At 39.2% G+C, this 144,179-nt stretch overlaps 4 protein-coding genes across 5 annotated transcripts; 2 read left to right on the forward strand and 2 right to left on the reverse strand.

The window, feature by feature from the left end:
- Positions 1 to 2,600: 2,600 nt before the first annotated feature.
- Positions 2,601 to 103,115, forward strand: LOC129761975 (ras-GEF domain-containing family member 1B-like). 2 transcript variants are annotated; one of them, XM_055759858.1, is made up of 7 exons: positions 2,601 to 4,166; positions 11,454 to 11,504; positions 94,391 to 94,447; positions 94,523 to 94,750; positions 101,222 to 102,025; positions 102,094 to 102,296; positions 102,355 to 103,115. In XM_055759858.1, exons 1-7 carry the CDS (start codon positions 3,003 to 3,005, stop codon positions 102,602 to 102,604), a joined length of 2,757 nt encoding a protein of 918 aa, XP_055615833.1. In that variant the 5' UTR covers positions 2,601 to 3,002; the 3' UTR covers positions 102,605 to 103,115. The 2 variants fall into 2 exon arrangements, with proteins under 2 accessions (XP_055615833.1, XP_055615834.1); XM_055759859.1 differs by lacking the exons at positions 2,601 to 4,166; positions 11,454 to 11,504 and adding exons at positions 32,668 to 34,163; positions 93,141 to 94,184.
- A 15,808-nt stretch (positions 103,116 to 118,923) lies between these two features.
- LOC129761978 (myb-like protein V) lies at positions 118,924 to 121,333 on the forward strand. The gene is made up of 2 exons (XM_055759864.1): positions 118,924 to 119,111; positions 119,233 to 121,333. The coding sequence occupies exons 1-2, from the start codon at positions 119,037 to 119,039 to the stop codon at positions 119,782 to 119,784; spliced, it is 627 nt and encodes a 208-aa protein (XP_055615839.1). The 5' UTR covers positions 118,924 to 119,036; the 3' UTR covers positions 119,785 to 121,333.
- On the reverse strand, positions 119,832 to 120,478 carry LOC129761979 (28S ribosomal protein S18c, mitochondrial). The gene is made up of 2 exons (XM_055759866.1): positions 120,303 to 120,478; positions 119,832 to 120,249 (listed from the first exon to the last, which is right to left on the reverse strand). The coding sequence occupies exons 1-2, from the start codon at positions 120,337 to 120,339 to the stop codon at positions 119,867 to 119,869; spliced, it is 420 nt and encodes a 139-aa protein (XP_055615841.1). The 5' UTR covers positions 120,340 to 120,478; the 3' UTR covers positions 119,832 to 119,866.
- Positions 121,334 to 125,664: 4,331 nt separating the features above from the next.
- On the reverse strand, positions 125,665 to 127,222 carry LOC129761784 (RING finger protein 37). Its single transcript, XM_055759552.1, has one exon. The coding sequence runs from the start codon at positions 127,098 to 127,100 to the stop codon at positions 125,913 to 125,915; it is 1,188 nt and encodes a 395-aa protein (XP_055615527.1). The 5' UTR covers positions 127,101 to 127,222; the 3' UTR covers positions 125,665 to 125,912.
- Positions 127,223 to 144,179: the final 16,957 nt, after the last annotated feature.

Raw genomic sequence — 144,179 nt, forward strand, 5'->3', positions numbered from 1 at the left:
TTTAATTGAACTAACAACACCTAATACTATATGTAGAGCATATGGAAAATCGCTTTTTCTAATATTTTTTTCACTCTTCCAATCTTTCTCGCCGTATAAACTTTCCTTGGGTGAAAATGAACACAACAAAATAGACAGCTTAAACAAAACGACCCGTTCTCGAGCGGGAACACACTTTGGTTTTTATTTATGAAAATTGGAATAAATCGTTTCATATTTCAAGTCATTTTTAACACAACTGCTACCATATACAATTTACACTTATGCTTGTGCTAAATTTTTCACAATACACGATCGGTCATTGATATGAAATTTCACGAAACAACCAACTTTGAAGTTCCAAATTTAAATTTTATTTGCTAGAATTAATAGTATCATTCACTTTACTTGCAATACAAAAATGCCCCCGACTTCATATATTTGCAACGCCGATTTCCCTCGGGCACCTTGGTTTTGATGTCTCTGTTAGGGAACACTTTTCGGTGAGAACAAAAGCTCCCCGTACTTTCATGTATTTGCAATGCTGATTTCCCCTAGGCAGCTTGGTTTTTATGTCTCTGTTAGGAGTTTGTGCCGCATGTGTCGTCAATTTCGATGAATCAGAAGTGGGTATTTCCGTTAGGATGAAGGTTGAGATTTTCAATTATTCGATAGTTAGTTACATGATATATATTATTTTATTCAGGGTGAAAAATTGTTATAGAGTGCCGAAATCGTTTGATGTAAAAATATCATCAATCCATCATGAAATGACTGAGCAATAAGCGTTTGAAATTGGACATTTTTCACGTTGCGATCGATTTTCGTTTTTCAATTTGTAAATCCATATGTTCCCGAAAGACGTAATCCTACGTCAAAAGTTGTGTAGGATGGAAGCTGAGGAAAGTAATTTGAAATTTGATTTGACGTGGTCAGGTACTAAAATAGCGAAATCGTCTTATGTGGCTAAATCGACCGCGTATGATGTGCTGAAACGTTTCCGTGAACGAAAACTCAACGAAAACAAACGAAAAGCATCGTAATGGAACAGACGATCGGAAGCTTAAGTCGAGAGTATTGAGAACCATCAAGGGACTCTCGGACTACGACATCGCCGAAAAAACACAACTTTAACCAAAGTACACTCCGGAGAATTCGGATGCGAGCAGGTTAGCAGGATTCAGTTGTACCGTGACAAATATTGGACGAATGTCAAGCGGAAATTGAAGAAGGGTGCCAATGTGGCTCGGGATGCTGCGTACATGAACAGATCGTGAAATAAAATGCCGGTGAGGTTGACCAACAGAGAGTTCAAACTATGAAGGAGTGTATCCGAAAAAAGTACGAAATTTCATCAAAACTGTAACGGAAAAATTAACATTTTTTTCTGAAAATAACGATAAACTATCTGCTTTTTGATATAAAAACTTTTTTTGCATCTTTAACACGTTAAGCCCAGCGTCGGTCGCTAGGGACCAACGTTGAGCTTTTTGGTAGGAAAGTGCTGACTGACTGGGACTGACAGTCACAAAATAATAAAATAAAAATACGTACGTTTTGTTTTCGAATGTTTCACAAGATGAGACTACTTTCTAGTCTAATTGCTGACTATTTTCTATTTATACAATCAATATCTTTGGGTACTGGGACCGACACTGATATTATACAAACGCTCTTGATGCGCGTTGAATGGAAAGCGCAGCAAGAAAAATTGAGGTTTAACGTGTTAACCAATCCCGAGATACAACTGGTTTTGTGATTTCGGATTCCAAATGTTTCAAACTTTACAAATAGTGTTGAAAAGTGTCTTTTGACACCTTTTGTAGAAGTGACGATTATGTTTATGTTGTTGATGACGAGTACGTAAAAGTGAAGGAATTGGATTCGAAACTCCGATCTGAAAATTGGATACCAAACTTTGACCATTGTAAAATATTTTAGATTTAATTTCAATATAGGAAAACACGATAAAAACAGTAAGAAAAAAAGCTAAAATCACCATCCACGTTTCTCAATCTTGCTGATGATATATGAAAACTTTTGCATCAAAGTTAAAATATCCAATATATAATATTGGATATTATAATATTTTACATAAATTCATAAAGTCCTTTTCGTGTAGTTCAATTAATTAATTTCTTCAAAAATGTGTATTTCCTGCATTTAGTACTTGAACTTAATTTCCTTAGATGTTAGAAACGGAAAATAAAATGTTATATCAAGAGTCGTTTTTCCTTACACGACCCCATTAAGGAACAGTCAAAACATCCCCAAACTCTATCCAAGCTTTGACAATCGCTGCCAGAATCACAACAAGCATTCAGGATGTACACAATCCTAGCGCCTGCGTATTGACCGCCAATTCCCCATCACTCACATTTCGTGCAAGCACGAGAACCATAAGGATGTTTGTTGTCATTCGAATCCGGGGGAAACCTGCACTCTTATTTCCACCTGTACGGAATGTGTATTGTAATGCTCCCTCGCAAACGTTTGCCGGAAGCATGTTCTGCACATTGAGAAAGTCACTCCAGTTTACGTCTAGCGAAACATGGGAGGAAAATGTTTTGGCATCCGACTCCCCCAGCCTCATGTATTATGCTTGGAGTATTTGTGTCCTTATGCTGCGTACGTCAAATCGAAAATCTGGTTTGGTACAGGATATGTAGGAAGACAGCGCGAGCGAGAGTTTGAACGCCAAAGTGTGGTTGTGGTTGTTTGCGGTGGCCAACAAAATCCTAAAACTTAACATTCCATCAAATCTTTCAATTTGGAAACGATTCCACTGGGTGGAAAATGAAAGCACGAATTTGTGGTTTTTGATGTTATTATTCTATTGTAATCTGTGAAGCATAATATCATGGTAGTTCGGAACAAGGCGGAAAATTGCTCTGTGTTCAAACATTTGGTCGAGTTTTTATCGATTTCCACTGCAGACGAGTCGAAAGCATGTTGAATGAGAAGTGAGAAGTTATATGTTGCTGTTTTAAAATAAGCAAACAGAGTGGAAGTGTGTGATTTTAATGGTAAAAATGATACAATATGGCGATGTGAAGCAAAGTATGGAAGAAAGTGTTCCCCGTGTTAAGCCTGCACTTCCAGCCAAGCCAATCAATATCCCTCCCCCAAATCATCAGCACATTGTCGTTGCGGGATCCGGCGGGATAAGCTCCATCTCAAACAGCGGTAAAGTGAAACAAATTCGGAAAAACTTCAATGCTGCCAAATCCTTGGATGGAGATACCTTCGATGGTAGTAATAGCAAACGTCAGTTTCCGATATCACATGCCATCGCTACTTCCGTCCCAGACGAACAGCTGCGGCCGAAAGGCGGCAGCGGTGGTGGGGGTGGGGACAGTCTAAACACCCCGACGGCTTCGTCCTCTTCACCAAGAAAAAATGAGACGGCGAAAAAGTTTGCCGACAAAAAGACAACCCCCTCTTCGCCTAATCTTGGCTGCACAAACGACTGCTGTGGAATTATTTTAAATCCAAACAAACAAAGCTTGCAACATTCCAAGAACGGCACCAATTGTAGTCTCAGTAGCGCCGGTACAGTGACCAACCCGTATGGGAAAACATGTCTGGGTACCGAAGACACAAAACAGACGAAAACAAGGAAGTTTGAAGACAATCGGATAAAAAGCTCTAGTGATAGCGTTGATAGTTCGCTTTCTTCGAGTTCTGGGGGCTTCAGAGATGCTGACTTCATAGCTCGTCAGGCTATGGCATTCGAACTATACAAAAATCGTGAAGTGGCCCCATCCACCAGCAGTAATTGTATAACTAAACCTCCGCAACATATACAGAGCATATCGCAATATCAGAAATCATCGAAGCAATTGGAACAAATGTTAGCACAACGATTAGAGAAGAGCCTAGCACTGGGAGGACCTAGTGGACCTTCCGCTGCCGTTGTTATGGTCGGTGGGACCCCACCGGTGTATCCAAACACTGCCACACATCTACGAGCACGCAGCATCGACACAGGAATTGCTAACTCCAATCTCAGCACCCCCACCAGCACGGGTGGCTGTTTTCTGGGATCCAGCACCATTCCCAAACAGATCCAGCAGAAACTGCAGGAGGAAATGAAGATGCAGTGCAAAAATATAAAAGAAAAATTCCTCATCGAAAAAAGACATCCTCAGGAACATTACAAACCGGCCTACAGAGAACCGGCAGTGGTGAGTGTATTTAGTAGGATGTAGACGATATTGTTTTCAAAATTCGAGTGTTCATGCAGGCTCACATACTACATTTGCTGAAAAGTCCCAGGATTTTTCATGAAAATAACCGTTTTTTGGACAAAGCTGTATTTATTCCTCAACATAGTTTCCTTCGAGAGCAATACACTTGGTATAGCGCGTTTCCAACATTTCGATTCCATTTCTGTAGTACCAGTGTAGTGTCGTATCTATGTCTTCGAAATATGTCTCAGTGCCACTCTGCAGACTGCATATTGGACTCAGGAGTGTGGTAATGGATCCACGTTTCATTCATTGTCTCAAAACGTCGAAGGAAGTCCACTCGATTACGCTTCAACAACGCCAAACCGACTGTTGAATCATCAACGCGCCGCTGTTTTTGATCGACAGTCAGCAAACGCGGCAAACATCGAGCGGATAGCTTTTTCATGTCTAAAATGTCGTACAAAATGTATTCCACTAGTTCTTTTGAAATGCCTACGGCCTCAGCTAACTCGCTTAACTTCACTTTACGATCGTTCAAAACGAGTCGATGTCCTTGTTTTACGATTTCTGGATTCGTAGCCTCTTTTGGCCTTTCAGAGTGAGGTGCATCTGCGGTGCTTGTACGGCCAATTTCAAAGTGGAATAACATTTCGTCAACCACTGCATTGATTGATAAAAACAATGTTTGATCAAAATACGATATTCCACTTTTTCCATTTTCTATACGAATGCTCAGGTAGTGACACTTAAACAACTGTAGTTTGTGAACAAATTAACGAAATGTCATGAAACTCGACACATATGCTACTGACAGATGAACCTCTCGAAATGAAACTTGTTCATTTTTAGTGGCGCCATCCGTTGAAAAACCCCGGGACTTTCCAGCCCATGTAGCATTATCCTTGTTATCATCGGATTCAGTGCGAACACCATCACCAGGAATTCAGAACGAAGATCTTCCATCGCTCTCGTCCAGCTTTGACGACTTTCTGGATACTAGATTAAAACATATTTTTTCCATTTGGAAAACGCTTACGTCTATTTATGCGGATAACCAATCGTTTCAATGAACATTTGTTCGCATAGCTAGACACAGCAGCGTAGTGAAGGTAGGCAGCGCCCCTGGCAAGCTACGAAAATGGCGTCCCAAAATACCACTTTTTTAAAATTTATCACTACAATTACACTTAGGTGCCTACTCTATCAAATTTCTTTCAAAAATCCTATTCAATTCAAACAAGGAATGTGTCACCCATATATAGGTGAATGCGTAGCGAAAAAAATCAAAAGGGTATTGGTGTGATATGATGTTGGGTGTTCCAATTTTTCGAAAATCAAAGAGAGTTTATTGGTTTCATGTACGGAAAGAAGCAACTACTCATGATGAATGTCTTTTTACTCAATTAAAAGATGAACTATAATTCGGGGGGAGAATTGCTTTTAAAAATTGTTGGATTTTGGCACCCCAAAGGGTCAGCGCCCCCGGCAAATGCTTTTGCGGGGTAGTTTGCCACCCGCAAACTACCCCGCTGGCTAGACGTAATCATCAGGTTGCTCTGTCGGTAGCGTTAGTATTTACAATTCCGATAATAGTCAAAACGTCTCCGTCGGTAGTCTTAGGAAAAAATCAAAAATGTTTGGAAAAAAATTAGTGAAATGTCTGGAAAAGGTGCTCTTGATTCGTTGCGTGTCTAGAATAGTACTTTGTCCTGAATACTCTGGGATATGATAAGAACAGCAGGTTCGTGTTTTTTTTTCTCAATTAATTGAATTTGTAAAGGCGATCTGCAATGTTGGTGATTTTAGTAAACTGTTTTACCGATATCACGATCAATCGCATAAAGATGTGACATACTCCAACGGTATGAGTAAATGCTGAGTATGTGGAATAATTCGATGTCGAATCCGTTATAATACTAAGAACCAATATTATTTTAATTTTACTACTAATCTGATTGTTCCATTATCTACTTGAAGATTCAAATGCAGAAATTTAGGTAATTATAACATTAAAAAACTCAATTGCTTCACTTTATTCATCGCAGTGCAGTGTACAGAAAATAGTAATTGTATGAGCAGCGTTTCAATGGTTTCTTATATTCATCTATTAAGAAACACTAAGTTATAAGACACGATCGTGACAGACATGTTTAGATTCTTCAAAGAATGTGATTCAAGTGTAGATTTAGCTGACATAATACATAATACTGACAGTTGTTGATTTTCGAACGATGGAGCTGTATGGAACTACGTCTGTTATACAGTGATTTGTCGGAAAGTTTTTTTCAAAATTGCTCAAATGTTTTCGAACAAAAATGCGTAGAATGCAAAACGGCGAAAAGTCGATTTTGTTCTTTTTGTCGCTTACAACATGGGCAGTTTAGACGACATCTGGGTGATACTGCACATCAGCAATTCCAAATGAAATCGACAAATGACAAAACATGAGTATATTTGATTCGGATGAAAGTGTGTATTCCGTTTGGGTTACAGGAAACATTAGTTTTCCACAGGTTTTTTTTCTCAGTGTACATTTTTTTCATATTCAACCATCAATACTCTATAACTCTTTCTAAGACACTATTTCGGTACGACTCATAGTTTTTGAGATATAAATTATCAAAGATTTCTCTTACTCAAATCGATACGCCCTTTTCAAAAGTTATGCTTGAGTCAAAAAAATCCCAATTGCTGTGGAAAACTCATATTTCCTTCAACCCAAACGGAATACACACTTTCATTGGAATCAAAAATACAAGTTTTTAAAATCTGCATTTTTAGGACGATTTCATTTGGAATTGCTGACATCGATCACACCAGCGCGATATGTACACTTTTGGGTACCGTGCTCCGTTCAGCGGTATCACTCTGGAGGAGCACACTGCCATATCGAAAGGGTTATTCAAGTTGAAGCATATAGAATTAGGAATCACAAAACCTGTAATATCCCGGGATTGGTTAAAGATACAAAAAATGTCTTTGTATCAAAATGCAGATAACTAATTATTCTTTAAATTTAAAAGAATATTCCGATACCCTTCATCAAAGTACTCTGTAGGTTAACCTCAATGGCCATTTTGACGTAGGACTACGTTTTTGATTTCTATGGGTCACTCTACGAAAATGTAACTAAAAATTAAGGGATTTCAAATGCATACTACGCAAAACTGTTATTACGTTATATGTTATACTATATACAGGTCAGACTCGATTATATGTGATTCGATCATATAAAACTTTGGAGATTATATACAGTTTGGGAATTTTTTGTTTTTTTTATTTCAAATATGGCTTATCTCATGAAGAAATGTAACCTTTCAACGTTAAAGTGAAGTCAAAGTGGCTAATACATGTACAGTGGGGTGGAAATCGTGATTTTTGAAGATGTTGCTTGAATTTTTCCAGGACTTGTTTATATCGATATTGCAGCCAAATTAAGAAAGATAGAAGTTGGGCGTCAAAGAACAAATTGTAGAGCGGTAAAAGAACTTCAATTTAATTGATAGAAACAATCTAGAATATCAATCTCAATTGAAACAAACAATCTGATTCTTATGGACTCAAAAATTACTGAACCGATCGACATGAAAATTAGTATGGCGCCGGGGAGGGTTTTTATGATAGTTCGAGACCCCTCCCCCCTATATAAGGGGGAGTCTGCTATACAAATGAAGCATAAATTTCTGCATAACTCAAGAACTAAGCAAGCAAATAGAGCCAAATTTGGCATGCTGAGGTTTTAGGGGGCAATGAATGTTTCTATGGTGGTTTGACACTCCTCCCCCTCTCTAAGTGTTAATAACTCCAGAGCTAATCAAGCAAATGGAATCAAACTTGGCATACAGAGGTTTTAGGGATCGATAAACGTTTCTATGGTGGTTCGACACTACACCCCCCTTTCTAAGGGGAGGCTACAATACAAATGAAACACAAATTTCCGCATAACTCGAGAACCAATCAAGCAGTTGAGCCAAATTTGGCATGTGGAGGTTTTAGGGTAAACTGACCAGACGTCCCGCATTTCAACGAAATGTCCTCTTACGCTGGACATTTCGTTGAAATGCGGGACTGTCCGTCTCACGAAATGTCCCGCATTTGGCAAAAGAAACGAAAATGTCCCGCGATATCAATATATTTCAATATCACCATTGATCATGTTGATTTTCTTAAATGAATGAACCTCAAAAAAAAATTTATTTGGCAGACTGTTCAAGAGTGCTTCTAATGCATCTGAAGATTAATACGTTGAGCTGGTTTCATCGCACCGACATTGGGCTTTTTGTTTAAAGAGTGTCAACTAGAAGCAGCAGCAACAAAATTGGAAAATGATTTTTATAATAGTCCCCTATTGATCCGCAGGGACCAACGTGAGTCAGACGAAAAGTTCAACTTTGGTCCCCTACCTCGGTCAGGGCTTAACTTAAATAAGCCGGAAGAACTAGTGTATACTCGACAAGAAGAGGCAGAGTTGTTTGATACAGTATCGTAAATGAGGCACTGGGCGGTCATACGGAAGTTGGCCGGAACCTGAACCATGGCTGATAAAAAGATGTATATCGGCGTGTTATTTTACCTTTTCGTAACTTTGGTTGTCGCCTGTCTCTCTATTTTGGACATTCGCCCAAAAGTTTTCTATCGGGCGCAGCTGGGGAATGTTGGGAAGGTTGGTGGTCTTCGCGACAATGTTTATCTCCAGCCGATCCATCCTCCAGTGATCGTGGCATAATGGGCTGATACCAGGTTCGGAATAAAGACCACATCATCTTCATAACTCCGGCAGGCACTTCGTACTATATATCTCCCCGTTCACCATATGACTTGAAAGAAGAGGGGCTTGGACATTCCTTCCACGTCTGTCAGAGAAGGAACTTCTTCGAGAACTTGATGTGAATGATATATCTGACGTCATCGCTTACCTGGGGAATGTAAAGTACCCGGTCCCCTGCCATTCGTTGAATTCTTGCATCAAGTACGTCTCTGATTGAGCGAGTGATTTTCGGGTGTAAACAAAATCTAAACCACCGAAAAATCACAACTGAATGCCGAAACTCAGAAAGAAATAATACTGATCAGTTTAGACTCGCTAAACTATGGTTTATGTTCACATAACGTATACACATAACCAGTGTTTGCCAAATGATCCTCTCTTTGAAAAAATCGCTTTCGTTCGTTCAAATCTTTCAGGAAACATTTCCCCCAGCGGTATTCTTTTGTTGTTATGTGTTGCAAATCACGACACAAAAGAGAACGAGACAACTCTGCATCGGCTCGCACTTTATTGCACACCAGCATGCAAGCAAAGCTATCATATACGCTTTTGGTCAGAAAGCTTATTTTCTTCTTTGCCTCTATCATATGCATATCGACCTTTCCATGCATCATGAAACAGCAGGATCGTACGGACCACGCAAAGCGAAATATTCATATTCAGCTAATGTAGCAGATCCTGAGTCTAGCAGTAGCAGTCTCAGAGAGTGCAAACTATATGATAGAGGCTAAGGGAGGGTAGTCAGATTATATTTTCCATTTTTAACGCCGCTATCCCTTGAAATATGTATATTCATATAGAACGCATAGTTTTACTAGCAACACCGATCCAGTGAGAAGCAAAAACTCTCGCGTTTTATCTCTTTTCCCATTCGCTGCTCTCCGCAAATGGTGACTAAATGATGACGTAATTTTTCTTGTATCATTTATTGCTTTGCACTTTTCTGTGCAGTAGGTTTCGCTATAGTAAAATGGGACGATATATGTGGTTCAAACTTGTATGCAGGCTTCGAAAATGGTATGCGATGTTTGATACAGATCGGATATGCAATCAACAGTCTTCGTTCCTCTCTTAGTTTAATCACTAAATATTACCAAGTGATTACTGACATTCATACAAGTATCTGAATGATCCTCTCATATTTGGTCATATGTTCGTGAGAGTTTACTTGCATGACACATTGTGTATCATTCGATTTTGATCGAAATCCAAACACTGCACATAACGTTTTGTTTTTTGTGTCCCGCGTTAGACCTCTGACCATCTAGTCACTTTATTTTAGGGGGCACAAAACGTTTCTATGGTGAATTGACACTCCCCCGTTTTCTCTAGAGGGGGGTGGCTGCCCTACAAATGAAACGCAAATTTCTGTATAACTTGAAAACTAATCAAGCAAATGGAACCAAATTTAGCATGTGGAGGTTTTAGAGTGCGATAAATGTTTCTATGGTGGTACATACCCCTTCCCTCCTCTTTAAGTGGTGGGCTGCCATACGAATGAAAAAAAATCGGCATAACTCATGAACTAATCAAGCAAACGGAAACAAATTTGGCATATGGAGAATTTAGGGGGCAATAATTATTTCTGTGGTGGTTTCACAATCCTCCCCCCCTCCAAAGGGGAGGGGAGCTGAATAACTCGAAACCAAATTTGGTATATGGAGTGTTTTAGGGAGCAACAAATGTTTCTGTGGTGGTTTGACACTCCTCCCCCTCCATAAGGGGGGAGGCTGCATTACTCGAGAATCAATCAAGCAAACGGAACCAAATTTGGCATGTGGAGGTTTTAAAGGGGGAATAAATGAATAAAATAACGCATATGTAGCTTGCTGACAAAGCCATTTAGCCAGAAATGAGCCTCATTGCTGAAGATGATTTTGTGATGAAAATCATCATTTTCTTCATAGTTCGCCAGAGCCCAATCGGAGAAGTTTTGGCGCTTCATATGGTCAAGTGGTTTTAGTTCTTGAGTCAATTTGATTTTATAGGGATATAGCCCAAGATCTATTCGCAAAATACGTCACAATGAGGTTTGCGAGATGTCCAGTTGTTGAAAACTCCGAAACGTAATTTCGAATATATTCACATCCGGCTGCGATATTTTTGTTGCTTCGTTGGCACGGGAACATCCAACAGTGAAAATGTAGGCTCATATTTGGTCATTCAACTATCCACAACGATTGTTATGGACGAAAATTGGAGTAAACGCTCTTAAAGTAGCCGAATCCGAATTTCGGTAGAATTTCAATAATAATTCGGCGTTGCTCGTTCGTGTACTTCATCACGATGAAAATGTTGATTTTGACCAACGTTTTGACATTGACAGATCATTAAAATGTTTAAGGGTTCGTTCACACGAAGACACAAAACTGTCAACTTGCGTTTGCATCGTTTTTCCGGAACTCGATTTGAAATTAGTACAGTTATAACCCACCTCAAAGTATTTTATGTCAACTATATATGACTTTGTGAGCTAGTAACTAATACGTCAAACAACTATGTCTCTTTTTCAGAAATTTACTCAACACTCTTCATTGGAAGCCAAAGATGCAGGACGAAATAAGGTGAGGTGCTAATTAATCTTTGTTTATTCGCTATAATTCAATTGATTTCCGAAGAGGAATTCAATGTTAGACTGCAACTCAATCGATCACCTAGCCTTGCCAGGTTCCATGGCTCAACATAACCGAGCCCCGCAGATGCAAAATATCCACGCTGCTTAAAGTAGTCAAACAAGTTTTGGAATGAAAAACAGTTTCACTTTCAACCGCAAAGTGCTGTCAGTACCCAAACCACGTCTGTGAGTCGGTTTTATGCTGTGCAGATTTTAGTTTTGCCGATATCAGACTGAAGAACGAATGGAAAAGGAAAACCTTCCGCGCGAGCGAATGCATTCAATACGGTTTGGTGCGTGAAGGCAATGGCAATCCGTTTTTTTCGATGCAAATATCTACGTAACTTGTGGAAGCAAACAAATCAACAGAAATGGAATACTTTACCGGCGTTATATAAGTATCGTCAACTGTGGCTTCTCGGAACAGTTTTCAGAGCTGCTTTTCCGCGGTTTACTCTAAGGTAGAAAGGGTAATATTTTCAAGAGATTCGATTATAATCGGGGAACGGAAATCAGAATCAGGAATCAGCACTACGCTATTATGAGCAAGCTATGTCCAAGACGCTTAGAAGTATATCATAAGGTGGCCCAATTAGTCAGAACCACTCTGATGCCATCTTGAGAGTATATTTGATAAGTGATAAAAAAAATTAAAATGCTCCTCACATTTGTTCTTCATGTTTAAAATACAAATAAAAAATCTCCAATTAAGACGTGGCAAAATTGAGTGTAATGTTCAAGAAATTCTTAAAAAGAAAACTGAAACCAGTTCACAAATGTTAACAGAAAACAAAAAAAAACAATCCCCTAGTATTTGGTATGGCTCCCCTTTGCCGTCCGGCACTTCCTACAAGCGCCGAGGCAAGATTTCTGGTAACTGTAGACCACTGTAGACTCCGTAACCGTCGTTTTGAGTTCCGATTCGTTCCCTGGATTTTGATGGATGGATGGTTCTTGATTTCGCACCATAGATACTCAATAGTGTTCAAGTTCGGTGATTTCAGAGGGGTTTTGAGTTGATTGGGACATTATAGAGAAGGCATTCCCGCACCACGAAGTCAGTTTGCTTCGGATCGAATTTCTGAGACTGCAGAGACTGCAGGTTATGTTTCAGGAAGATCAATTAAGCCATCTTGTCCATCGCCGAATCGATAAACACCATGGTTCATCATCATACATCAACTGACTACCGTCGTATTTTATTGTGAGAACCAAATGCTGAATCTGGAGCACCGATCCTGGTTTCCTATAGGCCATCTGTCTTCCATTCAATTCAAAGATATTGGTTTTCGGCTCATCCGTATAAAAGACCTTGTTCCAGAACTCCTTAGGTCTGTTTACATATGACTTAGCCAACTGTAGTAGGATTGGGCGATCTTGCATTTTCAGAAGATCGATCTTTTCCATTTCATAGGATTGGGCGATCCTGGATCGATAATTAGAATTTCAGTCCTTCCCTCTCCGATTTCTTGGATATATTCATCCTACTCCACAATGTCGCGAAAACCGATCTTTTTTTTTCGAACTTTCCGACCATCGAAAAAAAATGTAAATTTGTTTTTCAGTGAACATTGATTTTAATCTCACCAAAAACCACTTGACAAATTTCATAAACATTGGATCTCCTTCAAGGTTGTCAAATTAGTGGTCGCAAACTTAGGAAAATCAGTTTTGTAAGTTTCACACGATTGGATTCAACGGGATTATTGTCAGCGGAGTTCTGGATGAATATCAGTTGTTGAATTTCTAATAATAATTTTCAATTAATTTATTCAATTAAATAATTCCATGACGGTTCGAGATGAACGATCTGGAAAATACATTTTTTCTGGGCTTTCAAGTTTTTTTTTGTGACTGTCATTCTGACGATCAAATCAAATCGAATAAATTGTAAAAAAGGCATTCGATTTTTCAAAGATCGATTTTTTGGTACCGTTTTAAAGGGTGTGTCACATCAAATTGCATCACGGAAAAAACGCTGTAGAAATTCGCCCAGTAGACCGATCCTTTTGAAAATTTTAGACAGTAAAATAAAAACTATTAAACAACTTTTGGCATTTTCTTTTTATTCATACTTCGAGCCCAAGCCCGTATGCTCGCACCTTCCTCTTTACCCGTCCATAAGGTTCTGTACAACGTTAGGTTGTAGTTTTTTTGAACAGAAATCCATTTTCTCTTGAAGTCCGCCTCCGATTTGACAACTTTTGGGTTCTTCCGGAGTGTCTGCTTCATAATCGCCCAATATCTCTCTATTGGGCGAAGCTCCGGCGCGTTGGGTGGGTTCATTTCCTTTGGTACGAAGGTGACCCCGTTGGCTTCGTACCACTCCAACACGTCCTTTGAATAGTGGCACGAAGCGAGATCCGGCCAGAAGATGATCGGGCCCTCGTGCTGCTTCAATAGTGGTAGTAAGCGCTTCTGTAGGCACTCCTTAAGGTAAACCTGCCCGTTTACCGTGCCGGTCATCACGAAGGGGGCGCTCCGCTTTCCGCAAGAGCAGATCGCTTGCCACACCATGTACTTTTTGGCAAACTTGGATAGTTTCTGCTTGCGAATCTCCTCCAGAACGCTAAATTTGCCCTCTGCGGAGAAGAACAACAGGCTCGGCAGCTGACGAAAGTCCACTTTGACGTAGGTTTCGTCGTCCATTACCAGGCAATGCGGCTTCGTCAGCATTTCGGTGTACAGCTTCGGGGCTCGCGTCTTCCCCACCATGTTTTGCCTTTCGTCGCGGTTAGGAGCCTCCTGAACCCTGTATGTACGCAGGCCCTCCCGCTGCTTGGTCCGCTGGACGAATGAACTTGACAAATTCAGCTCATTGGCGACATCCCGGACCGAACTTCTCGGATCACGTCTAAACTGCTTAACTACGCGCTTGTGATCTTTTTCACTGACGGAGCATCCATTTTTGCCGTTCTTCACCTTCCGGTCGATGGTTAGGTTCTCGAAGTATCGTTTAAGTACTCTGCTGACCGTGGATTGGACGATTCCCAGCATCTTACCGATGTCCCGATGTGACAACTCCGGATTCTCGAAATGAGTGCACAGGATTAATTCACGACGCTCTTTTTCGTTCGACGACATTTTTCCAAATTTACGAAAAATTGACAGTGAAGCATGGCCAACGTGATCTATATACTCTTATCTGATTATAAGCGAAAGCTGAAGATATAATTCCTAAAAATTAAATTTCTACAGCGTTTTTTCCGTGATGCAATTTGATGTGACACACCCTTTAATCAGCGAATCGACCCCTGCGCCGTTTAGAAAATCGATCCATCAAGATCGATCTTTTTCTAAAGATCGCCCGATCCTAAACTGTAGTCGTTTTTTTCATATATGTTTTGAGATGAAAAACTTTTCACGGTAAACACGACCTCTCAGATTGTTCCTGTATGCTGCTCTCCGGACAGTGTCTGCGCAGACAGGTGCCCCAATGTTGCCAGCTACTTCGCTAGACAATGTTTGTTCTAGGGTTCTTTCGCAATGTTCGAACAATTACCCGTTCATCATCAGAAGATAGGATCCGTTTGCGTGCTCTACCGGGAGATTTTCCATGGTTCCTTCGTATTTCCTTGTTTATGTTTTTCCTAATGAGTAGATTGGGTTCTTCCGATAACAGCTGATATTTCCCGCAATGTCTTTCCACGGCAAGTCTTACTTATTATCATTGTAAGTGTAACAATATCTATTTCGTTGCTCCATTTTGATAAAAACTTTCAAAAATCTACAACAAACAAAAACCAACACTGCCCAAGCAGTGGTTGGATGTTGACGTCACACACTGACGAAAAAAAGTACGCTAATTCGCAAAGATCTAACTAAAAAGGGTAATTTGTTTGGAGAAATTTAAGGTGTACACTCAATTATGCGATGCTTAGAATAGAAATCGTTTTCAATTTGTTGGAATAAATAATTAGCAAAAAACTATTCGCGAAATTTTCCGGCGCGCTTGGAGAGTATCTCCAAGTAGCATGTGTATATTCAATTTTGCGATTTACTGTATCGTGAATTGACCCCCATTTAAATCAGGAATTGATGTTTGTATGAAAAATGTAAAATGCAAGCAACAGAATTGATTTTGTATCTAAAAGAGTCATCTGTTAATTCCTGGATTTCACGGGTTATATCCACTCCCAGTCATACATTTCCTCAAATATTTTAATATTATTTCGAGCAATATGGATATGTTTCATAATACATACTCAATTTATTCAGTAAGCGTATGATATTATCATTTTAAGTATCAGGCAGGATCGGGGGAAAGTCACTTATGCCGAATGAGAGGGCGCTGTACCGTGTTTGGCATAGAAACGAGTCGTCAAATGCTGGCTTTAGCTGGACACTCGTGTGACCAATCGTTGAACCAATGCAAAAAAGCGTGAAACAACGTACGATTATTTGCGAACGTCTGTGCATTATTCAGCGGTATACGCAGTGGAATTGAAAATAGGAGAAATAAAAGCAAACTTGCGAACGCGGATAACCGGCATTTGTCGCTTCAACGTCTTTGGAGCAACAAAGTGGAAGCCATATGACCATATGGAAAAATAATGGTACATTTTTTAGCTTTGAAAATGTGTGAAATGAATAATTCAGTACATTCAAAATATGTGAAAGGGTGCGGTATCCGTCTTCTGCGGACGATTTGTTCTGGATTTATCATCGCCCCTGATGACGACTAAGCCGTTAATCAATGATAAACCTTTGTACACAACACGTGAATAAGCAAATTCACTACAGCTATCTAAAATCACCATTAATGAGTATCTTTGTTACGTAAATCGCACAAATTAAACAAATTGCACATAAATTAATTTCTTTTAAAAAATGGACAGAATAAAAGAACTGACTATTGCTCATCGCACTCTGTTTATATTGTCCCATTTATATTTTGGCTAAAAACGTTAAAGTAAAAGTAAAGAATTCGGTAATTCTGAAATCACTGCGGCGCATGTCTGCGAAATTGTAACATTACGAGGGTGGAACTACTTTTATGAACATTTGGTTATGCTTCGCAGTGATTGTGCGTTTTTGGGGGTTTTGTAATGAAATATTTATTTTTCGCAACGGGAAATTTGTGCTTGTAGAAAGGGGTTCGTTCACCCCGTCTTGGGATAAAAAAGGCAGAAATTGCTTCCCTATCCTCCTAGTGCTTTTGTTATCGCCGTTATCGACAAACGACTATCGCGGGACGCCTTCTGTTTTGGTTTTCTTCCTTTGCCTCACACATCTGTCAGCGATGCTCAGACAGATTGAAGGACTCGTTCGGAAGCATGTGCCATATAGAGAAGGCTACTCTGCTGAGTAGCAGCTACCTTTGGCAGGCATGGCACGCGACGTCAAACGAAGCAGAACGAAAAGCCAGGTGTTAGGTTTTACTTTCTTTGTGTTGTGTTTTGCTCTTCAATTTATTGCGTTTTTTTTTTGGTATCATAAATTATAGTTGCTTCTGAATCGAACACGGAAAAGTTCAATAAAAATAACATTAATATTACATGACATGAGTTTTATTCGAAAGTAAGATAGGAAAAATGGTAAATTAGTCAAATAAAGTAGGACAGAAGTAGTTCTTATTTCTTCCCCCAAAACGAAGAAATTCACTGTGTGCCAGCATGAGTACTTAACCATTGACATTTCGGTTGATTGAACTTAGGATAAATGATGTTTACAGGTACCGGAGAAAAATTATATGCGCGATGGGGCATTTGTCACAACTAGTTACATTGTGAAGCACTGTTCACAAAGTTCAAAACAATAAAAAATACAACTTGATACCCCACCACACCTAAGATCAATCACAGTCGCTGTCGTTGGAATTATTAGGGTGTAAATTGAAAGTTTAAAAATTTGACATGTATTGAAATAATGAAAGATTTTTGAACGCTTAATTCGGCATTTTTTTATAGATCGCATGTTTGCAACAATCAATTGTAAATACTTCCTCGAGTCTATAAATGTTTGATTCAGAATTCGGAATCACAAAACCAGTTGTGTCTCGGAATTGGTTAAAGGTACAAACATGTTTTTATATCAAAAATGCAGATAATTTATTGTTCTATACAAGAAAAATGGTGAGAAAAAAATGCCTTACAGTTTTGATGATTTTTTCGTACTTTTCTTCGCATACTTTCCATTAATGTTATCTGTTGGTCAACATCAGTGGGCATTTTATTTCACGATCTCATCATGTCTGCAGCATAAATAATTTCCTGGAAAATTCATCAGAACTTAAATTTGCTGGGGAAATCTCCTCCGACAGTGACCTTATAGAATTTTAGGCCTGGGAGCTGTCCTAAATCCAATTCATCACGTATGTTTCGTCACCCATCAGCATGCATGCTTCTTCTTGGATGACATTAACGATCCTAATGAAACCTCTGCCTTCTCAACGTAGGTATTACTTGTGTAATTTTAACAAGTTGAGACTCCTATGACGAAAAACACGCCTTGAATGTATTCTGGAGTGGCAAACTATCTACAGTCAACAAATGGACCGTTTGAAGCTAGTGATTGACCAGAAACGTCCAGAATTGACCAACAGAGGAGGTGTTGTGTTCCATCAGGACAACGCAAGGCATACAACTCCAAAACTTCTATAAGAGGGGTATTATGAAGCTACCTTCAGAATGGCCTACGGTGCATATTTGACCCAAATCGGACAATCCGAAGCATATTAAAAAAGATTTTGAATTTCACCCATAAAGGATTACTTTTTCCCCAACCTAATTAATTATTTTTTCCACAACCTCGATAATTATATAAACTGGTGTATACGAATACTAAAGTTTATATTTAAAATACAACTGATAAGCAGAGTCATTCTGAATAACTGCAATAGTTTTTCTTTTGAATGACTTATTAATATTGTTCAGTTGCAAGTGCACTGAAGAGAGAGCAGATGCTTGTGATGCGATCCCCCGACGCCGCAACCCAAAGCGCAGTCCTTTGCTCTCTCGCAAACAGGATTAAACATGCTCCGCCAACGAACTGGAGGATAGTTTTGCTGTACAAGGATACTGTACAGTAGAGATGGGCAAAACAGTTCACTTTGATGAACGGTTCAGTCACTAACCGCTAAGAACAACAAAATGTTAGCTGGAACCCACCACCAATAGACAGCTACTAATTGATATCGTTGGATTGGATAGTGTACGTATGGGATTTATATTTTTGAAATTTAGTAGGGAAAGATAAGCTGCTTCTTCTTTAAAAGTAGCAAACTGTATGTGAAAATATATTAATCGGCCGACAAAAGTATATGTAATAATTTGATGCGCACAAAGTATGCGCAATTTTTCATATTTTCTGTTTGGACAACACACAGGTTCCATGTTCAGAGAATTCAGAGAGAATTCAGAGAAAAAATTGAGCGGCGATTTTTACTAACAATCAATCATACAAACAATCACGATAACACGTACACGCAATAGGCCAAACAATGGATTGAAAGCAACGAAAAAACTTTTTTCTCAACTTGCCCTCACTATTAGATTCTATGTTTACCCAATTCCCAATAATTAGGAAGTATATGCATGTTACGCGGAATTGAAAGAATACATGAAATTGATTTTTTTTTTCGTAGTTTTAAAGGGAAAACTATATAGTTTTCCCTTTAAAACTACGAAAATCTAATTTAATTTTTAACCTGAAATAGAGTATACCTGATGATAAGTAAACCCTGCGTTACACGCATTTTGCTCATAAATGACAATATCGCTTTATGTTTCTTAGAAGCGTTTTCGTTATATTTATCCATTCCGTCCAGCGCAAATCAGTTCAGCTGCACTTGTTCGTTCGCAAACAGTTCGTTCTCAAACAGTTCACTCTCAATCAGTTCTTTCCCATACAGTTCACTCGCAAACAGTTCGCTCTCCAACAGTTCACTCGCAAACCGTTCTTTCGGAATAAGTTCGTTCACAAACCGTTCACTCGCAATCAGTTCGTGGGGAGACCTACCGTTCATTGAAAAAGAACGACCGTTCGTTCACTCTTCTCGGTGAACTAGTTCTTTCGCACCGTTCGTGAACGGTTTGTCCATCTCTACTGTACAGTTCGATTCAAGACAGCGAAGCGTTAGCAAGTGTGTATGCAAGTGTATATGTGTTCAAGAGCAACATTATTTCGGAGGATCGAAAAAAATCATTATCGAAAACAGAAAAGCCTCTTGTTCACATTTTCACATTCGACGCGCTGAATCGAACTCAGATGCTTAGATGGTTTGAAACCTGTATACTAGAACTTTTAAAGAGTGTAAATATAGTCCCCTTTATTCCGCGCGGCGAAAGAACTGAGATGGCTCAAGTCACTGCTTTCCCGTAGGCGAATGGCGTGACTATAGTTTGTCACTAGGTGAGATTTGAAGTCGTGTCCTCATATGTTAACGACTCGGGTATCAAAAAGAAGTTGAAAAGTAAGATAGCTTCCACAATGAAGCGAGAAACGTTGCTATCTAACGTCACTCGCCGCGTGGAATAAGAGGGAGTATATTGGATTGGCTGTTGCCCAATACCCAAAGTTCTGCTTGTTTGCAACCCTAATCAGGTGGAAGCGATCCTCATATTTACTCATGAAAAATGCGTGAAGTGAAACTGTCTGAAGCATTTCTTCGCTAAGCCTTTTGCGACTGACATGATCAAGTGCATTTAATTCCAGAGTCAATATGACTCTGCAGATGTGGAACTTGAAATAAAAGTGTTGTTCAACTCATATTCCGATAAAACTGTGCTTCATGTGGCAGTCTCACGGGTTAACAACGTTTGAACTGCTCTAAGTATAACGGACCCATTCTGAGCGGAGTATATCAAAATGTCGACTGAAGCCTCTTTGTTGTGCAATCACTGATCGATAGTAAGTGAAAATGGGATCTCGAGAGAAACACAGCGACATGGTACCGGTTCTCCACCCTGCGTCAACAATGCGGTCTTCGTAGACCGCCGCCTAACATTTGAACAATCAGGCGCCCGTAATGCCCAAAAGCTTGGTCATCCCTGATATAGACGAACAAATCTGCATACACGAAACGTTTCTCTGCAGTTCTTTCAATTAGGGCTTCAGAAATCTGTTCCTAAATTTCTGATGGTTGTTCCGATAGCTGTTCTAGCATAAATTTTAATCCAACGTCAATTTCATAAAGGGTGCAGTTCTTCCGACATAGTTCAACAGCGACCATAACTGGTTTGAGGGCATCAACCTAATCCTTTATCGCTGAAGCTTACCCTGTTGTTCGTTTTCAGATCGGGCAGCGATTTTTGAGCTGAGGTTCGGAGATCGTAGAATCAGCGTAACATTGCCAGTTGTGTTTTACGATCTTATTTTGATTCTCGAGTAACATATCAAAGCGGCATAAAGGCAAATATTTTTTATGGTCTAAACATGAAAATTACCGAAATTACCGGTTTTTTTTTTTTTAATTCGTTTATTTTTACAGGCTCAGTTACTTAAGTTTAAAGGAGCCGAATTCTTAAATATATTTTTAAAACTATATATATATATATAGAAACAATTTTCTTACATCTATGGTTAGTAAGGTGGAAAACCGATTACTCGCGGTGTACTCGAGTTTAGAAGGGTGACATATTTTTAGGAGAAGGATGGGATATAAGGAAATTGTAACAATGTTGATGAGCACTCAATTCTTAAATCTATTCGTATATCTATAGTTTATTTACATTTCAACTTATTCTACTATTTATAGCAAGGGGACGAATTACCCGCAAAGGAAGGAAAGGAGGGTATAAGGATGTAGGGGCAATCACACAAGAAGATCTATAGCTTTAAGGAAAACATATATATGGGACATGTAATCAAGGTCTAACCGAGCCAACACATCTCTCACCGGCACATTGGGCTGTCTTCCCAATGGGCCCGAAGGGAGTTTTCTAAATTCGATCTGGCGACCAGATACACCTCGCACGACCAAACAATGTGCTCGATGTCGTGATAACCTTGGCCACAAACGCAGAGATTGCTGCTGGCAAGATTGAAACGAAAGAGTAGTGCATCTAACGAACAGTGATTGGACATGAGTCGAGAGAAGGTGCGGATAAAGTCCCGACTCAAGTCTAGACTTTTGAACCACGGTTTGAGGCTAACCTTAGGGATAATCGAGTGAAACCACCGGCCCAATTCATCTTCATTCCACTTGCGTTGCCAGTTAGCGATGGTATTTTTGCGAACTAAAGAATAAAATTCATTGAAGGCGATTTGACGCTGATAAATATCGCCTTCAATTGCACCTACCTTTGCCAATGAGTCAGCCCTCTCATTACCCGGAATTGAGCAATGTGAAGGGACCCAGACAAAGGTAATGACATAACAGCGTCTGGATAAAGCACTCAAAATTTCTCGTATTCTCTCAAGGAAGTACGGCGAGTGCTTTTCCGGCCTCACTGAACGGATAGCTTCGACAGAGCTAAGACTATCCGTTACAATGTAATAGTGTTCAACAGGTCGTGAGGCGACGCTGTCCAGCGCCCAGTATATCGCTGCCAATTCAGCAATATATACCGAGCAAGGATTCTGAAGACTGTGTGAGGTGCTAAAAAATACGTTGAACACTCCAAATCCTGTGGACTCATTCATAGAGGACCCATCAGTAAAGTATATATTATCACAATTGATACGCCCATACTTTGCATTGAAGATTGTAGGAACGAACCCCAATCTAAGATAATCTGGATTTTCATGGATTTTCTCCTTCATGAACAGATCGAAATGTACAGAGGAATTGATGTAGTCAGGAAAACAAACACGGTTGGGAATATACGAAGAAGGAACAACCTGCATAGAGGTGAATTCATGATATGAATTCATGAATCCAGAATGAAAATTTAGCTCGATCAATTGCTCAAAATTTCCGATCACCAATGGATTCATAACCTTACACCGGATGAGGAACCGAAGAGATAATAAATTGAAGCGATCTTTTAGTGGGAGTACGCCTGCCAAAACCTCGAGGCTCATGGTATGCGTTGAGGGCATACATCCCAACGCAATACGGAGACAAAGATACTGAATTCGCTCGAGTTTAATGAGGTGTGTTTTGGCAGCTGATTGAAAACAGAAACTGCCATACTCCATCACTGAGAGAATAGTTGTTCGATACAACATAATAAGATCTTCGGGATGGGCTCCCCACCAGGTGCCGGTAATTGTACGGAGAAAGTTTATTCTTTGTTGACATTTTTTACTCAGATACCTAATATGGGCCCCCCAAGTACATTTGGAGTCGAACCAGACCCCAAGATACTTGAATGACATAGCATGAGTGATCGGTTTACCCAAAAGTTGAAGCTTTAGTTTTGCTGGTCTATGCTTCCTAGAAAAAACCACCATCTCTGTTTTCTCCGTGGAGAATTCGATCCCTAGCCCAATGGCCCAGGTTGCAAAATTGTTCAAAGTATCTTGTAAGGGTCCTTGCAGGTCGGATTCGTTTGATCCTACGACAGACACCACTCCATCATCTGCAAGTTGTCTTAGGCTGCAATTTTGTGTAAGGCAATTGTCGATGTCGCTTACATAGAAGTTGTACAAAAGGGGACTTAAACATGAGCCCTGGGGGAGGCCCATGTAAGAGACCCGACTTACTGCCGAATCTTCGTGAGAAAAGTTCAAATGTTTCTCACAAAGCAAGTTATATAACATATTATTCAATAGAGGCGGCAAACCCCGAGAGTGTAATTTGTCTGACAAAACCTCTATTGAAACAGAATCAAAGGCCCCCTTTATGTCCAAGAATACTGAAGCCATTTGTTTTTTTTCGGCGTAAGCCATTTGAATTTCTGAAGAAAGCAACGCAAGACAATCATTCGTCCCCTTGCCCCTGCGGAACCCATATTGTGTATCTGAGAGTAGGCCATTCGTTTCAACCCATCGATCAAGGCGAAACAAGATCATTTTCTCCAACAATTTCCGTATACAAGACAGCATTGCTATTGGGCGGTACGAATTGAAGTCGGACGCGGGTTTTCCGGGTTTTTGAATAGCTATAACTCGTACTTGTCTCCAATCATCTGGAACAATATTATGCTCCAGAAACCGATTGAATAAGTTCAACAAGCGATGTTTCGCCACATCAGGGAGATTTTTCAGCAAGTTGAACTTAATTCTATCCGATCCCGGAGCAGAATTGTTACATGAAGGGAGAGCAAGAGAGAATTCTACCATCGAAAACTCGGAATCAAGATCGCACCTATCTTGTGGTATATCTCGAACAATTTTTTGCACAGGAGCGGAATCAGGACAAACCTTTCGTGCAAAATTCAAAATCCATCGATGTGAATATTCTTCGCTTTCATTCGTTGAAGAGCGATTTCTCATGTTTCGAGCCACTTTCCATAATTTTTTCATTGACGTTTCTCGTGACAAACCACCCACGAAATTTCGCCAATAAGCACGTTTTTTCCCTTTGATCAAGTTTTTAAATTGATTTTCAAGGTCCAAATACGTCTGAAAATTTTCAGGGGTTCCACGTTTCCGAAAAGCTTTAAATGCATTCGATTTTTCTACATAAAGCTTGGAACATATGCTATCCCACCATAGATTGGGAGGCCTTCGACGAATAGTGGAACCTGGGATGGGTTTCGTTTGAGCACGAACCGCGCTGTCATAGATCAAACGAGAAAGGAAGTTATACTCCTCCAATGGAGGTAAACCATCTCTGGAATTGATGGCTAAAGCAACCGCGTCCGCATATTTTTTCCAGTCAATGTGTCTTGTGAGGTCATATGCCATGTTTATAGATTCAGAAGAAATCGACCCAATGGTGATGGAAATTTTGATTGGCAAGTGATCACTACCGTTGGGGTCCTGGATTACATTCCACTTGCAATCTAACGATAGTGAATTCGAGCAAAGCGAGAGGTCAAGAGCACTTGGGTTAGCAGGAGGTTTAGGCACACGTGTTGTTTCCCCAGTGTTCAAAACGGTCATATTGAAGTTGTTACAAAGGTCATATATCAACAATGAACGATTGTCGTCGTACTGTTCCCCCCAGGCAGTTCCATGAGAGTTGAAGTCTCCCAAGATCAATCGTGGCTCAGGAAGGAGTGAGCACATGTCATCAAGTTGTTTGCGGCTAACCGCAGCTCTCGGAGGCCAATACAAGCTGACAATACAGAGGTCTTTGCCTCTGATGTTTGCATGACAAGCAACAGCTTCGATCCCTCCAATAGGTGGAAGGTCAATTCGAAAAAATGAGTGGCACTTATTGATCCCCAAAAGCACCCCTCCGTATCTATCATCACGGTCCAAGCGTATAATATTAAAATCGTGGAAAGAGATATCATCTCGCGAAGAAAGCCAAGTTTCGGACAGAGCAAAAACATCACAATTGAAGTTATGAATTAAAAATTTGAATGTATCCAATTTAGGGATAAGACTACGACAATTCCACTGAAAAACAGTGATATCTCCGACCTCTCTATCTAAATTAGACATCAAGAGAGATAATCATTGTAAGGAGGGGCCATGTTTGCATCAATTGCTGTAAAATTGTCTTTAATACTGGAAGCATTGGGATGACAAGGGTTCTGATGGAGTCGGAAACATTAAAACACTTGAAGATTTGATCCAAAAGGTCAGACAACTTTATAAATCCCGATTGGGAAGTTGAGCTGGACGGAAAAACAGGGACAGTTGGGGTTTTTGATGTCCCCTCGAGTGCTGGGTCGTTCGAAGGTGAACTATTCCCACGGAAGCCAGGAGGAACCTGATTTTGCTTGTCCGCTGCACTCGGTTTTTTTGGCAAGCTAACTGGGGGTATCACCGGGGGGACTTGTTCTTGAACTTTGGGAGTGGTCACATTTTTGCGCCGGGGATTCCCTTTGAAAATAAACGGTGTGCCCCCGCTAGCTGTGTCCGCTTCCATTTCATCAACTGGCAACGTGGAGAAGATATTGTGTGTTGAGATTGGTTGTTGTTGTTGTTGGGCCAGTGGAGAAGCGCCCTTTAAAATATCCGCAAAAGTGCGCTTCGAGCGTTCCTTTAAAGAGCGCTTCTGTTTCTCCCAGCGACGAAATTACCGGTTATTGATTGTAAATTATCGGTACTTCGGTAATGAAAAATGATCCGGTATTACCGGTAAAACCAGTAACGGTAAAACCGGTTAACAATCCCTAATCCCCTGATTTTGCCGGACCTTTGGTCCAACCCATACTTGGGGACAAAGCACCTGCTCTTTCGCAAAGTTTCAAACCAGAAACAGGAACAGCTCTTTCACTCCTCCTTTGGGTGAGGATGTAGCTCAACGTTTCAATGTTCGTTTCAACGTTTCAATGATGTAGCTCAATGTTCCCAAAAGAAAAAAGAAGAAAATGCTGAGTGCCGCGTCGCTAGAATGAAATGATTTTTGCCCCATCCCAGTTCCCAGTTCTGTCGACGTCTAAAGGGTGTGTCACATCAAATTGCATCACGGAAAAAACGCTGTAGAAATTCGCCCAGTAGACCGATCCTTTTGAAAATTTTAGACAGTAAAATAAAAACTATTAAACAACTTTTGGCATTTTCTTTTTATTCATACTTCGAGCCCAAGCCCGTATGCTCGCACCTTCCTCTTTACGCCGTCCATAAGGTTCTGTACAACGTCAGGTTGTAGTTTTTTTTGAACAGGAATCCATTTTCTCTTGAAGTCCGCCTCCGATTTGACAACTTTTGGGTTCTTCCGGAGGACCTGCTTCATAATCACCCAATATTTCTCTATTGGGCGAAGCTCCGGCGCGTTGGGCGGGTTCATTCCCTTTGGCACGAAGGTGATCCCGTTGGCTTCGTACCACTCCAACACGTCCTTTGAATAGTGGCACGAAGCGAGATCCGGCCAGAAGATGATCGGGCCCTCGTGCTGCTTCAATAGTGGTAGTACGCGCTTCTGTAGGCACTCCTTAAGGTAAACCTGCCCGTTTACCGTGCCGGTCATCACGAAGGGGGCGCTCCGCTTTCCGCAAGAGCAGATAGCTTGCCACACCGTGTACTTTTTGGCAAACTTGGATAGTTTCTGCTTGCGAATCTCCTCCGGAACGCTGAATTTGTCCTCTGCGGAGAAGAACAACAGGCCCGGCAGCTGACGAAAGTCCGCTTTGACGTAGGTTTCGTCGTCCATTACCAGGCAATGCGGCTTCGTCAGCATTTCGGTGTACAGCTTCCGGGCTCGCGTCTTCCCCACCATGTTTTGCCTTTCGTCGCGGTTAGGAGCCTTCTGAACCTTGTATGTACGCAGGCCCTCCCGCTGCTTGGTCCGCTGGACGAATGAACTTGACAAATTCAGCTTATTGGCGACATCCCGGACCGAACTTCTCGGATCACGTCTAATCTGCTTAACTACGCGCTTGTGATCTTTTTCACTGACGGAGCATCCATTTTTGCCGTTCTTCACCTTTCGGTCGATGGTTAGGTTCTCGAAGTATCGTTTTAGTACTCTGCTGACCGTGGATTGGACGATTCCAAGCATCTTACCGATGTCCCGATGTGACAACTCCGGATTCTCGAAATGAGTGCACAGGATTAATTCACGACGCTCTTTTTCGTTCGACGACATTTTTCCAAATTTACGAAAAATTGACAGTGAAGCATGGCCAACGTGATCTATACACTCTTATCTGATTATAAGCGAAAGCTGAAGATATAATTCCTAAAAATTAAATTTCTACAGCGTTTTTTCCGTGATGCAATTTGATGTGACACACCTTTTAAGCACTCAGTTGAACCCTACTAATGCCTCTTGTGGAAAGTTGCCCGAAAGAAGCAGTTCCGAAGCTTTGCAGAATCAAGGGGTCGGCATATCTGCATTTGTGTACCATGCTACAGCCACTAAAAATACACCCACTTATCTCCGCTTTGTGCTATTCTCAACAGAAGTCCTTTATGTTAATATTTCCAGTCTCGATCTAAGCTGTCATCCTTGGTGAAAATAGTTTGGCTGCTGTCATGCGATACCAAATCACACACATAGTTCCTGAACAATTATTTTTTTAGGTGAGCCGATTGTTGGCGCGTTCCTCAGCGCCAAGGCAGTGGACTGTATAAGTGGAAGACTGGTCAACTGCGTGGAAATAAAACTCTTTCTCCGCCTTGAAAAAGGCAGGCAATGGTTTCCACAGCAGTCTACTAGCCAGATATCGATGGTGCGAAGGTTTGCTCGGAAGGCAAGAGTGCAGAATGGAAATCAAAAAACACTGGTACTTTTCTCCTAGGTTTTATTTAACGATGTTACAATATAACGTGTAAAAACTGAATACCTTAATTCCTCGACCGCCACATCATTTTATGTGAAAGTGAACGCGTGGCGCTAGCGATGTAATTCGGTGCGCAGTGCTGTCGGCGATGAATAAATCTGCCCCGCGCATGCGCTCAATGTGTGCATCGATGACGTCATTCCGGAGCGGTCGAATCGGGCGCGAACATACTCCCGCCGGGCTGGCAAGAATTTACTGAAGAATTGATGGTGTTGCCGTCAATAGGATGAACGAATTTGGTCGAGTTTAATTGTCTGCATACTGAGTCTCGAATCCTGATACTTGTTGCTCCTAGTAATTTATCGGGACCTCGGCTGGACAGCGAATTTCTCACTAACTGGCTGGGTTTTTGGGGTTTTGTAAATATCGGCGTATGTCTCTTCTTGATTGCTGGAACGATATGAACGGTTGTCAGCTTATGCTGCGGTTTCTCGTCATCGGGGATGTCATTCGTGGTTTCTGATATGTATTTGATACTAAGGTAACCTTGGGCATAACAAGATGATTTGCAATGATCGGTTTTCTTCTGCAGATTTCTTTCCGGTGGAAGGAAGCGTCGTATTGTCGGATTCCGGTTGTTTTCATTATCTTGAAACGATACTCGCGATGGCTGGGTTACCACATATCTCCTAGTGTCGTCTATATTGATCATTGGCTGCAACAACTTCTCGCGCTTCGGAACCGTTGGTACTGCGGAAATTACTTCGGTTTCAACAAAACATTGTTGAATGTTGGAAAGGTCGATATCGCCGGCAACTACCCATCCGAGATGCGTTTCAAGTAACTCCGGCAGGTTGTCGCCTAGTTGGAGGCACCCGGCCTTCAACAAGCGCAAAAATTGTGACACGCCGATCAGCATATCGATGGCTCCTGGGTGGTTGAAGTTTGGATCTGCGAGGGGTAGGTTTCTATCAATCGGCCATGATGAAACGTTTATTTTTGTTGCTGGGATTGCTTCCGTTATAGTTGGAACCACTAAACATTCGACATCAGTGCCGAAATTGGAGTGTGTCGATTTTATTTGCACCATCACTTTTTCCTTGGCGAAGGTTTCGGCTCCACCGATTCCTGCAATGGGTACTCGTGCTGGTCGTCGAGTGACAAACAAACGGCCAACTAAATCTTTGTGAATGAAGTTCACTTGCGATCCACTATCCAGTAAAACTCGGCAAGGTGTTGTGCGTCCACGATTGTCCTTGAGTTGAACTATAGCCGTCATGAGCATCACTGTTCTAGCACCCCTGTGACAACTGCAGGAAACGACGGTATTGGTGATTGGCTCGAATTCATGGGGTTCATCCGTCGTGACCGAACGGGAATGGTGTTGTTCTTGTAACTTGTAATCAAAAAGCTGTTCCTCTGTATACGATGGCTCTTGGTGCAATAGAGTGTGGTGCTTTCGCTGGCAACGAGAGCAGGTCTTCTTGGATGAGCAGTCAAGTGTGCGATGTCCTGGACGGAGACAGTTGAAGCAGATTTTCAAGTTTTTTACCTTCTCATAACGCTGATCCGGAGATAGCTTGTGTAATTCTGGACACTCGAAATGACGATGATTTTCTTTGCATAAAAGGCAGGATTCAGCTGTTGTATATGATTTCTGATTCGACTGCTTAGAACTCACGAACGGCTTGATTTGTGTCTGTTTCGGTGTAGCCTGGTATCGGTTTTGGAATCTTTCCAATATCTGACATTCGCTTCGAAGAAAAGCTACAGTGTCTTTCAGGTTCGGTAATGTGGCGTGCTGCTGGTTTCTCTCCAAAAGCTGCAGTGTTTGGTCGTCCAATCGTGACGTTAGGATTTTCGTTAGAATGAGGTCTGAAAGTTCATCCACTTCTAGCCCCTGGTACTCAAGTCCACCAACGTGGCGATTAAACGTTTTCACCAGTTCGAGTAAATCCTTTTGGTTTCGCTTGGTCATCGGCTTCAAATCAAGCAATCCGTCGATATGTGTGTCGACGATCACTCTCGGATTTTCGTACTGGTCGATGAGCTGCTGCCATGTTTGCTGGAAGTTGTTGTCCAGAACCATCTTTGCTGTGATCCAACCCGCTGCATCGTCTTTTAGAGCCTTGTCGAGATGGTGCAGTTTAACTGCATCGGAATCTCCACTGCGAGCGAAAATATCCTCAAACATCGTGCGGAACTTCGGCCAGTTCTCCACTTTGCCGTCGAAGGTTGGTACAGGAGCTCTGATTGGTTGTTGGACAATAATGTTGGGACTCGAAACTGGTTGTTTGTTATTGCTGGCAGGCGAAAGTGACTCGGTGAGTTGCTCCAACAAAATGAGAGTGTTTGTATGAAGCGCATCAAATTCATTCAACACTTCACCTTCCGCCTCGTTGTCAGATGATACGGTGGCTGCAAGTATTTCACGATGTACTTCTGTGAACTTCTTGTAATGAAGCTCCAGTTTCTTCGCGAACACCTTCAGTAATGATGTGCTTATTTGTTGTGGCTTATTTTCGGCTTCCTCAAGATGGTGACTAATCATTTTTATTTTCCTGGTGATCTGCTGACGCTGGTAGCATAATTTTTCTCTGGAATCCACTGCTTCTTTCTTCGTTGGTGTGGCAGCTTTCACCTGCTGTCGCTGACAGCATAAGGATTCTCTGGAATCTTCCTCCTTCTTCGATGGTGTGGCGGCTTCTTTATTCGAATCTCGGTCGGATTTCGGTGTGTGTCGTACTCTCGGCATTCTCAACGTTTTCTTACGCGATTTCCGGTTTACTTTTTCCCTATCTGACTTCCGTTCGCAACACTCTCACCGGATAACCAATTCGCATAGCACGTTGATTCGAGATCCGGTTCGAAGGACCATATGTTGGCGCGTTCCTCAGCGCCAAGGCAGTGGACTGTATAAGTGGAAGACTGGTCAACTGCGTGGAAATAAAACTCTTTCTCCGCCTTGAAAAAGGCAGGCAATGGTTTCCACAGCAGTCTACTAGCCAGATATCGATGGTGCGAAGGTTTGCTCGGAAGGCAAGAGTGCAGAATGGAAATCAAAAAACACTGGTACTTTTCTCCTAGGTTTTATTTAACGATGTTACAATATAACGTGTAAAAACTGAATACCTTAATTCCTCGACCGCCACATCATTTTATGTGAAAGTGAACGTGTGGCGCTAGCGATGTAATTCGGTGCGCAGTGCTGTCGGCGATGAATAAATCTGCCCCGCGCATGCGCTCAATGTGTGCATCGATGACGTCATTCCGGAGCGGTCGAATCGGGCGCGAACACTGATGATAACCTAGTTTGATGATTTCCCACATATTTGTGTAGCTCAGAACCCCAATGGAATGGCGTCAGTTTGATGTAATGAGTGCAATGTCAGAGACATCAGCGAGTAAATAATTTGGTCGCGTCCACAGCTCACGACGTGCCTCGTATCTAGAACGATACTGAAAGTTTGGCAAATATTCCTATTCGTTCTTCGTTCTTATTCTTTTCTTCGTTCACGGAGACTGTAAGATCATTTCCCTTCGTTAATCGCCGATAAGTTGCTTGTTATAGACGGCAGTGGTAGGGAAGCTCACAAGTGAGCAGAACAAATGTATGGGAAAATGGGAATACTCCTAGTTTTCATCAATTTAAACCGTTTACACATCAGGGGATTGTAATATATAGCACAAATCCTAGGGAATTTCCGATTCTTTTGGTATGTAAATCGCCCAAATCCGTTCGGGGCAACGATAGTTATTAACGTTAACTTTATTTCATAAAAACGTGATCTGTTTTCTGATTTGGCACCCTTAATGAAAGATGTACGCACCCTTAATGAAAGATCTACGTCAAAAAGTAAAGAAGCAAGTAATCATATGCCAAAAAACAACATTGTCCAAGTTTCATTTCAGAAAAAAAAAAGTATGGTGAACAAGCGAATAACATGAAAGTTCAGTTCATTGTACAAATATCAAACGTCTTCAAATATCAATTTAAAAATCTATATAAACAAAAATGATTTGGTGTCCGTTCCTCACGATTTAACTCAAGAACGGAGCAACGTATTTGAACAGTCAGTATCAGGACTATTGTGTCTCAGTCTGCGTCAGATTTATATGCTAAAAAATATGAAAAACCATTCGGAAAGCTGGAAAATCCGAAAGTCATTATTTTAGCAAATTTTGTTTATCTACATAAATAAAAATGATTTGGTGTCCGTTCCTCACGATTTAACTCAAGAACGGAACAGCGGATTTGTACAGTCAGTTTCAGGATTGATGTGCATTAGTCTGCGTCAGGTTTATATGCTAAAAAAAATTATGAAGAACCATTCGGAAAGCTGGAAAATCAAAAAGTCATTATTTTAGCAAATTTGGTATATCTATATAAATAAAAAAAGATTTGGTGTCCGTTCCTAACGATTTAACTCAAGAACGGAGCAACGGATTTGAACAGTCTGTATCAGGATTGATGTGTCTCAGTCTGCGTCAGGTGCATATGTCAAAAAAGAATCCGCGAATATAGATCGCGCACAGAATATTCGAAAAAAAAATTCGGGGAACGTGAGTGTGAAAAGCAATTGTGGGCGGGACAAAGTTTGCCGGGTCAGCTAGTAACAAATAAAATCAACATCGCGAAAATACACTATGAGCCACCCTGTAAAACTTTACCTGAAAATATGAGCATAGCTTATGTCTCCCAAAATGCATACCGCTTGTCGCCGGCTTCTCTTGGCGCAAAACGGATATGAACGCTTCTTCGCCGAAACGGAGTTTCTCACGAGAGTGTTGCAACGAACGATCTCCGAGAAATCGTGTACCATGAGAGAGAAACCAGCAGCACGAGAATGAGTTCCACCACCTTCATAGACACTCGCTCTCCGTTCACTGTGTTGCGTCAAACGCCCAACAACTCTGTGCGTATGAAGGCGAAGGTTCACCACATCTCTCAAGTAACTCCAGCATTCAGATGTGTGACGACGACGACTGCGATCGGAAGTGAAAAGGCAAAAGGCGCGCGCGAATTTTTTTTGCTGTCGGGGGTGTTGCTCTGCAAAATCTTGGAAAGAAGAGGGACAGGCTTCAATTTTCCTTATTTTATCTCGTTTCGCCAATTTGTAATTGTCCGACTGTTGTCATGCGTTCAGATTGCTGCTCTGTGGGAAGACCATTGTGAAGTTCGCGGTTCGCGGAAGCTTTTTTATCACTAGTTTTTAGTGGATAGTAAATTAACGGAGGAAGCATTTAAGATTGCATTTTTAACATGTTTCCATAGTGAGAACCGACCCATCGGCTGTGCAAAGTGCTCCCATATTCGGTGGAGAGATGTCCATGTTGTTGGGGATAGCCAGTGAGAAGAAAATTGTGTAGGAATATGACCATAACCCGCTCACTTCACATCTAGATGGACGTGGTGTGTATTGCATTCTCTGTGGCCGATTCGTAACCTGATTCACCTCCACACCGGAAGAGAGTGGGCGATAAAAAAACACATGCCTGTGTTGAAGTTTAAGAATCCACGTCGTGGTCCAACCTTTGTTTGAATAGTATGAAAAATCGTTAATTTTGTGCTATATTGTTTCCGAAAAAATATGCGAGCCATGTGAGTAGCTGGATTTAAGCATCAGTGGTGTTCAGAAGTGTCAACAATAACAGTTCCAATTGGAAACAATATATTTTTACAATCGGAATACAAAGATTATGTGGTTGGCGCAGCAGCCCAAAGCAAATCATTGAAGTGAATTCAACAGAAGCATAAGCCCGTCGTGGGTTATGAATGTTTTCGGATAACTTAACTCACACTGATGCGCCGCGCGTTTATTATGCTTCCCTCTTTTGCATCAAATTTGAACACTTCGTTCCGAGGTTGCCTATAAAAATTGGGTACGATTTGAGTGCAAGTTTGTGTGTGTAGTGGTAGTAAACAAGAATTCAGTGTTTGTAGATATCGTAGTCGTCTGCCGTGAGTTATTTTACATTTCCATCGTTTCTAACAGTATGCGTGATAACAAATGAAAACAAGACTCCTCCGCAAGTTGGGAGTCAAAACAAAAAAGTCTGAAAACGGTGCTGCCTTTTATTGATGGTGTGTGCCAACCACCGTCCTTCTAGTGTTCGGAAACAATCGGGTGACAAAAAATCCACTATAACAACACCACACGTAAAATGGCTTCCCCTGTTATGAAAACAAAATTCATCAATGTCACAAAAAATACGCGTGTAGCGTCGACATAAGACTCAAGCGCCTGACTCACCCACCGCGAGATTCTCGTTAGCCGGCGTCGCCGCTGGACCAGGAGCAGAGTAAGCAATCGTGCTTAGAAGCAAAAAACAAAAACGATTGCAAAACTCAGCAAACAAACAAAACCCACCGTAAAAATCAACACATTACGCTACGTTTACACTCCATTGGAAGTATCACTCATTGTCAGGATTTGCAAGTATGTATCTTATTACGCTCCATTGATTGTCGTTTTGTGGTTTGGCAGTTGAAACACGAGTACCGCTGTGTCACAAAATAAATAGGGTTCACCTTCAGGTTTTGCTGTAACAGTTTGTCTCATTTGAATAGCATATTTTTTCTGTGTATGTCACCATTTCGTTTCCCAGTGTCAGGTTATAGCGTGTAATCGCTACTGTCTCTGAAAGTAAAGAATGACATTTTTGATACTTGAAGCAGATCAGTAAAACTCCATACAATTCACTGACTAAAAAGTCTCCACATTTTCGTCGCTTGTTTACATGAAGAATATAATATTTCCAGGCGTATTTGATTTGAGAGTGTATTGATTTCTAGCTGTTTTGACGCAAGGTCTTTAATGAAGAATAATAAGATGGGAAAGTTCATATAAACATGTTTATAATTGCACCCAAGATGTTTTACGAGGTTTTTTTACGCGGATTTTCCAATTAACGCGGTTTTTTAATTCAAATATTAATACAGGTCGAGCTCGATTATCGGGGATTCGATTATCCTGAATTTTAGACTCGATAATCCGGAGTATTTTATTTTTGATTTTTCTTATTTTTAGATAGGAAATCTTGAATATTTTGTATAATAATCAAGATGGGTATAAATTAAAGGGCTTGGCAAGTAGAACTCAGTTAATTATGAAAAATGCAAATCCAAGATGGCGGTCATTACGAAATGGCGTATAACATAATTTCTCAGAACCCCATCAATATGTATATCAAATGAAAGGGATTGACTACTAGAACACAGCTATTTATGAAAAATGCAAATCCAAGATGGCGGCCACTACAAAATGGCGGTTTACATATTTTCTCAGAACCCCATCAATATGGATATCAAACGAAAGGGCTTGACTAGTAGAACACAGTTATTTATGAAAAATCAAATTCCAAGATGGCCGTAGTTCCCAGACAAACAATTTTTAATGGTTTCATTCATCTTGCCCTGTTTGTATGTATGTTTGAGTGTTTGTAGGGTTGTCCCACATCAATTGAAATTTGACCCTATACCTGATCACTGATCGATCTGAAATTCGGAACATACGTTAAATTCTACTGTCATTATAAAACTGCGTATTCCATGATCTTGAAAAATTCAATTTGGCCGCCGCCAAAAAATGGCTGAATGGCTTGACTTGGAGAATACACTACATTATGGAATAATAAATTCGAAAAGATTGCCGCTAAAAATGGTCAACAATGTATTTTTTGCAATTTGTTGATTCGATTATCCGAAGTGAAAAAAAAAATAAAACTCCGGATAATCGAGTCCGACCTGTATTGCTCTTATGTTAACTATTCAATGCAATTCTATCAAAGTTTGAAAGAAGAGAAATTAAAAACGGAATGTTTTTTCAATAATTTTTCTAAGATGGTTATTAAAAATCCAAAATTACCTTTGCTTAATTATTTGCCCCCCATTATTTGTAAATTTTTGCTGCTTTCCGTTCTTTGACTTTGGCAATTCAATTTGTGAGGTTTAAAATTACGACAAGATAGCAATTCGGTGTCAAAAAACGAATATTTTGGAAAGGTCACGAGGAATGATTTGAAACAATAAGAAAATTTGAATGACAAAATTTTATCAAATTGCACAAAATCGGATTTTTTCAACAAATGTGCTATATATCTGGTTAACGACTACCGATTTATATGCTGATCGGAAACCTAGTGGATTGGGATGGTTATAGTTAGCATGTTTCATTTTTATAAGACTGATTTTTTTTCAGGCAGTCCTTGTGTGGAGTAATTTCATAATTCTCCAAATCAGAGTGCCCTGACAGAGGCAATATTTAACTGCCATCCTCGAATGAACCACGGCAATCTACTGTGCTTCCGCAGAGGGCTAAAGTTATGCTCCTAAAGAGAACAAATACTGCGGTAATTGAGTAATGTGCTAAATTGCAAAATATACGTCAGTCGTCCAGCTTCATCAGTCGTTCATCTCTGCTAAAAACTTCCAATGCGTAGATCCTTTACGCAATGGATGTAAATATTCCTGAGATTCAAAAGTTTATTGATAATATAAAAAATATCGAGATGATTTGCTATTGCTATAGTAAGTTCTAAAAGTCTTTCTAAGACAGTTTGTATGTAAAATTTTAAATAAAAAAGTTAGAGCAAAAAAACAGTTTTTTTCATGGTGACCCTAACGTAACTTAGAAAAAAGGCACTATATCGTTTATTTCAAAAGATAGAAAAAAAAACTTTGTTCAACGAAGATGTCTCAAATAACTGAGACTACAACATCTATAAAGATAATCTCTATCTATAAAGATAAGAAAGTTATATTTTTATTTCATCGAAAATTTTGATCACCCTATTTTTGACAACATAAAAATGGGCGCTCTATCATGTGTGACAACTTTGTCTAAGACAGTTTTTGTCTATAGAATAACTGTCGAGCTCTAAATGCTAACTTCCACCTAAATGCATCTCCTGGACCATTGTGCACTGAGAACAAATTGACTAGGGCTATAAATAAATCAATGCGGGTTATCGTGTTTGCATTCGATCGAAATTAAAATTAAAGTTAATTAGAATTCTAGGTTACCGTTTTGCTATACTATAGAATAAAGCGTCTCTTGAAATAAAAACGTTGAAACTTTCACAGTTTTCAACAGCACATAATGTTTTCCCATTTTTGCGATTTAGAAAATCTTTTTCGACAAATCTGAAATATTACTACGTATCAGTTATAATGATTTCATTGTCAATATCACACATTTGAACACTCAAAAATATATAGTTTGGTATTAATTTCGCCGGCAACTAAACATTAATAACCATAAACTAAATGATGCTAATTTTTCATTACCTTGTAAATTCGAGATACAATATCACGACCAACAGAGGGTATATTCAAAAATAAAAATGGCTTTTTACGGTGTGTTCGAAAATGCAGAAAAGAGATTTATTCACGAATTATATCTTTATGTTGTATTTTAAGCGTACATACATTATTTAGTCGTATAATTATTTAATGATTCAATTTATTAAATTATTATTATAAAATATTTTTTTTTCACAACTGATGCTCTTACCACGTTTTGGTTTTTTTTTCAATGTCCAGTTTCCATGGTTAAGCTAATACACTGATTTCGATGATAGACATATCAAATTAAAGTCAATCTTCTATGAAAAATGCAGTGCACCCGTGGCCGAGTGGTTAACGTTCCACATTATCATGCAGGGTGTTCGGGTTCGATTCCCGTTCTCGACGAGGATTTTTCGTCAGAGAAATTTCCTTCGACTTGCACTGTGGTCAAGCGTATTCTAGAGTTTGCCCCAGGGAATACATTCATGGCGTGTTATTTGGCTTAAGAAGTCTCAACCAAATATTAATAAATGACGCTAGATAATGCATACGTTGAGACGGCAAAAGTTCCACATGGAACGTTAACGTCATTCAAGAAGAAGAGTTCTATGAAAAATATGACACATGCAAAAAAATGGATTTCGCTTTCATAATTATTAATTGCATTTGTTTTTATATTTGGGCTCTATATTTTTTATATTTTTTTTTTGTAAGGATTTCTTACATAACATATCCAAAAATCAGAGGGGTGTTTTTTCGTTTTTAAGTTATGATTTTTTAAAGTTAATCGATCGTCCAATAAAATCAAATTTTCCCCTTTTTCCCAAAAATGCCTTTATTCAAAAAACTCATAAGTTTTGAATCAACTGGATCGATTCAGATGATTTAAATATAAAATTGAAACCAATGAGCTATTCTTTCCATAAAAAATATAACACAATTATATTTCCCTTATTCCTATTTTCTGTTCATTAACATATTAAGGACCGCTCACGAGTTTTTTCGTGTTTCGCGTTCCGTCTGTAACAGATGGATCACGAAATAATCCGTGTTTTCTACACTTGATGATTATGTGCTTGGTCTGCCAAGAATCTAACAAGGCCTACCGATGGCTCGCCTTCGTCTCATCCACACCGAAGGAAACGATCTCATCCGTAGAATCCGAACAAATGAAGTGTACAGGTTTGCCCGAAAACGTGCGGTCCCAGGTATATGGCTTACAGATTTCTTTGCGGTCCTTAATGTGTTAAGCTACCACATTCCAAAATATCCAAAATCCAAAAAAATATCCACAACCAAAATATCTAAACTTTGAAAAATCATAACTCAAAAACGAAAAAAAACACCTATTTGATTTTTGGATATGTTATGTAAAAAAATCTCAACTTTCAAGAAAAGATATAAAAAAATATAGCGCCCTTGGTCCCGAGACCATCTTCTTCTTGGATGGCACTAACGTTCCAGTGGAACTTTTGCCATCTCAACGTAGCATTACTTGCGTCATTAGTAATACTTGAGTGCAAGGCTGCCATAATAAAATCTGTGTTTTTGGTCTGAAAAGATCTTTTTATCTTAGTTTTTTCTCAAAAAAATCTGTATTGAAATCTGTAATCAATTTTTAAGTTCAATTTTGAAGCATAATTTTAGCTTTAGTATCATTGATTGGCATAATAATTATTGATTAGATACGTGGACAAAAATGTAATAATTGTAATGAATTTGTAAAATTAGGAAACAATTCAAACACTGGACGTAGTTAAAAAAATAGTAAAATAGGTTTGGTCATCAAATCTTTTAAACGTTTCAAACTTCCTTTCATTTTTTGGTTTCGGCCGTTGTTGAATCTCTCTAGGTTATGTTTGACGACAAATTCCAGTGAGAGCCATTTTGTTGCGGGCGAACTCAGCATTTACAATGGTTTGAGCTTCAATATTTCGTGAATTGAGTTAATCTCTTCTTTTCGCTTTGAGTTGTGCGAAAAATGACTATAAATGACTAGACCGCAATGTGTTTTTTCTTTTGAAAAAAAGGCGCCCTTTTGTATTTCAAATATGCTGTGTGCTATAGTAAGAAAAAGCTTGACAGTGTTATTTATTTATTACTAGCTGTCGTCCCGCCCAAAACTGATTTGTTTGATATAAATTACTTCAAACATTCACGTTTTCTTAATAAGCGAACGTTTTTGGGTTCAATCGCAGAACTCTTCATTTGGTCCTTTACAATTTTTCTTACATTACAAATTTCCTAGAACTTCTACCAAAACTCGTCATTATAATATAAGTTTGTTTCCAGACACAATTTTCGCTCAAGATTCTTTATTCACTTGCAAATAACATGTTTCTCCGTTACATGGGAAACATGTTTGATACAGAAAAGTAAATTTTCATTCATAATTTTTAGTTTTAAAGAAGGCTATTCCACCTGAAAATCCATTGCCATTTTCGTTTCTCACCAACGGAACACGCAGCTTAATATCGCAAACGCGAAATCCAATTAAATATGTCATTCAAGAACATATCATTTATATCATTCGAACCTTCCTTCAAAGCTTAAAATTTAAAAATTCTACGGGCAGAGACGAATACAACAAAATAAAGCCGGCTCAAATTGGACCATTCCATACTTTGGTTTTACGCTTACCAACAAATTTGGCGTTCCATTTTCATTTATATAGATAACGCTAACCAATAACGCAGACGTTTGCATAAGAATGTAGGACATCGTGCTACATATGAATATCGAAAACAGATGACTCTCATTTAAACAGATTCGAATGCTATATGAATAAAATGGGTGAAATGGGAAAAAATATTATATTGTATAATATAAACATCAAGCATCAGACGTTCTTTAAATAATCTGTATATTCTGTATGAAACCCAAAAAATCTGTAATCTGTATCTACAGCTTCTTGGTCTTAGAAAGTCGAAAAAATCTGTAGAAATACAGATTATTCTGTAGATATGGTAACCCTACTTGGGTAAGATTTCTATGCCGAATAACACGCCTCGAATGTACTCTGGAGTGCCAAGCTCTAGAATACGCGTGACCACAGTGCAAGTTCGAAGAATTTTTTTTGACGAAAAATCCCCCGGCCAGAACGGGAATCGAACCCGAACCCCCGGCATGATAGTGTGGGACGCTAACCACTCGACCACGGGAGCATGGTCCCGAGACCACAAAAACCATAAAAAAAAATACAATCAATACAGGTCGGACAATACAGGTTTGATACAGAAAAGTAAATTTTCATTCATAATTTTTAGTTTTAAAGAAGGCTATTCCACCTGAAAATCCATTGCCATTTTCGTTTCTCACCAACGGAACACGCAGCTTAATATCGCAAACGCGAAATCCAATTAAATATGTCATTCAAGAACATATCATTTATATCATTCGAACCTTCCTTCAAAGCTTAAAATTTAAAAATTCTACGGGCAGAGACGAATACAACAAAATAAAGCCGGCTCAAATTGGACCATTCCATACTTTGGTTTTACGCTTACCAACAAATTTGGCGTTCCATTTTCATTTATATAGATAACGCTAACCAATAACGCAGACGTTTGCATAAGAATGTAGGACATCGTGCTACATATGAATATCGAAAACAGATGACTCTCATTTAAACAGATTCGAATGCTATATGAATAAAATGGGTGAAATGGGAAAAAATATTATATTGTATAATATAAACATCAAGCATCAGACGTTCTTTAAATAATCTGTATATTCTGTATGAAACCCAAAAAATCTGTAATCTGTATCTACAGCTTCTTGGTCTTAGAAAGTCGAAAAAATCTGTAGAAATACAGATTATTCTGTAGATATGGTAACCCTGCTTGGGTAAGATTTCTATGCCGAATAACACGCCTCGAATGTACTCTGGAGTGCCAAGCTCTAGAATACGCGTGACCACAGTGCAAGTTCGAAGAATTTTTTTTGACGAAAAATCCCCCGGCCAGAACGGGAATCGAACCCGAACCCCCGGCATGATAGTGTGGGACGCTAACCACTCGACCACGGGAGCATGGTCCCGAGACCACGAAAACCATAAAAAAAATACAATCAATACAGGTCGGACTCGATTATATATAATTCGATTATATACAATTTTGGACTCGATTATATACAGTACAAAAACATTTCTTTTAAATTTCAAATATGACTTATTTTAAGAAATAGAAAGTGAACTTTCAACGTTAAGGTGAAATTTAAGTGGCTATTGTATGTACTGTCGGGTAAAAATCGAGATTTTTGAGGATTTTGCTTGAGTTATCACCAAAAGTTTTGTAAGTTTCTCACTTCCAAAATGTTATTTAAATCCTCTAATTTAGATGTTCCACTACTACATCCTATACTAAATTTGCTCATCTTTCAAATGGAAGTAACTGAATCATCTTCCGTAGTGTACTTTTTAATGTAGAGCCAGTTTGCGACTACAGAGTCCTAGACAAAAAAAGTTGTATAACTCTGTCATTGTAGAAATTCGAACACATGCGTAGAAGGATTTTTTCATCAAATATGATCGTCTATCGCCTCCTGAGAGATTCTGGATATTTGTTTTTATGTGAGGAAGGTGTTTTCTGACTTTAAGAGGATGAATCGAAAATTGAATTCTTCATTTATATTCAAAAAACGAAAACATATTCACAAAACGAATAAAAAACAATTTTTTTTACTCGATTATATACAGTATTCGATTCGATTCGAGTTACTTACTGGCTGACAAATATTGGCACCTTGTAAACATCCGATTCCAGTTGCAGTAGAAGCCAGCGCAAACTTTTCACAAGAACACCTTTTTGGAAAATCATTCTTTGTTAATCTTTCGAAAAAACAATCTTCAATTGTCCAACTGTAATAGGTTTTCCAACGAAAAACTATTGAGCATTTTTCATTTTCAAAAGTAGACCATACCAGTTGTCAAACAATGCGGTACGCAGAGTTGGATGTGGAAAAATATGTCGTATAGCAGCAAAATTCAGAATTAAAAAACAAAGTCGTGGGAATTTCGATTCCGCTCTAGCATTACATTGTTTGTCATCATCTGATCGCTAACGACGAGTGAAGGTTGATAGATGTTTATTTTGAGCTCAGTCTAACATCTCTCATTCCGCTGCTCGACCAAGAACCGGACGAGAGGAAGCGCGTCTCAACAATGAGTGGAAAAAATAGGTAAAGAATAGCAGCGGTAGAATGGAAACTGTCAATTGAGGGTGGGAAGTGAAAATAACATATACCTCACACTACACTATGTGTTGTGTTGTGGGTGGTATAACGACTGACAGATTGAACTATTAATAGACATACCGATTAAAGATGTAAAGTTCCAGAATCTGTTTTTTTACACGTTGTGAATGATCTTTTTCGAAGCAAAATTAGTACGTGACGTTCACAAATCATTTTTCCTGCATTTGTGCAGAATTATTCCATAAGGGAAGAACTGAAAAACGTGACAAAATTTCATTTCCCCTAATCGTCTGCACTTATCAAGTAATTTGAGATTTCTCATACCGTTCAAAACCGTTGTAGTGTGTGACTGCTGAGTGCAGCAATAAATCCGTCCTGTTTTAATACTGGAGGCACGTTCAAGTTCAGAGGAATGCTTGGCCATGCACATAAAGTAAGTGAAAGCAACAGACCATGGAGCTGTCTGTACGACGATGTGGTCGATGCGTCGCCCATGTCTTGGCACGTATACGACCAGTCAAAAGACAGGCGACATAAATATAAAATCCACCACGGCGTGGATTTTTATCTATATCTCTCTCAAGTGTCGCCGTGTTAAAACCATAACACGAAATAAAACTGATAATGGAACAAATGTTTATTCAACACCAGCGGTAAGCGACATGAAGCAGCTTTCAAGTGGAAGTCGATGAACCACCAGATTCAAATGTCAATAGGGGGCGCAAAGCGCAATCGTTAGAAAACGACATGTGAGAAGATACATTACACACTAATATGTATGGAGATGGAGTGTACAAAGACGGATATTCGTAATAACTTTACTTTTACTTTTACTCTCATATCGAATCTCATTTTGCATTGCAAATTGCATTTTATAGTAAGTAGAAAAGTAGGGTAAATGATTTTGGTTTGTCCGATTTTGAGTGTTTTCACGCAGCTAGAAAATGCTAATCGATTTTTCTTCATGAAAATCACATATAATCAAGACGAGTTTGGGTTTGTTGAAAAGCCCCAAGTCTCTAGTTGCTAATAATACCATAAGACGTTATGTTTTTTTAACGATTTTCTTTAAAGAGAATTTATGATCATGGTTTGTCCGGTTTTAAAAATCACTGTTTATGAATGAAAAAATCGAATTTTTAAGTAGATGTTGCATTTCACGTTGCTTGAGTTTACTGTCATCATATTTATCCATTCATAATTTGGACTTTCTTCAGAATATTACTTGGGCATTTTAAAGATGAACAGCATTCAACACGGCGAAACTTTATTTCTGCTTCGCGGAAAGGACAACAGAACAAAATAAACAAACTGCAGCGCCCCAAGCGGTTGCCATAGTCATTATGTGGACAAACCAACATCAGCGCATCAGACAAACCATGATCAGAATTGAGGTCATCGAGATGCATTAATTACGTTATCATGACGGCGCCAGTGGTTGTATGGTTAGCGTAACAGCCTCACAACCCGATCGGCCTGGGTTCAATCCCAGCTGGCGTCGTTGGGATTTTCTGAGGCGAAAAATCTCTGGTTACGTCTTCCTTCGGAGCGGAAGTAAAAGAAGTTGGCCCGGCTCATGAGTTGTTGAGTCTGATAGGTAGGAACAGGTGGAGTCGCCTCCCTGATGTCGGTGATTGGCACTAAAGTGGCGGAAATAGGCCGACGAAAAATAAGCGAAGATAAAAAAAAAAAAAATTACGTTATCAAGATATATAAATTTGATACAAGTGGTGTGCAAGCAATATTTGTATGTATTATAATCCAAAAAAGCGGAAGCGATCTGACGTAGTGGTTAACATCCGTACCTCTCACGCTAAAGATCACGGGTTCAATTCTCACTCCCAACATTCTTCCCACGGAATAAATCCGTTGGTCCAAGTGATGAACACGCCAAAGGCTGAAAATCACTGTAATACAGAAAGAAAATGATCCAAAAAAATCTGAATACGTACAAAACAATTGATTAAAAGTTAGCGAGACGGAGCGAAGCTTTTTGGGAAGTTAAATCGTGCTAAAATGTTGGACTCTCAGATCAGAAAATAGATTTTAACATTCAAGTCCCATGATAGTTTAGTCACGTTTTGGCTAGATCTAGCTAGCTGCCATAACCACAAGGACGAGTTACGATGGTACGAGTATAACGGGGTCAATCAATTGAAAAAGAACTGAATACTCTTAACTGTTCCTAGCTGCGACCAAAAGAGAAGTTTTGGACAAAAACAAAGCGGAAGTTGAAGATGAAAGAATACGTCATCGAAAACATTGGTTGAAAAAAAAAACGGTGGAATCGAAACGAATCGTAGCGAAAACCGTGACCGGAAGTGACGTGCGCTCAATTATGAGTCACATCAGCCGAGCTTTAAATCTCTGGAAACTCAAAAAGAGTGAGTGGTTCTAACGTTAGGACACGTAGTGTATTTTGGCCGAAGTTTGTACCTTGTCATTGTGTTAAGTTAGCCATATTTCGGGATAAATTAGAAAAATGTGTCTTACGAACCAAAAGTTCTTCAAACTGTTTCGTAATTAGCTTCATGACTCCAGTGAAAACATATATTCAAAACTAGGCTCGTCAAATACAATTGAAAAACTAGGAACAGAGTGATAAGAAGCATCGGAAATTATTGCGAATAAGCGTGGAAACACACTAGACGGCTCTCTCGCGCGATTTTCGTAATGACAAGTCGCAGCAGGAGCTGATTGTAAGCGTGGAAACACACTAGACGGCTCTCCCGCGCGATTCTCGCAATGACAAGTCGCAGCAGGAGCTCGATGAAAAACACATTCAGCGGCTTTCGACGGCTTCACTAGCGGCCATTATCATATTTTTATAGACGGATGCAAGACGAGTCTATGGTACAAGGTACAACTGTTTGGACAGTAAGCGGATTAGAGGGGAGGTATATAAAGACAGAATGGTGGAAAACGGAAGAGGGATGTTTACCTGAGCGAGAGGGAGAAAGAAGTTGATCGCACACGTCTGAAATATTGCATTTCTCGATAATTTGGGTAGTATTCGAGAATCCGCAGCTACATGACCGCAGAGTGATTTTCACGTATTGGCTCACCGATAGTACATTAACTATTACCTTGCTTCATGTGCACCGCATAAACACTAATACTATCACAAAACCGTTGCGGCGCATCATCTCCATCGAGCCACCGCAGAGAATGAGGAACCTTACAACAGTGACTTTAGAACCGGCCGTACCCGCTCCGCCTTGTGTGTTTTATCTCATTCACATTCCATTATCGAGGCCCCGCGGCGGTCTGTCATTGCAAAATCCGCGCGGGGAAGCCGTCCAGTGTGTTCTTACGCTAAAACACATTCAGCGGCTTTCGACGGCTTCACTAGCTGCCATTATTATATTTTTTAGACGGGTGCAAGACGAGTCTATAGTACAAGGTACAACTGTTTGGTCAGTAAACGGATGAGAGGGGCGGTATATATAGACAGAATAGTGGAAAACGGAAGAGGGGATGTTTATCTGAATGATAGGCAGAGAGAAGTTGATCACAAACGTCGGAAATATTGCATTTTTCGACAATTTGGATGGAATTCGAGGATCCGCAGCTACATGACCGCATAGAGGTTTTCACGTATTGGCCCACTTGATAGTACATTCATTATTGCCTTGCTTTATGTGCATCTTTCAAAAGCGCATAAACACTAATACTCTCACAAAACTGTTGCGGCGCATCATCTCCATCGAGCCACCGCAGCGAATGGGGAACCGTACAACAGTGAATTTGGCCGAAATTTGGCTCCCTTGGCCGAGTGGTTAGCGTCATAACTAACATGCCGGGTGTTCGGGTTCGATTCCCGTTCTGGTCGGGGGAATTTTTCGTCAAAGAAATTTCCTCCGACTTGCACTGTGATCACGCGTATTCTAGAGCTTGCCACTCAGAATGCATTCAAGGCGTGTTATTTGGCATAGAAATCTCAACTAAGTACTAATAAAAATGACGCAAGTAATACTACGTTGAGACGGCGAAGTTCCTCTAGGAACGTTAGTGCCATTGAAGAAGAAGAAGAAGAAGACAACAGTGAATTTGGAACTTATACACCCGCCCCGCCTTGTGTGTTTTATCTCATTCACATCCCATTATCAAGGCCCCACGGCGGTCTGTCATTGCAAAATCCGCGCGGGAGAGCCGTCCCGTTTATTCTTACGCTAACCCTGATGGTATGACGCGGTGCATCTTTTATATCATTTTATCTCAGGTTCGAGAACAAAAATTTGAAAAGGTCAAATTTGCACTGCGGTGTGCACTATCGACCCTTCAAAGCGATTTCGCTCCAAGTCTTCTTGCCAGGCAAAACTTTCTTGTGTGGTTGTTGGCTGCTCGCCCACTGAAGCGAGAATCTCCAGAGAGCACGGCAGCAGAAAATCCGAATTCGTGGTGGAGTGGCGGCGTCGACAGCAACCGTTGCGGAACAAATTTTTACCTTCAGTTTTCCACTAAAGAACGCAGCTCTCAGTAATATCTTCTTCACATCCGACTTGAAATGCGCTGCACTTTGACGCCACTTTTAACTCAATGGTCGGATTTACGAAAAAAAATGATCGATCGGAAAAAGTCGCCAATAAGACATTCACGATTTATCAGACATCCCGCAAGCAACCAGATGGCAGCGGCTGCAAGGCTTTTCAAATAGCCTTTCTCAAGGCCGAGTGTTTAATTTTCCAAATTGATCTTTTTTCAAGGCTAGAGGCGAATGAACTGAGAAAGTCTAAGAGTCTGAGAAAGCCTCTATAATTCGAAACATCATTACCATTATACAAATAAATCCGAACACGCTCCTAAATTCACAGAAGCTCTCGTCTCGCAAAAAATATACAAATATAGTATTTTCGAATGCATGGAGATTTTCGTAAAATTTTTTAGGAAATTTTCGAAATTTCCAATCGTACACAACGGATTGCACCCGGGACACGATCAGAGGGGTACAGAAACACCCCTATATTTTACCATTCGACAAACATCATAAACAGATAGCGAGGACGGAGGGGGTGCAACCAGACACTTCCACATCGGGTACAAAAGCTCCACCCGACGCCACTGGGACGAGCACAATATTTATAGTGCCTTCACGGCCATCCGACGATACGCTACCAAACTGGACTTCGATGGAAAACTGTTGTGAAAAGATTTTGAGCTACGAAAAAAAGTTTTTGGGTCCATAAGTATTTGTTATAACTAATACACCTTTTATGTTTCGAAGTTTGCCGTCATACCACAAAGAGATATTGACGTTCAAATCTTTGAACCCCAAACTTAACATCTCTCATTTTCGAAATTCGAAATTTACATCTCAGTACAGATGTAGAAATGATGTGATGTAAACATACAGAAACACTCCCCACCAGACGGCATGAAAATCGACGCTGTGCCTTCTCCGAACAAAATTGCACTAAAGGGTGTGTCACATCAAATTGCATTACGGAAAAAACGCTGTAGAAATTCGCCCAGTAGACCGATTCTTTTGAAAATTTTAGACAGTAAAATAAAAACTATTAAACAACTTTTGGCATTTTCTTTTTATTCATACTTCGAGCCCAAGCCCGTATGCTCGCACCTTCCTCTTTACCCCGTCCATAAGGTTCTGTACAACGTCAGGTTGTAGTTTTTTTTGAACAGAAATCCATTTTCTCTTGAAGTTCGCTTCCGATTTGACAAATTTTGGGTTCTTCCGGAGGGCCTGCTTCATAACCGCCCAATATTTCTCTATTGGGCGAAGCTCCGGCGCGTTGGGCGGGTTCATTTCCTTTGGCACGAAGGTGACCCCGTTGGCTTCGTACCACTCCAACACGTCCTTTGAATAGTGGCACGAAACGAGATCCGGCCAGAAGATGGTCGGGCCCTCGTGCTGCTTCAATAGTGGTAGTTAGCGCTTCTGTAGGCACTCCTTAAGGTAAACCTGCCCGTTTACCGTGCCGGTCATCACGAAGGGGGCGCTCCGCTTTCCGCAAGAGCAGATCGCTTGCCACACCATGTACTTTTTGGCAAACTTGGATAGTTTCTGCTTGCGAATCTCCTCCGGAACGCTGAATTTGTCTTCTGCGGCGAAGAACAACAGGCCCGGCAGCTGACGAAAGTCCGCTTTGACGTAGGTTTCGTCGTCCATTACCAGGCAATGCGGCTTCGTCAGCATTTCGGTGTACAACCTCCGGGCTCGCGTCCACCACGGGCTCGCTCGCGGGCCCACCATGTTTTGCCTTTCGTCGCGGTTAGGAGCCTTCTGAACCTTGTATGTACGCAGGCCCTCCCGCTGCTTGGTCCGCTGGACGAATGAACTTGACAAATTCAGCTTATTGGCGACATCCCGGACCGAACTTCTCGGATCACGTCTAAACTGCTTAACTACGCGCTTGTGATCTTTTTCACTGACGGAGCATCCATTTTTGCCGTTCTTCACCTTCCGGTCGATGGTTAGGTTCTCGAAGTATCGTTTTAGTACTCTGCTGACCGTGGATTGGACGATTCCCAGCATCTTACCGATGTCCCGATGTGACAACTCCGGATTCACGAAATGAGTGCACAGGATTAATTCACGACGCTCTTTTTCGTTCGACGACATTTTTCCAAATTTACGAAAAATTGACAGTGAAGCATGGCCAACGTGATCTATACACTCTTATCTGATTATAAGCGAAAGCTGAAGATATAATTCTTAAAAATTAAATTTCTACAGCGTTTTTTCCGTGATGCAATTTGATGTGACACACCCTTTATTGTTTGCGACATCTATCCCCCGCTCTTCTTTTGAGCAAATCAGCTGTGTCTGACATCAGCATTGAGAAAGATTGCTGTCTGATGATCATGGTTTGAATCACAGAGACTGTTAAATTTACTTCATTCGCCTCTTGCCTTGAAAAAGGCCAATTTGGAAACTAAACTGATGTCTCGGCCTTGAGAAAGATCCCTTGGAAAACTTCGCTGTCGTCTTGTCGCTAGCTGGATGACTAATGACTCGTGAATGTTATGAAAAAATGCGAATAGCTTGTTTATACTCGATAGATTGACAAAGAGCGGAGCTGAAATTGAAATATTAGTGAAAACAAATTATCCGTAGAACGAACGCTGCATTTGCTATATCTTTTTTACGAAAACCCACTCATTTGCATTAGCTGATGATGAATGACTAGAACTTCGACTAGAACTACTTCGGCATTTGCCGTCAATATGCCTTAAATTGACTAGAAATGAATTGTCGAGCGAGGATGACTGATGAACTATCTAGAAAATTGTTATTCTAATTGACGTGACTAATGAATACAAATCTACCTCTTCATTCAACCTGATTTCAATCCACACTGCTACTCCCCCTGACACGAATCTCGTTACCCACGTAAGCAATCTTATTTTAACGTCCATAAAAAGTGAAACAAAAACTTGATTTCCATTGCAATAAAAGTAGTTACACCATCAATGGACGGCTTCATTGTTTACCCACCGTGAACTCAAACACACGAACCTCGCGTTAGTATTAGTAAATAGCGTATTTGGGAGGAATTTTGAACAAAATTTCAGTTCACTTTGTCTCCGAGTTCAATCTTGTGAGAAAACATACAGAAAAACGAGTTTATATCAATAATCTCAACGAACTTGTCAGTGTTTCTGAACACAACACTGCACACTATTTTATATGTGTGAGTAGTTTTCGGTACAATACAAAATCTAGCTTACCTGTTGTATATGTCAAATCAAGTTGAACTCAAACATCTAGCGAGTTCGTTTTTGTTTACTTTCAACCTAACGTAAGAACACACTGGACAGCTCTCCCGCGCGGATTTTGTAGTGACAGGCCGCCGCGGGGCCTCGATAATGGAATGTGAATGTGATAAAACACACAAGGCGGAACGGGTACGGCCGGTTCTAAAGTCACTGTTGTAAGGTTCCTCATTCTCTGCGGTGGCTCGATGGAGATGATGCGCCGCAACGGTTTTGTGATAGTATTAGTGTTTTTGCGGTGCACATGAAGCAAGGCAATAATAAATGTACTATCGGTGAGCCAATACGTGAAAATCACTCTGCGGTCATGTAGCTGCGGATTCTCGAATACCACCCAAATTATCGAGAAATGCAATATTTCCGTATTGTGATCAGCTTCTCTCTCCCCCTCGCTCAGGTAAACATCCCTCTTCCGTTTTCCACTATTCTGTCTTTATATACCACCCCTCTAACCCGCTCACTGTCCGAACAGTTGTACCTTGTACCATAGACTCGTCTTGCATCCGCCTATAAAAATATAATAATGGCAGCTAGTGAAGCCGTCGAAAGCCGCTGAATGTGTTTTTCGTCGAGCTCCTGCTGCGACTTGTCATTGCGAGAATCGCGCGGGAGAGCCGTCTAGTGTGTTTCCACGCTAAGTTCGCACGAGTTCCAAACTAACTAATGTAAAAACGTTTTTTTATTCACTCAGTGTAAACCTAGTTTCGCACTAGATTCAACCCGAAAGCTGTTAGGTTCTGGCTGAGATGTTTCACGGGTTCGCACTCGGGTTCACCCATACAACTACTGTCAAGTTCCGAGTATTGTTTTGGAAAATCTAAAAATAAATTCCATGAAAATGGAAAATCTGCTGCTTTTGCTTTCGTATTATTGAAATTTGGATTATGATTTTGATGAGTATATTCGCGTAGACGGCATTGAGATTCGTGTGCTTTCATTGGGAGGCGAAAATGATTATGGATTAACAGGTGGAATAAACATACTTCAGGGTGTGGAGGCGATCTGGCGTAGTGGTACATCCATGCCTCTCATGCTAAAGGTCACGAGTTCAATTCTCACTCCCGACATTCTTCCAAAAATGGAAGTAAAAGTGACGAACCAGCCAAATGAGTTGAAAGTCACTATAATACAGATAAAAAAAAAAAAAATACTTCAGGGTGTCGATTACCTTGAAAATCCTTGAAAATCAGGGGATATCAGGGAATTAAAATAATGTCAGGGAAAATCAGGGAGTAGCAGGGAATTTCGACATCAATCTGGAAAAAAATAAATTCCGTCATTTAGAATTTTCATTATTGCAGTAATTAAAAAATTTTGATAACACCAAATGCTGAAAAGGTATAGCTAAGGCTTGATAAAATGAGCTTCATGATGATGTTAGGCTTTGCCACGAATTCTAAGGCTGAGAATTCTGAGCTCGATGAAACTTCGTAAGCTATACTTTGTCGTTGGTTTCGACGAGTCTTTGAACAAGACTACAAAGAGGCTGCAGTTGCATATAAATATCAGATTTTGGGACTAAGAATAAATGGAGGTGGTAAATCGTTACATGACGTCAATGTTCTTGGAGCGTTCTCAAGCATCAGAGATTAACTTGCAGCTTTTAAAGGAGGTCTGGGAGTTATATATTCGAACAAACCTACCAACGTGAATTGGTTATATTACGCGAACTGCAACTGGACTTTTACAAAGGAGAAGAAAAACTCTTGAATTTGGTTAGCTCCGAATTCATCACTAAATGAAGGATTAAAAAAACTCGCCAAAATTTACGACAGACAAATCTTGAAACTTCGCCTGGGATGCGGAGCTCTGGTTTTAAAGCTTACGAAGCATTGATACATCCTTGTTCTTGCCGTCATTGATTTCAATTCAAAAAAATGCTGGAAAACGATTCGAGAAACTTTTGACTGTTGACTCTAATGACCTTTTCTAATATTTGACTTATTTTGAACGTATCAGTGGAGCTCCAGCAGACTTAGCACTAAAACAATATTGATAGCAAAAATAACAACAAGTTTGCTCATTATGATCCGGAAAATAAACGACTGGAGCATTTTTGGAAATGATAGGTTTACGGAACTTTTTAACCAAAATGGTCTTCTGTCTCTCGTGCGGAAACTCCAACGTTGAGAGAGCTTTTCCATTAATACCGAATGTTTTAAGAAAACATTTGTGAGGAAACGGTTACGCTATGCGACAAGTTTACGATGGTATGCATCACTTTGGAAGGATAGAATCAATAAAAGTGTTGAGCTAGTTAATTCAACGAGTTCAAAATCCTCATTCTCTTTATCTAGAAGACAAGGAAAGTTGAAAGAAATAAGAAAATTTTGGAAAATTCACAGAAGCCCGAAAGGTTGCAAGAAATAGTGTTTCGTTAAAATCATAACAGTTTCGTGAAATTGATCCGAATCAAAATAAAAATGACTCATTCTCTACTAGTGTTTAAGGTTCCTTCATAAGAACTTTGAACTGTATTAATAAATTTTTTTTTATCTTTTACGACACTTCTCTGTCGTCGTTTAACTTATTTAAAAATCACAAACAATTTTTTCATTGGAAGATATCGACAGACGTTCTTAAATTTCATTGTTTAAGCTAACTAAATATCTTTGGAACTATAGCTAAAGTATTAGTAGAGAATTTGATTACTAGTCTACATCTGGAATTTTCCTGAAAAATTACTGGAAAATCAGGGAATTTTTCTCCGAGTTTTGAGTCGACACCCTGTACTTTCAAAATAAAAATTATGAATGAAAATTACTTTTACGTATCGAATATGTGTTCTATGTGATGAAATGAGAGGTTTTTTCGAAATTGCATAGACATATTGAACGAAAACTGTGTCTGATGATGATTTTATATTATAATGGTAATTAGTTGTGGAACAAACAGCAAATGCATCGCCAAATGGTTGAGTGAGTGTCAGGACTACATGTGTTAGGTAATCTAACAACATGAAGTAGAAATTTTCATTCATATTCTAATAATTTTACACTGCACTCGGTGATCTGATAGAAAATAATTTACCTCCCAAGCATGAATACAGCCACCAGACGTCGACACTGTACATTTGTCATCGTAAATATGAACAAATCAGACTATATAACGCACACCAACAAACTGCCTCATTCCTTTTTTTTATTACAGAGTCAGGTTGGAATTAACGCAGGTTCAAAAACGAATTCGCTAATAGATAGATGCATACGTGATACATGTATTTTGTATTTCTCACATATATTTAGTTTGAAAATAGGCGAACCAGCCCAGAAGGCTGAAAGTCTCTCAAATAAAGAATTAAAAAAAATAGTTTAAAAATAAGTTAGTTTTAAGAAGTATTTGTAGATTAGTAATTCGTTCATTAGGGCACTTAGGTAAAGCCTGTTGGCGTTTTTGTTTTCTGATTTGACACCATTCATTAATAAAATTAAATAGCACCAGATAGACCAACCAGAAAAGCTCGCCGGGCCGCAGGTTGAGTATAGATGCCCTTTGACGATAGAATTTTTGACCCGAACGGGAATCGAACCCGAAGTCCCCAGTTTGGCAAGCGCAACGTTTACCACAAGGCCATGGGTACCACTTATTGAACAGCCGCTCAAATTGATGGAGTGCCTGAGATAAGCTATTTGCATCAAGGGTTTGTTCCACTTAATATATTGCATAATAAATGTTATTCCTATTGGAAAACAACGGAAAATTGTACAAAGAATAACCAATCTAACCAACAATTGAGCAAGTAAACGAGTGAAAAATGAATAATAATAATAAACACGCAACAGTAATAGTAGCAAGAAGATTGTAATGTATGCGTTGCTTAGTTGCGCAATAGTAAATAGCACTCCGCCACTCGCTTGTATACTTGTTGCATCTTGTGAGCGTCTCGAATGGGTTGTGTACTTCAACGCAGTCAGCGTGGACCGGGGAGAGACAGCGGAACATGCAAATTAAACTTGTTTAGGATGCTGGAACTAACGATATAGGAAATGTAGTCACGGGGCGATGATAAAATCACTCTCAGTGGAAAGCGTATATAATGGATATCGCAGCTTCGCAACCTCCACGCGTTTGAGCATGGGCGGTTCGTTAAGTTTTTTGTTGTTACATAAACAAATCAAATGCAATAAACAGTTCGAGGCTTATCTCATCTTATCAGTGACTCTAAGTGCAATATCCATTCAGTGTGCGAACAACATCTCCTACTGCTCAATTGTCGAATTCCATTTATAAGAAGACCTAGGGACATCTTGAGACAAATGCAAATGAGTAACGCATATGCGCAAATTGTTATTTTAAACAAAACTAACGCAACAGTGTCGGCAACTTTGAATATATTTCAAAACAGCCACTAAGTGTGACTCCATAACACAACCACGAACTGTTCACGCTAGCGTTTAATGTCGGTAAACGACTGTCGGATAGTTGCAAACCTTGCTCACGCAACACAGAAATTTTAGTGTCGACGTGTAGTAATAATAGCATAAACACGTGCCATCAGCAAAACAAAATCATCATCACAGCTAACATCAATGGCGTGCAGCATAACTTTAGCACAGAAACTTGCTAACTGCTGCTGTTGCAGCTGCTGGTTGAATATGTCCAAACACGTGATTCCATAACTCATTATAATACGAAGGAAAGCCAATTATTATCGGTGGTGGCAAAACTTCATCCATGGATGCGCATGTGGTTATTCCATGGAAATGAGTTTCAATTTGGGACAACAAATCGTATCATGTGTACTATTGATGGGGATAGACCTATGTGGCGTGAGAGAATTCGAAAATCAGCCGCTGGTATATTATTAAAATTTAAATTAATCGTCTGATGGAGCTAGCAGAGCGTAAATGAATAACGCACTTATTATTTGTTTTCAGTTGTGATTTCGCACAATGCTAGTTGTGTATTAATTGCAAAAGCGTGTTCGTGGAGTAAAAGTAACATGTACCATATCTAATATCGGGGTGTATCACTCATTTTAATTCAATAATCAGAAACGAAAATCATTTGGAAGCGAACTAATGAAAGCTCCTCTTCTCGGAACAATGTATTAATTGGCAATCAAATTTGAAAAAATATGTCAGTAACGCGATTCGAAATCCGGCAACACAAACTTTAAGCTCTGACGCTAATTATTCTATAATTTGACGCATTTCAATATCTATAATTTCGAAGACATTGTAAATATAAGCCTAGCAAGCAGATGATGGATGCTGCTTCGCTGAAGGTAAGCAAAAATAATACCTTCCAAGTCAGTATTTTTCATAAACGTTGGCTTCCCATGGCGTATATTATATAGGCGAAGGCAACTTATGCCGAAGGAAATTGTAGCGATTAATTTGCATCGCTGAGTGGAGCAGTCGATTCCACAAGGTAATCCGCACACAGTTCAGCTAAACCGGTTCTATATAATCAAGTGTTTCATAGTGATACGCGTATGAAATTTTGTTTTACAAGCAAGCACTTTTGATATGAGTAGGTGAAAAATTATCAACATTCTCCACAGTTGCTGTCGGAAGTATGACAAACAAACGAATTGAATCTTGGAGTACTCGCGTTGAAACGTTGTTGAAGTCTATCGTTATGGGCATTGAAAAACTATACGCGCAACAACGATTTGTATAATTGTACAAAAATAGCGCACTATTGCAATCGATTTCGGTCATTGCTACTACTGAGCAATTCTTGCTAGCCGTGAATATTTAATGACTATTATTGTAAACAAAAATAGTGATGCGTAAAGAAAATTCATTTGGCGTAAATGTCGCCACTAATAGGATCAATTCCGCACACGTTTTCGAATAAACAGAACGATTTGCATTGTTGATGAAGCGCGGCTAGAGAATTAACAAACTTTAACGAGGTTAGTGAAGAATTTCTCAGGCGATTAACATTTTTTGACGTTTCTTTTTGAAAAGGGCAATCTGGGTGAGCGTAGAAAAAAATAATGACTTCAGGATCAGGAATCTTTGCATGAAACTCAGTTCTTTCAGAACAAATATAGCAGTGACATGTTTGAGAACGGAATCCTCATTCTGATTGAGCCCCAACAGACTCAATGTTCTATGTAACACTAATGTTATGTGTTGGTAACTGGAGTCATAATTGATTTATTTGAATTTCGGAAGTGAAACACCGTCCTTAGTCGACGTGTTCCATACAGGCCTATACAGACAATTGTCACATCACCTTCACGCAATTCTTCTCACTCTGTTCCGACAGTCATATCAGATGCCGTGAGAGGCTCATTTCATAGTGAATGATATAATGAACTGCATGTGACAAAGTGTTTATTCCACTGGTTGTCAAATCAGATCAAAGATACCACATTGCTGCTGCAGGGTTATAAAATAGTGACAAAACCATATAAAAACATCATTGGTTTCGAATAAGAAATTCGGTTGGCATATTTTATAACGTCACCGAAAAAACCGCAAAGGAAATAAATAAAAAAGCTCATGGATATAAATACCCCACGGAAAAAAGCGCATTAATTTATTTTTTCCGTAATGGTATTCATTCTAAGGTCAATGTAATGGAGGCGACGTGGATAGGGCAACAAGGCGGCCCCAAGCCGCCGAGGTGACGCGATCCGAGTCGGCCGCCGTCGGAAGGGGTGATCTCTCGTAAGCAAACCTGTGTTCCACTGATTGCCCGGTTAGCTTGAAAAATAGGAGACAATTTTATAGTAGACCGAGCGTTAACGAGCGTCGGACGACATACGTTTGCCTGGTGTATAGGTTTGCCCGGTTAATTTTTGTTTTAAAATATATCGTCCGGCACGCACTGTGAATGGGAATCGCTACCGCTCAATGATAACCGAATATTTTCTATCGTCTATGCCAACCAGTCTTCCGAAAAACACTTACACATGTCCACGCGATGTGAAAATTCCATGTTTTTGTTTGAATTCGAACATGATTCTCGCTAGTGTTGAGTGTCTATCCCCAACACGAACAATGATACACAAACATAGACATGTGAAAACAAACACGATGTTTATAATTCAAGAACATCATGTACAAACATATCACCCGATGTCGCAGTATTCATTGCTTTCGTTTCGTTTCTTTTCATACACGGAAAGAAATTATTCATCCCAAAACATTTCTTCGTAGAATACTTTTTCACAGAAACGAACTTGAAATTTAGTTCGCATAACAAAAATTGCACGAACTAAGAGGCTATAAGTTCATGCACCAAAATATATATTTTTATTATGGCTCATATGGCGTCAGCCTAACGGGGCCGGGAGTTCAATATTTTGACAATGTTTGCTTACAACTATGTTAGTAATATGTAACCGATTACTCGCGGTTGGCTCGAGGTTAGTATTACAAGTGTTCTCATAATTGGAATGTTGCAGTCTTCAGTGCTCTGTACGTGTGCCCGACATGGGATACTTCCTATTGGGATGCAGCTGACCGTTAATCAGCAACGACCCCCTAGTCTGCACCCCATACCTAGCGTGGTGCGTTTTTTTCGACTCGAGGAATCCAGGATAGAATGATCACTAGCCGGCGCAATCATCAGCTCGTGTAGAGTTGTCATGAGCGGTACAACCTTTGGCTCTTGTTGAATCATCAGTGGACTGCACAACCTTCGGCCAGTGTATCTGCAAAGAGTGTGTGTATGTATTGCCGCGACTAAGTAAAAGTTTATAGATCGTTCATGCACATTTTGCAAGTCTGATTAAATAATCCTTGGTTTCGTTCAAAGAAAACATTCTCTGAATAGAAAGAAGCTTTCTATTTTTTTTGCGTGCATGTTGGCAATTAATGTCTGGGGAGCCGACTGCATAGCGGGCGACATCTTACAAATGCTGACCAAAAAAATAAATACCCAAAAATTAGTTTTAGATGCAACCTTCAGCGGCACACAGCAGAACCAGCAGAGAAATTTCAGCGGCTAAAACACACCATTAATTTCTCGATGTTATCACAAACTGAATGAAGGGGAAAACTAAAAGCTACACTTACACTGCACTACATATGCTATGTGTGCATGCGATTGCATCATCCTTTCTTCTCCTCTTCTCCGCTCGTTTTATAGCTCGGGTTGCGATCGTATTTTGTATTCAAAGATCCAGCCAAAATTGTTGCTCCCGTGGTCGAGTGGTTAGCGTCACGCCTAACATGTCACTGCTGAATAATTCAATATTAGTACTTGTTCAAATAGCTAATAATAGCGAATGTTACATGAATTCAATATATAAATTGATGCGTGCACTAAATAATGATATCAAATGTGAAAAACTCTCATATCAATCGATGTATTTTGTTCAGAACAGAAAAAGAGGTTTATTTTATTTGCCCAATATTTTTGATGAAGCACCCATTGTCATGAAAGGAAAGCATTTTTTCCATGTCAATATACCAACACACCACGCGTTGAGTGGTGGTGGTGTGGTGTCCGATTCGCTTCTTCTACTCTACGCACTGCCGGTGCTTGGGGTGAAAATGCAAGAGAAACTGTACACCATGTTCGAATATCATGTGAAACATTGGGATTGAACATCGTATGTCCAAACATACCACGAATACAAACATGTCACATTTTCTAACATAGGTACGAAAAAATCATGTTTGTACTCAAACACAAAACTGTGAACAGCAGCGTGGACATGTTTATTCCGGACGCAGTGTTTTTTGTGAAACATGGAAGACTGATGCCAACAAGCCAGTGACGATTAATGAACTTCGTACGAATATCGAACGTGAAATTGCAGCAGTATCGGCCGATTTATGCTTGAAAACCGTTGAAAATTGGGTTCAGCGTCTGAACTTCTGCAAGTGTGCCCGTGGTGGTCATGCAAAAGAAATTTGGTTCCATACATAATGACATCAAATGTACTTTCACATGAATAAAGAATTTTATTGATATCCAAAACCGTTTTTTTTTTATTCAAAAAAACTTTTGTAGCGATCTTATTGAAAACCCGATACAATGAATGATACACCCAAACTAGCGTTGGCTGAAAACATTTCATCTTTGGCAGAAATGATGCCATTTCGTGTGCTGGAGAGTGAAATGCGCAAATAATGAGCTGTTTTAAAAGCTTAAAAATGGTTTGCATGTATGCGAGCAGACATCTCTTTCTGTTTTCTTTTCTCATTTAGTTTGGGACTGTTCCAAAAAAAGTCCATACGACGTCAATGGGGATCGAAACAAGGCCGACTGGGATGCAAAGCTATTTTACACGATCACGCTATCCACATGGCTAATGATGCTTCGCCAGTTCTTCAGCAAATACGTGATAATATTGCACCTGATTATAAAATGAAGTTGGGAAGTGTTTTCTAAGAGTAAAAAAGGAGCGCATGAAGGAGAACAATATCTATCTCGGCCTGGGCCTTGTATGTGGCAAAGTATGCGGAAAGCATATTTGTTTTTTTGTTCCGCTCGTTCGTATTAATCTTATATTGCTGTACCATGTATATTATACAAATGTGTAGCGGTATTTGTGAGTCATGACATTTTCTGTTACGTTATGTCTCATAAAGTCAATTTTGGGTGTATATTTCAAAACAAAAATTAACCAGGTAATCGTATGCCGTCCGACGCTCGCTAAAGCTCGATCGGATCTTGCTAAAGGATCGTATCCTATGTTTCAAAATATCCGGGCAATCAGTGGGACAAAGCGTTGCGGGACACTCAAATCGCGTTGTCTTGGCGGCTTGCGCCTCCTCGATTCCTTATCCCCGTTAAATGGGGACGAAGTACATTGACCTCAGAATATATTTTTCGAAAAACGAAAACGAGAGAATAAATTTACAATAGAAATGTGAGTCATTTATACACATGATGTTTTTCCCGCGCCACAATATCTCTAGCCTACTTGTGACATTACACTTTCTTCTGAGCTCATTGCTGCTATTCTGTGTAAAAATGTTATCAAAATATCCGTTACTTCACGGCGCACTTTTGTTTACTCTGGATCATATTTGTGCTACAAGCGAGCTATCTTTATGACAAGCGGGCGGGAAGTTGTTTTGGCGTGTTCAGTCCTGTTTGTTTGTTTTTTTTTTGCAGTTGTCACTTACGTCATAATTTTGGAAACACTGAGCAAGTCTTCCTTCGACACCTCGAATAAGTAAATACTTTGCTTTGTCCATCCGTGTAATAGTGCGAAAGTACGAATTGACAGTGTCTAGAAATTTGTTTCAAACATTGGTTTTACCATGTCTTCCATCCACATTTACATGTGATTTTCGTTTATTTCTAGAATGATCAGAATGGTTCCAGCTGAAGAAGGTTGTTCTAGTTTTCACTAACCTGCGAATAAAGTCATGCTTAGGGCAACATATTATGCTCCTCAATTTCACTGATGCACTAGCAATAACATTACAGTTTTTTTTACAGCCGGTGTTTAATGGTTCGTGTTACGGCATTACTTGTTTTTATTTGTAGTTATCGTTTTTGTTTCAATTATACATAAATTATAAATTAGGTAACACCAGCAACTATTCCATTCCCACCGTGAAATGAGAAGAGAGTGAGAGTTCATGGAAGTCCCCAACTGACTTTGCGAGACTTCATGCCTAAGGCAGCTAGAGACAGTTATTCATTTCCACGGACGAGGCCATTTCAGAGACAGGGAGCGGGGAAGGTGGAGAACGGCCTTGACACAACGCAGGGCTGCCTGCGCGTTGATGTATATATCCCATCAGACATCAGTTTTAAGATGTTTCTTTTATTTATTTCTTCTCTCATCAGCACACGGGGAAAATAAATGCTAACAGCTTCTAGAATGGAGCTATCGTTTTACTCCGCATCTATAATTTATACTGTGGTTAACATTATACATAACCATTTGAAGGAAAACAAAACAAGTCTATCAATAAGTATTTTATTCTGGGACTTCGTGGGACGTAGAACTGTGTATTTACATCACCCCGAAAATCCGAGTAGGATGAAAATATCAAATTACAATATAATTGCACTTCGACCAGACACTCCAGATTATGCAATACACCTCTCACAGAGGATGAGAATGTGTATTCGACACTTGAATGAACCATCGAGGGCGACAACGACGACGACGAAGTTATTAAATCGCCATCCAGATGAACGTCAAAACCCATTGATTGATTACCCCATCAAAAAAAAGTGACAACACGCCGCAAATCGGCGTTTCTCACAGGTGCCACACCCGGTTTTGCCGCTTGGCTTGCGTATGTACACAAAACCCAACAATCAAGTTTTGCTCGTCGTTTCAACTTTTGCGCAACGACACAGCACAGCTAGGCACCAGGCGGTGACAATGGGTTTAGAGTTGTATAGAGAAATACGAAAATGATGTCACGGAATTGGAACATAGTTTGTTGCCACAACTGACTCGACCAATGGAGGAGGGTTGCAGCAAGAAGAGTATGAATCGATAAACAGGTTGATGGTTGGATGCGAGAAGCTCGTCGAGTGCATCACCTTGATCCTGCTCTGAGCAGCATCTTCCGGTGTTCCATTATACGGGCGGAGAAATCTAGGCCACTCATTAGTTACACTTTTCAATGAGCGAATGATTAGAAACATAAATCATATTGTAAGGTGCAAAGGTCGTAAACTGTCTGCGGACGTCACCTCTCTATTTTTGGAGGAAAGAATTATATAAATAACTAGCTGACCCGGCAAACTTCGACTCGCCCAAAATTTATTTTTTGATATCAATACCTTCAAACATTTACGTTTACAACATTTACTAAGCGCACGTTGATAGGTCCAATCGCAGAACTGTTCATTGATTGATCTTCTAACCAACCCTTTAAAATTACCTTTTACTATAAAATTCCTAGTACTTCTACCAAAACTCGCCATTATAATATTAGATTATTTCCAGACACAATTCTCGTTCAAGATTTTTCAACTACTTGCAAATAACATGTTTCTCCTTTGCATGGAATAAATGTTGGATACAGAAAATATGATAGAATAAAGATAGCCCTAAATCGCCAAATTTCATTTCATTTGCTTGATTAACCCTTTTGCGGTCGGAAATAATTACCCTTGAAAGCGATCCTGTTATTTTTCCACGCTAATAATATTTTGTTTATACTGAGTACCGTAACCTATTATTCATAGAAACTCCGTATATATTCGTGAGAACTTCATTAGACATTAAAATGTGTTTAGAAAAAATGTAAACTGTTATATCGTTGAATAATGTATTTAGTATGATTGCTGTGGTGACTGAGAGCAGACAAACAACCGCAAAGGGTTAATTCTCGAGTAATGTAGAAATTTGTGTTTCATTTGTATGGCAACCCCCCTTAGAGAGAGGGGAGGGGTCTCGAACTATCATAAGAACTTTCCCCGGACCCAAGATTTTCAAATTTTCATATCGATCGGTTGAGTAGTTTCCGAGTCCAAAAGAATCAGACAGACAGATAGACAGAAATCCATTTTTATATATATACTAGCTACCGGCAAACTTCGTTCCGCCCAACATTTATTTTTCCATATCACATCCACGTTTTCTGACTAAAGTATACGATCCATGTGACAACATTTTGACTCACTACACTTGTTCTACGTTTTCATGTATAAATCACACAAAATTAAACAATGTTATAGTAAAATTGAGAAACTTTTCTACAAGAGACATCAGTTGGAGATTATTTTATAGTTAGATTGGACTGTTGTCAGTCAAATACTTTTGGGATGTCACAACACCCGACATTTTACTGTTTCTGACTATTGAAAATTAATGTTGTATTTTCAGTTCCGTTTTAAAACATACAAATAAATCTTCTTCTATGTTTTGTCAATATTAGATGAACGTGGATTCAAGAATATAGAATATAATCTTGTTTCGACTTCCTGTTCGCTGATAATAATATTGAAATATTGAATGACAAAAATATATGGAAAACCCATGCAATTTGGGTATTGATTGCAGGTGTCTCACCAGCGGAAGTATAGTATCGTATTCCGATGTCATTTTAAAATCGAGAATGGTGACTCCCGGTTCGTTAAAAGGGGATCTAAAATACCGGAAATGGCATGAAATCGCCCAATACGATTGTGAATGGTATCGTTGGCATATATTCATGGGTATGCGAAGAAGAATAAGAAAAGAGAATAAAGTTTGATAGTGAGCAGATAGGATTTAAGCGAGAGCGAGATAATATTTGAGTGGTAAGAACTTAGCCTTAGAGAGACCCGTGTGGATTTAGACAAAGAAAGTGCACATACAAATGCACACGCAAACGTCAACGGTCAACGATCAAAGTTAAAGTCATCTTCAACACGCAAACATAAACATCCTTGCGCACATGCACACGGATGCATACGAAGAGTTTATCAAAAGTATTTGATAGCGAAATCAGATGCGCTCTCCCGGTAGCGAGCGCCATTGGATGAACCAGGTGTGTGCGAGCCATTGATGGCAAGTGTCAGAGAGAACGTGTAAACAATCACGGTATAAAAACTGGGGGTCGGTTTAGGACCACCCCGACTTTTCCCAAATAACGGCATGCCGTGTACTACATGTAACAGGTAGATTCAATTTATATAGCTTATTTTAATGAGCAATTATTTTGTAATGTTTCGTGATCTAAAAGAACATTGAACTCATTTTCTACAAGTCAAAATTTTTTCTTCTCTGCTTTTGGAACAATGAAAACGCAAAATGGCGCTAAAACGCTAGAATGAAGGGAGCCAGAACCAGGTCACCATATTATCAAATTGTCAGCGTTGTGACACCTTTCATTTGACACTACTAAAAATTCGGTAGGAAGCACCGTTTCTGAGATACAAAGGTGGGTAGGTTCAGGACCACCTTTCCCTTTAGGATGTACTTTTGGAAAGGGAAGGAGAGATCTTGATGAAAGGTGAAAAGTATTCAGAGTTATATAAAACACACGAAAAATAGTATAAAGGGTGTGTCACATAAAATTGCATCAAGGAAAAAACGCTGTACAAATTCGCCCAGTAGACCGATCCTTTTGAAAATTTTAGACAGTAAAATAAAAACTATTAAACAACTTTTGGCATTTTCTTTTTATTCATACTTCGAGCCCAAGCCCGTATGCTCGCAGCTTCCTCTTTACCCCGTCCATAAGGTTCTGTACAACGTCAGGTTGTATTTTTTTTTTGAACAGAAATCTATTTTCTCTTGAAGTCCGCCTCCGATTTGACAACTTTTGGGTTCTTCCGGAGGGCCTGCTTCATAATCGCCCAATATTTCTCTATTGGGCGAAGCTCCGGCGCGTTGGGCGGGTTCATTTCCTTTGGCACGAAGGTGACCCAGTTGGCTTCCTACCACTCCAACACGTCCTTTGAATAGTGGCACGAAGCGAGATCCGGCCAGAAAATGGTCGGGCTCTCGTGCTGCTTCAATAGTGGTAGTAAGCGCTTCTGTAGGCACTCTTTAAGGTAAACCTGCCCGTTTACCGTGCCGGTCATCACGAAGAGGGCGCTCCGTTTTCCGCAAGAGCAGATCGCTTGCCACACCATGTACTTTTTGGCAAACTTGGATAGTTTCTGCTTGCGAATCTCCTCCGGAACGCTGAATTTGTCCTCTGCGGAGAAGAACAACAGGCCCGGCAGCTGACGAAAGTCCGCTTTGACGTAGGTTTCGTCGTCCATTACCAGGCAATGCGGCTTCGTCAGCATTTCGGTGTACAGCTTCCGGGCTCGCGTCTTCCCCACCATGTTTTGCCTTTCGTCGCGGTTAGGAGCCTTCTGAACCTTGTATGTACGCAGGCCCTCCCGCTGCTTGGTCCGCTGGACGAATGAACTTGACAAATTCAGCTTATTGGCGACATCCCGGACCGAACTTCTCGGATCACGTCTAAACTGCTTAACTACGCGCTTGTGATCTTTTTCACTGACGGATCATCCATTTTTGCCGTTCTTCACCTTCCGGTCGATGGTTAGGTTCTCAAAGTATCGTTTTAGTACTCTGCTGACCGTGGATTGGACGATTCCCAGCATCTTACCGATGTCCCGATGTGACAACTCCGGATTCTCGAAATGAGTGCACAGGATTAATTCACGACGCTCTTTTTCGTTCGACGACATTTTTCCAAATTTACGAAAAATTGACAGTGAAGCATGGCCAACGTGATCTATACACTCTTATCTAATTATAAGCGAAAGCTGAAAATATAATTCCTAAAAATTAAATTTCTACAGCGTTTTTTCCGTGATGCAATTTGATGTGACACACCCTTTATAGCTTGCCATAATACGATGGAATTCTTATTTAATGCAACTTATTGATTGTGTGACGTGACAACGCTTCGTGGAGACTGTTTTTTCACACAGAGCGCGTTGTCACGTCACAAAATGCATGCCGATTTTTTTCAAAATTCTTGCAAGCTTTTTGAAAAACTTAATATACAGGAATCCACGTTATTTTTTGTTGACAAATCATAGAACAAAATTTATTTGTATGTTTTGAAACGGAACTGAAAAAACAACAATAATGTTCAATAATCAGAAACCGTAAAAAGACAGGTGTTGCCACGTCACAAAAGTATTGGGTTGGCAACAAGCGAATTCAACTGTACAATATTCTCCATTTAAAGATTCTTGTAGGAAATTTTCTTAGTTTTACTTTTATATCGTTTACTATTTGGAAATCGTGTGATTTATACATGAAAACGATAGAAAAACCTGTTTCGTGAGTCGAAACGTTATCACGTCATGCTGGAATGGGTCAATAATGGAAGATATTTTTGTTCGAAAGGGAATGCTTATAATCTCATATGCTTATATTAGTTACCTTTATTATCATATGTTATACTCTCAGTCACCGGTGACTGACGCAGCCTGAGCGAAAAATCGGTGTCAATCACTGATAACTGACGTGGCAGTCAACGTGTTAATGTTTCGGAGCGCCATCTTACAGCATGTTCTTTTTTGGAAACGTAAGAGTTGTTAAGAGAAAAGGCAAGGATAACGATCCTTTTTGGCTGCTTTACCTTTCTTTCTTTCTTTCTTTGTTTTTAAGAGGCTTTAAACTTTGCAGATCATTCGCCTCTAGGCTTTGCCTTTTGTTTTTCAAAGTGTTGCACGTACTTTTCGACGAAAGCTATCAACCTTGGTTTTTCTGGGTACATGCAGAGTATCACTAACTCGTAGCGCGTAGCATACATGGCACCAATTACGGTTCAAGTGAGTGCATGACAAACAAACTTCTTCCATCGAAGCACCCACGACATAGAAGTAATGATCTTTTAGCTTGTCGGATATATTCAAGTAGGTACCACTTACCATTGAGGAGAACAATGCACGAGGAGTGCATTCCATCTGATCAGACATTTATCTTTCGGAGAATTCGATTCTTTTTTTTGTTTGATTATAATGGGTTATTAAACCTTCGAATTTTTGCTTGGTTCATTCGTCTCTTCTTTTTGTAGATTGACATTCTCCATGACATTATGCTGTGATATTTTGATTAAAAATACACTTTTCTTAAATTGATCAGTAAATTTTTATTCTCATTTCGGAAAAAGCTGTTCTATAGGTAAAGTGCACAAAACAAGACAACATTACATTTCACCTAACCATCACTGAGGGCCCCAACTGTTGTTAGTTGTCAAAACTTCTCTCGCTGGATCTCAAGTAGGCCACGCGATCACAACACAGCACAGCAAAGCGGCAATTTGTTTCAATTGCACGTAATTACCTTGTTTACTGCGACGCAAAATTGTTACGACTATGCAAGACAAGACGTTGAGCGAAATCGCAGAAAAAGTGTTTAGCAGACAACTACTTGACCCCGCAACGAAATGCTTTGTTTCGAGTTGCACTACGCGAATAGTATACTCACTTTTGATTTATGAACTGTCGTCGAGTTTAGAAAAAATAGGTAAATGCACAATACCAATCAATTTCAGGGTGCGAGATAGTGCAGAGCGCATCGCACATAACCTTCTGATTGTTGGAACCGTTGGAACCAATATTAAATTAACACACTCAAGTCAAGCAAGTCAACCCATTCAAGTGTCGTGGGTTGATAAAATATCAAACTATATGGTTGCATAAAAGAAAACAAACTAGCAGCAGCCTTCAAGTCCGGTTCAAGTGGCCTTGTTTTCTCTTTCTTTTTTCCTCTACCAAAGACTTGTAATATTATTCAGCCTCTCAAGTGTTTCCACCTTTTCCAATGCGAGAAGCCGGGTTGGAATGGTTCAATCATGACACAGTTTAGGTTGTTTCTTGCATTGTTAGCTGGGGGCAAGTTACGTGTAGAATTTCAAAATCTTCAATTATGTCAATAATTATCGCTATCGGTTAGTTCCCTTGTTAGCCGTTAAGCCGTTAATCGAAACATGTCGAAGATAAACGTCCACCAATTATCTGATGGAAAAGATTGAGCTTACATTACTTATGTTACAGTCTGGACAATGTTCTGCTCTCTTGGTTTTTACATCGCAAGAGACGACAATGAATAGTTAGAAAATATGTTTCTATCCAAAAATATGCTCATTCAACAAGAGCCAAAGGTTGTACCGCTCATGACAACTCTACACGAGCTGATGATTGCGCCGGCTAGTGACCATTCTATCCTGGATTCCTCGAGTCGAGAAAACGCACCACGCTAGATATGGGGTACAGACTAGGGGTCGTTGCTGATTAATGGTCAGCTGCATCCCAATAGGAAGTATCCCGTGTCGGGCGCACGTACAGAGCATTGGAGACAGCAACATCTCAATTACGAGAACAGTTGTAATACTAACTTCGAGTAATCGGTTACATATTACTAACATAGATAATAAGAAAAACTGTCAAAATATTGAACTCCCGACTCCGTTAGGCTGACGCCATATGAGCCTTGATAAAAATATATATTTTGAAAAAAAAAAATGCTCTCGTTTATGAATGCGGACAAACAAATTAATAGAATTTTTTAAATAGATTTATCTTTTGGCCTAGATTCACAGTCCTGTACATTTTGTAGCTTGGGATGGGTTGTTAATGTCAATTTGTCCTAGAAGCTAGGAGCATTTGATGTAACTTTTCAATAGATCAGGTCGATCCTATGTTTTATGTTCAATTTTTGAATTAAAATATTCTTTATTGAAAATGAATTCTAATCAAGTATATATTTTTCATTATTATCTACAACCTATGCCATTTTCGGGTAATTTTATAATTCCAACCATGTAGAACTTCTGTTATTCATTGGCGAAAAATCTTTTCAAATGAGTTTCGGCAGCTCCTATGTCAGCCAATGTTTTTTCCATCAACAGAGTTCTGCAGAGATTTAAAACAAATTGTGGTCATATTTCATGGTGGTAAAGTCCATGTTTGGTGACAAATTTGAGAACAAATGGTGGTCATACAATGCAAGCTTTACGATAGATGCATTCTAACCAAACGCTCTCAATTTTTGACACGTCATCGTTATCGTCGCATTGTCTTTTCTGTTGATCAATTCTGATCGTTTTTTCCTAGTCACTTCATGTAATCTTTGCAATAGTGAACAGTAGAACAAATCGGGCCCCTTTCAATCCCAACGTCAACCGTGGGAATTTGCTCCAGAAATGGGTCGATTTAGTTGATGTAGGATTACGGCAGGCTATTTGTATGATATTTATTTTGGATATATTTGAAACATTACATTATTAACTCCTTGCGGTCGTTTATCTGCTCTCAGCCACCACAACAAGGAACTTTATTCGACGATGTAATAGTTTACATTTTTTTCTAAACGAATTTTAATGTCTGGTGAATTCATGAATGCACACGAAGTCTCTGTGAATAATAGGTAACGGTACTCGGTATAAACAAAATATTATTAGCGTGAAAAGATAAAAGTTTTGCTATCTTCGCTCCAAACCAACGGACCACGAAACTGAATGCATCAACGCGAATTTCTTCTCCAGAACGCGATTCACAGTCGACTAGTTTGCACAGCAGGCTTTGCAATGGTAGTGGTATATGAAAATAACAACAGTACAGGAATCGAATATTCACGGCCGAAAATGGTCAGTGTTAAGTCAGACCGGACCGTGTGACATTTTTATGATTTCGAGAAAAACGAGTTCGAAGTTTGGTGCTATAAGGGGTTCTCATGGAGTGTTCAAAACAATTTCGATATGTTATTCCTGCTGTACGCGTGATTTTCCAAATCTGATAAATGTGGAATGTAGCTTACATGATGTTTAACCTAATGCAAACAATAACTCTCAATTTTCAATTTTGTGACTTGGTCCGCTCTGGCTTAACACCGACCAAATATCGTAGCAATAAAATCGTCATCATAACATCAAGTAATCAAGAACTTGTGTGCAACGTTGTGAAATTGACGCTATGCGTTGACATACCCTGCCCGGTGTCTGGAAAAATACTAAACACTGAAATAGTGGACACCGACTTTTATTGTTGCAATTTCGCGCAGCAGAAAATCTAGCAGAAACGCATATTTCACCCAGGTTTTTTTACGCGGGGGATACGTACGCGTTACGCGGAAAATCCGCGTAAAAAAACGCGTTAATTCGAAAATCCGCGTAAAAAATACCGCGTTAATTGGAAAATCCGCGTAAAAAAAACAGGTCACCTAAAATCTACGTAAGCATCGTGATAGAGTGCGGCACTAATTTCCGTCATAAGCCCTAAATTCCGTCGCAATCACTGATTACCGTCATATGCTCTGACGGAGCATGAAGACGAAATGTGAGCGGAGTGAGAGATGTAATATTGATCTGGTCGCGGTACCCGCGTAAAATAAACCGCGTTAATTGGAAAATCCGCGTAAAAAAATCGCGCTAATTGGAAAATCCGCGTGAAAAAAAACCGCGTTAATTGGAAAATCTGCGTAAAAAAACCTCGTAAAAAAACTTCGCAAAAAAACACCGCGTGAAAAAAAACCTTGGTGTATTTGTTTTTGGAAGTATTACAAAATGCGACTTGCGACAGTCGAATTTCTGACTGTCTGACTGTCACCCGTTTTCACCCACATGGAGAATATAAAGAATGAAGAATATAGCCGTTTTCTGATATAATTTTTTTAATTTTTTTATTGGTTTCTTAACATATTCAGGACCGCACGTTTTGGGGCAAACTTGCTTCATTTGTTCGGATTTCACGAATAAGATCGTTTCATTCGGTGTGGATGAGACGAAGGCGCCATCGGTAGGCCTAGTTGGATTCTTGGCAGATAAAGGATTCGACCATGAAGTGTTGAAAACACGGGTTATTTCGTGATCCATCCGCAATAGATGGAACGCGAAACACGAGAAAACTCGTGAGCGGTCCGCAATATGTTAACAGCTATTTTTCATTAGAAATAACTAATTTTTAACAAAAATGACCACCATATATGAAGAATGAGAATATGAAGCGCGAGTAAATGTTATTCACTCACTTCGATACAATGCCAATTTTTATTTCTCGGCGAGTTATTATTACCCGAAAAATGGTTTAGGTTACGTTACTTAATGTGACATAGGAGGAGGGGGGGGGGTAGCCGTAATCGTTCCGTAACAAAATTCCAATTTTATTCCTAAATGAATCAACGCGTCCCTATATGCTTGAGCAGCTGGCTTCGATTCTGGGACCGAATGAGGTATGTTTCTGAGCCGAGATGATAAAGCACGTGTTGAAAAGTTCCTAACAGCAGTCAATAAGTAGGCAACGATAATAATGCATCTCGAATATCCTGTTTATCTTCTGTATCATCATTTTGTCGTGACTACTAAACGTTAGAATATTCCATCTTCTATCGCAGGATGCAGAGTAAAACATTGGTCATGCTGAAGTAATTGAATACAGTGGTCCAACGCACTTTGCATATCGTTCAAGGCACTGTTCTTCGAACGCATTTTCCCATGAGTTCGATTTAAAAAGCGAAAATTCGATGAAATTTTTCGTTATTCAGGAATAATCAAGCCTGTAAACACAATTACTGTGGATGGAGGATCAAAGAACCCTCGTTATAAAAAGATCATAGATATGGTGATTCATCATCTTAATGCAATCTTCGTTGCTACAAATGCTCCAGGACGCAGTGAACTCAACTGAAAATCCTTTTCCACTTTCGAACAAAAATCAATTACGTTAGTGCCAACATCAAATGGACTAACAACGCTTAGCTAATTGTAGAACATATGGGAATTCAATTTTCCGAATTTTCCGATTTTTCTCTCCGCTATATTGATCTACGGGAAGAGACGAATATAAAAAAATATAGATGACTCAAATTGAACCATTCCTTCCTCGGGTTTTGCGCTTACCAACACATTTGGCCTTCCATTTTTATTTATAGATATAAAATATGGAAATGCGTTATTTCGCCTGAAAATCCATTTCCACTTACGAACAAAGATCAATTTCGATAGCGCAAATATCGAATGGGCTAACAACGCTTATTATTTTCGAACATGTGGGAATCCAATTTTCCGAATTTTCCGACCTCCCTTCAGGATTTTCCGAAAATTTTCCGATTTTTCTCTCCACTATATTGATCTACGGGAAGAGACGAATACAACAAAATACAGGAGGCTAAAATAGGACCATCCCTTTTTCGGGTTTTCCGCTTACCAACAGATTTTGCCTTACATTTTTATTTATATAGATATAAGATAAGGAAATACGTTATTTCGCCTGAAAATCCATTTCCACTTGCGAACAAAAATCAATTTCGATAGCGCAAACATCGAATGGACTAACAACGCTTATTATGATGTAGTTTTCGAACATGAGGGAATTCAATTTTCCGAATTTTCCGACCTTCCTTCAGGATTTCCCGAAAATTTTCCGATTTTTCTCTCCACTATATTGATCTACAGAAAGAGACGAATACAACAAAATACAGGAGGCTAAAATAGGACCATCCCCTCTTCGGGTTTTCCGCTTACCAATAGATTTTGCCTTACATTTTTATTTATGTAGATTCAATCAAGTGGTTTGCTCGTTTCGTTAAAACAGCCCATTTAGCATCCGAAGTGAAATGTAACGATAGGAACTGCTGCATGGAAACAAGAAGTGTTAATCAACATCAATTTACACCAGCTCATGTTCCTCTCAGCCAAATGCAAGACATTTTGAAAGCACCAATCCCAACAGATGTGAGCGATCATTTTCTCTGGATTTGAGTAAGATTGACCAGGATTTGTCAAACATGCTTCATCTATTTCGCATCACAAGTGGTGTTCAAGGAACGCTCAAAGCTTCACAAGACCGGACTGCTTGGTAAACGTCAATGCCCCAAAAATAACTGGTAGAAAATAAGGAATCTACTTGGACGGACGAAGACTCGGATACAAAATTATAATTTGCTAGATGAGGATGGTTTTACATTTCCAATAATTTCAGTCTAAGAACATTTGATTCCGACCTGGGCAGAAGTGTGATCTTTTACGTTGATATTTTCAGTACTTCTTCTTGAATGGCACTAACACTCCCTGTGGAACTTTTGCCATCTCAACGTAGGTATTACTCGGGTAATTTTTATTAGCAGAATGGTTGAGATTTCTATGTCGGATAACACGTCTTGAAGTATTCTTGAATGGCAAGCTCAAGAATACGCGTGACCACAATGCAAGTCAAAAGAAATTTCTTTGGCGAAAAATTCCCCTGCCAGAACGGAAATCGAACCCGAACATGATAATGTCTGACACTAACCATTCGGCCACGGATGTACCTATTTCCAATACTTAACGCGTTAACTGCCACGTCAGTCACCGGTGACTGACAGTTATAACATATGATAAAAAAGGTAACTAATATGAGCATATAAGCTTATAAGCATTCCGTTTCGAACAAAAATACTTTCGACTACGATAAGAAACGCTGGCCCTAATACGTTTAGAAATTTCCATAAAGTCGCTATCAAACCGTGGCACTCAACGTGTTAATGGAAGTACATATATGAAAAATATGAAAAAAAAAATCCAAACGAGTTTGACGTATTTTGACGTTACGTAACTAAAGAGGGGGTCTTGCGTTAGTCATTGTTACTTAGGAGGTCCAAAATTCGTATTTTTAGCGTTACGTTAGCGTTTGTGTACCACGCCTAATTTAAGAACAAGGATAATAATAAGAAACAGCTGATATTCCCAATTTTCATTGTAATTTCCTAAGTTTCCTATTTCGAAAAAGGATAAGTTTTGTTTCAAATGACTTTAAGTATTGAAAGAGGAACTTTTCTGCCAGTCACTGTAACTTTTCCAAAAAACACGTGATCTAATAAGTGAATTGTGATTAAGAAGTTTGCAACTGGTCGGTTTGTGATTATTTGGAAAGTATCAACACAATCTCCATCTTGAAAATCTGAAACAGTCAATAACTTTTTGAGCACTGTGTGCTTTAGCAAACATGTTTCTCAAAAAAGAATCAATACCAGTGAGTGTAGCAATGCGCTCAGTGTACAATTTTATTACTTACATTAAGCCTGTGGCTAAATGTCGGTTCCAGTTGAGCAAATATATGACTCGCGTATCGATAAAACAATGAAGTTATGATCAACTGCTGGCGTCTTTGGAACGACCAGATGCCGATGGTTGGCGCGGCTTGAAACGTCGCGTTCTTTCGCTCCCTCCCCGTTAGCCAGAGATTGCAGCAGCAACAGCAGCTAAATGTGATGTATGGTAAAGGCATTGGAATTCAGAACCAGACTCATTCGAGTTTGGACATGGTATTGCTGCTGCTGCTGCTGTTTGTGGTCTCGAATACACAAGAACAGAAATACTCATGATAAATACATTATGAGTATAGTCAGACAGCGCTCCAAGCTCAGGGTATAATACGAATAACTTGTTGTGATCTGTGTAGCGTCTCTTTTTTGCAAGCGTGAACACTCTAAATCTGGTTCTGTGCATCCCGGCAGAAATTTTACGCTGACCGGGCTTGCATTAGAAATCCAGATGGGTTTTTAATTTCCTAGAAGCTGAGAATACGGCTGATGAATACACAATTTACGATACCACAGTAACGCTGCTCCAAAGTGCACAGATAGTGTTGGCGTCTGGGCAATTCTATGGCATCTCTATGATCGTTACGGCGTGTGGTTTTATGTGCTACTAAACATAGAGCTATTTTTGAGTTCTATTGCAGATTTGTGTGACATGACTGAAGCGTGCATTAACCTACATTTCCATCGCTCTGGTTATAATGGACCAAAAAATGCTATGTTAATGTACATTGGTTGACCGATTTTGCAATGAATGAATAGGAAAAGTCATAAAACAACTTTGTTTGTTACAAAGTTGATGGTATAAGGTGCATCCTTTCATCGCCCCCTTCATGATGATGAGTCAGCGAGGGCTTCCGTTTTCTTCGACAAGGGCCAATCATCCCCCAAGTAAATAGGTTTATGTATCTCACCCCACCTTCTGAGTTCAGCCGTAAGCATGATGAGTCATCACAGGGCCAAGAAGAATATAATAATTTCATGGTAAGGTTCTCCAAGATATGCTGCCAACATGGGACATAAAAACAGACGGGGGGAGATCGTGACATATATACGTGAGGGGGAAAACGAACTAGTATTAATTCAAGCGAACCGAGAGGGGTTCCGGTGGAATGCATACACTGGAGGAAGCGTTGTTTTCCAAGCAACTATTTTATAAGATCTATTATTTAGAACAAAGGGAATAGCGGAAATACAACCGCATTAATGTTATGTGTTTCCAAGTGTATAGGTATGTTTGTCAATATTTACTTGAAATTGCAAGTATCTATTTTGCAAACATATGGTCGGTGTTAAGTCAGACCGGACCATGTGACATTTTTATGACTGCGAGAAAAGCGAACTTGAAGTTCAATGCTCTGCAATTTTCGAAGCATTTAATTTTTTCGTTCAATATTGTTCTCAGGAATGTTAGCTACTCTCTGGCAATACTTTGACGTATGATAATTGTAAAAAACATCTAGAATCATGCCAAAAAAGGCACTTATTTGGCTGCCTATGCGTACATGGTCCTCTCTGACTAAACCAAATGAAGCATTTTTTAAGATTTGGTTCACTATGACTGAACAATTTCGAAATATTTCTCAATCAATTAACAGTTGTGTGTCCAAGTATGCCGTTCTGTGATAAAACTTGGTGAGAGAAGGGGTGTGAGGTTGGAACTGCATAAACTTTTGTTTGCTTTCAGCATAATAGCTCTGCCATTCGTTACAGGCATGAATATGATTGCACACAAACATGTTAAAGTATAAACTTCTTATTTTCAATCATCTTAGAAAATATTCGTCAATAGAATCGTCAAATTCGAATTCATTGTCACTGCTACAGTCTAAATCGTACTCTGAAATTGTATATTCTTCGATCATTCACACTGAAGACCAGCATTTTTCACTGATCCGTTTAGTCAGATTGGACGAAGTTTAATTTTGAATATACTTAGAATGTGAACATTTTACACTAACAGGTACAAGCACATTTCAACTAGGTACCTATTATCTTCTATTGGTTTGAATTCCGCGCTTGAAAATTGTTTAAATTCAATATACAAATGATTGATACATGGTCCACTCTGTCTGCACATGATATAAAGCCTTTTCGCCATGGTAAATGGTACATGGTCCGCTCTGACTGCATACTATGAGAGGTTTTCGTTGATCAATCATAACAATTGCTATCAATTATACCTGCTGTATACGTGATTTTCGAAATCTGATAAATGTGGTAGGTAGCTTACATAATACTTAACCGAATGTAATCAATAACTCGAAATTTTCAATTTTGCGACTTGGTCCCCTCTGACTTAACACCGACCATATCTGTATTTATTTATTTGCCCACAAACTGAATAATGCTTGAAACATTTAGAATCCGTAATCACTGTTCATTTTATAGCAGCGGTCGTAGTAGGCGTGTCTGAAATCTTTTGACAGCAAAATAATTGTAAAATCTGTATCTTTCGACGGTAAAAATTTCACGTTTATACTTCTGTTTTGAAATAGTTTTGCAGAATAGAAGCCAATACCGATAGACACTAACATTAAAAATGGTTCAGGAAGCACACGGTCGGTCCTAGAATCGAAGCTAGTAGTTCAAGCATATAGGGGCGCGTTAATTTATTTGGGACTAGCTGACCCGGCAAACTTCGTCCCACCCAAAATTTATTTTTCGTAATCACATCCACGTTTTCTTACTAAGCGCACGTTCATGGGTCCAATCGCAGAACTGTTCATTGATTGATCTTTTAATCTACCCTTTAAAATATTTTTTTACTATAAAATTTCAGTACTTCTACCAAAACTCGGCATTATAATATCAGATTATTTTCAGACACAATTCTCGTGCAAGATTTTTCAACCACTTGCAAATAACATGTTCTCCGTTGTGGAGGCGATCTGGCGTAGTGGTAACATCGATGCCTCTCACGCTAAAGGTCACGAGTTCAATTCTCACTCCCGACATTCTTCCTAAAATGGAAGTAAAAAGTGACGAACCAGCCAAATGAGTTGAAAATCACTATAATACAGATAAAAAAAAAGTTCTCCGTTACATGGAATAAATGTTTGATACAGAAAATATGATAGAATAAAGACAGCCCCTAATCGAACAATTTCTTTCTCGAGTTTTGCTCTTATCAACAAATTCGGCGATCCATTTTTATTTATATAGATATAAGAAAATCTAGGAGTGCGTTTTATCACATTGAAATCCATTTCGACTTTCGAACAAAGATCAATTTCGTTTGCGCAAGAATCAAATGGACTAACAACGCTTGTCACTATGTTATTGTAGAATATATGCGAATTGAATTTTCCAAATTTTCCAATTTCCCCCTTTTCCTTCAGAGTTTTCCGAAAAATTTTAATTGTCATGTTTGGTTGGAATATGTTTGGATGAAATATGTGTGTTATTTTTACGAGACCCCCTCTCCATTCCAGAGAAGGGAGGAGTGTCATACCATTATGCAAACATTTTTCGTACCCAAAAAGCCTCACATCCCAAATTTGGCTCGATTTGCTTGAATAGTTCTCGAATTATGCAGAAATTTGTGTTTCATTTGTATGATAGCCTCTCCTTAGAGAGAGGGGAGGAGTGTCGAACCACCATAGAAACGTTTATCGATCCCTAAAACCTCTATATGCCAAGTTTGATTCCATTTGCTTGATTAGTTATTGAGTTATTCAACCTCCCCCCCCCCCTTTTTGGCGTAGGACTACGTCTTTCATTTCTATACCTGGGTGTAAGATCAAAGTTTCGAAATCGGAAGCGTTACGCCGGAGACCAAGATTTTGAGCGTTAATAGCCCCTAAACAACTGAACGAAATGGTATGATAAACACTTCATTCGAAAGATAAAATGTCTACGCGTTATATACTTGTTACTTTTTGATCCAAAAACTTGTTTCAATAGCCTTAAAATTGCTTTCAAAACAGGGTATTGAAATCACCAATCGGTATATAAGCGAGCGCCGCTCGGAAATCCACTAAGTTATAATTGAACAGCGATTGAGGTACCATCGTAGGAATGAATGGATGTTTCCCTTACACAGACTTCCAAACCATAGAGCCTGAGGAAATCGGCATTGCAACATAGATGCAAGCTGCTGGTACCTTTGTACTCGTTTGCGCTTTTGCAAATTTGAATGTTTCCCTAACACAGACTTCAAAACCATGGAGCCAGGGGAAATTGGCATTGCAAATGAGATGCAAGTAGTGATGTCTAATTTTTTCATTTATTCGATTATCGATTAATCGTTGGGGCATTTTTCAATATTCGATTCATTCCAATAATTATCTTTCAACATTCGATTAATCGAATGAATATTTATTTCTTGAAATAATCACGTATCACGTTGTCATTCTGGTCGCGTGGTCTATCGGGTTGTCGATGTTAGATGTTTGGATTAAAAATGTTGGATAAAAAAATATATAGCCTAATTCTTAGCCAAAAAATATATTAACCTTGGGAAAGATTCTTTCTTTTATTAATCGCGATCACAGTGACAATTATTCGATGTATTCATATTTTGATTTCAAATTAATCGATTATATTTTCATATATTCGATTATATGAATTAATGGAACGACGTCTCTAGATGCAAGGTGCGAGTACTTTTGTACTCGCTTGAGTTTTTGCAACCCGAACTTGTGTTTCCCCAACACAGATTCCTAAACCAATAAATTGGGAAAGTCGGCATTCCAGATCTCGGCAGTACTTTTTATACCCCATGCATTTTTACACTCCGGAATGCGTTTTGCTAACACGGTCTACAAAAGCGGATACAAATGCAAAGCTTTGACTCGGTTATTCAAGACTGCATGCCCCTTCATGTCGCCAGCTCACTGAACTTCTACGCATACTGTTTGATGATTGGAGTTTGTTTGCAATTAAATTCGTAAATTGTTTCATTCATTCACTAGTTTAATCAATAATTTAATCAACAGCTCTGCGATATCGTACCCAATGAAGAGCATTCGAAGTGCGATTATTGCTAATTGAAAAAATACACATGATTACTAAGCCAACGGCAGTCCTACGTCAACCTTGCGGTTATATCATAGGTATAACCAATCCATAGTTTTTTGAGAGAGGGAGGAGTGTCAAACCACCATAGAAACGAAATTTATTGTCCCCTGAAACCTCCACCTGCTAAATTTGGCTCGATTTGTTTGATTAATTCTCGAGCTACGCAGAAATTTTTGTTTCATTTGTATGGCAGCCCAATACAACCGCTGACCCCCCCCCCCCCTTAGAGAGGGGGGGTGGAGAGTCTACCACCCTAGAAACATTTATTGCACCCTAAAACCTCAACATGTCCAATTGGGTTTCATTTGCTTGATTAATTTTCGAATAATGTTGAAATTTGTGTTTCATTTGTATGGCAGTCCCCCTTAGAGAGGGGGGTGGAGAGTCTAACCACCATAGAATCATTTATTGCACCCTAAAACATCAATATGCCCAATTTCGTATTGTCCCCTGAAACCTCCACCTGTTAAATTTGGCTCGATTTGTTTGATTAATTCTCGAGCTACGTAGAAATTTTTGTTTCATTTGTATGGCATTTCTTAAGAATGGTACATCGACTTTATCACCTCGTGTAACTCTCCTTGGAACCTACAAGGCGTGATCAGTGTTCTGTTTTTGCTTCAGTCAATGTGCTGGTGAAAAAAAACTATTTCTTGACAAACAACTGGCCGACGATTTTGATAATTTTTACTAAATTGTTTTCAAATGCATTCGAATAAATAAAAAAATTATATTATTAGGATCTCACGGTAAAAGTTAATGAGCACTGTAATTGATTCGCCACGCACAGATGGATAACACCTTGCGATAACGGATGGATATTCTGTAACGCTGTAATTCTGAATAATTCGTTGTTCGCAACATAAACATAGGTTGTTGATCGATACATCCGGACTGGAAACGTTTTTTATTATTATATTTTTTTATGATCAAGCCTATACGATACTGTTTTTCTATCATATCATCCGATCTTTACGCGCAGTTTTGATTGATCCACAGTAAACGCGTTCCGCTATGCGCACCTCCGCTGAGAAGAAGGTCATTCCCTGGCGAGATACTGTATAATGTTACGCTTTGTACGCGTAACCCGACTGTATCTGCCCCCCGTTCTGGCCCGTACACTTTCATCCGCAAATCTGGCGCTTTGGCGCTATAAAAGCGGCCGAGAGAATCATTCGCCTCCACCCCATCGCACAACACGTGAAGTGAATGATCGAACGAAAAAATATAACCATGAATGAAAACCGCGCAAAAATTGTGGAATTTGAAGCAATAATAAAACGCCGGCTCGTTATGTGCGATACGCATCTGTAGCACAACTGGTGGCATCATCCCATCCCCGCCGAAAACGATGCCAACGTCTGGCTGTCTATTCCAACATAATCTTGGAGTGCGGGTCTCTGGCTGAAACAGTAGGTCGTCGTTCCGTGCTGGAGGTGGTGCTGGCACAAAACAGCAAACATAAAAAAGAACCATGGAAATTAAAATAAAACAAAGAGATCGGAAAACAAAATAAAACGTGAAACACGAATTTATAGCTACAAATAATGGTCTGCTTGTTGATAACCGGTGCGCGGATGAGTCATGCCGTTTCTTCGTTCAGCTTGTTTTGTTATGGTGGGTGATGGCGGCAGTAAAAGCACGGAAACGTGACTACATAATTGTGTGTGGCTCGATGGAAGTTCTTGTCGACGAATGAATAGTTCCATGAGCGGTGAAAAGTAGTGGAAAGCGTGATGCCTAGACGGCGTCTAGTCGGCAAAACAATAAGCTGACTTAATCAACAGGCGTTTAGAAGATGCAAATACATAATGAATCGCAAGAGGCGTGAAAATAGAATGCCGGTGGTTTGTTCCGTGGCCACTGAACGTGATGATTCCCCCTTTTCGATGGCATACTTTTGCAAGAATTTTTCATGTCATCATCTATGAGGGGTGTTGAATCATATGATTATGACTATTACAGAAGCACGTCCACCAGTCTTAACCGTTTCACACACGATATCTCACAGTTCGTCGTGCAAACGGTATAGAAGAATCTAATTTTGCAAACGTTTAACATGTACGAGTACATCTTATAATTTTGCTGGATTCCGTTGTACAATTGCAAAATGTAAGCAATCGCGAGAAAGTTTTGCAAACACTCCGAAAACACACATTCTCGGGCCGTACCATTGGAAAAACAACTCATAATAGTACAAAGTACCGTCTCAAAAATGTGACATTTGGTAGACTGCACACTTCATAGTTGCTCTCTGTGATTGATGAAAATCAGCGAAATTGCACTAAGAATATATTTTTTTGCATAAATATATACTTATTTCACATCATTTTCGTTTGATACAAACTCTTTAACATACATTGCATTTCATAACTATAGAACCATTCCATTTTTCTAAGTTTCCAGAGATATCTAAAAAGTCGCTTGAATTGAAGTATATAGAGTAGAATATAACAACTATCTTCATTTATAAGACTGGCCATTTGAACTTTATTGTAGTGTGGAACATTAGAAAAACTAAAATTCCAGCGTTTAATAACTATAGAATCTGATTAATTCTCACTCCTTAACAAAATTAACGTCAATTTCACGTGAATTACAATAAGTTTCTAATTCGTAGGTCATCTTTAGTTCTCAATCTGTTCAAATAACCCATTCGGTGTGGTTTCGACCAAGCTGCGCCATGTTGTAGTGTGTATCTCGTTCTACGCAGAGAATACTGCTCGTTTTAGATCTTCAGATCGCTCATACTGCTTTAAATCCAGCGACATAGTGAGGGTAGACGGTGCCCCCGGCAAACTATGAAAATGGCGCCCCTAAAAATACCACTTTATTCGATTTTTTTTCGCTAACTTTGAGTTTTTGATATTTTGAGAAAGCTGCTTTTTTGCTCACTTGTATCAAAGCTCACTTTGAGCAGTTTATCCGTGAAAAATCATTACCAGCTTCGCTTATTGTCTAGTCAAATCTCTGCTTTGCGTGCTTTAACTGAAGCAAAATGATCCCCAATTGCATTTGAATCTTCTCTGCTAGCGTTTCATTTTCGATCGAAAAAATTGCCAAGTCATTGAGTCGGACTTGGTTCATTTTAGAATGCAGATAATTTTCAATCAATTTACGATCGCTGAAACTATGTTCGCACGATGCGCGGTCTGTGCCATTTTTACTTCAGTGTAAACCAGACTAACAAGCTCTTTCATCCCAGCACAAAAATTGCTTAAAAATGCCTTCAATAACACAGACATCATTTAGAAGTATGCGTTCTTATAATGCAGAAAAAGAAATAAAGTGTGTTTCAGTTAGAATTTGGTCGCTTATTTTTATTCACTTCAGCGCCCCTAGTTGTCACATCGAGGAACTATTGACATTATTTTAATCCGGGTGGCTTGTTTATTCAGTAGTACAGAATTCGTCAAGGTTGAAGGATACACCCAAAAGTTATCGGGTCTATGAATTTAACATAGAAACAAAGCAAGAATCGTCCGAGTAGCGCTTCGAAGACGATAAAAAACCGCGTCAAATCCACTCAAAAGTGAAGGTGATGCTGACTGTTTTCTTCGATTGTCAACGCGTAGTGCACTATGAGTACCTTCCACCGGGCTAGACAGTCAACAAAGAATATTATTTATCCGTTTTGAAGCGTTTGAGAAATGCTGTACGTTGCAAACGATCATAAATGGTGGATTTTGCATTATGACAACGCGCCATCGCACCGAGCCAGAATTGTACTGAATTATTTCACCAAACATCAAGTATAAACCACCGGGTAAGCACCATATTCACCTGATGGCCCCGTGCGACTTTTTCTGTTTCCCCAGTTGAAGTTGCCACTTCGTAGAAAAAGATTTCAGTCGATCGATCTCATCTCATCATTTGAGATCTCATCGATCTCAAAGAGTATGCGACAAGGGAACTAAAAGCAATCCTTTCGTTGCCCTACCAGGGATGCATGGAGGACTGGGTCAAGCGTTGACACATGTGTGTTGCTTCAGATGAATCGTATTTTGAAAGAGATGAAATAAATTTGCCTGAAATTTAATTCTATTTTGTTTCATTTAAAAATCCCGGTACTTTCTGATCATAGGGTACGTAAAAATGGATTTTAGACAAATAGTCGGTAACAAATTTTACCTTGTCAAGCGTAGGGTAGGTTCAAATTTGTTTACGCAGATGAATTTGCCCGTAAGTTGATGATTTAGCAAGGGATCTGTAGTTGTGGAACGAAGATAATGTTTTTTTTTTCTTTTTTTTTCTTTTTCTTGAATACAATGGTTGTCATCAGTGGGGCAACAATTACAAGAAGTAGTGTCTTCAGAACAGGATTTTGCAATTCATTCTATCACACAATGTTCCAGTGAAGTTCTGGCCTGACTTGACAAGCTGCCATTACAGCCGGGATGACATCAAGTGGTATATGGAGAACAAAATCGAGTTCATTGAAAAAAATATCAATCCACCAAATTGTTCGGATTTTCGAGACATATTGGACAATATCAGAGGCAAATTGAAGAAATGTGGCAGAACCATCAAAAAAACAATTCAAATGCACCACTTTTCCAAGAAGATAGTAAAAACAGTTACCAGCAGTACTGTGCAGAAAATGATGGTTGGTATCACACGAAAAGTTCGAAAATTCATCCGAACAGATGTCGAATAATTTTCATGTTTTTTCAACTTAAATTGAATAAAGCTCCAAAATAACATCCTTCCCTTTTTTGTATGTTATTTCTATGCTGAGAAATGTCCTACTTTATGCGACCAAATTCTAACTGAAACAGGCTTTAACTGTAAAACATCGCACGGCTATTCGCGGCCTATTTCGGCTCCCCTCCGCCCCTCTGTATTGGCTCCATGCATCTGTTTTGCATTGCATGGAGGGGCGCCCAGGTATGCGTAGCGAATAATCAAAAGGATATTGATTATGGTGTTGGGTGTTTCAATTTTGCGAAAATCAGAGAGAGGTTATTGGTATTATTAATGTACGGACAGAAGCAACTACTTATGATGGATGTTTTTTTCCTCAATTGAAAAATGAAATATAATAATTAGGAAATATTAGGCTGTCAAAAAAGTCCTGCGGTATTTTTTTTTGAATTTTCATTTGTTCATAAAATTAGTTACAATCATCTGTTTTAAGTCGAATATGCGCCGTTTTGTTCGATGACTTGTTCCCAACGAGATGCCAACTTCATAATACCCCTGTTATAGAAGCTCGCTTCCTTATTGGCAAAAAACTCGGATAGCCAATTTTCACAGGCCTCTTTTGTGGCTAACTTCTGACTACCTAGCTCGTTCGCCATGGACAAAAACAGGTGGTAGTCACTTGGTGCAAGGTCCGGACTATACGGCGGATGCAAAAGAACCTCCCATCCGAGCTCCCGGAGCTTCTGGCGCGTCACCAAAGAAGTGTGTGGCCTGGCGTTGTCCTGATGGAAGACAATGCGGCCTCTGTTTATCAAAGATGGCCTCTTCTTCATGAGTGCTACCTTCAAGCGGTCCAGTTGTTGGCAGTACAGGTCCGAATCGAGCGTTTGGCCATAGGGGAGTAGCTCATAATAGATTATTCCTTGACAATCCCACAAAACACACAGCAGAACCTTCCCGGTCGTTAATGAGGGCTTGGCCACCGTCTGAATCGCTTCAGCGGGCTTCGACCACGACCGTTTGCGCTTCACGTTGTCGTAAGTGACCCACTTTTCATCGCCAGTCACCATCCGCTTCAGAAACGGGTCGATTTTGTTGCGATTCACATGCGTCGATACGGTCAAAGATGTTTTTTTGCGTCAACGTGTGTGGCACCCATACATCGAGCTTCTTTGTGAATCCAAGCTTCTTCAAATGGTTAATAACGGTTTGATGACTTATCCCCAGCTCTTGGCCGATGCTACGACTGCTACTATGCCGGTCTTTCTCGGCTAATTCAGCGATTTTGTCGCAATTTTCGACGACAGGCCTTCCGGAGCGTGGCGCATCTTCGACGACCTCTACACCAGAACGAAAACGTTGAAACCATTGTTGTGCGGTGGAAATGGAAACTGTATCGGGTCCATAAACTGCACAAATTTTATTGGCAGCTTGAGATGCATTTTTGCCTTTGTCATAGTAGTACTGTAAAATGTGTCGGATTTTCTCTTTATTTGCTCCATATTTGCGAACATTTACTCACGAACGACTTAACCAAACAAGACACTGTCAAGGACTATATTATACCGCGCAAAAATACCTTTCCAACAAGCTATAGTATGACTCGATACAATGAATACAACTAGAACTACTCGCTTACAACGACACCTCGCGGAAATACCGCAGGACTTTTTTGACAGCCTAATATAATTGTAGAAAAAAATGCTATTCAAAATTCCTGGATTTTGGCGCCCTAAAAGGCCAGCGCCCCCGACAGATGTCGGGTTTGCCGCCCGCACACTACGCCACTGACTACATCTACTATTCGTACGATCACTCCTCATAAGTTCTTGACAGGGTTTTGATCTGGTAAACAAACTGACCAGTCCAGAATCTGGAGCCCCTATTCATTAAACTATGCCATGACTTTCCGGATTTTATGAATTGATCCCAAATTACTCAATTATCACGGTGTTTTTAATGCAAAAACACAAATAAATAATTCTGGAGTACTCATTGCACTTCTGACTGTGCGTTCGTGTTGATGAAAAGCAATCTGAACCAGGCCTTTTTGAAAATATTTTCCTCAAACTTGTTTTCGTACTTGTTCGAATCTGCGATACTTGTGCTAACAAATGTTTTATTTTGTTTAATTTTTTATAAATTCTGATGGAACAAATTCTGAACCACCATCTGAAGATGCAGAGGATTATATTAAATGATTGATTGATGAATAGTCGATACCCAATGATGAACGTGAAAGTGTAGGATGTGGAGTAGTTCAGACTCTGATGAAGAAACACATGAAAACAACATTCAGGGGACTGAAAAAGCTACCGATGGTATTTTGTGGCAAAAACTTAACGTAGGTATCGCAGATTGCATCTGCACCCAGAGTTAATTTTTAGCACATGTTCTGGCATCCCGATTTATTGCATTAAATAAGTTGAAAGATAACATAAAATGTTCTACTCCTCAATACATGTATATCATTTGTATAATATACAGGGTTTTCCAACTTTAAATTCCGAAAGTAAATTGAAATAAAACACACTTAGAATTCGAATTTCGATGAAACTTTTATTTCAAATTAAAGTTTGGTTTATGCCATTATGTGTGAAATACAACATCATTCAAATGTCCACCTAGAGCTTCCTCGCACACTTTGATCCGGAACAGGTAATTTTCGATGACTTTTCGGCACATATGGGGCGGTATCTCGGTTATAACTTCACGAATGTTGTCTTTCAAATGTTCAAGAGTTTGAGGAGAGTTGGCATAGTCTTTTGCATAACCCCACAAAAAAAAGTCTAGCGGGTTCAAATCGCATGATCTGGACGGCCAATTGGCATCACCAAAACGCGAAATTATGCGTCCCTCAAATTTCGTTCGCAATATGGCCATGTTCGGTCGTGTTGATGCGAAAATTCAGCATTTTGCTGCTGTTGTTCGTTCGCCCAATCGACGTATGCCCGACGCATTCCATGGTCACCACGCTCTAATGTTTGTACCAGTTGGACTTTATATGGATGTAGGTGCAAGTCCAAATGCAAAATTCGCCACAATGATGTGTTTGACAAGCCCAATTGCTGAGCACGCCGTGGAATCGAAACATTCGGGTCATCCTCCACATTGGCAGCAACAGCAGCAATATTTTCGGCCGAACGCACATTACGATGATGCACAGGTTTCACAATATCCGCTACGGATCCAGTTTGTTCGAATTTACGCACTACATTAGCGATTGTGTGCTCTGTAGGCCGTCCATGACGACCAAAATCCATCCGTAATGCTCGAAAAACATTTGCCGGTTTTGATCATTTTTATAGTATAATTTAACAAAATTAACACGTTGTGCGATGCTAAAACGATCCATATTGTAAAATGGCAGACATTTAACTAACGATATGACGCTTTGGTTGACAGCTATGTCAAACGGTTGTCAGCGCAGGGCTGTATACTTTCGGAAGCCCGAAATGGAAAACCCTGTATATGCTAGATACATACAAACCATTTTTAAGCTTTTAAAATAGCTCACTATTTGCGCATTTGACTCTCATGCACAGGAAATGGCATCTTTTCTGCCAACGCTAGTTTGGGTGTAGAAGTGGGTTACATCTGTGATATAATCGCAAGGTGGACGTAGGACTACCGAATCAATTCACAATGCCTGAACATTTTTATTTTTATTTATATATTTTCAGCCATTCCATGCCAAACCGATATAGTTGTTTTCAGATTTTCGTCAAAAGTGGTAGTTTCGTTCTTTATCGCAACTATTAGACCCGTATTTTTTTATTTTTTTGTTAAGGTGCACATTTTCATTTTAGGGTGATCCGAAATATCGCACACATAATATTTTTCACATAACATATCTCGAAACCAGGGAGGCGCTTTTTTCGTTTTTGAGTTATGATTTTTCGAAGTTACCCGATGCTTCAAAAAATCATTTTCCCTTTTTTCCCAAAAATGACTTGTTTAAAAAAAATATTACTTTTGAACTACTTGACCGATTGAGATGATCGACATATCAAATTAAAGCCTACTAGCTAGCCTTTCTTGAAAAAATAACACTTCCAATTAATTGGATTATAGTCACATATATCCAGTCTAATCGCATAGAAATATTGAATGAAACATGTTAACTTTGAAAAATCATAAATTTGTATGTATTATGTATTATGTGAAAAAACCTCAGCTTTCAGGAAAAAATATAAAAAAATATGGCGCTCTTGGTCCCGAAACGATGTAAGCTATAGAAAACAAAAATAATCAATAATTACGAAAACAAAATCCATTTCTATTATGGGTGTAATATTTTTTCAAGCAAGCTTATTGGCTTTAATTTGATACGTCAATCATCTGAATCGGTCCAGTAGATCAAAAGTTATGAATTTTTGTAGTGAAAAAAATGGGGAAAAAAATGATTTTTCGGACCATCGGTTATCTTTGAAAAATAATAACTCAAAAACGAAAAAACGCCTCCCTGGTTTCGAGATATTCCCTAAAATGGAAATGTTCACCTCAACAAAAAAAAAATTAAAAAATACGACTCTAATAATTTTCTATAAAGAATAAAACTACCACTTTTGACGACAATCTGAGAAACACTATATCGGTTTGGCATGGAATGGCTGTTTTGAGAATTTGCTTTTCTTGTAAGAGTATGAGTGAATACAAGGATGAACATAATATTCGACTCTTTTGAACTGATTGATGGTCCTGAAAAGGATCGATGGTTGATTTTGTAGAAGCAACTGGAGATGGTTGATACATAATTATTTCTTATTCTCGTGAGAAAAATACACGAGATATAAGCTTATTATCAGTATGTATCTCTTCTTTCAGACATATACTGCCTCAACACACGATTTAATATTTGTTCAACGACCACATTTATAGATATTTGTCAACTTGTAGAATCAACAACAACAACGATTCAGTACACATACTCTCTGCGCCTAAAGGTATGAAAACCAACGGTGTACGGAACCCATGTGAGCTTCCGCACCAAAGCTTTCGTAAATTTACAACATTGGCACTGGTGCCAGAGATCGAAATTCACGCTCAGCAGCGAGTTAAGTATTCAGTCAATCAATCTGGTTTTCGATGAGCTTTGCAATGTTGAAATTTTCGTCTTTTCTTTCTCACCGAAAATTCTCTTTCAGAGAGAAAGAGATGCGAGAAAAACTTTTCCTCTCTGAAGTACAACGAGAATGCTTTTTCATCTTTCTTTAGCACTTAAAATATAGCGCGAAAATTCAAAGCTAACTTTACAAACATTAGCCTGTTTAGACAGCGTCTGAATTGTACAAATATTAACCTCTCTCATGTTCATTTCACGATAAAACTCAATGTGTCCATGCAATATTTTCAGCTGCACTGAAGAAGTGAAAAACCATTATCGGCGTCAAGAAGTCACTGAAAAACGAAACCATTTTTCGGCAATCATAACATAAATCAATCAATCATAAAAGTAAAAATCAGCATTGCGTTTCTCGGGAGAATCGAAGTGAGCGTATAACATTTTCTCGCCTCCTATATTCTCAACTATTTTTCACAGTGGGCGAAAACGGATGTTTTTTTTTTCTCAAATCGGCGAGCATTTCGATCTCTGTATACGGTCCCTTTTATATGGTGAAATATTCTCTATGTTAAACATTTCGTATTCACCGCTATCGAATTCATAGCCAATCGATTTATCTATATCGATACATTATCGATGGTTCGGTTTTCACTAAAGCCTCTTATCAGATCGACAGTAGAATAGAAACGAGAAATAGCACATTGATGAGTGAGCGAGAACATTCCACACCAGCTTCACAATTATAACTAAATGGACTTCCGAGCTGGCACCCGCTTATATACAGATTTGTGTGATTTCGATAACCTGTTTTAAATGCAATGTTTAAGTATTGAAACAAGTTTTCGTGTCAATAATTAACAAGCATATGATCGGCGTTAAGTCAGAGGGAACTAAGTTACAGAATTAAAAAAATCCAATTATTGATCGCATTAGGTTAAGCATTTTGTAAGCAACATTCCAGATTTATCAGATTTGGTTTGGCAAATCACGCGTACAGCAGCAATAACCTATCGAAATTGTTTTGAATGATCTATGAACCCCCTTATAGCACCAAAGTTCAAGATCGTTTTTCTCGAAATCATAAAAATGTCACATAGTCTGGTCTGACTTATCGCCGATCATATGAATCTTGGACATTGTATTTTTCGATTGAAGTGATTATCATACTACTCCATTCAGCCGGCAAAGAGGTATTAACGTTCAAAATCTTGTACTCCAAGTGTAACGCTCTCTTTTTCGAAACTTTGAACTTGCACCCCGGTACAGTAATGAAAGATATGGTTCTTCGTCAAAAAATACAGTTACACAAACAGAGATAGTGGGCCTGATCACGAACATCACTGTCACTTACACTTCACTTAATCTTTTTGTGTCTATCATCATTGTCACGTGTAAAAATAAACTTCGTGAAATGAAAGAATTCATTCCCGTTTATGAGAGACATGTCAACTGCATAGTTTCGGGCGTTTGAACGTTATTTCGGGTTGCATTGCTTCGGACGTTTGAACGTTATGTAGGTAAAATTAATAAGTATATGAGATAATATTCCATTCAATTGAACGTATGTTTTAGAATGACATGTTTGCGATTATACCTCGATGATTCGGTATTTCAATGCCAACTATTCGGATTCATTCCATGAATCATTTGCTTGATGCGTTAGTTTGCTGAATCAAACGCTGGTTCAAAGATGAGGGGGAATACTTGGTTGCTCTTGAATAATGTAGTTGTTGAACATATGGGAATGTAGTTTTATTTTCTCTTTCTATAAATTACTCTAGAGATAAAGCATGACTATCATGAGTTTAATAATCGATATCTCGCATACTCTTGTACTCTGCCTTACTCGTTTGAAGAGTGAGAAGTATTTAGTCAACGTTAGTATCATTTTTAAGAACGGTTTTTACAATTTTGATGAATAATAATATCTTCTATATAATTCTATATATAATAAACCCGAATTTATCCATCTCATGATCAGTATAATCTGAGCTACTTCCATATGGGATTCTGAAGTTTAATCCTCTTATCCTTCCCATTCTCGTGTAATTTGAAATACGGGACATGAGGTTTGATATAATTATTTAAACAGAAACTGGTCAGTAGCGTCGGTCAGAAGCATAATTTTCATAAGAAACATCTGATGAGTTTCAAGGAATTTGCCAAAAGCAGAAAATGATTCAGATTTCCTTTAGACGGATATCAAAATTATGGAAAAAGAACTAGAGAATAATTTAAAAATATTAATTTAAAAGCTTTGCAATGATAGATCCTTTTTTTCTTATTTGAAACTTAGATATTCTTTCATTCAAAGTATGTCTTGAAAACAATATCGTTGAAAATATATATTAGGCTGTCAAAAAAGTCCTGCGGTATTTTTTTTGAATTTTCATTTGTTCATAAAATTAGTTACGATCATCTGTTTTAAGTCAAAAATGCGCCGTTTTGTTCGATGACTTGTTCCCAACGAAATGCCAACTTCATAATACCCCTGTTATAGAAGCTCGCTTCCTTATTGACAAAAAACTCGGATAGCCAATTTTCACAGGCCTCTTTTGTGGCTAACTTCTGACTACCTAGCTCGTTCGCCATGGACAAAAACAGGTGGTAGTCACTTGGTGCAAGGTCCGGACTATACGGCGGATGCAAAAGAACCTCCCATCCGAGCTCCCGGAGCTTCTGGCGCGTCACCAAAGAAGTGTGTGGCCTGGCGTTGTCCTGATGGAAGACAATGCGGCCTCTGTTTATCAAAGATGGCCTCTTCTTCATGAGTGCGACCTTCAAGCGGTCCAGTTGTTGGCAGTACAGGTCCGAATTGAGCGTTTGGCCATAGGGAAGCAGCTCATAATAGATTATTCCTTGACAATCCCACAAAACACACAGCAGAACCTTCCTGGCCGTTAATGAGGGCTTGGCCACCGTCTGAGCCGCTTCAGCGGGCTTCGACCACGACCGTTTGCGCTTCACGTTGTCGTAAGTGACCCACTTTTCATCGCCAGTCACCATCCGCTTCAGAAACGGGTCGATTTTGTTGCGATTCAGCAGCGATTCACATGCGTCGATACGGTCAAAGATGTTTTTTTGCGTCAACGTGTGTGGCACCCATACATCGAGCTTCTTTGTGAATCCAAGCTTCTTCAAATGGTTAATAACGGTTTGATGACTTATCCCCAGCTCTTGGCCGATGCTACGGCTGCTACTATGCCGGTCTTTCTCGGCTAATTCAGCGATTTTGTCGCAATTTTCGACGACAGGCCTTCCGGAGCGTGGCGCATCTTCGACGACCTCTACACCAGAACGGAAACGTTGAAACCATCGTTGTGCGGTGGAAATGGAAACTGTATCGGGTCCTGTAAACTCTGTGTTCACCGTACACTACCGTACTCAATAACCGCACTCTCGCACTCGCGTCTGAACGTATCGCTCGCTCGACTGTAACTAACTTGCTTCGACCGGGTTGACATGCATGAACTCCGCATCGTACACCAATACATACACCAAGCGTATCTTTACTTGTCATCTATCAATACCATCGTTCTGTCTCTCGCACACACTGTTTACCGTTCAATGAAGTAATATCGTTACAGGTCCATAAACTGCACAAATTTTATTGGCAGCTTGAGATGCATTTTTGCCTTTGTCATAGTAGTACTGTAAAATATGTCGGATTTTCTCTTTATTTTGCTTCATATTTGCGACACTATAACTCACGAACGACTTAACCAAACAAAACACTGTCAAGGAGTATAAAAGCGCAAAAATACCTTTCCAACAAGCTATAGTATGACTCGATACAATGAATACAACTAGAACTACGCGCTTACAACGCGCCTCGCGGAAATACCGCACGACTTTTTTGACAGCCTAATATTACGTAAAAACAAAAGATCAATGGCCTTTTTCGATGAAACTATCGTCCTGATTCGGGTCTTGTCCACCAATTGCGAATGCTTGAATTACAAAAACCAGCTCTGCAATGTTGGAAAAACATTGCAGTTATTATTTTATATTCAAAATATCAACAGATCAATTCTATACATAATCAATCATAATGATCGTTTTGGGCCAGTGGCCTCCATTGCCATTTTATGGGGTTGCAACTCTCTGTTAGTCTTATCCTTAAAATAGAAACAAAAAAATTCTATTCATTTAGGGCAATCGAAATTATACCTTTCGCCATGTTTCAATCGGTCTACGGGAGCTAAATTTTTAGTCCTCAATTACATCCCATAGCGCATTTATCGAATCCAAATAAACAAATTTACGTTCTCTGGATACGTCAGGATTTCGTTCTAAAAATGCCACCAAGCGGGTGAATTGCTGTTTGTTCATCTTTTCTTTCTCTAGAAGCAAGACAAGATTCAAAATGTCAGCAAAAAAGCTAAATAAATCCGAAATTAAACTTACTCCATTCCGCGTGACTAGCTTTCACCATCTAAAACACAAGTGATAAATATACATGTTTTTCCTCGTGATGTGACAGTATCGTGGTATTCATAATAACACCGGATCATCAAAGTTGTCACGACGGATGAACTCTTCCGGATTCTACACACACGGTGACAGACGTAATAACGTTGTATACAATTCACTTCCTTTTCACCGTGAAGTGATGTTCGTGATCAGGCCCAGTGACTAGTATACACTCACCCATAAACTTAAAGCAAATCAGCAAGAACTCCAGAAAAACTCATTTTTGTCTAAAAATATTCCTATAAGCATAGATTAATATCCTCGCGATTAATTAGAATGGACGTATGCTCAAGCAAAAAATGCATGGTTATAAAGAATTTCCATCTCATGTACCGCATCATTGATACTTTCATTGCCAAAGCATGAAACTATATGTGAGTGGAACTGATTGTATGATAACACTATGTTCTATGCTCCTATGTTCTTCTTGGCACATCGAGGTAGTTCCAAAAATACCGCACAGTATAATTCTAAAAAAAGTCTTTCTAAAGAATTAATCAAGAGGCCTGTGATCATTTCGTCAAACAATCAAACGAAAATCCAGAAAAACGAAGCCGCGCAAAATGGTACTCGTGTTCAACAGTGAACTCTATAATAACAATATCCTATGTGAACTCTATTCTCATCTTCTTCAGGACAAACCTGGCGCCCGCTCAGCTATGGACGATGAAATCCTAAAGACGGTAGAATCTATGCTCGGAAGCAACATTCAAATAGTGGACTGTGAAAAAACCCAAACAATCAGGGAAGAAGAAGTACTGCTTATCAATGGCGTTCCAGTTACCCTGGAAGGATCGGACGGAAATGCGATCAAAAAAGCACTCATCGCTGGCGAAATTCCCTCCTGCGAAATGCTCAACCAATTGCTCTTCCGCGCGGGAGTGTTACGCCAGCCTGTGCAGCTGGAAACATCACTTAGCGTTAAAACTAGCACAGTCACCACCGAAGATATTACCATTGCTCGCAATGGTCAAATATTGGATGAGCGATCTTGCGAGACTAAAGAGAACAATTACTATACAAGTACTTCGAATGAAATTTGGGAACCCGTTAGCAGGCTAAAGAAGAAGAAACAACAGGAAATCGTTAACGCAGAAACGGTTGACGATATGTTGTCCCACCAGCTCAACAATAAATTGTACTTAACAACAAAAGAATCTACTTGCGAAAACGTTCCCACCCACCCAATTCGCCAAAATTCTATTTGTACAGAATCCTCAACATCTTCTTCTACTGAATCAAACTACTCATCATCACGACCAGTCAGCAATGTGTCCAATATTTCTTACGACAATTTTGTATGTCCGATCATTCCCACCCATTTGGTGGAAGGTCACGTTAATAAATCAACCGCCAAAATATCGCCAAATCAGCATAGTGTTAGCTGTGATTCTGGACACGACGAGGTTACGCTTACCTCGGTGTACAGCAGTGGCGTTGGGGGAACCCACGAGTGTTATCCCTTCAACGACATATCGAAGACCAACACCATCAACTCTCTACGGACGGATTCATCATTCGGATGTGAGCTTTCGCCGCCTCCCTCATTCCACAGCAGTGACGAGCCAGACTTTGCAATCATTCCGCAGAACGGTGGCAGCTCATCATCCCCTGCATCCCACAAGCGACGGCATCGATCGACACTTCGGAGCAGGCCCCAAAAACACGTTCCGAAAAATGTACGAAGATGTAACAATAATAAATCTAAGATCATTATAGTTCTTGTTTAAATTTCCAATCGAAGGACATACCCCAGCAGTGTTGTTCCGTTCTTATTTTTGATGTCTTTTGCACATGTTCCGAAATCTGATCACAGTTCTCTCTCATTCGAATAAAGCTGTAAACACTTGGGAAAAAAATTATTCATTTGTATTTTATTCCACAGAATGACGGCAGCAGCGCCAACAGCAACACAGACGACCCCAGCCTCAATGACGACAATGTGAGATTCGAATCTAGATCAGTCGAATGTGCGATTTCGCAACTGAATATGTTTTTTTTCGCCTTTTTTTTGCAGTGTCTGGTGTATCGCGATGGAACGCTGGTTTCCGGCACGCTGGAAACGCTCATTAAACATATGGTGCCAACGGATGAATACTATCCGGAGCAGTCGTACCTTTTTGCATTTCTGCTGAACGCACGCCTGTTTATCAAACCGCACGAGCTACTCCAAAAAATATGTGATATCTGTCATCAGCAGCAGCAGCTGGATCAGCATCTCAAGAGCAACAGTGCAGCGAACCAGGTATTTGACTGAAGCATAAATTCCGGAATGCTTATTATTTACTGTACCTATTTGATCATTCATATCTTGTGTAGACTTGAGCTTGATTGACTATAAAACACGTGGTTTCGCGTCGGCGGTATAGTCGGGGTTGTCTCAATATGTGCATGTGCAAAACAGGATAACACATTGTATGTGCAAAACAGGATAACACATTGAACATTGAATAGCGTTCGAGATGAGCAACGATTTGCTAATCCACAAGTCGTAATGAATGAAAATTCTTCTCAACGATACTTATTCAAACGACAAACTCGAAAGAAGTGCATATTTTGAGCTATCTCAAAGAACTACAGCGAACGTCACTGTAGCGAGTCAATGTGGTGGGTGATTTGATAATGTTACTTGACACGATCACGTTATTGGACACGTTGATGGACTGTACAAATAAATTGTCAAGCCGAAGAATGCCGCAAAAGTAAAAAAAGTCGTGTAATTACTGTAATTCGTGATTCGAATAATGTAAAACAACCAATGACTATTGAAATTTGATATTGACGTTTCAATTGCACCCTTTTCCAATATTTTCTCATAAAAATTCATTATTATTTTACAGAAGATATTCAGATTTTTTTGCTCATTGATTTGAATGAAAGTATCCTGAGCAATTCCGAATGAAATCAACAAATGACAAATATTTTGATTAGAATGAAAGTTTGTATTCCGTTTGGGTTGGAGGAAATATGAGTTTTCCGCAGCAATTGGGAATTTTTTGACTCAAGTGTTACTTTTGAAAAGGGCATATTGATTTTAGTAAGAGAAATCTTACTAAAACTTATGAAAACTATGAGTCGTACCGAAATAGTGTCTTAGAAAGAGTTATAGAGTATTGATGTTTAAATGTAAAAAAAAAATATACTGAGAAGAAAGTACTCTCTTTTTTAACAAAAAAAAAAACTTTAATTTGCAGCATCTAAAATACGTATTTTTAATTTTTTTTCAATTTTTTCATGTAAAATAGAAGTCATGTAGAAAATTTGAAAAATAAGTCCAAGATGGTAAAACTATTTTAGAAAAACATTGTGGAACATCGAATTTTTATGAATTTTCGAAACTTCGAGTTTTTGTATGTTAACAATCGTGTTTAGCCACAAATCATGAATCCTGCTGTGATGTGAAGCAAAAAGGTTCATTATCAATCTCATTCTAAATGCAGCCATTCGCGAGATATTTAAAAAAATATTTCTAATTTATTGTCTTTTTAATAGTAAATGGACCCTTTTAATATGTTTGTTGTGTTATACCGTCATGTTCATGAAATTTTATTAATTTGCTTATAATTTCCAACAACTTTTTCAAAATACATCATTATGGTAAAATATATGTTCAGGAGTTATGTTGAAAAACATTTGAAGACATGTGGGTTAATACATAACGTAGCGATATCAAAAAATCTTGTTTTATCTTAATACTTAATATAATCTTATTCGTGTTGCACAATCAAAACACGAACAGTTTTCAATGTAGAATTGAAAAATTCGAAAAATTCGTGTATTAGAGGCGAATGAACTAAGATGTTCGAAGCCTCTTAAAAACAAAGAACGGAAGGAAAGGTAAGGTAATTCGTGATTGCAACAATGTAAAAACTACACCAATGACTTCGACAATTAAACCCTTGTTTATATAATGTTTTTTAACTTCGCTCGAATCTGTTAGTTTTTGGTATGGATGCAGCGCTGGTGAGAATTAAACTCGAGTGCAGTGCTGCGTATGTTTTTTGTACAGTGTCGACATCTTCGGTGGTGTAAAGCAATTACCTCTATTGCATGAGAAAGCCCGAATGCAGTTTCAAATTGTTAAAAATGGAATGAAAATTATTACTTGATGTTATTTAAATGCTTTTTAAATTGCTTATTGATGCTTATTAAATTTTCTTAAATTTCCTCATGGTTCTACCAAAATTTATTAATTTATGAAATTATTGTCACAGTACTCGATTAACCTTCCTCTCTACTCGCGCATAGGCCTGTCAGAGCGAGGGTAAATGAAGTGGCTGAATTACGAGTAAATGACTATAAAAACTGAATGAAGTTAAAGTAAAATATTTTCTGGAGTTTTCTCATTCAATTATATTTTTTTCTTTAAATAAATACCAATAAATAAATACACAATAGCAATATAACAGAGACACACACAGTCTGTGATAATGGTTACGATTTTGTGCGCGAGTATAGGAGAGTTCTTCTTCTTCTTCAATGGCACTAACGTTCCTAGAGGAACTTCGCCGTCTCAGCGTAGTATTACTTGCGTCATTTTTATTAGTACTTAGTTGAGATTTCTATGCCAAATAACACGCCTTGAATGCATTCTGAGTGGCAAGCTCTAGAATACGCGTGATCATAGTGCAAGTCGGAGGAAATTTCTTTGACGAAAAATTCCCCCGACCAGAACGGGAATCGAACCCGAACACCCGGCATGTTAGTTATGACGCTAACCACTCGGCCACGGGAGCACGTTATAGGAGAGTTAAAAATACTTAATAACCAGCAAAAAACGTGTCACTACATTACATGGAATACATAATTGTAACGGGAAAGTTAACTTTCAATCATAATTTTTATTTTCAATGTGCATATGCGAATTTTCCCATTTTCCCTCAGAATTTTCCGATTTTTCTCTCCGTAACATTAATCTATGGGCAGAGACAAATACAACAAAATAAGGCCAGCTCAAATCGAACTATTCCTTCCTCGGGTTTTGTGCTCACCAACACATTTGGCGATCCATTTTGTGATAGACCAGCTGACCCGGGGAAATTCGTCCCGCCTAAAATTGATTTCTGATATAAATTATTTCCAACATTCACGTTTTCTTACTAAACGACCTTCGTGAGTTCAATCGCTCTTCATTGATTGATTTTCTAATTGGCCATTCTCAATTTCCTTTAACTATGAACTTCCTAGTATTTCCACCAAAACCCGTCATTATGAGCACATTATTCCACCTAAGAATCCATTGTCATTTTCACCTCACGCCAACGACACACGAAGCCTAATTCCGCAAAGGCGAAATCCAAATGGACTAATAACGATGTCATTGTAGAACATATGAGAATTTCTTTTTCTTTTTTTTTAAATTGTTTATTTTTACAGGCTCAGTTATATAAGTTTAAAGGAGCCAAACTCCTAACTGTATTGTTACAAGTACAGGCCGGATTCGATTATATTCAGACTCGGTTATATACAGACTCGATTATATGTGATTCGATTATATACAATTTTGGACTCGATTATATACAGTTTGAAAAAAATATTTTTTTTTCATAGTTCAAATATGACTTATTTCAAGAAAAAATGTAACCTTTCAACGTTGAAGTGAAATTTAAGTGGCTATTATGAGTACAGTGGGGTAAAAATTTTCACTTATTGAATTGCTTATATCGATATTGTTATCACCAGGAATTGCTTATATCGATATTGCAGCGAAAGTAACAAAGATAGAAGTTGAGTGTCAAAGAACAAATTGTAGAGTGGTTTAAGAGCTTTAATTTGATTGAACAATCATGTTCAATATGAGTTTTTGGGATAAAATCAATAATTACGCATTAAAAATTACTAACTTTCCTAATTTTCACTTCCACAATGTTTTTTAAATACACTAATTTAGATGTTTCACTACTATATCCTGTACTAAATTTACTCGTCTTTCAGCAACAGAATTGGCTTTCGTAGCGTACTTTATAGTGTAGAGCTATTATGAGGCAATATAGTCTGAAACAAAAAAAAAAGTTCTATAGCTCTGTCAGTGTTGATTTTCTCCATCAAATATGATCATCTATCACCTCCTGAGAGATTCTGGAATTTTTTTTTCGTTTGAGAAAGGTGTTTTCTGACTTTAAGGGGATGAATCAAAAATCAAATCATTCTTTTATTTTCAATGAACGAAAAATATATGCATAAAATACAAATAAGTAAAAAAAAATATTTTTTTGACTCGATAATATACAGGGTTCGATTATATACAGTGGAAAGAAACCGAAGACTGTATATAATCGAGTCCGTGCTGTATATGTATAAACACTTTTCCTTAATTCTAATGTTAATAATGTAGAAAACCGATTACTCGCGAATAATCGAATAAAGTCCCGACTCAAGTCCAGACTTTTGAACCATGGTTAGAGGCTAACCTTAGAGATAATCGAGTGAAGCCACTGACCCAATTCATCTTCGTTCCACTTACGTTGTCAGCTAGCGATAGTATGTTTGCGGATACAAGATAAATCACTATTTGCCCAGTAAAAATTAAATTAAAAAGTGTTTTTTAAGTTGGGTTTTCAAGTGGGAGCATTTGCTATAACTTTGCGGAGCACAAATATCCCGCGAAGCACCATTTGAAAACCCCTGAACTAAGCGATTATCTGTTATGGATCACGTTTCCTCAAAATACTCAAAATGATTCTGGTGCAAACAAATTTCAAAACAAGGCTATAGAGAGGTAAAAAAGGAATGTTGTCAGTTTCCCCTATTTCTTTATAGTTGCCAGACATCTGAATTCAACACAAACTCAGCTCAACCAAACCTAGATGTTTGAAAAACATAAAGGACCTTTCAGAACAAAAATGCGTGAATGGATTTTGAAACTGAACGAAAGAATGGTGCCTGGGTGAAGCCGTATCATGTTGTTTATTGATAAATGTCCTAGCCATCCAATAAAAATTGTAGACTGCAATATTTTCCTCCAAACATGACCTCTGTGTTTCAACCACTTGGAATAATTAAAACATTAAAAGTGCACTACCGCAACAAATTAGGCGTCAAGCACAAATTACGTAACGTGAGTAGGAGAAGAGTTTCGTTACTTAATGTGACCACGAGGAGTCGAGATTTCGTTACTTAATGTGACATAGGGGGAGGGGTGGGAGTCGTGATCTTTACGTAACAAAATTCCATCTTATTCTTGAATAAATTCACGCGCCCCTAGATACAATTCTGAGACCGATAGAGGTGTGTTTCCAGAGCCAAGATGATAAAGCACGTGTTTTAATAGGCAGTAAACAGGCACTGCTTAATGCATCTCGAATACCGCGTTAATCTACCGAATCATAATTTTGTCATGGCTGAAAAACATAAGCTTATTCCGTCTGTTTTCACAGGATGCGAAATAAAGCTAGAGCGCCTCGATCATGCTGTTCATGTAGTTCTATGCAGTGTCCAATATACGTTGCAGTTTGTTCAAGAAGGCACTGTTCTTCGAATGCATTTTCTCATGGGCTCGATTTTGAAAGTGTGTTGCGAGCTGCCTGAATTCTAGATCATTCGGTACCAAAGAATAATCAAGACAATATAAGTTGCTACAAATTCTTCTCCAGCACGCAGTGCATTCAACTGAGTTGAAAGTCAGATTGTCCCTCTTTCTCGGTAGGTTAAATACTTCCTCGTGATCATGAGGGATCTGACTTAGATGAAAAACTCGAAACAAGGGGCCCGGAATTGGAAACAAAACCTTTCTAGTATGCAGGGGAATCGTTAGCTAATTGTGGATCGATGGATATCCCGTCAAAGCAGAATATATTAAGTCCGCAAACTCCCAAATCGACGAAGTGGAATTAGTACAATATTAAGCCGAGTGGTTTGCTCGTCACGTAAGGACATCCCAAGACCTTTTGCAAGTAGTGAAATGTAACGACAGGAACTGCTGCATTGAACGGAGGAGTAGTTACTTTTGTGTAAATGTTTTCAAATTCGAATATCTTTCGTTCGACCTGTTTTGTTTTCAAACATCTTACGAGCAAAACGATCGAAATATCTCTTTCGAACGAAATGTAAATGCGTCGGAATACAGAATCGGGGTGAATGTTTGAAGTTCTCTCATTGTTGAGCTTACCGTCCTTGGTAAAGCGAAATACTACTTAGATCGGGAACATTTTTCACGGAAATCTACATCACGAAGCTGACAGAGGGGTTTGAGCTTGGAGATACTAAAAGTGTTAAGTTATTGATGGACGAAGGCTTCAGAATTATCATGGCCAATAGTCTGTCTTTCGACGACGGTAACAACTATAGGCGGTTAGTGGGAGCACTGCTATACGTGACTGTGTGTGCAAGCTTCGGGTTCACAGGTGCGGATTGATTGACCCTAGAGGCGAATGAACAGAAAAGTTAAAACCCTCTTGAAGCTAAAAAGAAGAAGAAGAAGATTGTTTGACCGCAAAGCGAACCATGTGCTATTCATTATGAATCAAATATTCGTGGCTCGGGTTCAACGATCTCAATGGTAAATCACACACTGTAGTGATGAATATGGGTAATCCGAAGCAGACGGGGATATTCGTTAGTAAGTTAGCTAAAACTAAAAGTCGTCGACATCACAACCATTTATTATGATACTTTTTTAATATTCTGAACTTATTTTTTTATTAATCCTGTAAATATAATATATCGCACGAAACGAATGTAAATTGGCTCTTAAAAATACCTTTCTTCTTCTTTACAGCAAAAGGCACAATGTCTTAGTCGGTTCGCGTGCAACTTTGTCCAGTTGCTGTCGGAATGGATTGAAACGTTCCCGTATGACTTCCGCGACGAAAGAGTAATGCAACATGTACGCACAATGACACAGAAGTGTATCAACGTTAACAGCAAACTTCGCACCGAAGTATCGACCTTGCTTCAAAATCTTCTACAGCGACTCCGAACGTTGGAAAAATACGAGGAATTTCTGGACAAAATCAACATCGAAGGTGGTGGCGGCAAGGACAGTGATATTAAGCTTGGAGGACAACAACGAACCGATTCTCGCAATAGCAGTCAGAGTTTCCATCATCAGCCGACCGAAAAATCGTCTTCTTCCATCCACTACCAAACCTCTTCGTCTACTTCATCGGTAAACAGTATTACGTCGATCAGCTCAACGCTGTCAACCCCAGACATCACGGATCTATGTCCGAGCCCTTCAGTATTAGCCCATCAGTTGACGCATATCGAGCTCGAACGGCTGTCCTACATCGGACCGGAAGAGTTCGTACAAGCGTTTGCCAAAGAGAATCCCCACGTGGACACCTCGATCAAGGATATGAAGAAGACACGCAACCTGGAATCGTACGTGCAGTGGTTCAATCGGCTGTCCTATATTGTCGCAACCGAGATTTGTAAGCACTCGAAGAAGAAGCAACGTGCCAGAGTGATCGAGTATTGGATCGAGACGGCGCGGGAGTCATTCAACATCGGTAACTTCAATACGCTGATGGCGATAATCGCTGGGTTGAACATGTCTCCGATTGCTCGGTTGAAGAAAACGGTAACTATATAGATTTTGTGTAATATTCTTTAGTATCATTCTAACTTAACTATTGTTTAAACACACAGTGGGCGAAAATTCAGTCTGCCAAGTTCTCCATATTGGAACATCAGATGGATCCCACCAGCAACTTCAGCAGTTATCGATCAACGCTCAAAGCTGCGATGTGGCGTTCTGAAGGGGCAACTGACGAACGACAGCGAATCGTCATTCCATTCTTCAGTCTACTAGTCAAGGATCTATATTTTCTTAATGAAGGCTGCACAAACAAGTAAGCATATTCGACGTAAATTCAAGTTTGGATGGATTACAATTTGTCGATTTTTCAGACTTCCAAACGGCCACATAAACTTCGAGAAGTTTTGGCAACTGGCAAAGCAAGTGAACGAATTCATTGGCTGGAAGCAGGTCACGTGTCCGTACGAGAAGAACAGCAAAATCATCATGTTCCTACAGACAAACAGTATTCTCAACGAGAACACGCTCGCGATGGCATCGTTCGATTGTGAACCGCCGGAGAATAGCAGCGAGAAAGATCGCTATAAAACATTAAAGCACGAGCAGCAGAGCAGCAACTAACTCTCCAAACTGTCCGACATATTGATTTCAGTTCAACCATAATGGAATTCAATCTGTGAACACTAGTTCCAGATCTCACTTTCAAGCGACATATTGCAACAACACATACATAAACTGTTCGTTCTCCGTTTTTTTTTCGGGGGAGGATTCACTGCAAACACACGAAAACAGAACATCATTCACTTGGCACACAGCATTTATGGATAACAGATTTTTAGATATTTTATACACACACAATGGAACTCTTTAAGAATAAGTAAACTTTTATATAATCCATGTTTACGAAACATGCAATGTTTCTACAGGAACAGAAAAAAAGAATGATAAACGAAATTATTGAATCAGTAACAAAGAGTGGTACGGGAAAGCGTACATGTTTTGTACCAAGACATCTTTTGTAGGTCATCGTTCCGTTTTTCTTGTTTCACCCAGTGAACACTTAGAAAGCTTTCGCGCGCGTATTTCAGAAATATGGAAGAAGGCTGGCTCAGACTTTATTTACAGCAAGTTATTGTGATTAGTTTTGTTTGTGTATTGTCACGCTTAGAATATTAAGTATTTATTTCATTGTTGTTCATTATTATTTTAAAAGATTTTATTTCGCTTCGTTTTTTATGGATACGATTTTTTTCGGGAAAACATGCGGATCCCGTAAAAGTTGAAGATATGGCTTTAATTTTAATTTGCCAAGTATTAACTTCTACTTAGTCATGCAGGCAAACGTCTTCGTCATACGTTAGAGAATAGGTGAGCAGCACAAGGTCGTATTTATAATAAAAGCGAATCAAGACGACTACACTTTTTTCTATACCTGACCAAAATTTTAAACATAATGCTTCTAGATATGCTGTGCACATTAACAATCCAAAATACACATAAACACTTTGGGAAATATTTGATAAATTCTTTTTTTTTCTGATTTCCCTTTAGCCCCTTCTCACCTACTTTGTTTCTACATTTCCTATAACGGATCTATTGAACTAAAGTAAGTAGAAAGCAACGTAGACGATTTTAGAGAAGTATGTTTTAGAGAAGTATGTTCTAGATTTTGACAACCATAAAATGTGCATTGTATATGACGAATAGTTTTCCGAGAAGATGATTCATAGGTTCAGGCCCAATGTAAGATCGAGAAGACGATTAACAGAAAACAAGAAAGAAGTCTACATGATATTACAGCCAATGTAATTTACACAAATTGCTCTCACATTAGACGTTATAGACCATACTCTAAAAGTACACACACACACACACACACACAAGTATCAAGAATAAAAAAATAGAATAAGATTTACATACGACAAGTGCAGAACAAATTTCACTCTACACCCTCGAAACGTTCCCTAAGTTTTGTAGTCACTTCCTGGTTGTGCCTGGTTTGGATTTCCAGAATTTCTCCTAATGGGTTTCGTTCCAACGTTTTGTTTACACACAGCTGACAATGTGCTCTTGCTGCATGGCTTTTGAGAATCAAGTCCGATTGTATCTGTTTAGCTTGCGCCGCCTTGTCAATTTGCTTCTGAGCTCCAACGGCGAATCCTTGATATCGGGCTAGTTGGAAACCCATTGCGAACCCTCGCTCGTAGCCACGATCGAAGTCTGCCTGGTACAGCTTGTCACGACCGTCCGCCAAACCATCGGAGTATCCGTTCTGAAAATGTGGAGAATATTATGTGGTTTTATCGGAATCCTGGAAAAATATAGTCATTTAATAAAGTCTAGATCAGCTATACTCAACTTGCGGGCTGTGTTTGGCCCATCAGGTGTTCCTTTATTTTAAACTATTTTGTATGGGTAACAATAAGGAAAACCCAATAAATCATTGCCTATTTTTTGCGTGGAACTACGCTGCCGTTCTACGCATAGTTGTCCCATGTTACTTTTTAACAATTTTCACTTTTCTTCTTAAAACGATGTTTTTATGTCTAAGCTCCCAGAAAACCACGAAAAAACTTATTGTTTGTTCCCATTTCCATGGGAACAATTTCCATGCTTTTATGCATAATCTTTCGGAAAAACATAAAAAAAACTTATTGTTTGTAGTATTTCAAAAAAACATCAAGTTTAATTGTCCCATGTTGTTATTCTTATTATGGGCTGTATTCCAGAAAACGAGACGAGCAATTCGTCTCGTCTCGTCTCGGCTTCAGTCACTGTCGAGATGAGCAAAATATCCCATTCCAGTACACGAGTTTCATTGAAATGTTTTATTTGGTAAACTGGAGAGACTTCAGTCAGTTTTTCTCGGTATGATCAGTGATGTCAGATTAGAAGACATGTTTTTGTTTTGAGAAAAACAACAAACAGTTTTAAAATTGATCAATCGATACTCTTTTCTCAGTGCCAAAATATTAAAAAAACACATAACAAAAAGGAATAAGTTTCATATATCTTTTGGTTTCATTGATATTTTTCCTCGAGCATATGGTTTTATCACTCAGACGTTTTGTTATTATGGATTTATTGGGGGCAATGTTTGTTCACCTAATCAACGATTTATCAAGAAAAGTTTTAAATCTACATATACGTATTTCCAATAAAGTAGTTGTTTTGAATTACTCATTTTCGTTCAATATGTGAAGACCCTTTTCGTGTCGTGTTCATATATTCAAACAGTCATCTAGCATCCCTGGATATGAGTTCAATATTTACATTTGGTTGTGTTGTTTGGAAGAGGTCCATTTGAAAATCTATAAAATCTTGCAATTACTGAATTGAATTTGATGGTTGCAGTTGAAACCATACATTGCTTATGTAATACTAGTTTAGCCGTGAAACAATTTTTGAAGATAAAGGCGGAGCAGAAGAATACCGATGCTTTCAATCAACAAGCTGGACAAACACATCAAACAAACTAGACGATTCAACTGATTCATCGACGAGCGCGGCCAAACGGTCGTCGAGCCAGACGAGCTACTCGTCTGTTTTTAGTCGAGCTCGACTTCTGGAATATGAAAACAATGATTAATTCTCGAGTAATGCAGAAATTTGTGCTTCATTTGTATGGCAGCCCCCCTCAGAGAGGGGGGAGGGGTATCTAACCACCATAGAAACATTTATTGCACCCTAAAGTTTCCATATGCCAAATTGGGTTTTATTTGCTTGATTAATTCTCGAGTAATGCAGAAATTTGTGTTTCATTTGTATGGCAGCTACTAAGAGATTAGATCTGATTCACAACATTGTTCCGCCAATGCACTTGGTTCATAGCTGCAGTTCTCCAAATCGCGGCTGCGACGATTCTTAAAAGGTCCTGCTCCACTTGGTCCAACCACCTTACTCTCTGGGATCCTCTCATTCTTGTTTCTACCGGATTCAATTCTAACACCATCTTTGCAGGGCTACTGTCCGGCAATCTTACAACATGCAACAACTCGTTCAGCCTTGGCGACTTTCTGGATGCTGGATTCGCCGTAGAGTTGCACCAGTTCGTGATTCATTCTCCTTCTCCATACTCCGTTTTCCTGTACACCAGCGTATATTGAGCACTTAGTGTTCGAAAGCACCAAATGCTTGAAAGTCCTCTTCGAGCAATGTCCATGCTTCGTGCCCAACCAGTCAAATAAGGATTTTGTACATGATACACTTCGTACGGTGTCGGAGTTTGTTGGATCTTAAGGATTTGCGGAGTGCATAGCAGGCGCGTCTTCCGTTGACTATGCGTCTTCGAATTTCACGACTGTTGTCAAGCTATACAAATTCTTCTGCAACCTCGAGCTCGACGCCATATTTTTTCCCGCTCTCTTGACATTTCTCTTCAGTAAGGTTTGCCATTCCATAATGGAAATATATTCGATCCAACGAGTCGAGACTACCGATATATTCGTCATATTCGTCCTGCCAGATCAACAATTGAGCGTCTAGTGTAAAAAATTGAATCCACACAGCGATTTTGACAATCGATTTATTGGAAATCAAGTTTGGTGAGCGTGTTATCTCACGAAATGGCCCAGTCAATTGGCCACCTCGGTCGTGCGATTTGACGTCATTAAACTATTTCCTGTTGGGCTACGTCAAGTCAATGGTCTATGCCAACTTCGTACGGATATCTATCGTGAAATTGCGGCAGTATCGGCCGATTTATGCCTGAAAACCGTCGAAAATTGAGTTCTGCGTCAAATGTACTTTCACATGAATAAAAATTTAATTGATATCCAAAATCGTTTTTGTTTTGTTCAAAAAAAACTTTTGTAGCGCTCTTATTGAAAATCCGTTATCAAATTGAAGCCAATGAGCTCTTTGAAAAAATAACCACACCTGCCAAAAAAATGGATTCTAGTCGCATAAATCCAGTCTAGTCGCATAAAAACACTAATTTGAAAAATGTTAATTTGTTAATGAAATGTTAATTTGAAAAATCATAACTCATATACGTATACGACTGGATTAAGCGTATCATCGTTACTTCGCGTACCTGCAGGCATAAAATAGACCTCATTCGTGGTTCTTAGCTTCATGTCCATTAACTCCTATCCCTACCTCCCCGTGGTGCCAACTGGGGTACGAGTAACTATAGTGAAAATCGGGTACCAACTCCGGTGAGATCTTGGTCGTAAGCTGACAGGGGAGAGGGCCTATCCGAGCGTATGTGCACCATGGAGGTGCGTCTGTTCCCCATGTCAGGGCGGCTGATCACTGTCTTCGTGCTAGCGGGGACTCTAAAAAGAGCTGTGCACAGGGGGTTCACAAAAAGAATCGAGGCAGGGCAATAAGACTAGACCCACGCTAAGAACACGGACTTGAAACTGGAACTGCAAGTCTCTCAATTTTCTTGCGAGTACCCGAATTCTTTCGGAAATGTTTTGAGCCCGCCATTTCAACATTGTAGCGCTGCAGGAGGTGTGTTGAAAAGGTTCGATGGTGCGATCATTTCAATATGTGTATACCATCTACCAGAGCTGCGGCAACACACACGGACAGAGTACTGCTTTCCTCGTGACAGAAGAGATGCAGAAACGGGTGATTAGCTGGTGGCCGATCGATGAAGGAATGTGTAGATTGAGGATGTGAGACCACTTCTTCAACATCGGCATTATCAACGTCCACAACCCCCATCTTGTCAACATCGATGACGATAGAGAAGTCATCGGTGATTTGAACGCTCAGGTCGGCCAAGAGGAGGAGCTCAGACCGGTAATTGGTAGGTTCAACGCCCATCAGCGAACCAACGAAACCGGTCTAAGACTTATCGACTTCGCTGCCTCCAAGAACATGGCCATACGTAGCACCTTCTCCAGCACAGCCTCCAATACCGTTACACCTGGAGATCACCACAGCAAACCGAAACACAAATTAACCACGTTTTGATCGACGGTCGGCACTTCTCGGATGTCATCGACGTCGAAGCCTATCGTGGCGCAAACATCGATTTAGACCTGGTGATGGTCAAACTGCGTTCTAAACTGCCAGTCCTCAATAACATAAGAAACCAGCGACGACGAGTGCCGAGCGCTCCTGAACGAGTAGTAGCTGCTTTATCGTTCTCGAGAATCACGAAAGTTCTTTAAGAAAGTTGCATAATTTCGGACGTTTGAACGGTATGAAGTATTAATTTTAATACAGTGTACGAGATAATATTCCATTCAATTAAGTGTATGTTTTAGAATGACAAGTTTGCGATTATACCTCGATGATTCGCTATTTCAATGTCAACTATTTACTGAAGCAAACGCTGGAATACTTGATTGCTCGTCAATAACATATGGGAATGTTAATTTATTTTCTCTATCTATAAATTACTTTAGAGATAAACATGACTATCATGTTTAATAATCGACATCTCGCATATTCTTTTTCTTAGCTCTGTCTTAATCGTTTGAATAGTGAGAAGCAGTCTTCAAAAAACAAACGCAGCGCTGCGCTTGAGTTTATTTTCTTTTTTTTTATTTTCATCAGCGCGCGCTCAAAGCGAACTCGTATTCTCTCTTGGTGCGAAGAGCAAAAAAACTAGAAGTGGGTTATATCCTTGATATAACTGCAAGGTGGGCGTAGGACTAACGTTGACTTAGCAATCAACAAGTAACAAGCATATAAATCTTAGACGTTTCATCTTTCGAATAAAGTGATTATCATACCACTTCGTTTAGCCGGAAAAGAAGGAATCGATTCCTCCTCGGAAATACCTAGCGCAAATAGTACCCACTCCCCAAGCCCCGACAATTGGAATCATCGTTGATCCGGAGCAGGATTATTATCGCTCGAGAAGGAATGGATTCCTCGGAATTAAACAGCGAAAATAAGATCACCTTCCCAACAATTCCAACTTCCCAGTAACGACGATCGATTGCAGCATTCGTAAACAAATAATTTTATAACGCTGCTTTTATAAATGTGATTTCTTCGACATGTAATATAATATCCACTTTGATCATCACTACACCGTATCATACCATATCAAATCCATAGTCAATCCGAGTACAATAGTACTCGCTACTTGCATCTAATTTTCTATGGCAATTTCCTCTGCCTCCATGGTTTTGAAATCTGTGTTAGGGGAACATTCCAATTTGCAGAAAGGCAAACGAGTACAAAAGTACCCACTGCTTGCATCTAATTTGCTATGCCAATTTCCCCTGGCTCCATGGTTTTTAAGTCTGTGTTAGGGAAACATCCATCCATTCCAGCGATCGTACTTCAATCGTTGCGCAATTATAACTGAGTGGATTTCCGAGCGGCACTCGCTTATATACCGATTGGTGTGATTTCAATAGTCTGTTTTGAAAGTAATTTTAGGGCTATTGAAACAAATTTTTGGATCAAAAAGTAACAAGCATATAACGCGTAGACATTTTATCTCTGGAATGAATTGTTTATCATACTATTTCGTTCAGTTGTTTAGGAGCTATTAACGCTCAAAATCTCGGTCTCCGGCGTAACGCTTTCGTTTTCGAAAGTTTGAACTTACACGCCAGTATAGAAATGAAAGACGTAGTCCTACGTCAAAATCATAAGCACGACAGCGCAAAATGTACCAGGCGCAGAACTCAGATACTAAACATTTCTTCTCACTTGTGTGATACGCGTCTCATTCTATACACACACACATACACATTAAATTCTAGCGCCCGCTTTGTCTTCGTTCGTTCTAAGCAAAGCATAAAAAACATAATCGATACGGGTTTGGGTTTGTTCAAAAGCCACAAGTCTCTAGTTGCTAATACTACCATAAGGCGTTGAAATTATTCAAATTTTTATGTTTTTTAATGATTTTCCTAAAAGAGGTATTAGGATCATGGTTTGACCACCTCTGGTCATGGTTTGTCCAAAAAACGATCATGGTTTGTCCGGCTTCAGAAGTCACCATTTTTGAATGAAAACCTTCGAATTCTCAAGTAGATATTGCATTTATCATTGCTTGAATTCACTGTCATCATATTGATCCATTCATAATTTAGACTTTCTTCAGAATATTACCTTTTCTTGGGCATTTTAAAAGTGTTCACCTCAACACACTCAATATAGAGAAACTTTATTTCTGCTATCGCGAAGGACACAATAAACAAACTGCAGCGCGCCAAGCGGTTGCCATAGAAATCATGTGGACAAAACAACATTATTGAATTGGACTACTCATGATCAGAATTGAGTTCATCAAAATGCGTTAATTTAATGGTTTAGCTATGTAAATCTGACACAAATGGTGTGCAAGAATGCTGTTTACAATATTTGTAAGTGTTATAATCTAGAAAAGGTCTGAATACGTTTGAAATAAACATCTGGTAATCGATTAAAAGTTAACTCGCATGAGGGGTGCACTTACACTAATAGATGGTGTATTTTACAATCCTTTAAAACATGTGATTCCGTAAAAATATACTACAAAACTACTGTAAATCATGAAAAAGACAATTTTATTTATATGTTTTGAAACATTCGGAAATCAGGTGATTTGACAAAGGTGTGCTGAATTCGAGCATTAAAAAAATGGACAAACCATGATCATATTTTCGACTGGACAAACCAAAATCATTTACCTTACGAAACCCTGCTCTACAATTTTGGAAAACTTCACGGTTATTATTCAATACTCAAAATATCTTTCGTTCTTTCTATCACAAGATGACGAATTGTTGTTTCTTTTACACTATTACAACGTATTCGGGCCAGTGGCCTCAATTTCCATTTTATGGCGTTGCAACTCTCTGTTAGTCTAATTCTAAAAATAGAAATTTTTATAAGTTTAGTTTGGAGAACGTCTTTATTCGATGACAGTTGGGTTTGGAATGAAAAAAAAGAACAATTCAGGAGCCAAGTATGGACTACTAAGATGTACTATATACTAGATACTAAAGAGAACGTTTGCTTCGTTTTCACCCTCTCTCAATCGTTTAGTCCAAGATTTCTGCGTAGCTCCTGGAAACGTGTTTGGTACATTTGGTTTCACGGTTCTTGGCCATCCCTATACAGCCACGATTATCTTCAAAGATTACAACGGGTCCTACAGCTATCTTCAAATCGCCAAGAAGCCCAGCCAGTCAAATCGCTTCTGACGCAGCCATACTCAGGGCAACGTATTCTGCTTCGCTTGGCGACGTTGCCACAGTCGTCTGTTTCTTACTTGACCAGGATACGGTAGCTCCAAAGACCTTAAACAAACAACCGCTTACTGATTTTCGGTCCACGGTATCAGCAGCCCAGTCAGCATCCGCAAATCCTACTAACGGTTCCGCATTCTCGTTTCTTGTATACTCCAGATAGAGTCCCGATGTTCCTTGCAGGTAACGAACGATGCGCTTCAACGACTGCCAGTGTTGATCAGTAGGTTTTTGCTGGAAACGTCCTATGTAGCTTACAGGATAGCAAATATCCGGCCGCACACACAGCATGGTGTACATTATGCTGCCAAGTAACTCTCTATACGGTTCCTTCGTCGCTGGTCCTTCACGATCCATTTGAAGTCCCTTCTCCATAGGCGATCTGCAAGGATTGCAGTTCTTCATCCCGAAACGCTCAAGTATCTTCATCACCTGCGCTTCTTGCGAGAGTCGAAGTGTTCCTTGATCCCGGTTGTACTCCAGCTTGAGTCCCAGAAAGTAATGAGCGTCATCACAGTCGGTCATCTGGAACGCTTCAGAGAGTTCTTTCTTCAGCCTCATAATCGAATTTAGCTTTCTTCCAGCGATCAGTAGGTCATCGACGTAAATGATGATCAATTCGTCCCCTTGCGTGCATTTCGTATACAGACAGTAGTCATGACTTGATCTGGTGAATCCCATGCGAAGTAACTGACCATTCAGCCGCTCGTTCCAGCAGCGGGGCGACTGCTTTAACCCGTACAACGACTTGGAAAGCTTGCACACTTTACTTCGATCAGCTTCTACTCCATCCGGTACTGCCATATAGATTTCTTCCTTCAAATCACCGTGAAGGAACGCAGTCTTAACGTCCATCTGGTGAAACAGGAATCGGTGATGAAAGCCTACTGCCAGAACAGTGCGAATCGTAGTTAGCTTTGCCACGGGTGCATAGGTTTCTTCAAAATCGATGCCCGGACGCTGCAGGTAACCTTTCACCACAAGTCGTGCCTTGTAACGAACCTTCTCGCCGTTTTCATCCTCCTTCACACGAAACACCCATTTCGATTGGATTGGCTTGATACCCTGGGGACAGGATTGCAGTTTCCAGACTCGATTCGCCTTCAATGAATCCAACTCTTCTTGCATAGCCTGTAGCCACTGGTCACGATCATCTCTACCATCGATTTCATCGTAGCAGCTTGGAACATCTGTAATGTTTGAACCAGCAGAAGTTGCACTGTACGTCGAAAAAAAATTGAGAAACTTACCGCCTCCGCAACGGTTGACCCTCATTCATGTATTCGTGCTGTTCTGATTGCGAAGGGAGCGCCCCGGTGTCTGTAGTCTTCAAATTCGTCGTCAGTCTCGTCATGTTCATCAATGTCGGGCTTGTTGTCGCTGTGGTTTTCATCATCGGAGTAGTGGGTGATTTCCCCCTCTTGCTCGTCAGGGAAGTATACTACCAGCGGTGAGTCCTTCTTGTCGGAGCATTTTTTATACGGAAAGCAATCTTCATCGCATTTCACATCACGAGCAATAATAATCCTTCTAGCCTCACGATTCCACAAAAGATAGCCATTTGGAGTCCTGGAGCCTACCAGGACTGTTTCTTTGCTTCTCGCATCTAGCTTTCTTTGTTGCTGGCCGGATTCCTGGCGAAGGTTTTGCACCCAAAAATCCTGAGTTTCTTCACGCACGGCTTGGTTCCATACCAGGATTCAGCCGGTGTTACGTCTTTGGGGAGAGCTGCTGTCGGACTTTTAATCGGACGGTTAATCAAATAGACAGCAGTCAGGACAGCTTCTGACCACAGCTCCTTGGGAACGCTTGCGTCGATCAACATGGTGCGCACTTTTTCAACTACAGTTCGGTTGAACCGTTCCGAGACACCATTTTGCTGTGACGTATAAGCCACCGTCGGTTCGATTTGTATGCCCTTTCTACGATAGAAATCTTTCTGAGCATTAGAGCCATACTCACGTCCCTGGTCCACAGTTAAGGTCGATATCTTCAAGCCAAATTTCGCTGTAGCCATCGCCTCATACTCCTGGAACTTGTTGAAGACTTCGGACTTCTTCCGCATCAGATACAGCACGGCAAAGTGGGTATGATCGTCAATGAAGCTTACGAAGTATCTTGATCCATCCCATCCAGAAGGGTCGATAGGACCACACACGTCCGAGTGAATCCTTTCCAAGGGCCTGGATGCTCGGTCACGAGTTCCACTAAACGGGTCACGGCATTGTTTCCCTTGTACACAGGCGTCGCAGAAACTCAGCTTGGTACCACGAAACTCAGCCCCCGTCACCAGATCGTTGCTTACCATCTTCTTCATGCCGTTCTCACTTAAATGCCCGAGCCGTCGATGCCATAACTTATCCGTTTCCTTCTTGCACAAGTTTGCACAAGTGTCCGCCTCTCAGATGGGCAGTAGCGATGGTTTCGCCGTCTCTCTTCAACACTGCTTCTTTTCCGACAAAGATTACCTGTACTCCAGCCATCACTAGCGTCTTCACTGACATCAAATTGTCGCGTAGCTCCGGAATATACAGCACATCCTTCATATGGAGCGGATACAGTTTATTGCTGTTCCCATAGATCTCTCCAACGGTCTTTGCAAGTAATGATTGACCATCTTTTGCCACATTGATCACAATCGGCTGTTTCAGCTTCTGAACGCTCCGGAACACCTTGCTGTCATTGACCAGGTGGTCGCTGGACCCGGAGTCGAGATTGAACGCGAGTTTTTTGTTCTTCTGCTGCGCGTAGTCCCGGTTCACCATGAAACTTACTGGTGTTGAGATCCGATCGATTTGGTGGCAAACGTAGCTTCAAGTGCCGTCCACATTGCCTTGGCAGTCGACTTCTCCCTGATTACTTCCAAGCACTCGTTGGCCAGAAAACTTACGATTAGAACCTTGGCCTTACGATCCGACTCATCGAACTTCTTTTTCTCCGCTTCCGCTTCCGGTGCATTCTCCGTTAAATTCTTCAAAACGCCGACCGAATCCAGATGCATCTTCATTCTGAAGCTCCAGTGCTGAAAATCCGGTCCGCCGTTGAATTGCGGAATTCCGCACACAGTATTCGCCGTGGAGCCCATAAGTATGGACTACTAAGATGTACTATATACTAGATACTGAAGAGAACGTATAGCAAACCTTTTAACTCTCATATGAAACTATGATTTTATCTAAATAGAATGTTCCGAAAGCTTGTTTTCGAATTTCAAAAAAAAAGGGAAAAGTGATTTATATGGTGGCGTACGATTTCGAGTCTGAATCACTGTACAGTGACTCAAATCCGTAATCGTACTCCACCATGCAGATCTCTTTTCCCTTCTTTTGAAAATCGAAAACAAGCTTTCGGAACATTCTATTTAGATAAAATCATAGTGTCATATGAGAGTTAAAAGGTTTGCTATCTGTTTTCAGAATAATGATTTTTATTTCTTCAAAAATGGCGAATGTATGTACTAATGTATAAAAATTGACTCAAACTCATAATCGTACGCTGGTTGAAATCTCAACTCGATTTCGAAGGCTTTGGCCAATTTCCGAATTACATCATTAGTATGGTAACCCTTTTTCATTGCAATTATCTTTAGCTGTCTACGAGTTTTTTTTTTGAGTATTCGGAAGGAATATTCATCAATTTTTTCATCAAGTAGTTTTTAAAATCGTTATTTTTAGAAATTAAAAGGTTTCTAAATTTCCTACACAGATAGCTTCCTCAGTTTTTTACTGGGATTGATGTCGGAAGATTGTGGAAGAATATCAATAACTTTTGGGCAATTGTAATGTAACCATATACGAACTTTATATGTCTTGAGCTCTGGGTCATTGTCTTGGCATAACTTGAATCCAGAACTCCTTCACATTTTGTTGACACTTTGCTTCATATTTTCCTTCAGGTTGTTCAAGTAAACTTTCTGATCTATTACACCATCGATAAAATCCAAATTGAGCAAACAAAAAGTTTGTAATGTGCCTAGGAAGTGCAGCTTGAATGCCCGAGCACAGAGGGACAAACCGTTTCCCAGCAAAAAAAAACAGGAAGTGGGTTATATCTATGGTATAACCGCAAGGGTGACGTAGGACTATCGTTGATTTAGAGATCATTTGTTCGAAGTTGAACCTAAATCCATTCTGAATGAATGAATAAATGAATATTTGGGGGACTTCGAAAACGAGAGCGTTACGTTGGAGGCACAAGGTTTTATGCATCCAATATAGGATACGAAAAACCTTGTTCTGAAGAATAATCTTCAGAAGCTAACCTGCTAACTGTACTTGATTGACAAATCACAAACCCAAATGTATTATATGGATATTTTATGGATAGAAAACATTAAAATAAACTCTTTCGCTTGAATGTAATTTTCAATTCCAAGGGGAACTGGCAGATTATTTTCCAGCAACGATTAGATATTTCCACATTTTCCTCGATACTGGAAGCCCACCAGTGGTTAATGCTAATTCGATAACCACCTGTTAATAGCACTTGATTGAAACATATTTGGTCACAGTGTTACATGGATAGACATTCAAATAAACTCTTTCACATGAATGTATTTTTAAATTCCCAGAGGAACTGGCAGATTATGTTCAGTAACGATTAGATATTTCCATATTTTCCTCGATACTGGAAGCCCACCAGTGGTTAATGCTAATTCGATAACCACCTGTTAATAGCACTTGATTGAAACATATTTGGTCACAGTGTTACATGGATAGAAAACATTCAAATAAACTCTTTCACATGAATGTATTTTTAAATTCCCAGAGGAACTGGCAGATTATTTTCAGTAACGATTAGATAATTCCACATTTTCCTCGATACTGGAAGCCCACCAGTGGTTAATGCTAATTCGATAACCTCCTGTTAATAGCACTTGATTGAAACATATTTGGTCACAGTGTTACATGGATAGAAAACATTCAAATAAACTCTTTCACATGAATGTATTTTTGAATTCCCAGAGGAACTGGCAGATTATTTTCCAGCAATGATTAGATCTTTCCGGAACTTTCTCGATGCTGAATGGCATCCAAACGGAAAGAATTCTGCGCGTGTATGTGTCGATCCTTCGCCTTCCACCTCCTCCAGTACGTTAGGCAACGATGTTGTCTTGTCGATGTCCTCACGAAAAATGAATGTGTCTCACCACCAGAATATCGCTTAAGTATTCTTTTTGTGTGTGATTGAATCGAGAGAAGGTGTGGTTTACGATGGCAATTTGGAAGGCAAACTAGAGGGGAATGAACTCTCTGAGCTCGGAACTTTCGGCGACTGAGCAATAATCGATTGCGGGCGCATACAATATTGGATACGGAAATATCCTACTGATGGGGAAGAATAATCTTCTGAAGCTATCCTGTTAATTGCGATTGATTGAAAAATCACAAAACCAAATGTATTTGGTCACAGTGTTACATGGATAGAAAACATTCAAATAAACTCTTTCACATGAATGTGAAAGTGGTTAATACTAACTCGATAACAACCTGTTAATAGTACTTGATTGAAAAATATTTGGTCACAGTGTTACATGGATAGAAAACATTAAAATAAACTCTTTCACATGAATGTATTTTTAAATTCCCAGAGGAACTGGCAGATTATTTTCCGGATCTTTCTCGATACTGAATGGCATCCAAACGGAAAGAATTCCGCGCGTGTATGTGTGTGTGTTTGTAGCGGCTGCTTCGAGATCTTCCCGGGGAACCGTTTGTGGCATCACTCTCCTCCTGATGGATTCCCTTCTGGCCTAAGGTGCACAAACAGGCTCTTGGTGACACCGTTCATCCGCGCTTTCATGATAAACGAAGAGCTTCACCACAACAGCGACAACATGCTCCAATCGCTGTTCAATTTGAACTGAGTGGATTTCCGAGCGGCGCTCGCTTATATACCGATTGGTGATTTCAATAGCCTGTTTTGAAAGCAATTTTAAGACTATTGAAACAAGTTTTTGGATCAGAAAGTAACAAGTATAGAACGCGTAGACATTTTATCTTTCGAATGAAGTGTTTATCATACCATTTCGTTCAGTTGTTTAGGAGCTATTAACGCTCAAAATCTCGGTCTCCGGCGTAACGCTTTCGTTTACGAAACTTTGATTTTACACCCCGGTATAGAAATGAAAGACGTAGTCCTACGTCAAAACCAGTAACTCCAATATGATTATTCAAAACAGCATGGAACACATCAATGTCTTACTGGTACGATGTTATTTCCATAGATGGGTCATAATTTGGTGTTTTTGGCTCCGATGGTTATTGTTTCGTATGGAGGAAGCCAACGATGAATTGAAAGTGAAAAAATCTGAAAGCAACGTTTAAACACGGTGGTGGTGTAGGCAAGGCATGAGGGCGCACGTATGGGCAATTTGGTTTTCATCGATGGTGTGTTGAGTCAGAATGTTTACTTGAACATCCTGAAGGAAAATATGAAGCAAAGTGTCAACAAAATGGGATAGGATCGAGGATTCAAGTTTTGTCAAGACAATGACCCAGAGTTCAAGACATATGAAGCTCGCACATGGTTACATTACAATTACTCAAAAGTTATTTATATTCTTCCATAACCTTCCGACATAAATCCCGGTAAAAAACTGAGGAAGTTATGTGTGTAGGAAATTTAGAAACCATTAAATTTCTAAAAATAACGATTTTAAAAACAACTTAATGAAACAATTGATAAATATACCTTCCGAATACACCAAAAAACTCGTAGACAAGGCTGAAGACAGCTAAAGATAATTGCAATGAAAAAGGGATACCATACTAATGATGTTATTCGGAAATATACCAACGCCTTCGAAATCAAGTTGAGATTTCAACCTGCGTACGATTATGAGTTTGAGTCAATTTTCATACATTAGTACATACATTCGCCATTTTTAGAGAATTAAAAACCATTATTCTGAAAACAGATTGCAAACCTTTTAACTCTCATATGACACTATGATTCTATCTAAATAGAATGTTCCGAAAGCTTGTTTTCGAATTTCGAAAGAAGGGAAAAGAGATCCTCATGGTGGAGTACGATTACGGATTTGAGTCACTGTATGTGCTTGTTTACTTCTCACGATTGCATACAATTTGTACGGCCACACTTTCGCACATAGACATAACCAATAGTACCGTCGTCTAAATAATGGATCTGAACGATATCTGTTCTGGAAATCTAAAACAATATCATCGCTATGTATTATATACTACATACTTACCTTTACTACATTCTGCGTGATCCTTCTGAAGTTTTGGTTTGAAACGCTCTCCTCATCTGCATGATCATTCTCACTTTCATTAACATTAGACATCGTCTAAATTTAAGTATAATGTCGCTGATTGCACCTCTATATCCCTACGAAGATTCGTTATTTATCCGTGTTTATTGTTTTGACACATTTCACTGAACGGAGTCATTCCAGGGGTTAGACATCAATTGAATATAGGCTACCCAAAATCAAAATCAATATGGCGTCATTTGTTTATCAACATATCATTTACGAGGATTGAAATCGAAAAATGCGCTGCTTTATTCTAACTGCATGAGCGATTTTCATATTTCGGTTTCACATGGAGGTGTTCACATTTAACATGGAGTTTAAAGTTAGCCACTATTCAACTATATAACCGGACCGAGTTGTAAACAACAGTAATTGATTGAACCAAAATGTCAGTAAACCGCAGCAATATTGGGTACACTGGCAATATGAGGGATTTGACGTTTTAGTCGTACCCCTGAGTCATTCGTTTCGGAGTTCATCCTGCTGTTGCTGTCAAAATTGTTGTGTTGTGCTGACCATCCAGAGATTGCGCCTGAAAGGGATGTAAACATCCAAAACATTCACAGCATTCACAGTGGCTACAATTGTTGAGATCAAAATTTGTTTATTTATTAGATCAATGCAACACGAGGAAACCCCAAATAAGAAGCCTATTCGACTTGGACTGACTCGCTCCATTAAAAGACTGAATCAAGTGAGTAATTAAAATTTTTCGATTGTCCAGCCGAATATCAATAGAAGATTAGTTATTGAAAGTGAACCTATGTAATCGTAAGCCATTTACCAATAATCAAAATCTGCTTTTTTATTTACAGGAAGAAAATAATGAGAACAGTCAAAAAATTTGTTCTGCCTCTTCAAACGAAGAATGTTCAACCCCGAAGAGAATATTGACACCGAAAAAATTACGCCCAATAAAAGGCACATGTTCCGTCGAAGATTCTGATGACGAAGAAGAATCGTCTCAATGTTATTCACCGGCGACACCAATTTTTAATAAGTCTACCTCGAAGAGAACCCGTCTATCCCTGAGCGTAGGGTGGAAAAATAAAGTTACCCAACGAAAACAATCTGAATTGAAACGCCGACAGCTAACAAACGAAGATGAGTTCAACTCTCTGTCTCGCGAATATGAGGAAGAAGAGCCAGCTTCCGATAGAGATGACAACAAAACGAAGCAAAAAATAGCTGAACTAAAGCAGAGTATTGATATCTGGCGAGAAGGCTGTATCCAAGCTTTGCGCGATTTACAGGAGAGACAAGGCATCGACGATATGGAAGTGCTCCTAGACATGTTACAAATACCACATAATATTGTTAGCTATGACAGTGCTAGCCAAGCCTTCTTGTACCCAGAACCGGATTAAAATCAAAGTATGAACGGGTTCCATAAATCAGTAACAAGCAACCAATGTTATATAATTATATTAATATAATATATTTCAATATTCAATATTTGTGCGGTCTCGATGGTTTCTCGGGATCAAACAGCTTCGGGTCATTGAGGAACTGAACCGCTTTATGATAAGTCGCCATGAGACCAGCGTTTTGGGCTTTAATTATTTCCCTTTCAACTTGTTCTTGGCGTGCTTTACATAAACCGGTGATGTGTTTCCCGTAAATACGCCCTGTATAGGGACTTTGAAATTGCGACATGAGCTGCACGTTTTTATAGTCGGGAACAATGTTGTGTCTGCACAGAATACATTTGATTTGTTCCTTCGCATAAGGATTTTTATCCAGCTCGATTGGTGCATCCGGATCGGCTGCGGCTGTGTATTTCCTGTGTCCGTAACTTACAAGTACCCGACCGGCAGTTTTGTTTATGTAACCTGTAACAAATACGGGACAATAACTTGCGATTCTAGTTTGCTTGCATTCTTACCATTTTTCAGAAAATTTGAAGTAATTCGTAGAAGCATATCTTTATATTCTATAAATGGGAATTACAATAGAATTTTTATTAGTACTATTTTTAAAACTTATGTGCAATTGAATGTGTCCAAAACTTTCGTTCCCCACGATTAGAGACCAAAACAATAATAGTTTAGCTGTCGAAAGGTTGCCAAGAACTGTCATTTTATGATTATAAGGAAAATTCTGGGAAAAACAGCAATTGTAGGGTTCTGTCACGGGTAGAACAAGGCCGCATATTTTACGTTTCATTTATTCCCAATGATACTACATCTCATTAACCCTTTAAGGTAAGGTGGAAGCTAGCCATTGTAGTAGTATAGGTAAACCCACGGGTAAAATGGGGTAATAGTGTTTGTGAGAGAAGAGCGACGCACATGTAAATAAATCAATTCACTTATCAGACTGTGTGGCGCTTCATTGACACTGACAATACTGATTATACGCGAGCGTAACATGAGCAAATTTATAACACATGCGAATTGGGCCTCTTTTGATATTAACAAGTTCTTCCGCATGCTGATAATTCCTTCATATTTTCCTTCGTTGGTCGTATTGTTTTCACATATTCACGTTGGAGAGCCTTAACTCTTCTCTTCGTTGGCCGAGACATTTTGATTGAATGTAGTACTTTTCCGTTTATTGTTTTTGAAAGCATAGGCAGCCGTGGCAGTGTTCCGAGCTCTGCAATACAATTTTCTTACCCAATGTTGAAGTTGCTAAAACTTACATTATAGACCCATTAAACATAAAAATAATGATTGTATTGATATCAACACAATTTTATTCTATTGATTTTCATGATATGAAACGCTATGACTCAGGAATAACATTTTATTGAGTGGTTTTGATAGATGTTTCGATGATGTTGTCTGGCATCAGTGTCGAAAAAATAACGATGCTTTCACCAATACAAACAAAACCATTGTCGAAGATTGAAAAATGAAAATTTAACTTTCAGAGCACTTGCTCGAGTTTTCCGACGTTGTTCACTATACAGTGCGACAGCAGATGAAAATTTAATATCTTGTGAGTAATCGATTAGAGCTTGGCTGATATTACTTCATGGGAAGTGTGCGAAAATGATCATTTTCTCCACACTGTTTCGCAAAATTATTGATTTTCGGGCGAAGGGTGAGGGAGGGAGATGAAAGAAATGAGCGCCATTGTGGCAGCCATTTGTGGCTAGCTTCCACCTTCACCTTAACGGGCAGTAGAAACTAGGCAACGAATCGACTCCAACTTCAGAGCACATAATCCTTACATGACGAATGCATATTTACCAGGGTTTCGACTACCTAAAAAAACCTTGTAAATCAGAAAATTCAATCAATGTCAGGAAAAATCAGTGAATTTATTCACCAAGTAATTAGAAAGTTAAGTAGTAATTTACCAGTAATTAGAAAGTTGATGATATAAAAAAATGTATTTGACAAGACTCTTTATAGGTTTTTCTGTGTATGTTGTTTGCTTTTGTCTGCAGGTGATGTTAGTCCCAAGGCGCCTAGAAGTCTATACTAAGGTGTGCCAACTTGTTAAAACCACTCTTCAGCCATCTTGGAGGTCTACTGTGTTTTGTTTGTAAACAAAACACAATACGCCTGTCTCTTTCACGCTTCAAGGAAATAATTTCCCTTCTGCTTTCTTCCGGACTGTTTTTATATACCGCTCCCCTAACCAACTTAATGACGAAAAGGCCTCACCCTAGGATAAACTTCTAGGCGCCTTGGTTAGTCCTTCAGAAGGGTAAACAGCGCAAAAATAGACAGCTTCTACATTCGCGCTATTTTTGCTGGTATTCGGCAGTTCAGTTTGCGTAAGTAGAAATAGAGTACAATAATTTTATCTATATACTGCTTTACTGTTATAGAAAATATTACTTTTATCTGGTCGGTGTTAAGTCAGATCGGACCATGTGACATTTTTATGATTACGAGAAAAACGAACATGAAGTTCAGTGCTCTGCAATTTTCGAAGCTTTAATTTTTTTGTTCAGTATAATTCCCAGAAATGTTAGCTACTCTCGAACAATACTTTGACATATGACGTAAAAACCATCAAGTCTCATGCCCAAAAAAAAACAAGTTGGCTCCTGTACGTACATGGTCCACTTTGACTGAATCAACGAAGCACTTTTTGAGACTTGACTCACTATGACCGAACAATTTCGAAATATTTTGTTATGAAACAGTTGTGAGTCAAACTGTGCCATTTTGTTATGAACATTAGAGTGAGAAGGGGTGTGACGCTGAAACTAAATGAACATCTGGTTGCGTTTAGCATACTAGTTTCTGCCATCTACTAAAGGCATGAATATGATTACACGGCTTACATGTTGAAGCATATACTTACCATTTTCAATCATCTTAGGCAGTATCGAATAGAATCGTTAAGTTCGAATTCATTGACATCTACAGATTCATATTGAAGATAAGCATTTTCTACTGATCCATTCAGCCAAAGTGAGCCAAGTTCATTTTTAAATATAATCAAAATGTTGTTAAAGTACATTTGAACAAAGTACCCGTTAGCTTTAAGAAAAAAAAGTTTTGTTGATCTGAATTTGACGCTTGAAAATTGTTCAAATTCAATACACAACTGATTGACATATGGTTCACTCTGTCTGCATATTCTATGAAGTAATATCTGGTCAACTTACCGACAGCTATAAATAATCGTTATTACACTGGAAATGCGCTGCAAAGCATAAAACTTAAGCCGGCGCTACACGATGCTACGAGCACCTCCGAATGTTTGACGCTCGATGGTTCGACGCATCGTGTAGTCGATGGACCAGCTACGAACCTCCAATGTCGAACGTCGAGTGTTTGCGTTGGAAGGTAATCTGGTCGTTGTAGTTTTTCTGGCACGAGTCAAAGGATTTTTGTCATTCGCTCGATTCGAAAATCGGTGATATTCGATACACTGCTACATAATTCGTCCGAATATATCTTTGACAAAAATCTTCCATTTTCTCGTTTTCAACAATGCGTGTCTTGTTCACATTCGCCCTGGTTAATAGTACATGGTCTGCTCAGACTGCATACTATGAGGGAATTTCGTTGATTTTTTTTCAAAATATATATTTTTATCAAGGCTCATATGGCGTTAGCCTGACGGGGCCGGGAGTTCAATATTTTGACAGTTTTTCTTATTATCTATGTTAGTAATATGTAACCGATTACTCGAAGTTAGTATTACAAGTGTTCTCGTAATTGAGATGTTGCTGTCTCCAATGCTCTGTACGTGTGCCCGACACGGGATACTACCTATTGGGATGCAGCTGACCATTAATCATCAACGCCCCCTGTACCCCATATCTAGCGTGGTGCGTCCTCTCGATTCGAGGAATCCAGGATAGAATGGTCATAAGCCGTCGCAATCATCAGCTCGTGTAGAGTTGTCATGAGCGGTACAACCTTTGGCTCTTGTTGAATGATCAGTGGACTGCACAACCTTCGGCCCGTGTATCTGTAAAGAGTGTTGCGCGATGCGCGTTTAGGTTGTAGTGATTGGCCATATGCCGAGATATCACGCGAATTAAATCACGACCTACATTCAACCCCTTGAGCCATGCACTCGTCGAGACCTTAGGGATAATCGTGTGTAACCAACGACCGAACTCATCTTCACTCCACCTGCGCTGCCTACTAACGGGTGTGTGCTGACGATGAATCTGAAAAAAAATCGTTATAAGCAATTTGTCTTTCAAAAAGTGTGCCTTCTGAAGCGCCCACCTTAGCTAGCGAGTCCGCTTTCGTATTCCCCGGAATCGAGCAATGAAAGGGAACCCATGCTAAGGTATTCTTGAATAATTTTTTGACCAAAACACTCAATAATGGTCTTATTATTGTTAGGAAATAAGATGAGCGTTTATCAACTTTCATTGAGCGGATTGAGCTGAAACTGTCTGAAAAAATAAAATAATGGTCGATGGGCAGTGTTTCAATGAGCCCTAGAGCATAGTCTATCGCACCCATTTCTGCGACATACACGGAACAAGGATCTGTGAGTTTGAAAGAGACACTGGAATTTTCATTGAAGATGCCGAAGCCAGTGGACCCGTTTATGAATGAACATTTTATCAGATCTAACTTTCCCATATTTTTCCGAAAATATCGACGGAATAGCATTGGATCGTAGATGATCTGAGATTCCATGGATTTTTTGTCGCATGGACAGATAAAAAATGACAGAGGAATTGCAAAAGTATGGGAAGCAAACTTGGTTGGAGATGCCTGGCTAAGGGTGCACGTCGTGAATAAGGTACTCATGGTATAAAGACATAAAACTTGACTGAGGAGTCAGTTGGAGTAGATTTTCGAAGTTATCAATCACCAATGGATTCATGATCTTGCAACGGATGAGAAATCTGTAGGATAATTCTGTGAACCGAAGAGTAAGCGGGGGTACTCCTGTCAAGACTTCGAGACTCATCGTATGTGTCGAATGCAAACACCCCATGGCTATACGCAAGCAACGATATTGTATCCTCTCCAGATTGAGAATATGAATCCTGGCAGCTGATCGGAAGCAAAAACTGTCATATTCTAATACTGATAATATCGTTGTTTTGTACAACTGAATGAGGTCATAAGAATTTCGATACGTGTGCATGATTTTCCAAATATGAAAAATGTGGGGAGTATTTCAATAATTCATTTTTTTAATTTTTTTCCCCTCTGGCTAGTGTAATTTCCTCAAAATTCCAGATTTGTCTACTGATCAACTACTCACCCATATTTTGGAATCCAATCGAGTCAGAATTACCAGAGCGTATTGTTGGTTTCCCAATTCATGAACAGCAGTTATAAATTGAGTTGTCTATCTAAGGAATAAATATAATTAATAATAATTAATATTAAGTTCATTTGACGGTGAATAATTAACCCATTAACGACCAAGCTGTAAAAATTATTTTTTAACAAAAGCCATTGGTGTTATTTTGATTATTGGCATTACAGAAACCCAAGAATCTTCTTCAAGAATTTTTTTTCCCGTTCTTCCGTTCTCCGGAAAACGATCAAAAATAGTAAAGCGCAAATCAAAAGCATTGGCCAACACCTACATTTTTGTTCCTCTAGGAGGTTCAATCAAATGGTTTTTTTTCTCTTACATCACAATGTGTGATCTTTTATCAAAGTAATGTTGAAAAGTTTACGTATTTTAAAATGTTTAATTACTGATCATGTAATACTCGATTGAAGTCCTGATAGATTTTCAGGATGTGCGTGGTGTTGAGCAAGGGCCTGAAGTAGTAATTGTTTCGGGAGCGAACGAAGGATGATAAAGATAAAAACAGTTATTAAAGTTATCACGTTAATTGTTATAATACAATCACAAGTATCACAAATCTCAAGACATTTGATAATTAATGATGTTCTGGAATGATTTTCGAAGAAAAATAATCAGCACTTTCATATTCAAATCTATTCATTTCAATTATTTTATCCACACATTCGTTTATGACAAAATTACAAAAAAAAAGTGTAAGTCTATGTCTACCTACGATATCTTTCAACATGCCTTCTCTGAAACACAGTACCACAAGCACAATTTATTAGGTTCCGTTCATGAATATCTAAACAATTTCGACAGATGATATGCTGACAAGTAGTAATCTTATACAAGCATTCGTTTTGCTTGCTACAACGCCGGCATTTAGTGTCTGTTTCGTCAATACTACTAGGTAAAGTATATCTTGTGGCCGTTGCGAGAACACTTTGAACAAATTCTGAACACTTTGAACAAATTCAAATTGAGCAAATTCTAAGGGAGAGCATTGAGTGTTTATTTCTGCCGATTTGTTCTCTAATTTTCGCCTCTTCGGTACAGAATGTGAGTATGGAAGATCACTATTGAACGATGAGCGTAGATTAGAACTTACGGTACGTGGCACTGATTGAAACTTTGACGAATCCGAATGTTTGAGAAGAAATTCGTCTATACGCGATTTAAGCGCAGGATTGAAGATCGGTTTTCTTTTCTCTGTATAGAGAAGCCCCGTAAAAGGATCTGAAGGCTGACGGCCCCATTTTTCTTCTTGTTCGTTATGTTTATGGATTGTCATTTGATCTACTATTTTTCCCGATGGAAGTATGAAAGGTATAGTCATGATACTGCATGTAAGCTCGTCAAGGAAATCCTCCGGAATATCACTCAGGTTTGGGCCATCATCAATTTGTTTGGGTTCTATGAACACTGGATTAAAATGTTCAATGTTCTCATGCCACATTTTCCGCACTTCCTCTTTTATCAACGGAGTACACGATCTTGCTGGTTCACCCCAAATTTCAATTTTCCTTAGAACAGGAACACATCGAGCTGTTTTTCTTAAAACTATTTTTATCACAGAGCAGTTTGCCAATATGTGTCCCATTGTAGGATACAGTACATGTCTTACGACACCAGGCAGAGCAGGATGGTGTGTTGCCTCTTTTCTGGCGTTTAAAAATTGGAACGTTGCTGCATTTTGAGATTCTCCATAGCCAAGTTTATCAAAATTGCCTTTTTTGTTCTGTCCATAAACTTCTATCGACGTGGTTTGCAACGCACCTATCTGGGCCCAGATTTTAATATTATGAATTGCTATTGGACAATACAAATTGAATATTATTTCGACCGGTGGCTTTGTCACTGAATATGCCATAAATCCTTGATCCAGTTGCTGTTTGTTCTTGGCAATAAGATTAGAGAGCGGGTGGAAGTCATCTTCCACAGTGTCGCTTCGAACGGCTGGTTGCAGCTTGTAACTAATAAAATTATACATCACTGAACTAGGCTAACAAATTTCACTTAAAATATTGCTTTCGAATGTTCAAGTTTCTTATGGATACAAATATCCTGCCGAAGTTTTCAAAACAACAATTTCAGGATGAGCGATATGACGGATATGACCAGGGATGCCAGGTTTGAAGACATGCCTTCATTTTGAAGACATTTGACTTACTTTGAAGACGTTCGATTTTGTGGAGACATTTTGAAGACATTATGAAATTACATTTCAGTATGATAGCGTATGCAAATTCATCAATTTCAATTTCATCAAATCATAAATTTCTAACTATTGGCCGGAAAGATCGTCAAAAGAAGAAAATTTGAATGATTGTGACATTGTATTTTTATTAATTTGGACCTATATTATACAATTGGCGATCTAACGTACAAATCTACACCTAGGCGGCGCTGCGGTGAAAGTGATGATGGTTTTAAATTTTGCCATGTGAGCTTATGGAAGGTTTGTAGTTCTTTCCATAAATTACAATGTTATAATCATAAAAGATTATTTGATTGCGATGAGTTTGTAAGAAATTTAATTCTGCGCAATTTTATATATAACATGTTACTTATTTACCTCTTTCAGTAGAGAAAACTATAAAAATGTTGACAATGGTTGAATTAAAGAAGGAAATTCGAGAGCACAATCAAACACAAGTAGAAAAATGCACGATTCCTGCATGTGAGAACTACCTTGGAAAGCCCGGAAGTAAAATATACGTGATTTGTTTTTGAGTTTTAGGTTACATTAGCATAATTTTCTTAGTTCAAAAACAAAATCCAGATGTCTCACCGATCGTTTACGTTTTGCGTTAGATCGCCAATAGATTAACCTAGATCTTTCAAACGACCACTTCACAAAACGAAGGTATTCCGGTTACACACCGATTCAATAATCAGTTTTATGGATATGGTGTGAGCTACAACCAAAACTTCAAAGCTGAAATAAACAAATTGAGTTATCACAGTTCCGTTTTTGTGGAAAAACCGAGGCGATATTCACTCAATCAACGGTATACCAGGCTAATTATCATTTCTAAACTCTTGAAATTTAGTTCTCAGTTCTTTGTTCACATTTATTGAAATAAACTTCAAAATCTCGAGCCAAGTTTAGTGAAATGCGCTATATAACAATGCCAATCTCTATATATGAGGGGCTTAGAATGCAAGGGGTGTAAGTGACTTGATCGATTTCTCTTCATCAACTTTTTCTTTAGTTAATAACTCAATTGCAAAAACGTTCCAATTTAAGTTTGCTATAGAATCTGATAGGTGAGGCCTATCTACCATTTTGTCAAATACAGCTGATAATGTATTTGCAGCTAAGCTATGACCAAAAGAGAGATTCGATGTAGAGAAATCGATCAAATCACATACACCCCTTTCATTCTAAGCGCCTCATATATATAAATGTCCTGTTCGTTTGTGTACGAGCTTGAGCTTGAGCTTGGGTAGACTGTACAATTCGTAGTTGCTTTCCGTGATTGACCTGAACCAACCAAATTGCACAAAGAACACACAGAATGACGCTTGGGACTAGCAAATCATTCTCGTTGTGCAATTTTCGGTGATTCGAGCTTTAAATGGTCAATAACGACGCCGGCCACGTCCTTACAGTCACCAGGAGAAGGAAAAGAATGTTAGTATGCTATTCGCCGCCCGAAGGCCAGAAGGGTCGCCTCTATAGCGTGGTTCCTTAGAGTTTATCATGGAAGGGATATTTGTTAGTGGGATAGGTTTAAAATCAGGATTCACTGCGGTAAGTGATGTGATTTTGTAAAAGCTAACTCTAAACTGCTCGACGACGAAGGGTATCCATTGGGACCTGAGAAAGTAACCGGAAAAATACCTCTACAGTAAAACGAGCTGACAATACATATAAGATTCCGGACTTTTGAATGGTACTCTTTAATTGTGTTCTCTTGTGCGTTTTTGTGTTGATCGGAACTTGAAAAAAAATCGGAATTTGAAAAAATCACACAAAAAGTTTCACAGAATCGAAGAATCGCAAAAAAAAAGGATCGCACAAAAAATGAGTGGGTTATATCTATGATATAACCGCAAGGTTCACGTGGAACTACCTTAGCTTAGCAATCATTCGTTTGTATTGATTAAATTCTTGATTGAATGAAACAGTTTCCAAATTCAATTGAGTTCAATATATTTGCTCTGTGAGTGAAAAAAATGAACAAATGCCGTGTAAAGTCAATTCATTTATTGTGATTGATTGTTCTTCGTTACAAGTAAATTTAATGACGGACCTTTTACGTTTGGTATGATGACTAGAACAAAATATATGTACGGAAGAATTATCAAACGTTTGATGAACCAGCCTAAGGCTGAAAATCTTTCCAATAAAGACAAAAAAAAAAATTATCAAACGATTATTTTATTTTACATTTCCCTCTGAAGTTTACATCCCAAAAGTGTACATACTTCTCGAATCTCGATTTTGCTTGAAACTGGGAAGCTTATTCGCTTCTAGTGTCTGCACGATTTTCCCAGGTTCCTAAGTTTAGAAGATCATGTTAGGACAGACATATTCCACTCTGCACAAAGGCAAGCGAGGACAAAAGTACTCGCAGTTTGCATTTATTTGCAGAGCCGATTTCCCCAGAAACCACGGTTTTGAAGTCTGTGTTAGGGAAACACATTTCAATCGGAAAAAAATACCCCCGATTTGTATGAATTCGCAATGCCGATTTCCCCACGCTTCATGGATTTGAAGTCTGTGTTAGGGAAACACATTCCAGTCGGAACAAAAATACCCCCGACTTGCATGAATTTCAAATACCGATTTCTCCAGGCACCTTGGTTTAGAAATCTCTATTAGGGAACACATTTCGGTGGGAACAAAAGCTCCCCCTACTTTCGTGTGTTCTTCTTCTTCTTTTTGGCTTTAAGAGGGTTTAAACTTTTCAGTTCACTCGCCTCTAGGCTCTTTCGTGTGTTTTAAAATCTGTGTTAGGGAACATTTTTCGATGAGAACAAAAGTCCCCCTACTTTCATGTATTTGCAATGCCGATTTCCCCAAGGCTGCTTGGTTTTGATGGCTGTGTTAGGGAAACCGTAAATCGGGCCAATCAAAACGATGCAGTTAGGGCGTTTAGATAACGCCTAATATTTTACAGTTATTCAATTGTTTATCTAATGAAAAACAACATTTTGTTAGTTGCGATAGATGCGTAGAAATATTCCCTATCAAGTGATGCAAACATCTCTCCTATCCAGTACGAAATGTTCGAGCTATAAGCATTCGAAATCTTTCATTTTTTCCTGCATGTTCTGTGTTTAGGTTTTCATTTTACCCTCCATATATTCCGGTTAGACGTAGTCCCACGTCAAAACAGGTCCGCCTGTAAATATTTTACATTTTCAGCAAAAGGTAACCGGAAAACACCTATAGTAGAACAGACCGACGATATAGTCGTGATTAATCGCGTCGTGAGTTATTTTAGATTTATGGTGTCAGATTCCGGACTTTTGAATTTTAGACCTCAGAATTTAGACTTTCAGATTTAGTGGTTTTTCAATTTTTATTTTTTTTTATTTTCTTGATTTTCTGATTTTTCAATTTTTTCAATTTTCAATATTTTTGTCTGAATCATTTCTCACTCTATTCTCTTCGGGTAGGCAGTTAATTGGCGAATCCTTCATCGATCGACTCAACAAAAAATAACACCTCATCACACACATTCAGCAATACCACCATCAGCGAGCAGCAAGAAGTCAAATAATCATCCGTTTATGAGAGACATACATGTTCAAGGCAAAGAGATAAGTTTAAGTTAGCTAAGTTAAAATTATTAATAATAAAGTGAATTATAATCTAGCTGAGTGATATTGTAGCATGGTTAAAAAAAACTCCCTCGAGAGATCTGAAAACATAATTTATGTATGATGGAATGAAAGAAGGAACTCTTACATGCTACCACTGCCCGCTCGGCTCGGCATGCCGATGTTTCCCTTTGTGTGATATATTCACTACACAACAGAACACTTCACTCGTATAAAAAAGACGGGTGGGTAATGTCGGTGACATAACCGAAGTGTCGTAGGACAAAGGGGACAGCTTTTGCTAAATATATATTTTGAATATATTGTTTTATTTTCTTCTCCTACGTGAATTCCTACCTATCTACCTTAAAAATGGATTTGTTTACTGTTTACTCTTTATGAACAAGTTGGGGGTTCTGAAAAGAACCTTTGGTGTTGTGTTTTTGCGTTTTTTTTACAAACTTGATTCTTGATTTTTTTCTTAAGGCTTTGTACTTATTAAATGTTCAACGTCGGGCATCTTTCGGCGTATACACATATCTTACAATCAAAATTATGGCTGTGATAGGGAATGCACAGGTGGTCATCAGCTCGTTCACTATCATATATTTCACTATTGAGCACATTACCGTACATTAAGCTGTGGTTTCGGAGACGAATGAATTGTAAGATTTGTAGTCTCCGCAAACAAAGTAAATAAAAATGAAAAAGAACTGAGATTTTGGAGACGAACTCTACGATCTGTCGAGAAATAAACGAGCTATAAGCGTTCTGAAAAACCAACAGTAAATACAGGGACGGATGACCTTCGGATTAAAGTCCTTTAAAATAAGAACAGAGCAGCAGGAAATACATAGCTCATCGTGTTGCTCCTTAGTTATTTCTCTATGCAATGCAGATATAACGTCAGTCAATTTTCAACATCAGTTATCATCAGTTATCTCTATAATCGCTGTTAGGTATACTGGCACCAATCCGTTCGGCCTAGTTACCCTTGCGGAGCAATCAGTGAATGAGACCAACAGGGAACTGGAGACCTGCACGGTTCGAGTGAGACTTTGCCTTTCCCTTAACATGTCCTCCTTTGTTACGTTCACACGTCCACGTTGCTGCTTGTTTTCTTTTTATGATGTGATGCGATGCGATGTTAAACGATGCCGTACAACCACACTGGTTTACGGTTTGAAAGAAAATGAGATATTTTTTTGGGATCCGCGCGTTTTATACTCTAGCGGTACACGCTCACAGGATAGAGACAAATCGGTAGACTCAGCCAGAGGGGCGAGTCCAACGAGACGAACGAATGAGCGTTAAAAGGCAGCGATGGCAAAAAAATACATTCATTACGATTTGTTCGCTCGTTGGATTCACATGCAGGCTAAAAAGGGTCCTTTTCAGGATCACAAAATTATCTTCAATCTAAAGAGTTTATTTTTTTTGTTGTCACTCGATATCCCCATCTTGTTCGGCTAAACCTTTCTGTTTAGCGATTGCGTTTGCCACTCGCCACAGCTTTCACAGTTGGAAAATTTCTTCACGTCGCATTACCACCACTCAATGTCGGATTGGAGGTAATTTTAACCTGTAATTGAACATTTGCGATGACAGTGGTACAGTGTCGACTTTCAATGTGGGGTCATAATTTGGACCCCGAACTCTATGTTTACAAAAATGTCCAACTAAATATGTCGCATCACAGGTCCGTCCAATTAGCTAAATGTCGAGATAAGTGTAAATTACTGTACTTTCAATCTAGAAGCGATTTAAGAATTGGTGAAAATCAATAACCTCAGAAAAACTGCCAAATTCACATACTCATCAGATCCTGGCAAACAAATTATGAAAAAAATCAATTTGTGTTTTATTGACGTAGGACTACGTCTTTCATTTCTATACCGGGGTGTAAAACCAAAGTTTCGAGAACGAAAGCGTTACGCTGGAGACCGAGATTTTGAGCGTTAATAGCTCTTAAACAACTGAACGAAATGGTATGATAAACACTTCATTTGAAAGATAAAATGTCTACGCGTCATATACTTGTTACTTTTTGATCCAAAAACTTGTTTCAATAGTCTTAAAATTGCTTTCAAAACAGCTGCTCGCTCGTAAACCCACTCAGTTGTGATTGAACAGCGATTGGAGCATGTTGTCGCTGTTGTTGTGAAGCTAATTTCGTTTATCATGAAAACGCTGATGAACGGTGTCACCAAGAGCCTGTTTGTGCACCTAAGGCCAAAAGGGAATCCATCAGGAGGAGAGTGATGCCACGGTTCCGCTTGAAACATCGGAGCAGCCGCCACACACATACACACACATACACACATACACGCGCGGAATTCTCGTTGCTATCATCGTTGCTGAAAAATAATCTGCCAGTTCCCCTGGGAATTGAAAAATACATTCATGCGAAAGAGTTTATTTTAATGTTTTCTATCCATATAACACTGCAACCAAATACATTTGGTTTTGTTATTTTTCAATCAATCGCAATTAACAGGAAAGCTTCTGAATATTTTTTTCCCCATCAGTGGAAATTTTCGTATCCAATATTGGATACATAACATGAAAAACGGAAAATGTTTCACATCGCGAAAATCAAGTCATTTTCGAGCGATTATTTGTTTTCTACTCATATAATGCTTCGACCAAATACATTTCGTTTTGGATTTTTTCAATCAAGTGCGATCAACGTAAGACCATGTCTTTCGGCAATTTATTAGAGGTGCAATGAATCTTTAGGAATTCCCGCTCTACGCGCACTGACAAACAATGTTTACTCAACAATTTCTCAAACTAGAAATGGGTGTTGTGAGAGAGGATTAGCGAACGCGAAAACGACAAACGGGAGAAATATACGTTTGGAGGTTGAAGGAAATTGGCAGAAAACTTCTTCATTCTATCATTCAAATAATGTGATTAATACCACATCGTTTTGCCAGAAAGAGATTATTAATGCTCAAAGGAGGAATCGAGTCCTCCGAGGAAATTACCCAGCGCAAATTAGAGTCGACTATCGATTGCGGCATTCGTACACAAATAATTTTATAATGCAGTTTCACCAAAGTGATTTCTTCGGATATATTCACTACATCATGTCATGTATTTCATATTCTTCATTAAGAAATCCATATCCATGGCACCTACCGGTAACGAATTATTATCGAAACCACGATTTTCGCTAAATGCTCCTTTCAGTTCGGCCTGTAAAAAACTTTTCTGTACTCTAATCCATCAAATTTGGAGCCCTGAAAAGGGCCGTTGATTATATGCTAAGCTAATATAGCACGCTCTCCTCGGATACGATGGGCCAGCTGGATGTCCTTGGGCATGATGTGACGCGTTTTGCATGGATAGCACACAAATTGGTATCTTCGAATAAGCCTCCTGCAGCGTCATAACCGCGGAACTTTGGAAGCGCAAGTCGGTTTTGAAGTCCTGAGCAATTCCACGAACCAAATGCTGCAAAGGTAGCTTGCGGATCAGCAATTCGGTCGATATCTGATAGCGACGAATTTCATGCGAAGTTCCCGGTCGATAGCGATGTGGCTTCTCCACCTATCCTGCTACTGGTGCGCTTATCCGAGCTGACTTCGTGTGCCTTACCACCGAAAGACTAACGAGCTGTCTGCGAAAGACTAACGAGCTGTCTGCGAAAGACTAACGAGCTCGAGTCCTCACGGTGCGAGAGTAGAGTAAGAAATGAACGAAAGCAAAGGAAGCGTCATTTTATAAACCATAAAAGTATAGAATCTAAATCCCACCCTTATTATATTCGTGAGTATACAGTAAGCTTATACAATAAAGAGTGTGGGGTTTACATTCGATTCTTTTATGTTTTATAAAATGACACTTCCCTTGCTTTCGTTCATTTCTTACTCTACTCTCGCACCGTGAGGACTCGTTTCATCGGGACTAAGCAGACAGCTCGTTAGTCTTTCGGTGGTAAGGCACCACGAAAGCAGCTCGGATAAGCGCACCAGTAGCAGGATAGGTGGAGAAGCCACATCGCTATCGACCGGGAACTTCGCATGAAATTCGTCGCTATCAGAAGTCGACCGAATTGCTGATCCGCAAGCTACCTTTGCAGCATTTGGTTCGTGGAATTGCTCAGGACTTCAAAACCGACTTGCGCTTCCAAAGTTCCGCTGTTATGACGCTGCAGGAGGCTTATTCGAAGATACCAATTTGTGTGCTATCCATGCAAAACGCGTCACATCATGCCCAAGGACATCCAGCTGGCCCATCGTATCCGAGGAGAGCGTGCTATATTAGCTTAGCATATAATCAACAGCCCTTTTCAGGGCTCCAAATTTGATGGATTAGAGTTCAGAAAAGTTTTTTACAGGCCGAACTGAAAGGAGCATTTAGCGAAAATCGCGGTGTCGATGATAATTCGATACCGATAGGTGCCATGGATATGGATTTCATAATGAAGAATATGAAATACATGACATGATGTAGTGAATATATCCCCATATCGAAGAAATCACTTTGATGAAACTGTTTACCGTTTGTCGTTTTTAAGTGTTGGGAAAGGGCATTATTTTTGCTGAGTAAATTCCAAGAAAAAATCCATTCCTTCTTTAAGCGTGATTCATTCTGCTTCGGATCAACGGAACAGTGACATTCAGCATACAAAAGATAAAATGTCCAAGAGTTATATGATTGCTATTTATTCAGTCGGAAAATTGTTTCAATAGCTTAATGATAGCTTCGAAAACAGGTTATAAAATGACGCTTCCTTTGCTTTCGTTCATTTCTTACTCTACTCTCGCACCGTGACGACTCGTTTGTTTGGGACCAAGCAGATAGCAGGTTAGTCTTTCAGTGGTAAGGCACACGAAAGCAGCTCGGATAAGCGCACCAGCCGCAGGATAGGTGAAGAAGCCACATCGCTATCGACCGGGAACTTTGCTTGAAATTCATCTCTATCGGAAGTCGGCCGAATTGCTGATCCGCAAGCTACCTTTGCAGCTTTTGGTTCGTGGAATTGCTCAGGACTTCAAAACCGACTTGCGCTTCCAAAGTTCCGCGGTTATGACGCTGCAGGAGGCTTATTCGAAGATACAAATTTGTGTGCTATCCACGTAAAACGCGTCACATCATGCCCAAGGACATTCAGCTGGCCCGTCGAATCCAAGGAGAGGGTGCTATATTAGCTTAGCATATAATCAACGGCCCTTTTCAGGGCTCCAAATTTGATGGATTAGAGTTCAGAAAAGTTTTTTGCAGGCCAAACTGAAATGAGAATTTTCGTTTGGATGCCATACAGCATCGAGAAAATTCCGGAAAGATCTAATCGTTGCTGAAAAATAATCTGCCAGTTCCCTGGGAATTGAAGAATACATCCATGCGAAAGAGTTTATTTTAATGTTTTCTAATTATATGGCGAACACAGCGACCAAATACATTTGATTTCGTAATTTTTCAATCAAGTGTAATTAGCTGGAAAGCTTCTGAAGATTATTCTTTCCCATCAGTAGGATATTTTCGTATCCAATAATGGATGCATAACATGAAAAACGGAAAATGTTTCGTATCGCCAAAATTATATAATTTTCAATCGATTATTGCTCAGTCGCCGAAATTTTCATACTCAGAGAGTTCATTCTCCTCTAGTTTGCCTTCCAAATTGCCATCGTAAACCACACCTTCTCTCGATTCAATCACGCACGAAAAGCATACTGAAATGATATTCTGGTGGTGAAACCCATTCATTTTTCGTGAGGCGTCGTGCACAAATTACGTAACGCGATAAGGGGGGAGGAGTAGATGTTGCGTTACTTTCTGTTTATTAGAGATAGGAAATTGCGTTACGAAAGGGGGGGGAGGTTCAAAATCCGGATTTTTGCGTTACGTAATTTGTGCACGACGCCTGAGGACATCGACAAGACAACATCGTTACTGAACGAGCTGAACGGCGAGGGATCGAGGTATTCATTACCTGGCTTGACCTGACCTGAAATGCAATCAGTTTGTTTTAACTGTGAGGCAGCGCAGAAAAGCCGATCGATCAGAAGGAGAAGAGAAGGTGACCAAGAGAGTATCAGCATCGAAATACGGTTCCTCGGGAAGACATAGAAGCAGCCGCCACACACACACACATACACGCGCGCAACTCTTTTCGTTTGCTGGTTATCGAGAGGAAACCTGGAAAGAAATGATCGTTGCTGAAAAATAATCTGCCAGTTCCCCTTGGAATTGAAAAATACATTCAAGCGAGTTTATTTTAATGTTTTCTATCCATATAATACTGCGACCACATACATTTGGTTTTGTGCTTTGTCAATCAAGTGCAGTTAGCAGGAAAGCTTCTGAAGATTATTCTTCAGAACAAGGTTTTTTGTATCCAATATTGGATGCATAAAACCTTGAGTCTTCAAAGTAACACTCTCGTTTTTGAAGTCACCCAAATATTTATTTATTCATTCATTCAGGATGGATTTAGATTCAACTTCAAACAAATGATCTCTAAATCAACGATAGTCCTACGTCACCCTTGCGGTTATACCATAGATATAACCCACTTCCTGTTTTATTATTTTGGATATTATTTTAGAAAGCATTGAACTGTATTTCGTAAACTCTTTTTTGAAAGGTTTAATGGCCCTGATAAGCGCCTTGTTTTATGGAATGGTTCCAATTTAGAAAACTTTGTACTCGTGGTTTTGGAAAAAAAACCATTTCGAACGCCCTCGATGCCGCCTTCTTCTGGATTTGCCACCAAAGCAGATTGTATAAAGAACAAACTTTTTTCTTCTGCTACCAGCTGCCGTTTTGCGATTGCGTTTGCCACTCGCCACTCGCTGCGACTGCCTGTTGTTGTCTTGATGTTCACCGAACCGAATGTGTTCTGTTCCGAATGCGGGTTTTCTTATCGTCGCGAGCAGCTTTGCCAGCCAACTCGATCACTTCGGCGGCCGAAACTATATAACGCCGGCTAGGTGGACTGGTGCACTGGTACTAACGCGCTCGGCCTAGCTACCCTTGCGGGGAATTCCAGATCAACACGGTTCGAGCGGGATTTTGCCTTTCCCTTCACTTTTCCTCTTTTACCATGTCCAGACATGGCTGCTTGGGTTGGTTTGTTGATGTGTTGTGATGCGAACCGATGTGGTGTACGGTTTGAATGAGAATGATCGTTACGGCAGCGGAGCGGGGATTTTTAAGCTGACTGGCTGGCTCGAGAATTACGCATGTGTGAGACTGCGACCAATGTTTCGTTCATTTTTTTTGACGTAGGACTACGTCTAACCGGAAGATATAGGGGGTGAAATGGAAATCTAGGCACTGAACAAGTAGGAAAAAATGCAAGATTTGGAACGCTTATAACTCGAGCATTTCTCAATAGATCGCAAAGGTTTTTGCATCAATTGATAGGAAATATATCTACGCATCTATCATAACGAATAACATTTCATTTTTCTTGAGATAAATAATTGAATAATTGTGAAATATCAAGCATTGTCCAAATGCACTATGTGCCCATTTTTGATTGGTCCATTTTGTGCTCCTCAAATCGTACCGACCAAAACGGGCAACCAGAGCAGCAGCGAAATAGAATGAAGCACGATTGGAAAGGAAAAAGAAAAAAATGAGGGAAACATTGGTCGCAGTCTCACACATGCGTAATTCTCGAGCCAGCCAGTCAGCTTAAAAATCCCCTCTCCGCTGCCGTAACGATCATTCTCATCCGAACCGTACACCACATCGTTTCGCATCACCTCACATCAACAAACCAACACAAGCAGCCATGGTTGGATATGGCAAAGGAGGAAAAGTGAAGGGAAAGGCAAAATCCCGCTCGAACCGTGGTGGTCTGCAATTTCCCGTAGGTGTATCCGCCAATTACACCGGAAAAGGTAGCTAGGTCGAGCGCGTTAGTACCTGTGTACCAGTCCACCTAGCCGGCGTTATATAGTTTCGGCCGCCGGAGTGATCGAGTTGGCTGGCAAAGCTGCTCGCGACGATAAGAAAACCTGCATTCGGAACATAACACATTCGGTTCGGCGGACATCAAGACAACAGGCAGTTGCAGCGAATGGCGAGTGGCAAACGCAATCGCAAAACGGCATCAGGTAGCAGAAGAAAAAAGTTTGTTCTTTATACAAACTGCTTTGGTGGCAAATCCAGAACAAGGCGGCATCGAGGGCGTTCGAAATGGTTTTTTTCAAAACCACGAGTACTAAGTTTTCTAAATTGGAACCATTCCATAAAACAAGGCGCTTTTCAGGGCCATTAAACCTTCCAAAAAAGAGTTTAGGAAATAAAGTTGCTTTCTAAAACATTATCCAAAATAATAATAAAACACAAATTGATGTTTTCATAATTTGTTTGCCAGGATTTGATGAGTATGTGAATTTGGCAGTTGTTCTGAGCTTAGTTGGGGACTTTCCTGATTATTCAATTTTCACCAATTCTTAAATTGTTTCCAGATTGAAAGGACAGTAATCTACAATTAGTTCGACATTTAGCTAATTGGACGGACATGTAATGTGACTTATTTAGTTGGACATTTTTGTAAACATAGAGATCCAAATTATGATCTCACATTGAAAGTCGACATTGTACCACTGTCATCGCAAATGTTCAATTACAGGTTAAAATTACCTCCAATCCGGCACTGAGTGGTGGTAATGCGACGTGCCATTGAATGTAATTTACTGTAAAATATGTCACAAGCTGGATGGGAAGAAATTTTCCGACTGTGAAAGCTGTGGCGAGTGATAACAAATCGCTAAACAGGAAGGTTTAGCCGAACAAGATGGAAATATCGAGTGATAACAAAAACACAACACCAAAGGTTCTTTTCAGAACCATTAACATATTCATAAAGAGTAAACAGTAAACTAATCCATTTTTCAGGTAGATAGGTAGGTATTCACGTAGGTGAAGAAAATAAAACAATATATTTAAAATATATATTTAACAAAAGCTGTCCCCTTTGCATAGTCCTACGTCACTTCGGTTATGTCCCCGACATTACCCACCCGTCTTTTTTCTTTTTCCTTTCCAATCGTGCTTCATTGTATTTCGCTGCTGCTCTGGTTGCCCGTTTTGGTCGGTACGATTTGAGGAGCACAAAATGGACCAATCAAAAATGGGCACATAGTGCATTTGGACAATGCTTGATATTTCACAATTATTTAATTCTTTATCTCAAGAAAAATGAAATGTTATTCGTTATGATAGATGCGTAGATATATTTCCTATCAATTGATGCAAAAACCTTTGCGATCTATTGAGAAATGCTCGAGTTATAAGCGTTCCAAATCTTTCATGTTTTCCTACTTGTTCAGTGCCTAGATTTCCATTTCACCCCCTATATCTTCCGGTTAGACGTAGTCCTACGTCAAAATAAGAACCAACACTTAGACGTTGACGAACGAACCGTTCGCCAAAACAACATACACACGCGTCGACAAGAGAGAAACGATATACACGATTGAGAGGAGAACAAAAAGGTAACTTTCATCATCACACAGAAAAACATAGGAATGGCTTTATCAGCATTTCACTGTAGCTATCCACCTACATCCCAACTCAAGAAATAACACTGGTTTTAATATTACAGATCATGAAGCCGACAAGAAAGCCCACTCAAATTAGAAAGTGAAAAACAGAGCACACAACGAGGACGCGTCTTGTTCCCCCGCTCAACAATTGGATTAAATCACGCGCGGAGCAAGAAAAAACACATCCGCACCCGACGGCTACCCGACTGACTCTCCTAAATGTTCTGTTCGTTTGTGTACGCGTCAAAAACTCGAAAAGTGCGGAACCGATTGAGCTCAAAGTTGGACACAATATACAATTCACTTCAAGGAGTGTTTTTACGGCATAAAAAATAGGAAAATTGAAAGAAAAATGATTTTATATATGACCAGAGTGCGTTCTTGAAATTGAGCTTCTAATGAAAATCGACTACTCAGTAATGAATATGTGCTCTATGTGAAGGAAACATCTTTTTTCCACGTGCTTGGTAAAATCATGAAATGAAATTGTGTTTCGAAGTGATTTAAAATTTATCAATTCCCCTCATCTATCTCTATATATATATATATTTATATATATATATATATATATATATATATATATATATATATATATATATATATATATATATATATATATATACATATATATATATATATAAAAGTTTTCTGTTCGTTTGTGTGCGCGTTAAAAACTCGAAAAGTACGGAACAGACTTAGCTCAAACTATGATACAATATACAAAACAACCAAACACATCTAGGATTGTTGTTACAACATAAAAAAAAAAGAAAAATTCAACTAAACCATGCAACCACAATGTGCCACAGCAAAGTATGGCAGGGTACAGCTAGTTAATATATATATATATATATATATATATATATATATATATATATATATATATATATATATATATATATATATATATATATATATATATATATATATATATATATATATATATATATTTATATATATATATATATATATATATATATATATATATATGTTAAGCGCTAAACCTACTTAGCAGTCCCGACCGAAATTGGATCTTCAGACTCAGCAACATTATCACCTATAATTCTATCATGAACAGCATACAGTGGGAAAGCGTGGTCAGCAGGATCGAACACGCGAACACTCTCAGCAATATCCAGTGGCACCGGCCGGAATGCAGACGCGGTACTTGACACCGCCAACGTGTCGTCGGTGCAACGTAATCAATTTTAGGCTTTAGTGACAGGGCAGACAGGCTTTGAAATATTCTTAATAAATCAGTTCAGTTCTGACCATCTACGCGAGTAGTAATTACTTCGAAACTCCTGTGCAAAAGTTTAGTTTAAGTTTTTTAAAAACCCTTTCCTTAATGGAAAGTTGTTAAGTGGCGCAGTCGGCGCGGATTCGAGAAAGTGCTTTGTATCGTTGTTAAACTTCCGCGAACGAACATCGTGCGAATAGTGTAGAGAACCTTTCAAAAATCCGTTGAACCAACGCTTGATAATCACGCGTTTATTTAGTGATAGTTAATAAATTAAAAATAAATATCGAAATAAAAATATCAATCAAGTGAAATAATTAACAAAAAATAAAATAACCTAAAGAAATTAATCAAGTGAAGATAAGAAAAAAGAAGATATCGTGACGTCCGAGGAAAAACAAAACGGTAAGTCTTATATATTTAAGATAAACCAAAGTGAACAAGAAAGTGAAAAATTCAATAACTTGAAATAAAAAGTCTTATTATTTTCTGCTGAAATTTTGTCCGCATGGAAAATTTACAGCATCTAATTGCTAGTCTTCAACTAGTGTTAGCCGAGCGAGACGAGAAAATTGCTCAATTACAAGTCGAAGATCAAGGTGCAGCACAAGCTGTACAATCTGCCCAGGCTGAGTCAGCAGCCCTTAGGCAAAACGCGCAGCAGCGCGCTAAACAATGTGTTTCTTTAGAAAATCAAAAGAGAGGCACTCGTGATAGAGTGAGAACCCTAGCAGAAAGTGTGTTAGAGAAACTTAAAACACCAAACATCTTGAGAGATCTTCCTCATTTTGACGGAAATCCAATCAAGCTGCATCAGTTCCTCAGAGCCATTGATAATATTATTCCGGTTATCGAAGAGGCTAGAGGGTCACCTATATATCAAGTTTGGATACAATGCATTAGGTCTAAAATCACAAGAGATGCAGACACCATACTAGAGTTGTATGGAACTGAACTCTCTTGGAAGGAAATTAAGAGCAACCTTATAACCCACTACAATGACAAAAGGGACGAAGTCTCTTTAACCCGCGATTTATTTAAGATCATACAAGTGGGAACAGTGGAGGAATTCTACGGGAAAGTTTCCCATATAATATCTCTCCTACTAAACCACTTAGGATTAAGTGAAACGAATGTACACGTAAGAAATGCGAAGAAAAAATTCTATCAGGAGATAGGTTTGAAAGTCTTCCTGGCAGGGTTAAAAGAGCCCCCAGGCCCAATTATTCGGGCTCAAGCTCCAGAAACGATGAAGGAGGCTTTAAGACTTTGCACAGAAGAAAGTAACTATAGCTATGTTAGAAATCCCTTCAAGTCACATGCTCCTACCATTCCACCCAAACCACAACATAATTTCCCTCAACAACATAAACCACAATTCCCACCTACATTCAGATATCCACCTCCAAGACCAACACAAAATTATTACCCCACAGCAAAACCACCACCATTCCCTAATCGATACCAACATACATTCAAACCTCAACCTTTCAGAGCGCAACCGAACCCATTCAAAACATCACCACATCCAAATCAATTCAATCCCCACAAAAATCAATCATCCCAAAACCTAAATGCATTTGCACCAAGGTACACTCCCCAACCTAAACCTGAGCCTATGGAGGTTGACCCATCCATAAGGTCAAGAAGAATTAACTACATGAATAGGCCAAATTTCCACATGGGAAATGATCAATTCGAGTACGATCGTTTTTCCTCATATGACGATAGCAACTACTATTATCCAGAGAACTGCTATCAAAATTATGAAGAGCAATGGAATGCTACCTCAGCAGAAAACGACACTGAAACACACGAACCAACAGCTCAATGCGAGCCCGAAACAAATCGTACAGATCCACAAACTACTGATGATTTAAATTTTCAGATAGCGAGCGTCCTAGCGGACAAAACATAAATAATTTTATCCCGTACATTACATTAAATACGAATAAAGGAAAATTGAAATTTTTGATTGACTCCGGCAGCAACCGCAATTATCTCTCTGACAAACATGTAAATTTACCAAATTGTAGATTCACAACCCCCACAACTGTACGAAACGTGAATGGTTTACACTCCATCAATAGATTCGTAGAGTTCAATCCTTTCCCACAAATTCCTAAAACCTCTAATCAAATTTTCTTAATCTTCGATTTTCATCCTTTTTTTGATGGGCTTATAGGCTACGAGACATTGAAAAATCTCCAAGCCAACATAATCACGTCAAAAAATGAACTAGCCTTCCCAACTGGAACTATTCTAATGAAACGAAAATATCCCGACGTCAAGTCACTGTGTTTAAACGCAAACGAGACGCAACAATTAAATTTCCCCACAAGAGCGCAAGGTGAATTTTTCATAGAAAACGACATAACCATTGGCTCAAATATTTTCATCCTCTCTGGGCTATACTCAGCACAGGACGGATACACACAAGTAATGGTTTCAAATTTTTCCGATGAACCCCAAAAAGTTAATCTGACTTCTGATATTCTGGAACCTGAAATTAACAATTTCGAAACTGGAGCATTCAAGA

Source organism: Toxorhynchites rutilus, chromosome 1 (genome assembly GCF_029784135.1).
Source record: "Toxorhynchites rutilus septentrionalis strain SRP chromosome 1, ASM2978413v1, whole genome shotgun sequence".
Classification (NCBI taxonomy): domain Eukaryota; kingdom Metazoa; phylum Arthropoda; class Insecta; order Diptera; family Culicidae; genus Toxorhynchites; species Toxorhynchites rutilus.

What these genes read in the sequence shown, in the direction of transcription:
- LOC129761975 (XM_055759858.1), top strand. Translation starts at nt 3,003, where the DNA reads ATGGTAAAAATGATACAATATGGCGATGTGAAGCAAAGTATGGAAGAA. An exon ending in CCAGCCTCAATGACGACAAT is followed by an intron (nt 94,448 to 94,522) that starts GTGAGATTCGAA and finishes TTTTTTTTGCAG; the next exon opens with TGTCTGGTGTATCGCGATGG. An exon ending in TTGCTCGGTTGAAGAAAACG is followed by an intron (nt 102,026 to 102,093) that starts GTAACTATATAG and finishes TTAAACACACAG; the next exon opens with TGGGCGAAAATTCAGTCTGC.
- LOC129761978 (XM_055759864.1), top strand. Translation starts at nt 119,037, where the DNA reads ATGCAACACGAGGAAACCCCAAATAAGAAGCCTATTCGACTTGGACTG. An exon ending in CCATTAAAAGACTGAATCAA is followed by an intron (nt 119,112 to 119,232) that starts GTGAGTAATTAA and finishes TTTTATTTACAG; the next exon opens with GAAGAAAATAATGAGAACAG.
- LOC129761979 (XM_055759866.1), bottom strand. Translation starts at nt 120,339, where the DNA reads ATGCTTCTACGAATTACTTCAAATTTTCTGAAAAATG. An exon ending in TTCAAATTTTCTGAAAAATG is followed by an intron (nt 120,250 to 120,302) that starts GTAAGAATGCAA and finishes TATTTGTTACAG; the next exon opens with GTTACATAAACAAAACTGCC.
- LOC129761784 (XM_055759552.1), bottom strand. Translation starts at nt 127,100, where the DNA reads ATGTATAATTTTATTAGTTACAAGCTGCAACCAGCCGTTCGAAGCGAC.